Below are 130,053 nucleotides of genomic sequence, written 5' to 3'. Positions count from 1 at the left end.
TTAAAAAAAAATTTAAAAATAATATAAAAATGCTGTGTAGTACATAACAGCCTGCTATAGACACAGCCAGTTTTACTCACTGAAATATTTGTCATCAAAGTATTATTCTTACACACATGCTATACAGATAATAGAGTCGTGCATTATTTTGAGTGATGACTGCTATTATTCGAGTGGCTTGATGGAGCGCAGGAGATGCAGATAACATGATATTGACCCTTAAGAAACTTTCATTAATGCGGTCACGTAACAAATCTGTCCAAATATGAAATTAATAGTTAATTTCTACATTGAAATAAAAATGTAAAGACTAAACAACTATTTTAAATTGCGAATCTAAATAACTGGGAATCATGAAAAAAATTCTAATAAAATAAAAACATGTATCAATTATCTGTTTTATATATCTATTATAACATTTATGTAGCTTTGTTTGCTTGGCTGTTTCCTTATAAAAGTCCAGAAATTTGTCAAGTTTTTCGTCAGTTGTCGTTTTAAATTATATGACGTCATTACATTGCCGTCTTGCAATCGCTGCACTGCTGATCATGGTTTCGAGTATCGATACATATCCCCTTTTAAGACAACACATGAACGCGCAATTATCTCAGAAATCTCAATCCAGCGATACTAATCATACACAACAGGTGTGTTCGAAGAACCCAATTAGCCGGATCATGATTAGCACGATGATATCATCTTGGATGTGTCATTTGATCTCGGATGTAATAAGCGACGTATGAAGAACGGGCCCCTGGTAGCTCAGTGGTAGAGTGCATGCTTTGGGTGTACGACTTCCTGGGTTCAAATCCCAGCGGCTCCCCAGGTCGCCGTTGCAAAGGAGATATTGTTCTCAATCGGCCTACCTGGTTAAATAAAAGGTAAAAAAAAAAAAGGGTCTGTTTTTACAGGGAATAATCCCTGTCAAACCCTTAGATTACTGCAATCAGGCTGGGCACAGAAGCAAAAGTGCTTAAAGCACTGTGCTGAAGGACAAAATGGTTTATCAAATGTCTAAAAGCTGTTGAATTGTCAGTTCTAATATCCCTGTGTACTAGCAACCACCATTGTGCAGTGTGCTCTTGAGCAAGAGACTTGATCACTGAAGGCATTTCACTGATTCCAGCTAAATCATATTAAGGAGTTTAACATTTACCTTTAAAATTATTGATAAAACGCTGGAGACATGGTTTATCAATCCCCGCTTGGATATGGTACTCCGCATCCTGGATTGGTCCAAGTTCTTCTCTCCATGAGTGAAAACCTAAGTAGCAAGAGACATAAGTTTAAATGCAGTAAATAACCCATTGCCAATTGTATGACAAAGTAGTTAGTTCTTAGCCTGTCAGATATAACACATTAATAGTCTTTATATGGTATAATTGGGATTGTGTTGCCTACATTGTAGTCAAGCGTTTTCTTAAACTACCAGTGAAAATCAATGATTTCAAGCATTTAAAGATGTTTGAAGTTGTTCTACGACATAAAACACCTATACAGTAGGTCCATTATAATGTTTAAATAATTTAAATGAACATTCAGTTATTTAAAAATGGTCTAATTAGTTTTACTACGGATAATTAATGTAGTTACCCCTGATGGCAGCTTTTCTCCCGCCATACAACCTAACCACGCTGTAGTGAGGAAGTGCTATGACAAACTGAATCCCTATACTCTATTTAACTTGCTAATTGTCATAGTATTCCATTCCTAACGATACAAGCTAACTACTGTAGTGTGCATATCATAAAAAACATACATTTATCGATTATCAATCAAATGTGATTAAATTATACAACACATCGCAAAAAAAAAAAAAAAAAAAAAAAAAAAAAAAATGTATGGCATGCCATTAAGCTTCAATCGTGCCTAGCTAATAAGTCGGTTAGCTTGGTAGTGGTAGTTATGCTAAATGTTTCCATTTACATTGCACATGTATAGGCGCGTTTAGTAAACTAACGTTATCTAACATATACTGGACTAAACCCGACTCGACAGAAAACTGCAAAGTTAAAATTATCGCTAGCAAGGCCTGCTTTGTTATTAACATTCTCCATAATATATTGGTAGTGGCATTAGTTATGATGTTAACACCGAATTACATTTGAAATAAAAGTGTTTAGCTTACCTGGAGAACGAACACGCTGATTGCTGCTGCGTTTGCAGCTCCTGCTCCTTCCAGTGAGTGAGTCAAGAGAATGCAATCATTAGCTCCAGACGCGCGCGCGGGTATAGGTGTGGGGGAGGGGTTGACCATGTGGGGACCCGGATAGTCTTAACCAGGACATACACCGGTCTCGAGTGTGTGTGTGTGTGAAGATGGAAAAATCCACAACAATCCACCAACATACGCTTTTGATATTGGTTAATTTATGTACCCTCCTTTATCCAACCGAAATGTAGGTCTCTACAGTTAAGCTCTGTATTATAAATAAAAAGACAAAATTATTTTGTCATGTTGATTAAAGAAACAATCACGTTAGTAAAATAAACTCCTGCCTGGCAATTCAAGTGTGAGGCAAGGGGTTTTAAAGGAGGAACTGTAGGATGGAACACATTCGATTACAGATAATATGAAAGTTATTTTAAATTAATAACTGGAAAGAATATAGTTTTTGCTTTAGAGTGGGCACCAGATGAAGTATAATATGGGATTGTTTGCAGTCATTTGAACTCAGAGTTGCAACTCCAAAACAGTGTCAACATGGCACTTTTAAAATAAGTGTTCCCTCAGTTATCTACAGTGAGGAGGAAAAGCATTTGATACACTGGGGATTGTGCAGGTTCCCACTTACAAACCACGTAAGAGCCTGTCATTTTTATCTTAGGTATACTCTTCTACTCTAATGACAGAATCTTAAATAACAATATATATATTAAAAATATATTTTTGCAGTTTATTGTTTATGACAATAAGCATTTGATCACCTATCAACCAGTAAGAATTCCAGCTCTCACAGGAAGCCCTCCTTTTCTCCACTTTTTATTAACTGCACCGGTTTGAACTGTTACCTGTATAAAAGACACTTGTCCACATACTCATTCATGGGAGAAGGTCATGTGGTCTGATGAGATGAAAATAGAGCTTTTTGGTCTAAACTCTACTTGTTGTGTTTGGAGGAAGACTAAGGATGAGTGCAACCTCAAGAACACCATCCTAACTGTGAAGCATGGAGGTGGAAACATCATTCTTTATGGATGCTTTTCTGCAAAAGGGACAGGACGACTGCAGCGTATTGAGGGGAGGATGGATGGGCCTCACACACAAAAGTGTCACTGCAGGCAGAAACCCCAAATTACACAAACATATAATTATAAAACATAGTTATATACCAGGGGTCTCCATCCTCCAACCAACCTTTTTGTGTGCGAGGGCTACCTCAAGGGATAAAATAATAGAAGGGATTTGTGTTTGTCATACTCAAATTTTATTATACATATAACATGGTGGTGCTTTTTTACAAAATAATAAAATATCTTGATATTCTGGTTCAGACTTACAAGTGTTGAAAAAGAAATCAACAATTCCTGAAAAATTATGAAAATATTTATAGATTTTTTTTGTTGTTGTTGATTTTCTACAAACCTATTATGTATGCATTTATCAAAAACAGTAGCCCAAACATTTAGTATAAATATAAATGCAAAAATAAATAAATAAACTGTCATAACTTCTTAAAACATTAGCATACTGCATTACATTTAATACATAGCCTATATAGCCTTTTTTTTTTATTACTTTCTGGACTCGGACTCGGCCTTTGGGAGCTCGGACTTGAGTCCAGCTTGGCCCCTTTTGGACTCGGACTCGGACTTGGACTTGATGTTTGTGGACTTGGTCTTGACTCGTGCTTGACAATACCACTGCTGATGACACTCAGCTCTTCCTCTTATTCCATCCTGATGATCCGACGGTAGCTATTCACATCTCAGCTTGTCTAACAGACATTTCTTCCTGGATGATGGATCATCACCTTCAACTCAACCTTGCCAAGACAGAACTGCTTGTGATTCCAGCAAACCCATCCTTTCATCACAATTTCACCATTAAGTTAGGCACATCAACCATAACTCCTTCAAAAACAGCTAGAAGCCTTGGAGTTATGATTGATGATCAGCTGACTTTCTCAGACCACATTGCTAAAACTGTCCGATCCTGCAGATTTGCTTTATTCAACATCAAGAAGATCAAGCCCTTTCTTTGGGAACATGCTGCACAACTCCTTGTTCAAGCTCTTGTTCTGTCCAGACTGGACTATTGCAATGCTCTCTTGGCAGGTCTTCCAGCCAATTCTATCAAACCTTTACAATTCTTCCAGAACGTGGCAGCAAGATTAATTTTAATGAGCCAAAAAGAATACACGTCACACATCTGTTTATCAATTTGCACTGGCTTCCAATAGCTGCTCGCATAAAATTCAAGGCATTGATGTTTGCCTACAAAACTACCACTGGCTCTGCACCCATTTACCTAAATTCGTTACTTCAGACTTATGTTCCTCTAGAAGCTTGTGTTCTGCAAGTGAACGTCGCTTGATTGTTCATCCCAAAGAAGCACAAAGTCACTTTTACGGACTTTTAAGTTAAATGTTCCCTCCTGGTGGAATGAACTCCCCAACTCAATCCGAGCAGCTGAGTCCTTAGCCATCTTCAAGAATCGGCTTAAAACCCATCTCTTCCATCTTTATTTGACCCTCGAACTTTAACACTCATTATTCTAATTCTATTCTTTAAAAAATCTAACTACCTTTCTGATCTTTTTGTATTCTATTTTCTTTTCATTTATTATGCAATTGTATATGTATGTGTGTGTGTATGTGTAAAGACCTCTAACTAGCTTGCTCTATTCTTTCATTTTTTTTATTCTATCTGTTTTCTTTTTATTTATTATATTAGTTAAAAACCCATCCTACGTGTACTGTATTAACCTAACTGAGACTTGTTATAGCACTTATATATCATTGCTCTTTTTGTTGTTTTGATTGCTTCCACTGTCTTCATCTGTAAGTCACTTTGGATAAAAGCGTCTGCTAAATGAATAAATGTAATGTAAATGTAATATAGGCCTACATGACTATATAATATAACAGCATTTTCAATATGAACTTATACAGATACATTTCTGCCAAAAAATGTTTGTTTTACTACAGTTAATTCATAAGTTGTGGAGTGAAATGTCTTCTGACTGGTTTGTTCTTGGAACAATGTTTCGCCTGTTTTTTTACGTCAATATGTTGAGAATATCAAACTTGAATCACATAGTCATCTGTGGGTTTTTAAGAGAAATAGAGAATTCTGCGCTAAATTGAGCTGCTTCTCAGTGGATCCTCCAAGGGGGCCCCCAACAGAACAGGAAAATCCCATTCATTTTCTCCCTAGGATATTTATTTTCAGACATAATGTCTAAAGTGGTCTCCAACACGTTGCTCGTGGCCTGATTGGAGGTAGCTCGCCAAGGGCCATTCACATATGGCGTCTTTTGCGCTCAAGTTCAAAATATTTAAGCGACCCACTCATTTTTTCCAGGTGCAACGAGTCAATATGAAGGATGGGGGTGCACCCAAACCACAGGTGTTTTTTTCTTCTCCGTAAATAAATCTTCTAGCAGAGCTACAGCAAACGTTTATCGGTAGTGGAAATCCATTAGCTAGGCTATTAAAACTTCTAGCAACGTAGCAACATAGCAACGACAGACGCCACGGGAAAATCGGACCGAATTTTACAGTTTTTTTTTATTCACTTTGGTACTATTTTCACAAGCAAGGTGTACATTTTCACAACTCATATTACTAATATCACGACAGATCATCAAAAGTGCACTTTTTTCAAACATGTCAGCATATTTTCGATTGTTTTAGTACAATACACAAAACCACAAAGTATCCTTTTCACTACACAAAATAAGTGTTTCATCTTAATAAATGTTTCATTCACAGTAACCACCTTTCATAAATCTCTTACTGATCTTAATGGTTAATCACTGAACCGTTTGGTAAACCTATAGATTTTAAATTGGTTTGTCAGGAATATACAGTATATGGATTTTGAGAACTACAGAAATAAAAATGCGTGTTTGTATGAACATATAAATTATGTCCAAGTGCCTGGACAACCTGGAGGAAACATCTCCATGTGCGCAGCTATCTCTGAAGACGGTGTTGTAGGACGTAGGCCATTACTTGGCTCCTATAATGCTGCACATCTTATTGAGTTCCTCAATGAAATTGAACCAGCCTGTCAAGGTATAAAGGGGTCACCTATGTAACTGTGTTGGACAATGTCAGGTTCCACCACGCAGAGGTAGTTCAAGCATGGTTTCAGGCCCATCCCTGATTCATGACCCTCTACCTGCCTCCATATTCTCCCTTCCTCAACCCTATTGAGGAATGTTTTTCAGCATGGAGGTGGAAGGTCTATGATCACCAACCCCTTGAGCGTGCTAGCCTCATTCAGGCCATGGATGATGCATGTGATGACATCAGTGTAGACCAATGTCAAGCATGCACGCCAAAAGGCTTTTTCCAAGGTGCTTGAACAATGATAACATTCATTGTGATGTGGATGAGAATCTATGGCCAAATGCTCAAGACAGGCGTGATCCAAATTAATGTAATGTGTGCACTAAATGTTATGTTTTCTTCTCCTTTAGTTAAATTTCATTATAGAAAATATACCTATGTTACAATTATATCAGAAAAATAAAAACTAATTTGCCCAAATTATTGTAGAGGATGTCTTCATTGATCCTTCACTTGATTACACATTGGATGGATATTTTGGAAATTATAGATTATGTAAATGTTGGGTAATGTACTAAATATATTGGCATATAAAAGTGTATTGCCTAATGTGAAAACTGTGTAATCTGTCTTTTATAGTACTGTAGCATATTAATTTCAGCACTTCTAAGGCCGATTTGAAACCAGTATCTTGCATTGTTTGCTGTTGGATGAACTGAATGTTAAAAGTACTAAACTGAAAGAAGATCATACTGTTGTGTTTCAGTGATTAAACCAAATGTTCTCATTACATATTACAATAATCTTGTGTTTGAAACAATGATTATATGGAATGAAAACATGTGCAACTGAATGAAAGCATGAGATCCGGTTTTGAAAGAATGACTAGCTGTGTTACAAGTGTGATCAGTTTGGATTTTTGTACTAAGAGTTTTGAAAATGTACACCTTATTTGTGGAAATAGTACCAAAGCGAATGAAAAAAAAACTGTACTATTAATAATAAAAGATAAGCTATTGTGTATTGTAAATGTCAGTATTTTGTCTTTTTTGAATCATTCTTTTTATAAGAATGATTTAAAGACTGAAATATGCGAGGTTTATCTTTTTATAAAAACGTTTTTGTCAAAACTTTATTTGAACTTTTACATGTTAGTAGATAACATGTTGTAAGACACTTCATTCAAATTTGGCCATCATTTTAATGATACTATTTTAATGTTTATGCAAACAAAAAGTGCATATTGATGGTAAGTTTATTTGTTATTTGCTGGTTTTCGATATAAAACTTGGTGAATTGATTTTATTGTGTAGTATTAGTACTTTTTGAACAGGATTATGTGATAACAATGCTCATTTTGGTCACTATAATCATGAAAATACAGTTATGATGTACTATAAAATCAACAATAATTATGTGTTTTTACAGTATAATAATTTTTTTATATGTCAATTAAAGGTGACATATAGGCTTACAATAACTCGTTTAGGTCTAAAACAGTTGGCATAGTTGTTAATATGAGAGTTATGAGACATTATTTATGTTAGTTTTTTTTTTTTTATAGATTTAATTTTTGCATATAGCTCTCGGCCACTTTCATTTTTAAAAAGTAGCTAAAAAAGTTTGGAGACCCCTAAACCATCCAAGTTAGATTGACCATGAGCTACGAGGCTGAGAAACGAAAGTTTCTGCTCCCATAAAAGCCACAAAGTATAAACATCAACCTTGTTATTTGCGATCTTCTGGAGAAATACTACACTACCCATAATTCTAAGCAAAATAACTTGAGTCGCGCCGCGTTTACCATGGTGACGTATACCGGCCCCGCGAACGGTGATCTGAAGTAAATAAATACCGGTAGTTTATATGTTTATACTGTGCCTTTTTTCCGTAAGTTTAAACGGACGGCCGTTCTGGACTTTTCCAGAACGCACAGATTGTCAGTCCGTCCCTGTTGACATCAAACGATAGTTTGGACATTATCTTCACTGACAACATGTCTAAGGTAGGATAACAATAATTACATAATATACGTTGTTTCATAGCTTTATCATTACTTTGTATTGGGCGCTATACAAATGGGTGGGGTTACTGCGTTGCGTGGACAGGCTGTACCTACTGTAATCACGTGTGCTATCTTGTTAGCTAGCCTAAAGCTATCAGCAACGCGATCTACTAACATGATACTAACATAACATGAATTACAACATGGGTTTCTGATTTCATGACTAGTAATTGACTATGTTTAGCAGGTGTTTGTTTTTCAACGTTTTGGTAAAACAATTTGATATTTTATGGCTCCTTGTAGAACAAGATCTAAACATCCTACTAGGCTATAACATACAAAGTTTCTGAAAATTATATTAATTTTTATAGTCGAAGCGTACGATAGTCTATATTCATCATACTTTATTAATTTACTAGAATACATGGTTGATATCCATCAAAAGCTGAGCAGTTAACTTGAGATAACTTCCTTGTGTCCAGATATGTAGCATTTATTGATATGTAATATCTGGCAATTATTTATTATGCACAATGCTGTACCAGGACCGAGCCATAGGGGGAAACACGTCTTCTTAGTTTCCCGCCATACATGTAAATATGAGGCGGAGATTTATTAAATATGCACACTGCAGTACCAAGACCCGGCTCAGGGGGCAAATCCGAACACACACCCTCACACTCCAACACTGGTAAAACCACCTTCTGGGGTCACAAGTAAGGAGCTAAGAAATTTGCACAGGCTATATTAGCATGCTATTTCCTATCAGTTCCAATGGGCATCCTTATGGGGACACAGATTTTGTCCCCAGTTGGTCATCGTGTCCCCACATGGAAGGTAAAAAAACACATCCATGTCCCCAAGAGGTAGCAAAAACACACACACGCACACACACACACACACACACACACACACACACACACACACACATATATATATATATATATATATATATATATACACACATACATACATATATGAGTGTTCGTAAAAGCAACAATACAAAATCTTAAACTATATAAGTGCCACTTTGTCCCACTATTATGTGCAGGCCTGGCATTTTGCACTGAGCTATAGAACTACAAAATGAATTTTAAATTAGCAATATCATCATTGAATGACATTTTGAATTATGTAGTGATCTAATTCTATCCACCAAGCAATTGTATGTGAATGTGTGAGACTTATGGTCATGGTTATAGGGAAATAACAAGAAGAACAAAGTGCAGTAAACGGTAAAACTGTTTGCACTACAAACCAGTACGTTCATAATTAAGACAATACATAATAACATGGTAAGATACAGCAGTTTGCAACAGTAAACAGCAAAACAAGCTGTTTGTACAGCCAATATAGCTGGAATGACACCGAACGCCAGACACATTACATTTACAAATAGCCGCGCCCCCTCTTACAGAAAAAAATAAGGGTCATATGTTTATTCATATGTTTATTTATGTAACGTAAGCGTGTGACTTTTAATTCGTGACGTCCTTTCATGGGCGTGCGCGCGGACCAGATGGAGTTGCCATGGAAACGGAGTGCAACCCTGCAAATGTCACGAGGAAACACCCGGTTTCTCGCTGATTTCACTGTTTTCAGGTGAGTTAAGTCCATAAAATCACACAAATATTACTTATAACTGTTGTTGACACTTCTCTTATTTGTATTTGACTCGCTTCTGTTGTTTATTAACTTTATAGGAATGGTTTATTGTCTTCGAAAAAGTCCGTTAGCATTTCTACCGTTTTCAGACGACGTATCGTCAGGTATGATAACTCTATTGTTCTCTTATTTATGAAAGTTTAGGCTTTTAATCAAATCTTCATCTGTAGATGATAGCTTTTGACTGTTTTGTTGGTAATCTTTCAATGGATGATTGGAAATTGCTTAATTTATTTAATCTTAACATTTACACTTTACTGTTTATCGATGACGTCACGTTATCAAGGAGCGCGATAATTGGCAGAAAACTAAAGTTGTTTTGATCTTTTATGGTAAACATAAAACTGTTCTCCGATTTCAAGAGTGACAAAATAATAAACCTGGAACTGCAGACTAAATATTGTTGGCTCTGTGTCAAATTGCTTGTTTTGTTCCTAGATTCTTCAGTGCTGATGGCCTGCTGCATCCAGCAGAGTCGGAGTGAACCTACTGTAAGACAACATCTCCAAGATGCTATTGACCACAAGACTAGTACAGTAAGTCAAACCTCAAATATACAGTACACTAGTGTTCAAAAGCTTGAAGTTGATACAATTTGTAATAATTATCTTCTGCTCACCTCTGTAGTAATTATTTGATTGAAATATGTAAAAAGAGTAATATTGTGAAATATTATTACAATTTAAAATAGCTGTTTTCTATGTGAATACATTATAAACTAATTTATTCCTGTGATGTGCAGCTGTATTTTCAGCATCATTCCTCCAGTATTAAGTATTCAAACTTATTATCAGCGTTGAAACAGTTGTGCTGCTTCATTTTTTTTGTGGAAACCGTGATGCATTTTATTTTTCAGGATTCACAGATGAATACAAAGTTCAAAAGACCTGCATTTATTTATGCATTTAGCAGACGCTTTTATCCAAAGCGACTTACAGTGCATTCAGGCTATCAGTTTTTACATATCATGTGTTCCCAGGGAATCGAACCCCCAACCTTGCGCTTGCTTGCTAACACAGTGCTCTACCAGTTGAGCTACAGGAACACTATTTGAAACAGATGATTTTGAACAATTTGATGCATGTAACACTAACATTCAAATGTTTGGATTCTATGTAACAACGAATCCAACAAAAAAAATTCAGCACGTCTGTATTTTAACATTGATCATAATCAGAAATGTGCAGTAAATCATCATATTAGAATGATTTCTGAAGATGTGTCACTGAAGACTGGAGTAATGATGCTGAAAATTCAGCTTTGATCAAAGGAATAAATGACATTTTAACAATATTCACATAGAAAATAGTTGTTTTGAATTGTAATAGTCACAGTGTTACTATTTTACTGTAATTTGATTCAATAAATGGAGCCGTGGTGAGCCTAAGAGATTTTTTATAAAGGCATAAAATATCTTACAGACCCCAAGCTCTTAAATGGTTGTGTAAATTACAGTTATGATGTTCCTCCCAGTTAAATTTTATTAAAATGTATTAAATGTTACTCTGGCATATGTAGTCCATTCTATAGAGACTGTGTCTGTTCCCCAAAAACAGACAAAAAATTATATGTTTATTAAGGGATCTAGAAAAATTATTTCAGTTTAAAACTACTAGATTAAAACTAGTACTCAATGTACTCCATTGATGAAATAGTAAAAAGTGCACATTGCCTGAAATGATATGAACAGCAGCTATGCTAATCTTTCTCCCTTTGCCTTCCTGTTTCTGCAAATGTCCATCTCAGGGTTATTAGAAACTGCACAGCACAGGACTTGCAGGACTTGTGAGGACTTCAGATGATACCAGTACTCAAAAGACCTTAGATGATGGCAACTATAGATGGACATACAAACTACCGCCACTGCAAAAAAGGTAATGTCAATTTGAAAGAGCTGTGTCACAGTATCAAGGGCTCCCTTATCAGTTCTGCTTTCAGTACTGGAGAGTAAAAGATAAATTTTTTCTTATGTTTTTATTAGTACATATACGTTATCTTGCACATTTTATCTCCCCAACAGATTCTAATTTGAAAGAAGTTTATAATACATGTCGCTACTCCCAATTCAGAAGACTGAATCAGCCTGTGTATCTGAATGTTTCTCATACTCACTCCTCTCTGCTGCATCTGAATTTGGGATTTTCCTTAGCTGTCAGTTATAAACATCAAAATTAAAAGAAATAAACATTTGAAATGTATCAGTCTGTGTGTAATGAATAAATATTATACAAGTTTCACTTTTTGAATGGAATTAGTGAAATAAATCAACTTTTTGATGATATTCTAATTATATGACCAGCACCTGTATATCATTGCTCTTTTGTTGATTTTGATTGCCTCCATTGTCCTCATTTGTAAGTTGCTTTGGATAAAAGTGTCTGCTAAATGTAAATGTAATGTTAATGTGTATTTAACTATATTTATATTTATCTGTATTTTTTTATTTTGTAATAATGTAAATGAATTTGTTTTATATCTATACATGCAGTTGTATTCATGTATGTATATTTATTTGTCTAATTTTTATATTTTAATAAAGCAGTTTAGACTACATGAGTGTTTTCTTTATTCTGGATTAATTACATATTCTTTTGTGTCTAGAAAGGGTATCTAACCCAGAAGTCAGCCACAACTGGGACGGATCTGGGCCACATCTCAGAAATGGCGTGGTTAACATCTGGGCCAGGTGTCGCCCATGCCATTTGTGAGATGTGGCATGGATCTGGTACGGTTGTGGCTGACTTCTGTCAGACAAAACTGGGCCAGATCAGGCCCAGATGTCACCCACACCATTTCTGAGATGTGGCCCAGATCTGGTTCAGTTGTGGCTGACATATGTCAGCCAGACTCAGGTTGAGTCATCGCCGTCATTCCGCGCGGTATGTGGGCCAGAAGAATATGGGAGATGTGGGCCAGAACTGGGCCACATGTCATTTGCTATCTGGGACATATTGTGGGAGCGGGCGGGAGTGTAACATACATTGCGGGAGCGGGCGGTAATGGTCAGAAATTCGGCGGGAGCGGGATGAAGAAAACAGTCCCGCGCAGGGCTCTAATTTGGACTGCGAGTGTGTGCAGTTTACATTGTAGAACAAAACGTAACTGTATATTGTCAAGTTATGTTTACCATAGGCTTTATTCGTTCATAAATTGAAAAATTATAAAACCCCACCGGAAATTCTTGAAGGAACCCGTGGCAAATTACAATTCCTGGTTCTGACTTCATAGTTCCCGCACTCTATTGTGGTGGCGATGAATAGTGTATTACCTAATCAAATGCATATTTCCGTCTATGTGCCATAAACTGTTTGGATGAGGAACATGGTAGACTCTCCTGGCGATGGCACTACTCCATCTGCGTGCAGCTGCAGTTGGATCGATTTGGGTAAGAGCTTCTCAGACCCTACGTCGCTGGACAAACAGCCCTTCTGCAAGTAGCAGTCCTCTCATGATCTAAGAAATACACATTATTTTGACAGAATGGATGCAGAATAATGAATGAGACTTTCCTTTGCCTGACTCACCTCACTTCCTGTGTTGGGATAGAGACTGTGAAGTCTTCTCACATGCTGTGTAAGTTCTTCCTCGGTCATTTGTGTTTGCAGTTTTCGTATAGGAATTCCGAACAGTTTGGTTTTCCTATAAATAAATGAAGTCAAGCAACCAAGAATCTTGGCCATCTGCTTAACGGTGTGTCCTTGTTTCATTAGAAACTCTATTTGCTGCTTTGAAACATTAATGGAAGGTCTTCCACATATACCTAGAGCACATAAGGAAACAAAGAACAGTTGAACAACAATTAACAGACACTGCTGTCAATGAATGGATTAGCAATGAGTGAAACTGGAAATTTGTAAGTTAGCATGTAAGTGCACTTCATTGTAGTTGTAAAAAAGTTGTGTGAGTCCACACGCCCTGCACACACTGTGCATCCTCCATATCATTAAAGTAAAAAATGAAAGATTTTTTCCATGCATGTCAGCTTATAACCAAACAAAATGTTTTTATCTATGTTTATGTACGATACTATTTAAATAAATAATCCAATTAATTCATTTTAATTCCCATTTCGTTTCCAACTGGAGATATTTCCAAAAACTCCAATGGAAAGTTAATGGAACTTTTCCGCCCTTTTGCAACACTAGTTACCGGTATACACAAAAATGTAAAAGTGCTCAGAGATCAGCTTAATAAATAAATAAATACTGAAAACACCATAATGGATTTAAAAGCAATGGGCGATATATATATATATATATATATATATATATATATATATATATATATATATATATATATATATATATATATATATATATATTCGTCTTTATCGCCGTCTTGGTCCATTAATAAGGCATTTTCTTTCTCTGTGAATAAAACGCATAACGTGCGACTTAGCGGTTTAGGGTTAGTGCTCCATGTAAATGTTATCAATTAACAGAATGCACATTTTAATAACTAGAGAGAACAAAACTTTTACTCACCTGAGTATACACGCCCAGCAGAGTAGGCCTGGTCTTGATCTACAGTTTGCGCCAGCAAATTCCTCTTTAGGTCGATGAGCGAGTCTTTAAGTTCATTAGCTGTCTCTGTTCTTGACAGCCTGGCAACTCTTGAAAGATTTCTGAGACATGCCTTGTGGTGTATTTTGCCGGTTCTCCCAAGGATCAAACTCAGTCAGGGATTTTTCTCTCAGAAGAAAAGACTTTATTTTAAGCAAAACAAAGTCGAGAGCTTGTTGCAAGAAGTTCTCTCGAATGCTAGGTTGCATCTCATGATATACCCTATACAGGGCGGTTCCACATGGTAAAACTTTTCCTTTAGATTACACTTTACCTAAGTCCCTAAGGAGGGGAGCTCCTTAATGTATGTCTAACCATATGTTATTCATTAGCCCTGTACATTCCTGCACGTAACCATATTCCTTTCTCTCCATTACCTATAGGATTATAATGGAAAAACAACTAGCAACAAAAATGGCTAGATTCACATTGATTATTCTGGATTGATTAAAATCTTACTAATAAAAATCTTCTACATATTCTCCCCTTTGAGACTTAATAAGTCTCACATTTGATTATTTTTATCCAGAGTGCTACTCCATAATCCAGTCATATTAGTTACACTACCTAGTGACTAAATAAGTCACATTGTATTATCACCAGTGACTAGATTATGAAATTCCACTCTGAGGGACTACTGGACCAAACATCTCTCTCCTACTTTGACAAGGAGTGAGTAAAAGATCCAGTCTCCCTAACCCCTCTTTTAATAGTAAACATTGTTAAAAACATGAATGTGCAATTGGTTCAGCATATGCCTGGTTCTCACAGTTTTGTATAAAAGGCATAAAAATACATACACATACAAATACAAATCACATCACACATTGAATATCACAAGATTATAAGAGTTGATCTTCATCTTAGATACCTTATGTATAAATTTCCCATTATTTTGATATCTTTGAATTTAATTTGCTTAACTGTGGCTTTGACTAGTGACCTCAATATAGGAAGTATACAGTAAAATAGTAAATATCCTGTCATTAATGCCATTCCTAAAAACTTTCCCAATTTAGTTATAAACTATGCTCCACATGCTCCTAACTGTAAATTAAACCAGTCTTACATTTTATTATCTTTTCCAACATTTTCTTTATCTACCATTCTTAGCCTTTTCAATTTGATCAGTTCTTCATTAAATGCTCCCTTCTATAAATACAGCATTTTCCCCAAACATAACACATACTTTTCCTTCTTCAATTCACAAATCTTGAGCTTTTCTATTTTGCTCCTTTCATTCTATTTGTTGCATCCAATTGCTCTATTTTCCCTTCAAATCTTCCTACATCCATATTTCCCTTCTCATAACCTTCAAATTCTTCATCTACCATTACTTAAAATTCTCTTTCCACCTTTTCTTTTCTATTTGTTGGCTCATATCTGCTCCCAAGTATTTTGATCGCAGTAGCAGTCCCATCATTCTCTCATTCCATCTTCACCAGGGAGACTCTTTGCGAGTCGTTGCAATGGTCTTTCCCTCGTTGGCAAGGGTGGGTCGTTACTAGCACGCCCTTCATCCCTCACTTCATGCTGTGTGTAGTGGTTGAAGCTGGTTGGGGTATTTTAAGGTTAGAGATGTGAACTCAGGTGTTACTCTGTAACCATTTTGCTGATTAATGCAAGGCTCTCTTGAGATCATTTCTGCACCCTCACTGGTTCTCTTTGATGGGGCGAAGCATTCCTTGGCCTTACTAGAACTGCTGTCACCTGTAAATGGAAAACTTAAGAATTTTTTGTTAGTGTTATCAAGCATGCTAATTTGTTCATCTTGCCAGTCGTCCTTCTTGGTGTGACCTGTGGAAATGTAATGTGGGTTGAGGGCTGTCTTGGCCCCTTTTTGAGTTTTCACAATTTCAGTGCTGTCTTTACTATTTTTTAATTCCTTTTAATTTTATTCTCAACAATTTGCTTATTTAGTTATCTTTTTATTTTGTAAACTGAGTTCCACTATATCACTGGATAATTTATCTAGGCCTATGTTGCTCAGTAGCATAGGCCTTTTGCCCTGGAAAACACTCAATCCACTGCATTTATTTTAACAGTCAGAAAGATAATATTTCATCCTTTTGACACAATCAGCTCCATCATGATATGCTGAAAAGAAAGTTAGATGTGGGGTGGACAGAGCAAGCTTGCTTTGCTCTGCCTTCCCATGTTATACGCTGCGCATGTGTGGCACTGTTTTTCTTTCTGCCACAACAAGGACCTAGGTACTGACCAGGAAGCTTAACCAAATACATCCATGGTCATTATTTGTCTGGGCATAAATTTGCCCTGTGGGCCCACATTCAAATTTGTATACAGCTGTTTGGGCAAATTGATTGAATTGCCTCAGTGTCTCGTCAGACACTTCCTTTCATGCCATACAACACCATCATTCATACTTTTTCACACACTTTCACTCCCCCCCCCCCCCTTTTTTTTTTTTTTTTTTTTTTTTTTGTTTGTTTTTGTTTTTGTTTTTGTTTAGAATATTAGGCCTAGGCATTGGGCATTTGAGAGAGCCAATTATCATTTCTCAAATGTCATGTGTTTGTCTAATTTAAAGTTTAGTCAAATACTTTTTTGTTATTGCTCATGAGCGACTCTGAGAAGAGGATTGGAGATCTCTGTAAATCTTGGATCCATGACCATCTACATTTCCATTTTGTTATCCCCAGTGATGACAGTATATGTGATTTCATGATTTTGGATCTTTGGAATAATCTTTTATTCATTATTTTATTCAGTTTTACCTTAGAAAATTACCTTAAAACAAAATGGAGTGACCAATATTTCTATTTTCTCAACAATATATATTTTTCTATTGTTCATCAAGATACCCTTTTTCATTTTATTTATTTATTCTCTTCTTTCCCAAAGAGCTCATCATTGTTGTCAAGTATTTAGTTGTGCATTTTCCCCTAGTTGTTTAATGAAGCTGTCTTACTATGCCAAATCCAGCTCCATGTTTATCTGATTGGTGAGTCAAGTACTCACTTCTGTCTGTCACAATATTATTTTTTCTTTAAGACATGAGGCTGGACTGGTACCTATTGAAAAGCAGATTGAGAAAGTTAGTTAAAACACAGAATTTAAGGAAGTGCTGTGAGACCAGTGAATAATCAAGATTAAAACATAATAAATAAAATAATGAAATAAAATAATTAACATTTGAAGCAGTCTCTATAGTGTTCATTGAATATGCAGGACCTGTGCACTGAAGGGATGGAAGTCTTTCTGGTCAGATCATCAGCCTGGGCTGTTGTACTGGGTCATCAGTCTGTGATGGCACTCAAAGACCTGATGTTGTGGTGTACGGTCTCCGTTGTTTCTCTGCTTCTTCTCAGTCTGGCTTCTGGTTGCTTTCTGTCAGAGTTTTGCATTTCATAATGTTCTTTTCAACCTCAGGAAAAGTCTCAAGTGAAAGATTCACCTTTTCCTGCTTTAATTCAGTCTTCTCCTTGCTGAAGTGTGTTCTTCTCTTTCAAGAGGGGAGGGGAACATCCATCGGCCCCTCCCTCTTCTTCTCTCTGCAGCTGTGTTTGCTGCTTTGCCATTCCTCGACAGACTCCATTTCATTGCTTTCCTTTGTCAAGGCACTGTTCCAGAAGTCATCTGAAATTTGAACACTCAGAGACTGCATTAATCAAATGTACCTATGTAACTTCTGAACAAATTGTTTCTGAGCAATCAGCTCTTTTCTAATTTTCTCTTTTCAACCTCTTCTTTCAGTGGTCCCTTAATAAAAACTAAATCATCTGGTTGAAAACAGCAGTTCTCTTATTCTTTGTTAGTAAAGCAAGTTCTTCATTGCAGGAAAATGGCAAGCATTTTTTCTTCTTTGCAAAATGCAGAAATCAGCTACCTTTATTATCTAAGTATACTGCAATAAAATAAAATAAACCTTTTTTTTATATCAGCATGACATGCATATGGTAAAATAAAGACTTCAATCATATTTTTTCTTCGATATTTGCATACATGATTCAGAATAATCTGGTATTTGTGAATTAATGTTTCCTAACCAACATAAAATAATTCATATTGTTGTAAATAAAATAATTAAATTTAATTCTCTAAGCAACTAGTTCCCTTCCTATTGTAAAATGCCTATAGCTTTTGAATCAAAATGTCTATTAACTTGGTCACCCAATCTTGCTTTCATTCCACATTGCACAAGTTATTTCTTTTATTTTTACATTTACACAAGCCCAATCTCTGAAACTCTGTAATGGATTAACTTTCATACTGTCCCAGGGATAACAAGAAACAAATTCTAGATGTCTTCACGTATTAAAAAAAGTTTTAAGCACGTGCATCTTTTAAATTTATCTATTAATAAAAGTTGTTCAATAATAAATGCATATCTTATTTTAATTAATTTATTATTATTTCTATATTCCACCATATCTGCCATTTCTATATTAGTCCATTTCTTGGAACTTTTGTATTTATTTTTCTCTAAAACAACCTTCATACAGTTGACTTTATTGTTTTAGGGCTCCTGCATTCCTTTCTCAACACCAGTCTCTGTAACCTGATCACTCCCAAGTGATGGTCCAGGAGGGGAGAGCACCTCTTGCTCCCCCCATGTAATACAACTTTACTGTGGAAACGTCCTCCTTTGTTCTCACTCCCACTACACTGGGCTCAGAAAATTTTCTCCCCTTTCACACAGACATCCTAAATGCAAAAATCTATTATAGATCTTGGTTCAAACTTTATTGATGCTATTTTCCTAAACCCATTCACACTTTCTGCACTCTTTATTGAGCCAGAGTGCTTATTCTTGCATACTTTTTCCCTTTATCTAAGGGATAATCAGTCATTAATTGTCCTTTTATTATCAAGGCTCATCATACATTCATCCCTCTCAAGTGGATACTAGCTGCGTCCAACTCCACCCAGCCACCCTGAAGTGACGGTCCAAGAATGGTGCGCAACTTTTACCCACCCAACACGGAATTTCTTTGTTTACACATTCATTCAGTCCGGACACAGATACATTCACACAACAAAACACAGCTCTTCCTAGAGCTCGCTCTACCTAGAGCATCCTTAAGGGCCCATCTATTCAGTCCTTCGAGAATTTCACTTATACATTCTCAAAGCGGTATCCATGGGACTTTTCCTCGCGATTCCTTAACTAATCTGCTTATCCGTTTATCACTGTCCTACCTGGCACAGCTATCCAATAAACACAGACCACAGCATGCCATGTCTTTCTGCCTACACCATATTTGTCTTAAATCGAGGTTGCCTTTCAAGGCCTTCCCATTAATAACCCAAATATGTGCATGCAGTTATTTCTTCTGGAGTAAAACCCCTTTTTCAATTTAGATATCATATTATTTTTCTAAATTTGGAAGAGCAGATTTTAAGTGTCCTTACCACTCAGAGCTGACCAGTCAACAACACACACTAATTATATAAGCAAAAATGCTTACCTTATTCTATGGTGGCCACCACGGTGTGTGTGTTGCTCATCAGTCAGCTCAAGAGCAGTCGTCCACTCTGCTCCTTTCCAGTCCCATCTGGGGTGCCAAATCTGTGGTGTATTTTGCCGGTTCTCCCAAGGATCAAACTCAGTCAGGGATTTTTCTCTCAGAAGAAAAGACTTTATTTTAAGCAAAACAAAGTCGAGAGCTTGTTGCAAGAAGTTCTCTCGAATGCTAGGTTGCATCTCATGATATACCCTATACAGGGCGGTTCCACATGGTAAAACTTTTCCTTTAGATTACACTTTACCTAAGTCCCTAAGGAGGGGAGCTCCTTAATGTATGTCTAACCATATGTTATTCATTAGCCCTGTACATTCCTGCACGTAACCATATTCCTTTCTCTCCATTACCTATAGGATTATAATGGAAAAACAACTAGCAACAAAAATGGCTAGATTCACATTGATTATTCTGGATTGATTAAAATCTTACTAATAAAAATCTTCTACAGCCTCTATGGCATGTAGATGTTGTTGACCACAAAAGCCATTGTGGTACGCTCTTTCAATGGCATAACATTGCCTTTCAATTTGCCTCAAAACCTCCTCTGCCATTTTATTCACAGTTCATCCCAGTTCTGCAGCACGTAAAAACGTCACGCTCTTATTTGAATATTTATAAGCAGTCGTCATTAAATTATGCACATATCCAAAAAGGAATTCATGATATCTAAAATATCAATTTATACAAGTGATAATGCAATTTTAACATGTAACAATTAAGTTAAAGATATCAATAATTAAGTGTATTACTAGTTGTAATTTCATTTTTGATATGATAAACGCATTTCTGCATTTCTGATGACGTCATTTGTGATATCAAGAATACGTGTCGTTACTAGTGAAAATGTAATTGTTGATATCAAGAATTAAATTGTTGATATCAACAATTCAATTGTTGATATCATGAATCGACGTTGGTACTAGTAACCGTGTGATTACTGATATCAAAAATAAAGGTCTTTACTAGTAAGAATTGTATTTCTGATATGTGAAGTCGGAATTTCAACTAGTAAGAAAGCAATTCTTGATATCAACAATTACATTTGAATGGAAGCCTATGGTGACATTTAAATAGTGAAAATACAATTCCTGATATCAAGAATTAAAATTGTTACTAGTGGAAATTGAATTGTTGATATCAAAAATAGCAATTGTAACTAGTAGAAATATAACTCCTGATATGAAAAATGTACATTGTTACTAGTGAAAATTGAATTATTGATATCAAGAATTAACATTGTTACTAGTGGAAATTGAATTGTTGATATCAAAAATAGCAATTGTTACTAGTAGAAATCTAATTCCTGATATCAAGAATCAACATTTTAACTAGTGAAAATCGAAATGTTGATATCAAGAATTTACATTGTTACTAGTGACAATTAAATTGTTGATATCAAGAATTAAATTGTTGATATCAAGAATCGACGTCTGTACTAGTAACCACGTGATTACTGACATCAAAAATAAAGGAGATCATGAATATTAATGCGATTTTCCAACACCCCTCGTTCTAGCGTCAGCATTGGCCAAAGATGGCAGAAGAACTTCCACATGCAGAAACGGCTCCTCCTTTATTTATTTGTGTTGTTTTGAAACTTGAAAATTATATAACCGCTGGATTCATTTTTGTAAATTGATGCTGTTTCTTTTTTTTGGCCACCAAGTCCTTCGGATAATTAAAAGGAAAAATGAACAAGGCATTCATTTAGTTTTAAAAATAACTTCATGTCCTTTGTTCAGGGTTTTCTTTTTGGTTTTATTACACTTTCTTCTAATAGCCTACATCAAATAAAAAAAAAATACAACCAAAAGCAAAAATATAACAGGTAATAATGCATCATACAAACATTTTACTGGACTTTATTATTATTATTATTTGGAATATCGTTGGCTACATGAATGATAAATAAATTTACACTGTTATACAAGCTGTACACTCACTACTTTATATTGTAGCAAAGTGTCATTTCTTCAGTGTTGTCACATGAAAACGTACAATAAAATATTTACAAAAATGTGAGGGGTGTGTACTTCTGTGAGATACTGTATATTTAATCAAGATTGTTTTATTGGGGTAAATGATCTACAAGCATTAAACATATTTCTATGACACTAATAATGTTAAACTACTGTCGCTACACTACGGTTAACTTATACACATTTATTGCATTTATTTTCAATAAATAAATCCTAATTATCTGGCTCCCTCTCGTGGTAATCTATCTAAACGTAATATCATAGCCTTCATCTTCCACTTGAAATTGGCTGATAGTTTAGAATTTGATTTTGGCAGGGGCTATTTGAATACAGTGAATTATATTTACACTTAGTGAAAATAGCATATTTTATTAGCAATAGATTGTATTTACCCTATTTAATAATATGAGTATTTCTTACAGTAATAGTAGTTTGATGCTGTTTGTGCTACATAGTGCAAGTAGTGGCCAATATGTGCACCTCATTATTGTAGTAGGCTACATTATAAAACAGTATAGGCTACAATAATAACATATTGAGTGTAAATTACAATTTTTATTCACAAATGATTAAATCGACACCGCCCCTTCAACTAGCCCTAGCATTACACAATATCCACGTTATTTTCCAGTTTTCGATAATTTCGTTGAGTTTTATTGAAAATATATGCCTTTCGATGTGATGGGGACGTGAAAAGGGTGAAGAAACAGATCGGCAGAAGGCGGAATCAAACCGGGTCCGTCACGTCAAAAAATCAATTGCTTCATGCTTTACCATCTGCACCACAGAACACACAACAAACCTAGTGTCTCTGTATATTATTCTTTAACACTACCACACGTTGGTAGGCGGGGTTACATAACCTGTGCCAAAATAAAAACAAAATAATTATAAAAAATAGCCTACAGGAGCGTATTATTTTCATGAGAGGGCAATCGAATGTGCCCATTCTCTGTTGGACTCTTTACCTTGTCCTCTATCCGACATAAACATTCATAAAGGGTTGGACTCGGTTCATTGATATGCACATATCCAAAAAGGAATTAATGATATCTTAAATTACAATTTTTACTAGTGAAAAATGCAATTTTAACATGTAAGAATTAAGTTACTGATATCAAGAATTAAGTGTATTACTAGTTGTAATTTCATTGTTGATATGATAAACTTTTTTCTGCGAGTGATGATGTCATTGTTGATATCAAGAATACGTGTTGTTACTAGTGGAAATGTAATTGTTGATATCAAAAATTCAATTATTAATATCAACAATTAAATTGTTGTTATCAAGAATTAAATTGTTGATATCAACAATTCACATGTTTAAATGTTAAAACGGCGCCAAAACTATTACAGATATCAAAATGCATTTGTTACTAGTTACAATTCTAAATTCACATATCAGCTTTGTATTTCTTACTAGTAAAAATATAATTTTTGATATCAACAATGACATTTTTACTAGTAAAAATGTGAATTCTTGATATCAACAATTTAGTTGTTACTAGTTGAAATGTTAATTCTTGATATCAAAAATGTAATTGTTACTAGTGACACTGTTCATTTCTGATATCTGAAAATGTATTTCTGATATCAACAATTGGGAGGGTAATTTCTGATATCTAAAATGGCTTTCTTACTAGTAACAATTACATTCATGATATCAGAAATGAACATTGGCACTAGTGACTAGAGATGTTCCGATACCCTTTTTCTCTTCCCGATACCGATTCCGATACCTGGGCTCAGGGTATCGGCCGATACCGAGTACTGATCCGATACCTGGGTGTGTATCTGTATATACAGCTGTATATACTACTAGCCCTGTGTAAATTGCTAGAATTCTTTTTATGGTGTGCTTCAGACAGATCCCTCAATAAAACATGAACAAATACATGGTGAACTACTGTATTTATTACAGTATTTTTATTATCTAACATGAATTTGACAGTATTATTTATTTTCATATGCAAAAAAGAACTTCAAATGCAGCCAAAAATCTAACACCGCAAACTAAAAAAGGTATTTAAGTTTTACAATATAACTGTATAAAAAACTGCAACAAATAAGTCTAGGAATATAAAAAAAGATCTATTAATCAGATAATCTCTTTACAACAAAACAAGTAAAAAACAAGCAACCATCTAGGCATAATTATTATTATTATAGAGACGTATTATTATTACTGTAGGCTACAACAGTAGCTTTATATATTGTCAATTTACTCATGTAAACCAAACATTTATTTTAATGGGCTGCCATGAAGATCTTTGAGTGTCTGTGTTTATGATATGACAGTATTCTCAAATGAAACGGTAAATTCTCATGAAGTGACGGTTTATGCGTTCGTGTCCTCATGACACACAGCAGAGACTACAAAACAGCGAGCTCTCGCGCATCTGTGCCAGTCACCCACAGAGATGTAGATTTTGCGGGAGTAATATTTAAATAGTATTTTGCAGTTTAATATTCACAGACACTAGTATATATTCGGCTACTGTCTGGAGCCCTGCGCTTTGACTTACACGGAAGCGACTGAACGCAGCTGCCGGTACTGAATATACTTGAGAGTCTGTAACTACCGGTACTACAGAGACATACTGCTAACCACTGATCTATAATATAGAAGCGGCTTCACTGTCTTTTGGCAGTTTAGAATGTGATGAGTGATCCAGTCATATATAGATCAGGGCTGCTAACGCGTTTTCATTTCTTCTTCGCTACTCTAAACAGGGGTTGCTTGTGGCAACACAGCACAACTTCCTGTGTTTTCAATGCATTTTGAGCAGCGAAGAAGAACCGTGCAGCAGTTAGGCAAAGCTTGCGGTCATAACTAGGTATTTTTTAAGAAAATGGTATCGGATCGGTATATGGGTTCATGTACTCGCCGATGCCGATGCCAGAATTTGTTGTGGTATCGGAGATATTTCCGATACTAGTATCGGAATCGGAACAACTCTACTAGTGACAATTAAATTGTTGATATCAACAATTCAATTGTTGATATCAACAATTCAATTGTTGATATCAAGAATAGACGTCTTTACTAGTAACCATGTGATTACTGATATCAAAAATAAAGGTCTTTACTAGTAAGAATTGTATTTCTGATATGTGAGATCGGAATTTCAACTAGTAAGAAAGCAATTCTTGATATCAACAATTCAATTTGAATGGAAGCCTATGGTGACATTTAACTAGTGAAAATACAATTCCTGATATCAAGAATTAACATTGTTACTAGTGGAAATTGAATTGTTGATATCAAAAATAGGAATTGTTACTAGTTGAAATCTAATTCCTGATATCAAAAATTAACATTGTTACTAGTGGAAATTGAATTGTTGATATCAAAAATTCTAATTGTTACTAGTGGAAATGTAATTGTTGATATCAAGAATTAACATTATTACTAGTAAAAATTGAATTGTTGATATCAAGAATACATATCCTGCGAATGAATAAAAGTTAATTTGGCTTGCCATAAAGCAGTTTTAAAAAACTGTGGTCATACAACTAAATATTAGTTTAGTGATTCACAGGATTGCTAAATCCCAGAAAAAAAATAATGTTTGTACAAAATAGTTTTGAGTTTGTACAGTCAAAGGTAGACACTGCTATTTTTTTGAACACACCCCTTTCAACTAATTGCCCAATTGCACAGCCTTAAGAGCGTGCATATCATGAATGCTGGGTCTTGTTTGTTTTCTGACAATCTACTGAACCTACTGGTAACTTGTTTGCCACGTAGCAATAAAAAATATACTAAAAACCTTGATTATTCTGGTTAGTCACATTGTACTGCTATTATTTTGAACAATACTGTATATATATATATTTTAGTGGTGGGCATAGATAATTTTTTTTAATCTAGATTAATCTCACTGTGATCTTGAAATTAATCTAGATTAAAATGGCTTATTCGAATTCTCCCGAAGGCATTCAGAATATGTGTTACCCAAATAAAATTGACAAACAGTAAGTCTTTGAGAAGGGGTTTATCAAGCAAGATGGTGCATTAGAAAAGGGTCTCATCTACTGTTTCCAAAATGCATCACAAAGTGCTTGAAAAAGCTGTAAACTAATTCCACATTGCACAAGGTGCAAACAACATTACTCCTGTTTCACAAGTTTTTTTTTCAAGTTTGTAGGTGTCAAGGTACAGAAACCAAATAATTAAATGTAAAATAGCACTGCTTCACAGTATTCAATGTAAAAATGAAATATACAAGCAAACCTACATTTATTCAGACACCTTCAACATTTCTCACATTATTACAGTTTTGCTATATATATAAAAAATTATATCTGGTGTCTGTAGTTTTAACAGTCAAACCAAAAATTATTCAAAGTAATTCAGTCAAGAGCAGTGAGTGATTTTCATTTTCTTGGATTAACATTACAGCAGCCAGTAGCTAAATTAGGCGCGGTCACTTTAAGAGACGATGAACGCATCCAATATAATACACATCCCATTTTTTTCCTCACCTGTTTACTTACACTTAAGAAATAACTGAGTTTTTTCTAGCATAATTTCCAAGGTGGATATTTTGACATATTTTGTATGTATTTGTCGGCACAAGAGAAAAAAAAACTAATTCGATGTTCAAGTGTTTTGAGACGCCTTTCTCTGCGTGAGCCCTGAACACCGCGAGTACTGAATTGGGCTCTTGCATATCTTTTTGTTTGTTCAAACTGCAATTTGTATTTGTTCGTTCAGGTGCAGGAGGGATGTTACAATGTTATATTATAATGTTATTGTTGTTTCACTTGCAGTTAATGCCGCGGTCCTGTGGCAGTGGAATGCACGACGGTATTACCCATTTTGGTTGTCTACCTACTGTACATTACTTTTTTTCCCAATGAAATTGTTCTGTGAATGTTGATGCTGTAATAAAAACATTTATTAGGAGCGTGTATGCAGGGATTTCATCAGTTATTCTTAACTAAAGCAAGCGGCTGCTGTGTGCATAGTTTTTATGGTTTGGTGGAATGCCAGCAAAAAGCTCTGCATTCATAATCTCTAAAATACATCTCAGCTCAGACATCTCACAAATCTCTGTCATCATACAATAAAAATATGCATAATGAATCTACATTTTCCCCTTACTTCAAAAGAATGCTTAGTTTGTGGCTCATTATTAGCCTATTATTAATAACGAAACAGGCTAAAACAATGGGATGACAAATTCTTTCATTGTAAAACAAAACAAAAAGTAAAAGACTTTGGATTTTCCCTTTCTTTAAAACTATAGTAGTTTGTGGTTTATTATTAGACTAGTAATTAAAACACATAAGCAATAAAATAGTACCATGGTAAAATTTCCGATTCAGGCATTTAAAGAGCTTACTTTTATTAATAATAACGAATAAGATGGATATTCGAACCAAAGGAAATAAGGTATTTACCCCCTTTTAAAACAAATGCTTAATTTGTGGTTCAATGTTTTATTTATTTTAAATGAAAACAGCAACAATAATGACAAACTTTCTTTATTAAAGGAAGAAATTAAACTTTCAAAAGGTGTGCTTTTGGATCAGTATCTCACATCAGTCTCATCATGCAACAAACCAATCCCTGTTATAGCCTAAATAGAAGCTCTGCATAGCTTGCACCTGTTAATGGTTTATATTCATTTTGCTCTTGTGCAATAGATGAATAACAATTTACTTGTTTTAGATTTTTTGTTTCGATATTTCTACTTTGCGGAGTACCATGAATCATTTTATTTTCCACTATCTTGCGCACACACACAAGTCATGTCCCGTGCCGCTCTCTGCTGCGTTAGATCTCGCGGGAGCAGGTCTGTAATCCACTGGCACTTGACTTGACAGTGCGTGTGCTACATCCTCTTTACAATCTCTAGATTATAAACACTGCATTCTGTCAGCAATGTAACGCAGCAGTAACGTATTAGACTTAACTGTAACAGACAGTAACAGTTCGACTTACCTGAAGAATATAAAGCACTTTATTTCATTTGTATCATTTTTATATTATATTCATCTATGTTTGTAATTTGATTTATTCACCTACAAAATCACCCCAATCATTGATTTTTATTTTTTTAATCCAAATAGAGCTGTACAAGTCATCTGGTGAATTTTTTTTGTCCATATCGCGATATACCTCGCTGAGAAAAATGATCACGATGTGAGTTTTTTTTCCAATATCGTGCTGCTCCACTAGTAAGTTTAGTCAAGCTCACAGACTCAGTAGCTTCTGTAGCATGAGCACAAACATGTAGTCCTCCATTGTTGTTGGTGTTAAATGACGTAGCGGTGTCTGACTATGGTCGAGATGTGGGGTGATGACATCATTGTTTTACAAAACATATGAATTGGCAGTACAGAAAAACACAAAGGTGTCATTTTCAGATTTATCCACATATCCACATATACCATACAAAATATTTACACATACAACTAAATGCGTCTCTGTGTGTTCGGGGCCTTACTGTGGTTGGTTTTTGTGTAGAACAGATGACTCAATGAAACGATTCCCAGGTATGTTGCGGTGATGTGGTTTCTCTCCAGTGTGCATTTTCTCATGTGTTTTCAGATTTGCTAACTGACTGAATCGCTTGTCACAGTGTGAACACTTAAAAGGTTTCTCTCCAGTGTGGATCTTCTCGTGTTTTCAGACTTCATATATTAGTGAATCTCTTGTCACAGTGTGAACACTTGTAAGGTTTCTCTCCAGTGTGGATCTTCTCGTGTGTTTTCAGATTTGATATATTAGTGAATCTCTTGTCACAGTGTGAACACTTGTAAGGTTTCTCTCCAGTGTGGATCCTTTCATGTGTTTTCAGATCTCTTGTCTGAATGAATCTCTTGTCACAGTGTGAACACTTGTAAGGTTTCTTTCCAGTGTGGATCACCTCGTGTGTTTTACGACTTACTGAACGACTGAATCTCCTGTCACATTGTGAACACTTGTAAGGTTTCTCTCCAGTGTGAATCCTCTCATGTTTTTTCAGACTTTCTGAAAGACTGAATTTCCTGAAACAGTGTGAACACTTGTAAGGTTTCTCTCCGGTGTGAATCCTCTCATGTTTTATCAGACTTGATGACACACTGAATCTCTTGTCACAGTGTGAACACTTGTAAGGTTTCTCTCCAGTGTGAATCCTCTCATGTGTTTTCAGATATGATGATTGACTGAATCTCTTGTCACAGTGTGAACACTTATAAGGTTTCTCTCCAGTGTGAATCCTCTCATGTGTTTTCAGATTTGATGACACACTGAATCTCTTGTCACAGTGAGAACACTTGTAAGGTTTCTCTCCAGTGTGGATCACCTCATGTGTTTTCAGAATTGATGACACACTGAATCTCTTGTCACAGTGAGAACACTTGTAAGGTTTCTCTCCAGTGTGAATCCACTCATGTTTTTTCAGACTTGCTGAAAGACTGAATTTCTCGTCACAGTGTGAACACTTATAAGGTTTCTCTCCAGTGTGGATCCTCTCATGTTTTTTCAGACTCGATGACACACTGAATCTCTTGTCACAGTGTGAACACTTATAAGGTTTCTCTCCAGTGTGGATCCTCTCATGTCTTTTCAAATGTGTTGACCAACTGAATCTCTTGTCACAATGTGAACACTTAAAAGGTTTCTCTCCAGTGTGAATCCTCTTATGGTTTTTCAGATCTGTTGTCTGACTGAATCTCTTGTCACAGTGTGAACACTTATAAGGTTTCTCTCCAGTGTGGATGCTCTCATGATTTTTCAGATCTCTTGACTGACTGAATCTCTTGTCACAGTGTGAACACTTATAAGGTTTCTCTCCAGTGTGCATTTTCTCATGTGTTTTCAGATTTGCTAACTGACTGAATCGCTTGTCACAGTGTGAACACTTAAAAGGTTTCTCTCCAGTGTGAATCCTCTCATGTATTTTCATATCTCTTGACCGGCTGAATCTCTTGTCACAGTGTGAACACTTAAAAGGTTTCTCTCCAGTGTGAATCCTCTCATGTATTTTCATATCTCTTGACTGACTGAATCTCTTGTCACAGTGTGAACACATGTAAGGTTTCTCTCCAGTGTGAATCATCTCATGTGTTTTCAGACTTGAATAAACTCTGAATCTGTTGTCACAGTGTGAACACTTGTAAGGTTTCTCTCCAGTGTGAATCCTCTCATGCGTTTTCAGACTTGATGAAACATAGAATCCCTTGTCACAGTGTGAACACTTGTAAGGTTTCTCTCCAGTATGAAATCTCTCATGTGTTTTCAGATTTGATGACACACTGAATCCCTTGTCACAGTGTGAACACTTATAAGGTTTCTCTCCAGTGTGGATCCTCTCATGTATTTTCAAATGTGTTGACAAAGTGAATTTCTTGTCACAATGTGAACACTTAAAAGGTTTCTCTCCAGTGTGGATCCTCTCATGTATTTTCAAATGTGGTGACAAAGTGAATTTCTTGTCACAATGTGAACACTTAAAAGGTTTCTCTCCAGTGTGAATCCTCTCATGGTTTTTCAGACTTGATGAGACATTGAAACTCTTGTCACAGTGTGAACACTTGTAAGGTTTCTCTCCAGTGTGAATCCTCTCATGCCGTTTTAATCTGCTTGCTGAACTAAAAGTCTTTTCACACCCAAAGCACACGTACTCTCTCACAATAGTATGTATTTTCTGATGTTCTTTTAAACTTTGTAGATGCAAAAAACTCTTACCACACAAATGACATGAATGTGGCTTCTCCTTTGCATGAACTTTTAAGTGTTTTTTCAGAAGTGAAGCCCATAAAAACATTTTACCGCATTGATCACATACATGCTGCTTCTCTACAGTGTGGATGTTCATGTGATCCTTAAGGTTTGATGATTGTGTGAAACTGTTCCCACGTTGGTCACAGGTGAGTGGTTTCTCTCCAGTATGAACTCTCATGTGACGATTAAGATTTGATTCATATGTGAACCTCTTTCCACACTGATTGCAGGTTAAAGATTTCTTAAATCCTTTTTTCTTTAAATCTGTCTGTTTGGTTTGACAGCAACTCAAAGGTTTTCCACCAGTTTTGACATTATTTTTCTCCTCAACTTCACTTGATTCTTCATTTTCCTCTTTTTCTTCAATGAACTCTGAAATAAAAGTAAAAATTATTTATTTTTGGTATATTGTTAAAAGCTGAGAGAACATCTGCAAATACACAATTTACTTTTCTTGCATTAGATTTACAGTCTTGTCTACTGTAATGTTAATGTAATGTCTTTGACTCATTTAATAGGGAGACCCGGTAAACATTTTTAAGCATCATTGTTCTTTTCGGTCCATTTGACCCCAGGGTCTTTAAGCTGTATAAAAAAATAAATATATACATTTTACTAGGGCTGTGATGGTAGCAGATTTTTACCACTTTACCACCATCACAGCCCTAGTAAAATGTATACATTTATATATTTTATACACACACACTGTGATGATGGGCTAGGTCTCTTACATCATCACTAGAGTGCCAGTCTAATGCTATTTTTAAGCATTGATGATAGTGTAGACTGTATGAGGAAAAATGGCGGAGGAAGGCAGTCGCTCGACAGGTGCTGCTGCACCCTTCCCAAAACAAACTGGGAGACCGCGAGATCATTTTTTTGTTAAGGGAATTTATGCATCTTGGAACTCACGCATCAAATACAGTGGAACGGAAAACTCATTGAATCTCTGGGTAATTCTATGTGTGATGTTTCTCCTACTGACTCAGCTGTGGGGAACTTGTGAACTCGAACGCCATACTTTGTTGCAGGCCACGGCGTTCGCAGACTTGGCCGTGCCAATGCCACTTGCTTCATGGTGCCAATACACCATATACTCAAACGTTTTAAATGATAGAAGAGCGTGTGCTCGTAGCGCGCTGTGCGAGCGGCGCTGCTCCAGACCGACGGTACCAGCGAGTCGGACTCGAGGATATTCTGTCTTTCTCTGCATGGTTCTGCTTCTATGTGGGGATATTCATCTAAACCCCGGGCCTATGGATCATCAAGATCGTGTGAACATTCTAAAATCAGCTGTTTCCGCTCATGTGGTGCAATCGCCGGCGTCGCTGACCCATATCCAAGACTCTAGCGTGGGAAAGCGAGGTAACCCCCTGACAAACGCCTTACTTAAACAGCAGCAAATGAAACTGTTTCAGACTGTGAATCATGCGAGCGTACTTTGGAACCCGAAAACAAAGCCGAAGGGTATTTTCGGAGGACACTTAAACATCCGCAGCATCGTTTCGAAGACTGAGCAAATTCAACATTTGTTGACAGATTCAAATCTGGATTATCTGTGCTTAACGGAAACTTGGTTAACTCCTAATACTCCCTCTTCTATAGTGAAAGTGTCGGGATACACCTTGTATAGACGTATACACCTTCAAATGACACAACTATTAAGTAAACCAACTCTTATAACAAGATCCTCTCAAACTTTAATAGATTTAATATTGACAAATAAACCCGAGAGAATAATTAAAACTTATAATTTAATTACAGGCATGTCTGATCACAATTTAACTCTAGTAGCTAGAAAATTGATAAAAACAAGGTGCAAGAATGAAAATCAAACGAATAGTAAAATGTATATCACATTCATTCCAAAGAAAGATTTACAACTGGTGGAAAAAGATTTAATACAAACAAAGTGGGCAGACATCCTGGAGAAAAAATCTTGTGAACAGGGCTGTCATGATCTTATGTTGGCTGTAAATGACATTTTAATCAAATATACAAAAAAGAATAAAAGAAAGCGACGTGCAAAACGAAATTTGCCATGGTTTAACAAAATTATTGAGGATATGATGAAAAAGCGAGATATGGCGCTAAAAAAATTTCTCAAATCAGGACTAACAACAGATCGATTCGCCTTTACAAATCAAAGAAATAAAGTTACAGCTGAGCTTAGAAAGGCCAAAGCCAGTTTTTTTCTTGAAATCATTAGAAATGCACAAGGTAATAGTAGATTAATATGGAAAACTATTGATAAACTGATTGGAAAGGAAAAGTCAAAATGTGAGAATATTTGTCTAAATATAGAGGGAAAAATTATTGATGACTCTTTTGCAATAGCAACAAATTTTAATGATTATTTTTTAAACAATGTCCAAAAAATGGCTCAGAATTTTCACATTGCTCACCCCCTTCTCACAATCAGTGACAAATCTGGTTTTAATCTTAGCTCAATAACTAAAACTAAAGTTGAAAAAATTATTACTGTGCTAAACAACAGCAAAGCAAAAGATATTTATGGACTTGATACTTCATTTCTTAAACAATATAAGGACATCTTCTCTGATCTGTTAACAATAATGATCAATCAATCGATTAGTGAGGGTATTTTTCCAGCAGCCTTAAAACCTGCGATTGTCACTCCAATATTTAAGTCTGGGAACAAACAAGACATGAACAATTATCGTCCAATAAGTATCCTCCCAGCTGCGTCAAAAGTGCTCGAGAAGACAGTGGCAGAGCAACTTACTACCCACTTTGAATCACAAGCTCTTTTAAATCCAATGCAATTTGGTTTCAGACGGAAATACTCAACAGACTCTGCCTGTTGTTACTTCCTGGAAACTATCAGGGCATATGTGGATCGGGGAAGGGTGGTGGGAGCAGTCTTCCTTGATCTGCGTAAAGCTTTTGATACTGTCAATCACCAGATACTTTACAGTAAATTAAATCAATACAGTCTCTCTGAGCACACCCAAAATTGGATAAGATCTTATTTGAGCGACCGACATCAGTGTGTGCAAGTGAATAACATCCAATCTGTGTTCAGAGCCACTTCGATGGGAGTGCCGCAAGGGTCTATTTTGGGACCCTTGCTTTTTAGCATCTATATAAATGACCTCCCTACAGTGTGTTCGGACGTTGATATAATCATGTACGCTGATGATACGGTTATCTTCACTTCTGGGGAAAATGAGCTGGAGGTTGCTGACAAATTATCAAAAGAGATGCAAAAAGTTGCACAATGGTTACATACGTTTTGTCTGACCTTAAACGTTGATAAAACGGTCTCAATGTTTTTTTCAAATAAACGAAAATTACAAGTAACTCAAGAAATTCAAGTAAATGGACAAACAATTAAAAATGTAAATGAAACAAAATATTTAGGTCTAATACTCGATTCGAACCTTGGTTTTAAAAGTCACATAAAAAATCTTAGTAATAAATTGAAATTTAATTTGATGAACTATAAACATATTAGAAATTCATTAACTACGGAAGCCTCAAATATATACCTCAACACTATGATTGTCCCACATCTTCTGTATTGCATGTCTAGTTGGTCTCAGGCATGTAAAACATCGTTAAAATTACTTGAATCATTATATAAAAGGGCCATAAAAATCCATGATAAAAAGCCTCGCCAGTGCCATCACTGTAAAGTACAAAGTAAATATAACATTTTGAGTTTTGAAAACCTCATTAAATATAATCAAATTTCTGCTTTATTTAAAATTATCCACAACATTGCTGCTCCCCCCTTGAGAAATTTTGTCACATTAAATTCGGAGAGAATTTCTAGAGCCACACGGTCGACAGTCAGAGGAGAGTGCAGTGTTCCAAAACGTAGAAACACATATGGTCAACAATCATTCTTTTATAAAGCAGCGAACCTTTGGAATATTCTTCCAAATGAGATTATTTCATGCACAAACTATAGTACATTTACACGCCTGTCCAAACAGTGGTTATTATTAAAGCAAACCTGTATGCACTGAATTGACTGTGATATGGGCGATGTAAATTCTGAGTGAGTGAGTAAGTGAGTGAGTGAGTGAGTGATAGATTCCTGAAGTGGAGTGTGTTTTTATGATGTGAGTAAAGTAATGATTTTATGTATTGTTCTGTATATGTTTTATGAACTTTTGTACGTAGGGCCTATAACATCTACATGTCCAGGGACTGCGGGTGGAAATTAGCATTTTTTGCTATAACCTGGCACATGACATCTCTTCTTTTTTAGACTAATGTTTTTTCTGTGCATTGTCCCTGATCAAATAAAATAAATTCAAAAAATTCATTCTGAATTTACTTGGTGTGTTAATAATTTATTGTATATTGTGTGTTGGCAATGTATATGAGGAGGGACAGTACCAACATCAAAGGTGCAATGTGTTAGTGTTGAAAGATAATAGAGAGTCATTGTTTGCTTTAAATTATTTCTTTATTGTGTGAGTTTACACTTTATAGCACATGTTAGATCTTGCCTGTTTGATCTAATGTTTTGGTGGTGGGTTCGGGTAGTGCGCATATCCAGAATGTACAAACATTTGAACGTGTTTGAGGTGAGACATGCTGTCCAGTTTGATGGATGTACCACTAGGCATTGTTTAGTGCCAGTTTGGCTGCTCTCAGCATTATTGCTTTTGTTTGAAGCACCAGTGTATGTATGATTCCATAAGTGTTTCTTTTTTTTCGTGTGTGTGTTCTTTTTGCACTTTGAGGATTGCTCCTTGTACAATGCAGCTTCAGAAATAAATCACAACTGCCATTTGGAAAATCACTCCCTTGTACTGAGCCTTCCTAACTTCTCCCAGGCCTCTTGGCAATTCTCTACATGACACATTGTGGCAGCGGTACCTCCAGGCCAATAGGAGGCTAGTACATGGGGAGGCTGCATGTTTAGTTGTGCAACAAACCTTTTTTTTTTCAAGAGGAGTGGCAGGAACAAAAATGCCACCAAAGAAGCAAGATGCAGCAAAGGCAAGAGACAAGTCTAATGTTCCAGATGAGTCCGTGTTAACATGCACGGTTCCAGACCAACGTTAAGTTGTAGCTGGGAGTTCAGCTGACCAACTTACGGATATGATGCAAACATTTTTACAAAAGCAACATCAAAGAGAAGAGCGCTTGGAAAGAGAGGCGCAGCGCCAAGTGCATAAATGACAGGTGCTGCACCATCAGTTTTCACAGCTGCAGTCTGAAGTTCATCAAGACCAACAACGACAGTCACTGGCAGGGGTGTCAGGACCTGCAACTACGTCAGCAGATACGGGCGGTGCATCGGCCTTCAACCATTCATTCAAGGCGACTACCCTTACAAGACGATGACTTTGCTTCAGGAGGTGAGAATCTAACCGAGGCACAAGGACCGGCAATATCATGTTTACAGACTCAGAGAATGCTTCCTTGGACCCATGAGGAGGACATAGAACACTATTTAACAACTTTTGAACGTATTGCTCATGCATGCAGATGGCCAAGGCAAGACTGGGTGTTGCATTTGTTACCTCTCCTAACTGGTAAAGCGAGAGCAGCTTATGTGGCAATGGAGCCGGGTGATTCACTAAACTATGGCTTGGTCAAACAGGCTATTCTTGACAAGTTTGAAATAAATGTGGAAATGTATGGACAGCGTTTTAGAGCATACAATGCTCAGGAGCTGCAAGTAAGATTAAGAGACTTATATGAGAAATGGATGAATCCTAAGAGGCGGACAAAGGAGGAGATCGGTGACCAGATTGTGCTAGAATAGTTCCTCAAATTACTCAATCCAGAGACAAGAACATGGATGAGACAGAATAACCCTACCTCATCTAAACAAGCAGCAGAGATGGCTGAGGCCTTTATGGCTGCTAGACAATCTTTGTATCAACCATGACGATGGCGATCCTATAACAACAGCTCAACCCGTAAGTCTGGGGATGGTTGGGATGATGGTCTGAGTAATTTTGGTTTTAATACCGGGGTATCGTCACAGATCTGTTGTGGTACTAACAGTGGTAAGCAGCAGGGGGCAGTTAATCAGTATTAGGGTAAAGCGGTGATTATTTGTCATGGATGTGGCCAACCAGGGCATAAGAAAGCAGATTGCCCTTTATAGAAGGTTACGAATAGCCGCCTTTGTTATGTGCCGAGGTCCTCTCTAGGGTTAAAGGAGGTTGAGTCGAACACAGACACGGTAAATGATGTAAAGATCGGGGCTTATTATTTGTTAGTTGGTGTAATGGACCAGGCGCCCTATCCAATTATTTTAGGTAGAGATCTGCCTGTGCTTGTAGATCTTTTGCAGAATGACAGGGAGATAGTTGAAGTCAGGATGGTAACAAGAGCCCAGGCTAAGCGTGATAAGACCTGTGAACAGCTACTGCAAGAGTTACCTTTTGGTGGGGGTCCTAGAACTAGGAAATCTAGACGTGAGAGGCGTCAGAACAAAGTTGAGAGTACAGAAATGATCGAAAGATTGCCTGAACCTAATGCAGATTATGTTGAATGCATTCCTCATGATATAGTGGAACTTCAAAGGCAAGATAAAACCCTGAAACCCTTGTTTGAGAAGGTGACCGTATATGGACGTAATGGATTTTTGTAAGTCTTTTCCAGAGTGTCAGCTGGTGAGTCCAGCTAGAAAGGGCGAGAGCGCCTCTTGTGAGTCTCTCTATTATTGACATTCCATTTTCGCGCATTGCTATGGATATAGTAGGTCCTTTAGAAAAGAATAGAACAGGAAATCAGTATATTCTGGTTGTTGCAGATTATGCTACTATATATCCAGATGTTTTCCTCTTAAAAACAAAAAGACGAGACAAATTGTCAATGCCCTTGTTCAGCTCTTTTCACGGGTAGGCTTACCCAAAGAGATAATTACAGATCAGGGAACCAATTTTACATTCAGACGAATTAAGCAAGTGTATTCAATGTTGCGTACACATCCTATTAAGACCATTCCTTATCATCCTCAGACTGACAGTATGGTAGAAAGGTTCAATCAGACATTGAAATCAATGTTGCACAAGTTTGTGTCTGACACAGGGGCAGACTGGGACCAATGGTCGCCATACTTGATGTTTGCCTATCGAGAAGTTCCACAATCGTCTACAGGCTACTCACCCTTTGAGCTGCTCTATGGACGTCAGGTTTGTGGACCTTTGGATGTCTTAAAGGAAGCCTGGGAAGGAGACAATGCAAGTGAACAAACGAATATCTTATCGTATGTCATTAAGATGAGGAAGAAGATGGACTCGATGGCAGAGTTGGTAAGAGATAACATGACTAAAGCACAACAACATCAAAAACAATGGTACGATCAGTCAAGCAGGAAGAGAACATTAAGTCCAGGTCAAAAGGTGTTACTGCTCCTTCCCACATCTGACAGTTCATTACTGGCCAAGTGGCAGGGGCCGTATGAAGTCTTGCGGAAACTAAGTGCTACTAATTATGAGATCTCTCTACCAGATCGCAGGAAGAAGTCTCAAGTTTTTCATATTAACCTCTTAATACCGTGGCATGAGAGAAGAGGCTCATGGTCTGAGCAGTTGTGGGCAAGAAAGGTGGAGGAATAGGAGGAACTGGAGGAGCAATACTTCCCGGTTGATCAAAAGTCAAATAACTGTTCCATCAGTGAATCATCTTACACCTAAACAGCAGAAAGAGTTCCTGAAATCAGTACCAAAAAATCTTTTCAGTGATCAGCCTGGAAAAAAACGATCTTTTACAGCATGATATTCACCTTCTGCCAACAGATCCCATTAGGCAGGCCCATTGTAGAATGCCCGCCCGCCTGATTCCCGCTTTGAAAGAGGAATTGAAAGTGATGCTTGATTTAGACATCATAGAACCATCGAGGAGCGAATGCTGTAGTCCAGTGGTGCTAGTACCAAAAAAGGATGGTTTACTCAGGTTCTGTGTGGATTTCTCGAAGCTTAATGCAGTATCTGCTTTTGATCCATACCCAATGCCAAGAGTTGATGTGCAATTTGAACGACTGGGCAAAGCTAAGTATTAAGCAACTCTTGACTTATGCAAAGGATATTGGCAAGTGCCATTGGCTGACTCTGCTAAAGAACTGACTGCTTTCCATTTTCCCTTAAATTTATGCCTTTTGGCCTGCAGGGAGCGGCAGCAACTTTTCAGTGCTTGGTGGATCAGGTGCTGAGAGGAGTGGACAGTTTTGCAGCAGCTTATATCGATGACATAGTCATTTACAGTGATTCGTGGGAAGAACATCTGGAACATCTTGCTCAAGTGTTCGAAAAGATCCATCACACAGGTCTGGTTGTCAATGCCAAAAAGTGCCAGATTGCCAAGCAGGAGTTCTCTTATTTGGGCTACGTCGTGGGTGGAGGATCAATCAGGCCTCAAGCGGATAAAGTGCAATCTATCTTGTTGTGTGTACCCCCAACGACGAAGAAGAGCGTTCGATCATTTCTGGGCTTGGTGGGCTGGTATAGGAGATTTGTTCCAAATTTTGCCAGCAGAGCTGCAGTATTAACGAATCTCACAAGGACGAGTAGTCCCATAAAGGTCAAGTGGACCCCAGAGTGTGAGCAAGCTTTTCAAAATGGAGGGAAACATGAGTGCTATGAGGTGTTAATGTTTAATATTAGTTTTTGTGGTGTTATATTACGCATGTTTGTATCCTGGTTACTATATGTCAGAAGTGAGTTAATGAACTGCAGTTAAGTTATTTATGTATTAATGTTAGCTGTGGAAGTTTGTGATGAGTGTTACAGGTAAAGGGTTCTACCTTGTGATAATGGTTTGTCCCAATAGAGTTTGGGCGGGAAAACTGACTATTTAAACAATGGATCGAGCAGGCTGATGGTTGCATCCTTTAAAAGGATGCAAACGTTTGAACGTGTTTGAGGTGAGACATGCTTTCCAGTTTGGTGGATGTACCACTAGGCATTGTTTAGTGCCAGTTTGGCTGCTCTCAGCATTTTTGCTTTTGTTTGTAGCACCAGTGTATTTATGATTCCATAAGTGTTCTTTTTGCACTTTAAGAACTACTCCATGTACATTGCAGCTTCAGAAATAAATCACAACTGCCATTTTGAAAATCACTCCCTTGTACTGAGCCTTCCTAACTTCTCCCAGGCCTCTTGGCAATTCTCTACATGACACACACACACATACATACGTACATATATATATATATAAAGAGAAGTATAAAGAACTAGAGACCCATACTTGAGTAAAAGTACAAGTGCTCTATCAAAAAAGTGACTTGAGTAGAAGTTGAAGTGATCTTTAAGCACCACACTTAAGTAGAAGTACTAAAGTATTCAAAATTTTTTGTACTTAAGTATTGCAAGTAGTCTATTTTAAAATGTACTAAAGTACTGAAAGTAAAAAGTAGAAGCATTATGTTATGTAGCTATTAAAGAAAGTCGTCAAAAGTTTGAACATATTGTTTTTACTATTTCAAATGATTAACCTAAAGGACAATCACAATTCCTTTGACTGTAACTTCTTGTAAACAAAAAATGGTTACTAGGGTTAGTTAGCCCAATTTGCAAAATTATGTCATTAATAACTTACCCTCATGTTGTTTCAAACCCGTAAGACATCAGAGGGTCATTTAGAATTTTTTGAAGCATCGAAAATACATTTTGGTCCAAAAATAGCGAAAACTACGACTTTATTCAGCATTGTCTTCTCTTCCGTGTCTGTTGTAAGACAGTTAAAAACAAAGCAGTTTGTGATATCTGGTTCGCGAACGAATCATTCGATGTAACCGGATCTTTTTGAAACAGTCCACCAAATCGAATTGAATCGTTTTAAACAGTTCGCGTCTCCAATACGCATTAATCCACAGATGAATTAAGCTGTTAACTTGTTTAATGTGTCTGACACTCCCTCTGAGTTAAAACAAACCAATATCCCGGAGTAATTCATTGACTCAAACAGTACACTGACTGAACTGCTGTGAAGAGAGAACTGAAGATGAACACTGAGCCGAGCCAGATAATGACTCGTTCACGAGTCAAGAACCGTTTCTGTCAGACGCGTCCGATTCGTGAACCGAGGAGCTGATGATACTGCGCATGTGTGATTTAGCGTGAAGCAAACCGACACGCAGAGCGTCTGAACAGAACTGATTCTTTTGGTGATTGATTCTGAACTGATTCTAATGTTATGAGCCCATGTGCAGTCAACGCCAATGACGGCATTGCATCGAGCGCAAAAGAATCGGTGAACTGTTTTCTTCAACTGGTTTATTGAATCGAACTGTCAGAAAGAACTAACGTTACTGTTCATCCGAGAACCGATGCAACCGGTTCTTGATTCGTGAACAAGTCATTATCTGGCTCGGCTCTGTGTTCATTTCTCTCTTCACAGCAGTTCAGTCAGCATGTGCAGTCTTCTTAATCGCTTGTTTCGCTCAATGATGTGGCAGCTTCATCAAATCTGCCATCTACAGTTCTGGCAGTGGTTTGTAATGGAATGATTCGTAACATTATTATAATTGTAACGAGTAACGATGCAGCACATAAAAAAAATATCGGAGTAAAAGTATTAAACTCAGCGAAAATATGTACCAAAGTAAAAGTGGAAGTAGGAGGAAAAAATAATCTAGTAAAGTACAGATACCGCCTTTTAGTACTTAACTACAGTAGTGAAGTAGTTCTACTTCGTTACTATACATCTCTGTATATATATAAACAAAATTATAAAAGCAACACTTTAGGTTTTGCCCCCATTTTTCATGAGCTGAACTCAATGATCTAAGTCTTTTCCTGTGTACACAAAAGGCCTATTTCACTTAAACATTGTTCACAAATCTGTTTTAATTGGTGTTAGTGAGCACTTCACCTCTGCCGAGATAATCCATCCACCTCACAAGTGTGGCATAGCAAGATTCCGATTAGACAGCATGTTAATTGTGGCCTGTGTAATGTTGGTCCACTCCTCTTCAATGGCTGTGCGAAGTTACTGGATATTGTCAGGAACTTTAACAAGTTCCATTCAAAAGATCCATCCAATCCAGAGCATTCCAAACATGCTCAATAGGGGACATCTCCAGTCAGTATGCTGGCCAGTATGTTTTCAGCTTCCAGGAATTGAGTTCAGATCCTTGCAACATGGGGCCGTGCATTATCATGCTGCAACATGAGGTGATGGTTGTGGATGAATGGCACAACATTGGGCCTAAGTATCTCATCAAGGTATCTCTTTGCATTCAATATGCCATCAATAAAATTCTCCTGTGTTCGTTGACCATAACATAGGTTCTTTGGTTGTGCAACGCGACTGTTGCAGCAGCTGTCCGGGTGGCTGGTCTTGGATGATCTTGGAGGTGAAGATGCTGGATATGGTGGTCCTGGGCTGGTGTGGTTACACGTGGTCTGCGGTTGTGAGGCCGGTTGTATGTACTGCCCAATTCTCTGAAACTCCTTTTGGAGACGGCTCATAGTAGAGAAATTAACATTTAATTCATGGGCAACAGCTCTGGTGGACATTCCTGTAGTCAGCATGTCAATTGCATGCTCCCTTAAAACTTGCAACATCTGTGGCATTGTGCTGTGTGATAAAACTGCACATTTTAGAGTGGCCTTTTATTGTTGCCAGCCTAAGCTCTGTGCAATAATCATGCTGTCTAATCAGCATCTTGCTATGCCACACCTGTGAGGTGGATGGATTATGCTCACTAACACAGTTTTAGGCCTTTGTGTACATTGAAAAAGTATTATATCTTTGAGATCAGCTCAAGAAAAACGGGGGAAGTGTGTGTATATATATATATATATATTTATTTTTTTATTTTATTTTTTGAGATACTGAATTTGGGATTTTCCTTAGTTTTTTCAGTTATAATCATCAAAATTAAAAGAAATAAACATTTGAAATATAGGAGTCTGTGTAATGAATGATTATAATATACATGTTTCACTTTTTGAATGGAATGAGTGAATTAAATAAACTTTTTGATGATATTCTAATTATATGACCAGCACCTGTATGTATATGCACATACATACATATATATTTGGGATGTCAATTTTACATTTGTACAATAAAGGTAACTTACTGAAAAAGTGTAGGTGCTTAAAGTGCTTCACTGAGCATCATTCAACTAAAAACATCTCAAGATAAATTAAAAAGAAACCCTAAAATATAGCTGCAAGCAGCGATGTCAGGCCCGATCTGTCAGTGCAAACGCCACCCCGGTGGCATCAGGAAAACTGTGCGGACACATACACAGTAACCCTTTAGCACAGGGGTGTCCAACTCTGTTAATGGCAATCGACTTTCCAGCAAAGTTTAGCTCCTACCTTAAATCAAACACACCTGAAGCAACTAACTCTGGTCTTCCTGATCACTTAAAAATTAAAGGTAGGTGTGACTGATTAGAGTTGGAGCAGAACAATCGATCGCCAGGAACAGGATTGGGCAATTCTGTTCAGTTTGAATGTAAGGAATACAGCCAGAGCCGCTGCTGGCTAAATGGGTGCCCTAAGCATGATTGTATTGTTGTGCTCCCTTCCTCAAATATGAAGAAGAAAAAAAAAACACCTATGGGGTGAAAGGTTGTGGCGTAGTGGTTAAAGAGTTTGATTCCTAACCCTAGGGTTGTGGGTTCGAGTCTCGGTCCGGCAATACCGTGACTTAGGTGCCCTTGAGCAAGGCACTGAACCCCCAACTGCTGCCCAAGCACCACAGCATAAATGGCTTCCCAATGCTCCAGGTGTGTGTTCAAGGTTTGTGCATGTGTCTGTGTGTGTGTGTGTGTGGGTCTGTGTTTTTGATAGAACTTTAATAAAATAAAAAAGTAAAAAAAAAAAAAAAAATGAATAAATTGTATTATTTACAAATTACAATTCTATATATTTTTTAATTATATATATAACTTTATTATGACTCTAATTTATTTTATAGTCTCAAGCCTTCACAAATCATGCAAAAGAAAATTAAGTAATGAGTGATTCCACATTTTCTGTCCACAAGGGGTGTAATGAACAAAATAGATCGAATAATACCCAGTTTTTGTAATTTTTCCTTTTTTTTTCCACTATTTTGTTTAAGATAGATGTAAGAAATAATAAAGTTAATTTTATCACACTAAGCCTTGGCATTATCATGTAATGAGACTTTTTTTTATTTCCGTCGCCAGAAATTGCGGATGTCAGGGTGGGACATTCAGTCCATCTGGATTTTTCCTAAGTCATTTCTTTTATTTGTTCTAATAAAATCCTGAATTTTGGTGCATAACATTTATTTTGGTGTGTCTTCCACAAAATACTACTACTAACACTGCAAGTATAATTCCCTTAATCCACCACGATGCAATGGAAACATTTACTAACGTTCGTTACACCTTCTGTCCAAGCAATTACGAACGTTAAACTATGATTCTAAAGAAAACCGAGATATAATTTTCCCATGTAATTATATGAGTAGCAAAACGATAAAAACATCTTGTGATACTCAGCTATATATCTCAACGAGTCCAGATGAAACTTCTCAATTATCTAAGCTAACAGAGTGTGTTAAAAATGTAAAAGATTGGATGACAAATAATTTTCTCCAATTAAACTCTGATAAGACAGAGGTATTAGTTATTGGACCAAAAAACACTACACAGAATCTTGTAGATTACAATCTGCATCTAGACGGATGTACTGTTACTTCCTCTACAGTCAGAAATCTGGGTGTTATATTAGACAGCAATTTGTCTTTTGAAAATCATATTTCCCATGTTACAAAAACTGCATTCTTCCATCTTAGAAACATTGCCAAGCTACGAAACATGTTATCTGTTTCTGATGCAGAAAAGCTAGTTCATGCATTCATGACCTCTAGACTGGACTATTGTAATGCACTTCTAGGTGGTTGTCCTGCTTCGTCAATAAACAAGCTACAGGTAGTCCAAAATGCAGCAGCTAGAGTCCTTACGAGGTCAAGAAAATATGATCATATTACCCCAATTTTACAGTCTCTGCACTGGCTACCTATTAAGTTCCGTATCAGTTACAAATTATCATTACTTACCTATAAGTCCCTAAATGGTTTAGCTCCAGCGTACCTAACTAGCCTTCTACCACGCTACAACCCATCACGCTCCCTAAGGTCACAAAACGCAAAGTCCACTAAAGGAGGTAGAGCTTTCTCACATTTGGCTCCCAAACTCTGGAATAGCCTTCCTGATAATGTTCGGGGTTCAGACACACTCTCTCTGTTTAAATCTAGATTAAAACACATCTCTTTCGCCAAGCATACGAATAATGTATCTTTTAAATTGTGAGTGTAGTTGCATCTGATCAAATGTGCATTTTTACTCATTAGCTTGTGTTAAACTAGTTTTACTTTGTTGGATCAGCAGCTATGCTAAAGATGTCTCTATTTTGTTTCTATGTTTTGCCACGGGATGTAACTAGGATTTACACAAGCTCCAGTCTGGATCCAGAACACCTGAGAAGAGATGATGCTGACCCTCAGAGGACCCCAGATGATGCTAACCGTGAATCAACAAACAGAACTAACAAATATGGTTACAAGTGTGACTGCATCATATAATAATTATTAATTAGTAATAATATTAATAATGTTCATCGTCTGACTGACTACGTCTTGTATTAATTTTTCTAAAAATCCTGTCATACTTGCACAAATTGAGTCACCACTTACAAGCTACTACTAATTATTGTAGAAACATAATTTTCTGTAAAGTTGCTTTGTAACGATTTGCATTGTAAAAAGCGCTATACAAAGAAACTTGAATTGAATTTAATAGTTTTATTTTAAGATTAGATTATATACTGTGAAATAACATGAACATTAATATTTTTAATGATAGGATTAACTAACATAAAAAAAAGATTAATAAAATATCTGAATAATAGATTGTTCATTGTTACTTAATATTAGGTAACGCATTAATGTAAAACAAAGAGAGCTCATTATAAATTGTTGCCAACACTTTTGATGATTTAAATGCTCTATACACGTTTCTACAACCAATATTTAAAAGTAATCCTATAGCTCCATCTGGTGGTGGCCATGATTGGTATTACACACTGTATGTTTCGTGTCGCCATCTGAACCAGTTAGAATGAGGTGCACTTAAATGGAGTGCGAGAACAGGACAGATTAGGGATATGCCTATGCAAGGCCAGGTTTACAAGCTCTATCTGTTATGCAAGCCCATGTTAATGGATCAGAGCATTCACACTGCACACGGTAAAAGATGTGAAGCGAAAAGAATGAATATCTAGCGCATGAGCATAGAGAGTTGTGAGTACACAGGACACAGTTTGAGTGCGCACTCTCTTCAAGCGAGAGCAGCATGTATCGGAGCACGTGTGTCTGATGATTAATGATACTGCGATGATTAAAGTGACGTTAACTCGCTCTCTCTCTCTGTGTCTGTCAGGCAGACCCTCAACCACCCCAGACCTCCCCCTCCCTTCCCTCACACAGAGTGAGATCAGATGTGTGACACTTTTTTTTTATTTTGTGTTATCCATACAGTGTTGTAAAGTCGTGAAACTATGCATACTTCCTCAGAAGGACTTTTTCTCTATATGAAAAAATGCATTTTATGATGAACGCGGTTTGCAGTACACGGGACACGCCATTTCCGCATCTGCGCACTCACCCACTCTCACTCTCACCTCCAGTTTGCAGCTGAATACAAATTGTCAACATAATATACAACTAGGCTATATCTGGCCAAATACATCGGCGCAGTCCCGCGCAGAGAAAATAAAAATAAAAAAGCCCATGATGAAGCACGTGCACCACTTTCAGGTAGCTGTGTTCAAAATCCTGAGAAATTATTTTGACTATTGACGATATTAAATGTTTTTTAATGTTGGTAATAATTTCCCCACCAACAACAACACATTTGAATTAATATTCTAGTGTTTGTGTTAATAACTTTTGAACCGTAAGCCAGAAAATGGAAATTATTTTTTCCTCTGAATCCTTGGCCCATGCCAAGTAAAATAAAAAATGGCAAGGTTTAGTTTTTTTTTAAATATATTTTCAATTGTATGAAAAACATACTTTTTCAAACACGTCCTAGATGGTTAATTAGTCTGGTTAGTTTTCATGAAAATTGGCTGAGATCGTCTTCAGACCATTCTGGCAAAAAGTTATGGAATACAAGTTGATTCGTCCAACCGTTCTCGAATAAACACGTGAACAAATTTGACGAAAAGCATGCAAAAATGCATGTGAGGCTATATCTCGACAACAGTTTGGCCTATTGAAACCAAACTTGATGTGTGTTATGACAACCTGAGACTACCTGCAGTGCTTCGACGCGGCACCACCTAGTGGTCCGGAGATATTAAAAATGCATATTTTTCCATTTAACTTCTGAATGGTTTGGCCAATAATCACAAAACTCTCTTTAGATTCAGTGCGTCATGTCGAGTCGAACAATATCCAATTGTCCATGTCAGCCATTTGAGGCATAGACCATTTTGAATTGTTTTAAAATGCTGTATTTTTTAACGCATTATTGAATTGTTAGGGAAATAATTACAAAATGTTTGGCTCCATGCCCTTATTGTACTCAAAAAGTTTGATGGCAGCACCACTTTGTTGTCAAAAGTTATTATAAAATAAAATAAAAATGCTAATAACTTTTGGATAATTTAGAATATTGAAATGAAAGTAGTCTCCCTTTATTCTTTGGGTCATGTTGAGAGCATCGATACCAATAACGCCAAAAGAGAGAGAAAGAAAAAAAAACTACTTTTTCTAATTTCTCCTAGACCGTTAGTGACAGATTTTCACCAAATTTGACTCTGATCATCTTCAGACCGCACTGGCCAAAAGTTATGTGTCGATATATACGAAAGAGTTTTCATTTAGCGCAACAACAAATTTGATGGAAAGATGCCAAAATTCATCTGAGGCTTTATCTCTGCATCCATTTGACATATTTGCACCAAACTATGTATGTGCCATTATCACCTCACACTGACCATGCCACATTAATTTGGTAACAGCGCCACCTATTGTTGGATTAATAAACCATTCATTAACCATTAATAATTACATTTATAAAAATGCTAATAACTTTTTATTGCATTAGCCTATTGCAAAAACTCCTCATCAACCATTGGTCCGATTTTCACCAAATCTGAATCAGATGATCTTCAGACTGTGCTGACAAAATGTTATGGATATTGTGTCGATAGAAAAAACCTTTTTCGCATATCACAGCGAGGAATTTGAGGCATGATGCCAAAATGACACTTCAGGCTGTATCTCTGCAATGCTGTAGCATAGTGACACCAAACTTTGTGTTATTGTCATCTCACACAGAACACACCAAAATGATTTGATTACAGCGCCACCTGTTAGTCAAAAGTGATAAGCCAATTAATCATATTACTAGTGGTTGTATTTATGATTTTTCAGCCATTTACAATTGCAGTCATCACAGGCAGCAGGGTTTGTGGACAAAGGTTCATCCTCAGCAGCAGGATTTGGTGAGGATGATGCTACTACTGGAGAACATATGGCATAAGCTTACACATGTTATTCAGCATTTATAGTGGTGGGACATCACACATACCAATAATAATAATAATAATAAAATCATTATGTAAATTTAATAGTGGGTTTTCCTTTTGCAAAGTTTACAAAAACTCCTGATGGATCTTGATCGGTAGAAGTGGCCACTGGTGTCAAAAGTATTCACATTCATTACTCAGGTAGAAGTATGGGTTTAAAAAGACTTTTGTAGAAGTTGAAGTATGAACTCAAGCTTTTTACTCAAGTAAAAGTGCTGGTATCAAAACTACTTAAAGCATAAAAGTAAAAATAATGCAAGGAAGAAAAATGCCATTAAGAACAAAAGCTTAGGCCGTGCACTACCTCCTTCTATAATTCTATAAAATTTCTTTTGTAAATATAACAATTTTTTTTATTAGTAATATGGATTGCTATGAACTTAATTTGGACAACTTTAAGGACGATTTTATCAATATTTTCAAAGCGACCCCAATCCCAATGACTTAAAGTCAGTAGTTTGCTATTGTGACTCTCGCGAACAGAACTGAATGCATACAGAAAATGCACACTGGCATCGTGTTTAAATTTTTCAAAACAGGCCTATTAAACATGCGACAGATCCCCCGATTCTATTGGTCGCACTGGTAATCATCACAGAGCGCAGCGGCAAAAGTTTTAACTATTTTTAACTTTGACCGCGGTGTGATTGGGCATTAAAGGGAAATATCACCCCAAAATTTTATTTGTCATTATTTACTTACTGTCACGTTGTCCCAAACCTGTATTAATTTCTGTGTGCGATATAATGATTTTTGTTCAATGACGATAAAAATGTCTCCACGCTCTGCTTTTGAAAAAATATTGTAGTATGGTGCTACACCCCACATTCTATTAGCTGCAGTTCTGGTGCCTCCGTCATATCATATTATTGAACCAAGTTATCTTTTGCGCCAATACTGTCAAAACACACAAGGTTTACATGTAGACCCAGTTGGTCATGCCTAAAATGAAAATAAACAGTTGAGAGAAAAACGTATACGTGCCTGTATATTAGATGGTTGCAGGTCTTAAAGGGACAGTAGGCCTATTAAACATGCGACTGTCATTAAAGGGACAGATCACCCCAAAATTTCATTTGTCATTATTTACTCATTGTCACGTTGTCCCAAATCTGTATTAATTTATTTCTTGTGCTGAACACAAAATAAAATATTTTGAAGAATCCGGGTGACCAAACAGTTGCTGGTCGACACTGAATTTGATAGTAGCAAAAAAACTATGGAAATCGCTGTGAACCAGCAACTGTTTGGTTTTCTGCGTTCCTCAAAATAGCATTTATTTTCAGAAGAAGAAAGAACCCCATTCAGGTTTAAAACCACTTTTGCGTGAGTAAATGGTGGTATAAAAAACAAAACACTGTGACAGAACTGACAGACAGCAGACAGAAATGTATTGTTGGGTGAACTATTTAACGTTGATAAAACAATAAAACAAAGAAAAATAGTTCACTGCTCTTGACTGAAGAAATTTAATAAAGTTTTTAAAGGAATCAGTCCATATAGTGTTTTATTTTTATATTTGTTCATTCAATTTCTTGAATGCTCCTGCTAAATACACCTATTGTACCAGAAAATAAAGCACAGTTTGTTTTATTTGTATATTTAAAAAAGAAACTAACTACTCTTTGTATATCATGTGTAGTTGTAATGTGTATCTTTGTCATTCTTTTATCTTTGTTCTTAAAAAAATAAGAACAAAGATTTTTATCTTCACTCTATTTGGCCTAAATATTTGCTAAAAAAAAATGTTTACTTTTTTGATACCTTGAAAGGGTTTGTCTTTATAATAGGCAAATTAATTTGGCTGTAATGCTCAGACAACTTGCAAAATAGTAAAACCAACATGACAGAATTGTGATAAAAATCATGATATTTCTAAAAGAAACTGTGATATATTTTTTCCATATCGCCCACCCCTAATTGGCATAACAAAATAAAAATGAAAAATTATATAAATGTTTATATAATATTATATATATATATATACATATACATATACATACATATATATATATATATATATATATAAACCTATTATCTTTAGCTTATGTAGGCTCTTCAATAAATTAATCGCTGATCTCTGGTGATGTATTATTTTTTTGTAATGGATAATTTTAGGGCTGCAGCTATTGATTCTTTTTGTAATCAATTAATCTAGCACTTAATTGATCGATTAATCGGATAGATGTGTGTTTTTAAACAACCAAAACAAATATATAACGAAAATTATGTGGCTGTAAAATGATCAAGCATTTGGCTTTTATTTCTAAAAAACAAAACAAAAAATTTATTCCCATTTTTACCAATTTAGTGATTATAAGTGCCAGTCCCAACAATTATATGACAATACTGTACAGTTAAGTCAACTTACTGTAAAACATGTATAACTATGAATACAAACTTAAATAGTAAAGGCCATTTGGCCTTAGTTTTGTCCTCTTAATACAACATTACAAAAGAAGGATTGCAACTCCTGCAAATTACCCACCCGAGAACAAAAATAAATTAATATAAAATATCAAGCCAAACAGATATACAATGTTTTAGGGCTGGGCAATAAATCGATTTTATCGATTAACTCGAATTTGACGTTAAGGGCGATTTGTTTTTAATGAAAATCGTTTTTCTCTTTAACTCTTTGTGTGTGTCAGATTTTCCTGAGCTGTACGATACAAGTTTGAGGTCGTACCCACAGCCTCTTCTTCCTTGCAACGGGACAGATACATGTTTGCTGTTGACCGAAAGGAGGAACAACAGACTATGAAAGAGCTCCCGCTAAAAGTTTTTAACCCTCTCAAGGCAGGCGTTGCTGATTTGCAACAGTTAAAAACTAACTACCTTATTACTCCAGATACATGTTTTAATTATTATACTTGTTACTAAAACTTAATTTAAGCCGGAGAGGGTTAAAACTCTGCCTACGCCATAGCGCAGCGCAAATCGCCTTGTATCTGAAGGGCAACGCTGAACCCAGCGGCAAGTGTACATTTGTTTTGAGCAATTTCTTTGTCGGTTGTAGTTTGTTTTTAAATAGAAAAAAAAAATCAATTAAAATCGAAAATCGGTTTTGGTGTGAATAAAAATCGGAGATTTTTTTTTAAGCCATATCGCCCAGCCCTACAATGTTTACAATTTATATTTAAAAAAATTTAAACAAAATCATAAATAAGAACAGACTTTTTCAGATGTAATCTCAAAACAAACATCAAAATGTACCTAGCTGAGATAGAGAGTGTGAGTGAGTGAGTGTGAATCAGATCCCTGATCAGAGCCTAATCAGACTTTTTTTTTCTTGTCTCATTAAATATCTGCATCCATGCGAAAACCACAAAACAATGTAGTATACATGCCAGACCAGCATGTGGCACTGTAATTCTGCCACAGAAATACAATTAAAACGGAGAAGACTTTAACTAGGACTAGGCACATACACCTTGTGTGTGGTTTACAAACGAACGTGGAACAATACATTTATTAATCAGTGTTAATAAAAAGACAATCGTTCAGTGCTTGATCATGTTTTTTGTTGCCGTTACATGATGCAGTGACTGACTAGGGGCGAGACGTGGGTTGATGACGTTATCATTTCAGAAAATATACAGCTTCACTGTCCACACAAAAATGCAAAGGCTGCATTTTCTAATTTATGCACTTCGGGACCTGGGGCCCGTTCTTCGTACGTCGCTTATTACATCCGAGATCAAATGACACATCCAAGATGATATCACCGTGCTAATCATGATCCGGCTAATTGGGTTCCTCGAACACACCTGTTGTGTATGATTAGTATCGCTGGATTGAGTTATCTGAGGTAATTTGCGCGTTCATGCGTTGTCTTAAAAGGGGATATCGATACTCGAAACCATAATCAGCAGTGCAGCGATTGGCTGGTGGCAAGACGGCAATGTAATGACGTCATAGAATTTAAAAAGACACCCGACGAAAAACTTGACAAATTTCTGGACTTTTATAAGGAAACAGCCAAGCAAACAAAACTACATAAATCTTATAATAGATGAAACAGATAATAGATACATGTTTTTATTTTATTAGAATTTTTTTCATGATTCCCAATTATTTATATTTGCAATTTATAAAAGTTGTGCAGTCTTTACATTTTTATTTCAATGTAGAAATTATCTATTCATTTCATTGTATATTTGGACAGATTTGTTACGTGACAGCATTAATGAAAGTTTCTTAAGGGTCAATATCATGTTATCTGCATCTCCTGCGCTCCATCAAGCTCTTATAATAATAGTCATCACTCAAAATAATGCATGACTCTATTCTATACTAGGGCTAATTCGAATGGATATCGAATATCATGCAATGTATTCGAATATCTACATGCCTGCCCCCCCGCGCATATTAAAAAGAAAAAAACACTATTGTAGCTAAACGTTTACCGTCCCTGTCTTTCTTTAACTTTCTTTTTGCAAAACCCCTCAATTGACGTCTGTCCATTTTGATTCATTTTCTGTAACCGTTAAAAAATGACACATTTGCGCATACTTGTTGTGGACCAACTCAAATTTGACAGATTGGGGACGGAAGGGGGGGACTGATAGTGACGGAAGGGGGGGACTGATAGTGGTCAAGTAATCTTTATGTATTTATAATTTATTATTATTATTGTTGTTGAATTAGTGTTCATAAACAAGTTATGTATGGTCTTTCAAGAACTTCAAGTTAATAATAAAACAATTTACGAAAAATAATTTTAAAGCTTGTGTCATGTGGTGCCTCCCTAGTTGTTGTGAATGGTTGGTGCCCCTGGGCACTGGCCCAAGTGCCCTTATGGATAATCCGGCTCTGCATGTGAGGCATTTTATTACAGATGCGCATGCTTTTTTTTTTTTTTGACTACTTTTGGACTATTGGACAAAAACACCCTCCTACTCCAATTCTAACGCTTGGAAGAGCCAGGATAATTTGTATATAACTCTGATTGGATTAATCTGAAATAAATCAGTCATACCTTAAGGATTCTTGAGAGTGAGTAAAACATGGTCTAGTTTTCATTTTTGGGTGAACTAACCCTTTAATATCTTTCTTGCGGTGAACACAAAATAAAAAAAGATATTTTGAAGAATGTGGGTAACCAAACAGTACCTGGTGCACATTTGATAGTAGAAAAAATACTGTTCAACTGTCTGGTGATACACATAATTAAAAATAACATTTATCATGACATCAGAATATAATTATGTTTTGTGAACAAATGTTCTGTATGTGTATCATGGCCTTATTATCAGTGACATAATTTTTTTTTTTTTTTTCAGAAACCATAAATAAAAGTTTTTTCAAAAACACAAACATGTAAGGTACATCCATGCTGCACAGCATATTATTGTTAGACAGACTGTGCCGATTAAAGTGATTATTAACACACACACACACAAATGTCTACACAGAAATTCTCAAGGGCTCAAAAATAAAGCTTTGTAAACCTAATGTACCACAAACATTCATTAAAGATGAAAGAAGAATAAACACCAACCTCCTTGTTCCTCGTGTTTTATTTCTGGTTCCTCGTGTTTTATTCTCAAAGTTTCTGGTTCCTCGTGTTTTATTGTGGTGGTTTCTGGATCCTCGTGTTTTATTCTCAAAGTTTCTGGTTCCTCTTGTTTTATTCTCCAGGTTTCTGGTTCCTCTTGTTTTATTCTCCAGGTTTCTGGTTCCTCGTGTTTTATTTCTGTTTCCTCGTGTTTTATTGTGCTGGTTTCTGGTTCACTCGTGTTCTCTTCTCTCTCCTCTTTCACAAACTCCATCTTCACAGCAGCAGATCTAAGTTCAGAAACTCCTCCAGATATTCCTGCTTGCTTCAAAACTCAGTCACGAATGTGAAGACGAGAAATATTACAGGTATTTATGAACTGATTCAAAAACTATATGTATATATATATATATATATATATATATATATATATATATATATATATATATATATATTATTTTTTATTTTTTTCTTTAAAGAAATATGTCTAAACGTTTAGGTAGCATACTGACATAACAACAACAGAGAGCGCGGTGAAACACTTCTTCCTCTGAGGTTTAATGGTGTTTGTCAAATGTATGTGTTTAGCGCCTCCCGCTGGACTGGAGTGAAGCGACGAGAGGAAAACCAGTGAGGACGTCGTCGTCATTTGGAGCGAATACCAAATGGAAACTTTACGAAAATTAACCATGGTTTTAAATAAAACCAAAAAACCATGGTTACTATAGTTAAAACCATGGTTATACAAATGGTCGTCAACACGCAAAAAAACAATGGGTTACTACAGTTTTACTATAATAAAACAATGTTTTTTTCGTAAGTGAAGTGAGAATCCCTATACATGCCCTACTCCCTTCGAAGGGCCCTTTAACCCTCTGGCCCTCTTTGGTCATTTTTGACAGAAATTTTTTATATTTTGAAATTTAAAAAATCGTAGCTTGAACGGAATGAAATAACACTTGGTGGAAAAGGAAATGAATGGGAAATACGAAAAAAATTTGAAAACTCAGTGAATCTTTTGGTGGTACAAACTACAAATCAGCCACTGGTCAGGAAAAAAGTGTGCAGCAATCAAGGGGTGACTCTCCAGAATATCAGGAGTGTAAAATAGACACCAATCAATAAATGGAAAAAATACAAAAGGGGCTCTCTCTCTCTCACACACACGCACACGCGCACACACACACACACACACACACACACAAACACACACACATTGACTTTAATCATAATGTAAAACCTGATACTTATCTAACCAAAAATATCTAAACTTTGAAAAAAAGTAATCTTTTAGAGTATCTAGATATAGATCTAAATGTAAAAGCTAAAAAAAAAAAAAGAGGTTTAAAAAACTATGGGAATCCAAAGGCCTCTGTATATATCTATATAGGGTGCTAATACAAGAGGTTACGCAACATTACACAAGTTTTTACTTTTTTAATGCATCCAGAATACCCAATTCTCACATCAAAAAATTTATTTTAAATGCTTTCACTCTATTTTAATGTGAACTATTGCATTTATAAAAAAAATTGTTAATAAATAAAGAGATTAAAAAATATATTAATTCTAATGGAGAAAATAGCCCATTAAAATTGTATAAATATTTAAATTGTATAAATATTACATAGTATCATAAATAATTTCATATATAACTATCAAAAATTATTGAACAAACATATATGACATTGGTTTTCCTGAAGAAGAAAAAAGTAACATTTCAAGGCTTTAGTCACTTTTGACCGCAAAGAAGGTAAGTGTGACTCCCAAACGATGAGGGTCAGAGGGTTAAGTGAGTTATTTGAAGGGTCCAGCACTACATCCGTAGCTAAATGAATGGATAATTTTTTTGTCTAATTGTGTCTTATTTAAAATTACTTTCCTTCCGTCAGATTGGTGATTAATAAAAAAAAAAAAATTCACATATTTTACATTATAATTAAACCTCTCTCCCCAGTCTGGCATGAACATCTTGAATAGTTCCTGTATCAAATGAAGGCCCATCTTCTGAAATATGAAATGTGCTGTGATTGGTTAGGTGGGCCAGTGTGTGTTGTGATTGGTTTTCTCTGCTAGTGTGTGTTGTGATTGGTTAGCTGGGCAAGTGTGTTGTCATTAGTTAGCTGGGCCAGTATGTGTTGTTATTGGTACTCTCTGCTAATGTGTGTTTTGATGAGTAACCCCAGAGTGCAGTCTGGACGATGGGGCGGGGCGACACTTCGGGGTGGAGCGACACGTGTCGCCCCGCCCATATTTGTTTTCCCCGCCTCTGACATTTTGCTCTGAGCCAGCAGGGGACAGTTTGCGTTGAAACAAACAGAACGGTGGCAACTGCAGCAGCAGAGTAAAAACGCTATTCCACGTTAATTGCATGAGGTGAGTAAAAGTGGTTGTGTAAATATTAATATTAAATATTAAATGCGATGTTCGATCATTTATTTATCCATGGTACGTTTAATTTGAATAATTATTGTTAATAATTGTTATAAATTGCTCTTTTATTGTTCTTTGTGGATTGTAACAGTACACTATGTACATGGCTTTAGTTCTTAGGTTTGATTTTACAGAGGTAACGTTATTCCATTACATTTGTCAAGTTATTTGAACAGACATGCATGATTATTGTGTGTATATTATTATTATTATTATTCAGAATGACATGATCAGGAGGTGGTGGTGTTCTGTTCTCCTGGACAGCTTCACTCCGCAAATGTATGTAGCTGTTTAATGTTGCTACATGAAACATTACTCTGCACTATATCTAGCAATATACCTACCTCTTGACATTTGTTCTTTTAGAGCTCAACCACTGAGGGGAGGAACTTCACCATTCAAAAGACATTGTCTTCAGGCAGAGTCCAGCAAAGCAGGTTATTTGTGCACATACCAGAGTATGTGAGCGGAGTGGAGTGGCAACAATTTCCCCTCCGCGCTCAGAGCATTTAATAATCACTCCGCTCCAGCTCCGCTCCAGGTTCACAATTTCCTTCTCCCACTCCACTCCGCGCTCAGTGATACCAGAAACACCGCTCCGCCTTCGCTCCGTGGCTAAAGTATTTCAGTATGTTTGAAATGTTATGTTCATAACGTAGCCTATATAAATAAAAATATTAAAAAATAACAGGAGAGTTTCAAAGTGGCTTAGGCTATAGTGTGCAAACTTTTTTTTCCTACCACATGCCAAACTAATAACATGGATGTCAGCATTAATATAATTACTGTATTCTGCTGTGCAAATTTTGTTTGTGATGAAAATAACAGTAAATTTTTATTTTATCTACAGATCAATGCATTTCTTACAGATTTATGCTCATTCAAAATCAGATACAGATGAAGTAACACTGTAAGATTACATTTCTTTGAATGCATTTTCGCGAAAGCGATTGCGTGTTAATGTGCTGTAACTGTTTAAATCATGCTTCGACCCGAAAATATTCAGTAAAAGGAAAAGACAAACTCCTTGAGAACTAACCTATAACTTCCCGCTCGGCTATTGTCGTCATTGTAACCTTCTGATTTGAGAGATCCATCTGTATCAAGCTATAGTTAAATATGTTTAACATGAATACTTGCTAAATATGCAGTTATATTACGGGCCGTTGGCATGAATTGTACTCGTGATGTAGCGGTGGTGGAGCGCTCTTGGAGCAACTTTTATAAAACGACTTTTATAAAATCCGCTCCTCGCTCCTGTCAAAATCACACCCCTCCACTCCACGCTCCGCTATTGGTCAGCACCGTGGATTATTTCATATATAGCTATCAGTAAACATCAGCATCAAAGACATTTAAAAACATTTCAGCTTAATTCATTTTCAGACAGCAGCGAGTGTTTTAAATAACTTCTGTTTGCAATCTAATATGTATTTTGTTCACCATATAAGACAGAAATATTTATATTCAATGTAAAAGATTTTCATGTGGATCATGCATACAAATAAATACAAATATCTCTCTGGATTATTACAATTAATGGCAGAATGAATGTGTGGAAATGTAAACTAATATATCCTACTGACACACTACAGCAAAAGATATAAATAATTGGCTTAAAACTATTTTTTTTCAATGTGAAAATACTAACATGCCTAATACGTCTGCACAGTACTGTATATATTAACATTTTATTAGTGGTATTATAAAAGAATGAGTATGCAGTTGTGACAACAATCTATAGAGTTTGTTTAAAGCAAGGTTGTCTGTAGTCAGTGTTTATATAATGTTTAATAACTTTTATATACAAGTATAAATAAACCTATGTATGTTTTTGATTCAACAGCTTTCCCTGGAAATCCTCAGTGAAGTTATTTTGTCAGCGGGTGACTCTGCATATTTGACACTTTCTCTGGTTTGCAGATGGTTTAGGGATGTGCTCACTCAAGAAGTTTTTCGGAAAGCGGCACACTTTGCCTGGCTAGAGAGTAAGATTTCCCCCTCTTTAATGCTCATTCTCCAATTGAATTTTGTAGTACGAGGCTGTTAAACTTTTATTATTATTATTATTATTATCTTTCCTGTATTTTGTCTTTACACTATAAGTTGTGGCCAACTAGAAGAATTGTCCTCCTGTCTCCTGCCGGAATGAGTTCAGACGGATGTACAGCATCAGGGAATGCTTGCAGTGCAGAGCCCTTTTCAAGTCAAACCCTCCAGGGTACAGGGAAGAGGCCGGCGTGGTGATCTTCTGGGCTTTTGTTTACACAGGATTTTGTTCCAAGGACTGTTTTTGTTTTTTTTGTTTTGCGGCATTGAACACATTTGTGTGTAAAGTTCGTTGAAGGGAAATAGAGAATGAACTGAGATCAACTGGTTTTGATGTATTAATTGATGTCATTTAAAGTTAAACTTTGCAGTGTATAATGTTTTAATAAAAAAGCTATGGCAAACACGTGCATGACAACAGGTTTCAGTCATTTACATCAGTCTATCATTCTTTAAGGTTTCTCATATTTGATACTAACATCATTTGCTATGCATTGCTCATAATGAATTCTTAATTTAGTTGTGACAATTTGCTGTTATATTTCAATTACCAATGATTTTATAAAGTGTTTAAAGGGGTGATTAAATGTATTATGTTTTTATATAGAAGCGGGTTACTAAATAAATTCAGGATTAATAAGGTTTTCAGTAGTGCAGTTCAGAAAACAAATAACAGAAAGTGATGAGTGTTTTTGGGCAAGTTCTTTAGAACCTGTATAGTTCCTTCCTTGCAAAAAGTAACCATGGATTTATTGTAGTGAAAATATTTGTTGGCTGTAATTATAAAAACACCATAGTTTAACTATAGTTTTTGTAGCAGAACCATGGTAAATTTTCGTAGTGGCTAAGGGGATGTTCAGTATATTATTGGTGACATTCAGAGACTGGTGACAATTTGTTACACACACACACACACACACACACACACATATATATATAATTTAATTATATAAATATTATATAAATTATATTAATATATTATATTATATAAATATAAACCATACTTCGCATTATATTGGCGTGTCCTTTTCAAAATCCAGCGAGTAATGCGAAGTAGCATCTACAGCCATTGAGGGAGTAGACCATTAATTTCTATTCTGTTCGTCGTAATCCAAAAGTCTTTGTATTTATACGGGATGTTGTGGAAACGCAAAAATAAATGCAAAAACACAACTTTATTGGCTTTTTCATTTATATTAAAGGTGCTGTAGGGAACTTTTGTAAAAAAAAATTGTTTTACATATTTATTAAACCTGTCATTATGTCCTGACAGTAGAATATGAGACAGATGATGTGTGAAAAAATCAAGCTCCTCTGGCTCCTCCCAGTGGTCCTATTGCCATTTGCAGAAACTCCATCGCTCCCGGTAAAAAATAACCAATCAAAGCTGTGGTCCGTAACTTTGTTTGTGTTCAAAATGTATATAATAAGCGAGTACACCATGAATCCATTTTCCAAACCGTGTTTTTGGCTTGTCCTGAATCACTAGGGTGCACCTATAATAAGTGTTTATATTCTGACTATTTTAGATTGCTTCGGGGATACCGCGGCGGCGTAACCCAGTACCTTTGTGATTCTTCATAGACATAAACAGAGAGAAGTAGTTCCGGCTACGATGTTCTTCCGCAAGACGCAAGCAGTTCTGTTTATTAACCGCTAGAGCGTCAAAAGTTCCCTACCGCAGCTTTAAAAGTTTATTCATCTGAGTGTCTACTTCCGCATTCCAATCCTGCTCACAGCGTCATAATTCTCTATACCAATAAGCTGTAAAATCGTCCCTTATCTGTACACCAATAAGCTCATCTTAATCATAAACCAATAACCGCCGAGGTGGGCGGGGCGACACGTGTCGCTCCGCCCCAACGTGTCACCCCACCCCATCGTCCAGACTGCACTCTGGGATACTTGGTTGTGATTAGTTAGCTGGGCCAGTGTGTGTTGTGATTGGTTTTCTCTGCTAGTGTGTGTTGTGATTGGTTAGCTGACCAGTATGTCCTGTGATTGGTTAGCTGGGCCAGTGTGTTCTGTAATTGGTTAGCTGGGCCAGTGTGTTCTGTAATTGGTTAGCTGGGCCAGTGTGTTCTGTAATTGGTTAGCTGGGCCAGTGTGTGTTGTGATTGGTTATCTCTGCCAGTGACTGTTGTGATTGGTTAGCTGAGCCTGTGTGTTGTGATTGGTTATCTCAGCCAGTGTGTGTTGTGATTGGTTAGCTGGACAGTATATGCTGTGATTGGTTAGCTGGGACAGTGTGTGTTGTGATTAATTAGTTGGGGAAGTGTGTGTTGTGATTTGTTAGGTGGGCCTGTGTGTTGTGATTGGTTATCTCGGCCAATGTGTGCTGTGATTGGTTAGCTGGGCCAGTGTGTGCTGTGATTGGTTAGCTGGGCCAGTGTGTTCTGTAATTGGTAAGCTGGGCCAGTATATGCTGTTATTGGTTATCTCTGCTAATATGTGTTGTGATTAGTTATCTGGGCCAGTGTGTGTTGTGATTGGTTATCTCGGCCAGTGTGTGTTGTGATTGGTTAACTGGGCCAGTGTGTGTTGTGATTGGTTGGCTGGGCCAGTGTGTTGTGATTGGTTATCTCTGCTAATGTGTGTTGTGATTGGTTATCTCGGCCATTGTGTATTGTGATTGGTTAGCTGGCCAGTATATGCTGTGATTGGTTAGCTGGGCCAGTGGTGTTGTGATTAGATAGTTGGGTTAGTGTGTGTTGTGATTAGTTATCTGGGCCAGTGTGTGTTGTGACTGGTTATCTGGGCCAGTGTGTGTTGTGATTGGTTATCTCTGCTAGTGTGTGTTGTGATTGGTTAGTTGGGCCAGTATGTGCTGTGATTGGTTAGTTGGGCCAGTGTGTGTTGTGATTAGTTAGCTGGGCCAGTGTGTGCTGTGATTGGCTATCTCGGCCAGTGTGTGTTGTGATTGGTTAGCTCAGCCAATGTGTGTTGTGATTGGTTAGCTGGGCCAGTGTGTGTTATTATTGGTTAGCTGGGCCAGTGTGTGTTGTGACTGGTTAGCTGGGCTAGTGTGTGTTGTGATTGGTTAGCAGGGCAGTATGTGCTGTGATTGGTTATTTAGGCCAGTATGTGCTGTAATTGGTTAGCTGGGCCAGTGTGTGTTGTGATTAGTTAGCAAGCCAGTATGTGCTTTGATTGGTTAGCTCAGCCAGTGTGTGTTGTGATTGGTTAGCTGGGCCAGTGTGTGTTGTGATTGGTTAGCTGGCCAGTATATGTTGTGATTGGTTAGCTGGCCAGTATATGTTGTGATTGGTTAGCAGGCCAGTATGTGCTGTGATTGGTTAGTTAGGCCAGTGTGTGTTGTTTATAGTTAGGTGGGCCAGTGTGTGTTGTGAATGGTTAGCTGGGTCAGTGTGTGCTGCGATTGGTTAGTTGGGCCAGTCTGTGTTGTGATTAGTAAGCTGGGCCAGTGTGAGTTGTGAAAGGTTAGCTGGGCCAGTGTGTGCTGTGATTGGTTAGTTGGGCCAGTCTTTTTATAATTGATGATATGGGGATGTGGTACTTTTAAATATTGCTTAATTGTATCTTATATTCCTTGAAACATGTTTATCACAGTGTTATTTTTTGGACAAAATAGTTAAATAAAGTTGTTAAACAGGAAGCCATTGACTTGAGTGGTATACATTTTGGAATTGTATGTTGTAATGAGGCCACTGTCACCACCGTCAGATTAGTGTCACCACCGTCAGAGGTAGTTCTACTTGTTTTAAATGAATATGCTTACAATATTCTCAAGAATCAGTGACATATCAGTTATCACACAATAAAAATATCCATATTGAATCTACATTTTCCCCTTACTTCAAACAAATACTTAGTTTGTGGCTCATTATTAACCTATTATTATTATTAACAAAACAGGCTAAAACAGTGGGACAACAAGTTCTCTTATATTAAACTTTGAACTTTTATTAACAGTATGCATAAGGAAAATGTTTTGTCTGCATTGTAACACAAAAATTTAAAAGGCTTTGGATTTTCCCTTTCTTTAAAACTATAGTAATTTGTGATTCATTATTAGATTATTATTGGTTTAGCACCTCAGTATTTGAATGGGCTCCTTTTACATTATACTCCTCTACGTTCTCAAAACTCAGGCAATTTGATAATACCTAGAATATCAAAATCAACTACGGGCGGCAGATCCTTTTCCTATTTGGCGCCTAAACACTATCACTTCATAATCACTTCATCTACAGTAAAATCGTTGAATTGATTGCAAATAAATGCACAGACACTATTTAAACTGAACAGAGATGACATCACTGAATTCAATGATGAACTGCCTTGAACGGTCATTTTGCATTATTGACACACTGTTTTCCTAATGAATGTTGTTCTGTTGCGTTGAAGCAATGTATTTTGTTTAAAGCGCTATATAAATAAAGGTGACTTGACTTAAAAGCTGACATTAGCAATAAAATAGTACAATGATACAAATTCCCATAGGCATTTAAAGATCTTACTTTTATTAACAATAACGAATAAGATGGATATTGCAACCAAAATAAATAAAGTATTTTCCCCTTTTTAAAACAAATGCTTAATTCGTGGTTCAATGTTTTATTTATTTTAAATGAAAACAGCAACAATGACAAACTTAGCCTATATTAAAGGAAGAAATTAAACAAACAAGAAATAAACAAAAGGTATGCTTTTGGATCAGTATCTCCCATCAATCCTTGTTATACACAAATCCAGTGTGTGTTGTGATTAGTTAGCAAGCCAGTATGTGCTTTGATTGGTTAGCTCAGCCAGTGTGTGTTGTGATTGGTTAGCTGGGCCAGTGTGTGTTGTGATTGGTTAGCTGGCCAGTATATGTTGTGATTGGTTAGCTGGCCAGTATATGTTGTGATTGGTTAGCAGGCCAGTATGTGCTGTGATTGGTTAGTTAGGCCAGTGTGTGTTGTTTATAGTTAGGTGGGCCAGTGTGTGTTGTGAATGGTTAGCTGGGTCAGTGTGTGCTGCGATTGGTTAGTTGGGCCAGTCTGTGTTGTGATTAGTAAGCTGGGCCAGTGTGAGTTGTGAAAGGTTAGCTGGGCCAGTGTGTGCTGTGATTGGTTAGTTGGGCCAGTCTTTTTATAATTGATGATATGGGGATGTGGTACTTTTAAATATTGCTTAATTGTATCTTATATTCCTTGAAACATGTTTATCACAGTGTTATTTTTTGGACAAAATAGTTAAATAAAGTTGTTAAACAGGAAGCCATTGACTTGAGTGGTATACATTTTGGAATTGTATGTTGTAATGAGGCCACTGTCACCACCGTCAGATTAGTGTCACCACCGTCAGAGGTAGTTCTACTTGTTTTAAATGAATATGCTTACAATATTCTCAAGAATCAGTGACATATCAGTTATCACACAATAAAAATATCCATATTGAATCTACATTTTCCCCTTACTTCAAACAAATACTTAGTTTGTGGCTCATTATTAACCTATTATTATTATTAACAAAACAGGCTAAAACAGTGGGACAACAAGTTCTCTTATATTAAACTTTGAACTTTTATTAACAGTATGCATAAGGAAAATGTTTTGTCTGCATTGTAACACAAAAATTTAAAAGGCTTTGGATTTTCCCTTTCTTTAAAACTATAGTAATTTGTGATTCATTATTAGATTATTAATTAAAACAATTCGATCACAAGTGCAATATGGATTACCTTAAGCCTCAGTACCAGGGCCGCTACTCTTCATGCTTTATATGTTACCCTTGGGAGATATCATCAGGAAACATGGTGTTAGCTTTCACTGTTATGCTGATGATACTCAGCTCTATATTTCTTCGCGGCCTGGTGAAACAAACCAATTTGAAAAACTAATGCAAAGTCGATATAAAAAATTGGATGACGAGTAATTTCTTACTGCTAAATTCAGAAAAAACAGAGGTGTTAATTATAGGACCTAAAAACTCTGCTTGTAATAACCTAGAACACTGTCTAAGGCTTGATGGTTGCTCTGTCAATTCTTCGTCATCAGTTAGGAACCTAGGTGTGCTAATTGATCGCAATCTTTCCTTAGAAAGCCACGTTTCTAGCATTTGTAAAACTGCATTTTTACATCTCAAAAATATATCTAAATTACGGCCTATGCTCTCAATGTCAAATGCAGAAATGTTAATCCATGCATTTATGATCTCAAGGTTAGATTATTGTAATGCTTTATTGGGTGGTTGTTCTGCACGCTTAGTAAACAAACTACAGCTAGTCCAAAATGCAGCAGCAAGAGTTCTTACTAGAACCAGGAAGTATGACCATATTAGCCCGGTCCTGTCAACACTGCATTGGCTCCCTATCAAACATTGTATAGATTTTTTAATATTGCTTATTACTTACAAAGCCCTGAATGGTTTAGCACCTCAGTATTTGAATGGGCTCCTTTTACATTATACTCCTCTACGTTCTCAAAACTCAGGCAATTTGATAATACCTAGAATATCAAAATCAACTACGGGCGGCAGATCCTTTTCCTATTTGGCGCCTAAACACTATCACTTCATAATCACTTCATCTACAGTAAAATCGTTGAATTGATTGCAAATAAATGCACAGACACTATTTAAACTGAACAGAGATGACATCACTGAATTCAATGATGAACTGCCTTGAACGGTCATTTTGCATTATTGACACACTGTTTTCCTAATGAATGTTGTTCTGTTGCGTTGAAGCAATGTATTTTGTTTAAAGCGCTATATAAATAAAGGTGACTTGACTTAAAAGCTGACATTAGCAATAAAATAGTACAATGATACAAATTCCCATAGGCATTTAAAGATCTTACTTTTATTAACAATAACGAATAAGATGGATATTGCAACCAAAATAAATAAAGTATTTTCCCCTTTTTAAAACAAATGCTTAATTCGTGGTTCAATGTTTTATTTATTTTAAATGAAAACAGCAACAATGACAAACTTAGCCTATATTAAAGGAAGAAATTAAACAAACAAGAAATAAACAAAAGGTATGCTTTTGGATCAGTATCTCCCATCAATCCTTGTTATACACAAATCCGGCGGGAACTCTATGGGCGCCGCCATCTTGCCTGCAGTTATTACTGCGTGCCTGCAAAGTTTGACAGTGTGACACTTGCCTGTGCCCTCTAATAACATTTCAATGAAAGCGACTCCTGCTAATTAAAGAAAATGTCTGGTGAAAGGGAACATTGGGTAGATGATGAAAGGCAGTGGCCAAAACTTACTGATAAAGGTAACTTATTGACAACATAATGTAATTGTAGCAAGGTTCAACACAGTCTTAATAGGAAGGAAGAAGGCAGGGGTCGGCTTGTTGCTGGGACGCTCGTTTATTTAACAATAACAAACAAATCACGATGCCCTCTTGGCATAAACAGCAAACTATTGCTCAAACACAGTCAGTGACTTCAATAACGGGTTTTCAGCTTCCCAGTGCACGACGAGGTCCCAGCGTGTCTCTCTCTCTTTCTCTCTGTGGTGACTCGGCTTATATCCAGTCTCTCCATGCCAATTACTGCAATCAAACACACGTGTTCGTTATTTGCACTTGACCTACTTACGCCTCGCTCTGCTCCCCCCATCTCTCTCCCGTTGCAGATTTCGCTAAACCACGCCCCCCTCGCCACATACCCCCACCGCCCGACTCAGGCCGGGGAGCCGTCCGGCCTGCAGCCCCCCCCCCCCCCCCTCCTGGAGAGGAAGTCAGCCACAGCCATCTGTACACCCGGCCTGTGGATCACCTGAAATTTAAAAAGTTGTAAAGCGAGATACCACCGGGTGATCCGTGCGTTGGTATCTTTCATGCAGTGGAGCCACTGCAGGGGAGCATGGTCCGAACAGATTGTGAACTCCCGCCCCAGGAGGTAATATCGGAGGGTAAGAACAGCCCATCTGATCGCCAGACATTCTTTTTCTATGGTGCTGTACATCGTCTCTCTCTTAGAGAGCTTCCGACTGATGTACAGCACCGGCCGCTCTTCCCCCTCCACCTCCTGGGACAGGACTGCGCCCAACCCTCTGTTCGACGCGTCTGTCTGCAAGATAAAAGGGAGAGAAAAGTTAGGAGCATTCAGGAGCGGTCCGCCACACAGAGCAGTCTTTAACTGGGTGAAAGCCTGCTTGCACTGCTCCGTCCACTGAACTGTATCTGGTGCCTCCTTTTTAGTTAAATCAGTCAGCGGGCTAGCAGTATCCGAAAAATTAGGTACAAACCTTTTATAATACCCTGCCAGCCCCAGGAACTGTCTAACCTCCTTTTTGGTCTTAGGCCTTGGACACGTTGCAACTGCTGCAGTCTTATCAATTTGGGGACGCACCTGTCCATGACCCAAGTGGAAACCCAGATATCTTACTTCCACCCGCCCAATTGCACACTTCTTCGGATTAGCCGTGAGCCCAGCCCTCCTCAGCGTCTTTAGGACCGCTCGCAAATGCTGCATATGTCGCTGCCAATCCCCACTGTAGATGATGATGTCATACAGGTAGGCGGCGGCATATGCAGCATGCGGAAGGAGGATTTTGTCCATCTGACGCTGAAAAGTGGCTGGAGCCCGAATGGAAGAGTAACGAATTGGTGTAATCCGAACGGCGTTGTGAAAGCGTTTTTTTCTTTGGTCATGGGAGACAAGGGGATCTGCCAATAACCCTTAGTTAAGTCCAGCGTCGAGTAAAAGCGAGCAGTGCCAAGTCAATCAAGCAATTCGTCCACCCTGGGCATTGGATATGCGTCGAATTTCGACACAGCATTCACCTTCCTATAATCCACACAGAACCGCACGGAGCCGTCTGTTTTAGGTACCAAGACTATCGGGCTCGCCCAGTCACTGTTGGACTCTTCTATTACTCCCATTGTTAGCATGGCCTCTAACTCCCCTTGAACCACCTTTTTTTTACGTTCAGGTAATCTATACGGCCGGCTGCGAACTGCTGAATGAGATCCGTTCGACCAGGCAGGGGCGAGAACACATCAGCAAAGGCTGCTTGGAGGGACTTGATGTCAGTGAGTTGCAAGGGCGAGAGGTGGTCTCCTCCAGGGGCCAGAGCGAGAGATTGGGATTTTGAACTCACTTCTGGACCGAGATCCTCCTCCCCACTCACTACCGTTGCCAGCATCACTGATTCCGCCTCCAACCATTTTTTTAACAAGTTGAGGTGGTATATTTGATGTGCCCCGCCCCTATCCGTTCGAGCTACCTCATAGTTAAGATCCCCAACCCGCCGTGTGACCTCAAAGGGTCCTTGCAACTTCGCGAGTAACTTTGAACTAGATGTAGGGAGTAATACAAGCACTTTATCTCCCGGTGCAAATTGACGTAGTCTAGCCCCCCCCTGTTGTACAACCGACTCTGTTTGTCTTGAGCCTGCAACAAATTCTCCATGGATAGCCGCCCCAACGTGTGAAGTTTTGTTCTCAAGTCCATGACATATTGAATTTCGTTTATACTATTAGAAGGTCCGTCCTCCCAAGTTTCCTTAAGGACATCGAGGACCCCGCGGGGCTGGCGCCCATAAAGATGCTCGAAGGGGGAAAACCCCGTGGAGGCTTGAGGGACCTCCCGTACAGCGAACAAGAGGGGTTCTAGCCACCTATCCCAATTTTTGGCATCTTCCTGAACGAACTTACGAATCATGGATTTTAACATGCGATTAAATCGTTCGACCAGCCCGTCTGTTTGTGGGTGATAGACGCTTGTTCGAATAGATCTAATTCCCAATAATTCATAAAGCTCGCGAATAGCATTAATGGAAGGGGGCACAATGGTGCTTTTGGGGTGGCTGGTGGATTCACCAATTGACATTCACGACAAGCCGCGCACCACCTGCGCAGATTCTCTTGAATGCCCGGCTTGAAGAAGCGGGCCATGAGACGGTTTAGTGTAGCCGCTTGCCCTAAATGTCCGGCCATTGGATTACAATGAGCCGCCTGGAAAAGCATTTCCCGACGGCTTCTAGGTATCAATAACTGGGTTGTATCTTGCTTTATCTGGGCATCTTGGGTCACCCGATACAACCTTGCTTTATCTGGGCGTCTTGGGTCACCCGATACAACCTATCTTTTAAAATTGAAAAATAAGGATAAGAGAGCGGTTGGTCAGGGTGGAGAAGCTGCCCGTCGATCAAACGAACCTGGTCAAAGGCATTTTTCAGCGTTTCATCGCGGGACTGTTCCAGGGGAAAATCATCGCGCTCAGGGAGGATGTTCCGCTCGAGAGCACTCGGTTCCCCTGCAACAGGCCCCGGAGGTTCCGGTTCAGCCTCTCCCACCTGCGCAACCGCTACTCCAGCCCTCCCTTGTTTCCCCCAAGAGACATCCGAACACAAATACCCCAATAATTTATTAAACGCGGGCCAATTCGTACCCAAAATTATCGGATGCCTGAGGTGCGGATTAACGGCCACCTCTACTCTATGTTTTTCCCCCTGAAATTTAATATCCACAGGCAAAATAGGATAATTCACCACTTCCCCGTGTACACACCGAACCCTAACCATGCGGCTACTATCCAATGCCCTCGGATGAATCGGGCTTTGATGGATGGAGGATTGGTTACATCCTGAACCCACCAAAGCCTGATATGTACCCCCCCCCCTGATACTCACTGGTATTTGGTATAAGCCAGCCTGATCGAGGGCAGCCTTTGGCACGTCGGGGACAACGGCCAGATCAACGTCCCCACTTCCATCAACGGACACCTAACAATAAAATGCCCTGGGTCCCCGCAACGCCAACAGGCCGGCCCAGACTTTACCGCCACCCTGGCGGCAGGAAGTAGGTCAAGCGATTGGCGAGGAGAGAGCAGAGAGGCCGTGGCCTGGGGAACGGATCCCGTGGGCGAACTCCCACCCCTGGGAGGAGCCCTGGGCCCCGCTGCTGGCCGTAACTCGTTCTCCACCTCGGGGCTAGCTTTGGCGGAAGCCCTCCACGGGACCTGGGGAAAGGGACAGATTTAGGGAGAGAGGGGGGAGGGGAGGAGAGAGAAGGAGAGAGAGAAGCAGATGGTAAGGGGTCGCCGACCCCTGGACACGCCACCATTTGGTCTTCCGCCAGCTGGATGGCCTGGTTCAGCAACGTCGGGCGGTGGCACTGGACCCACTGCGCAGTCTTCCTTGGCAGCTTGGCCACGAACTGCTCCAGTACCACACGATCGATCACGTCCTCGACGTCGCTACTGTCGGCCATCAACTACTTGCGGCAGGAGTCCTGGAGCTGCTGTGCCATCACGAAGGGCCGGCCGGACTCTTCCAGGGTTAGAGTCCTGAACCTCTGGCGATGTTGCTCCGGGGTCCGACCGACCCACTGGAGGATGGCATGCTTGAGGTCCTGGTAGGCCAGGAGGTTTTGGACTGGCAATTGGTGAGCGGCTACCTGCGCCTCACCGGACAGCAGGGGAATGAGCCTCAGGGGCCAGTCCGCGGGGGGCCACCCTCGAGCCTCTGCCGACTTTTCGAACAGGTCCAGGAAGGCCTCCGGATCATCCTGAGGCCCCATCTTGTTGAGCGGCAGAGGAGATGTATTGTCCTTAAACGAAGGGGTGGCCCGGACCTCCCGGTCTACCCAGCTCCGGAACAGCCCGCGGTCTTCATGCTGGGCCTGGAGGAGCGCCTCAAAGCTTTTGTCCTGCTCCTCCTTGATCGCCAGCATGTGTTGATGTTGTTCCTGATGAAGACCGGCCAGCGACTGGATGATGTCCGCAAATGGTGTACCTGACGGAGATTGCATGGCGGCGATGCTCTTCTTCCTTCCCGGGTTTTCGGCACCACTGTAGCAAGGTTCAACACAGTCTTAATAGGAAGGAAGAAGGCAGGGGTCGGCTTGTTGCTGGGACGCTCGTTTATTTAACAATAACAAACAAATCACGATGCCCTCTGGGCATGAACAGCAAACTATTGCTCAAACACAGTCAATGACTTCAATAACGGGTTTTCAGCTTCCCAGTGCACGACGAGGTCCCAGCGTGTCTCTCTCTCTTTCTCTCTGCGGTGACTCGGCTTATATCCAGTCTCTCCACGCCAATTACTGCAATCAAACACACGTGTTAGTTATTTGCACTTGACCTACTTACGCCTCGCTCTGCTCCCCCCGTCTCTCTCCCGTTGCAGATTCCGCTAAACCACGCCCCCCTCGCCACAGTAATGATGTAAAAATATGTAATGTAATTAAGAAGTGTATTAATTGATGACGACAATAAAACCGAACGCTGTCATTACTAGCAGTGTTGCTAAAATGTTCACAAGCTTCAAAAACTATTAGGCCATCCTTAAAAATATTCTTGTTTGCCATAACCCGACCGACCCTGTCAATTTAGGACTGACCCAATTAATTATTTTTTTCCCCCTTTTAGTCCGACCGACTTGCTGATTGTATTTGCGTAAAGGCCCACAGAATTTTTTTTACTCTTCAAACAACTAATACAAATGCAATAAAATGTGAGACACGCAATTGTCTTTTCACACGCTCTCACGCCGCACATTTATTTTTTCATGCACAGAAAAACCGCGCAGCAAAGAGGACAGGGAGTCCGACAGACTAGACAGACTAGGTATCTTATGACAGAAAAAAAATCTCAGCTCTCAGATTCTGTCCATTTTATTATGAAATTCAAACAATAAATACTCCTCCACTCGACTAGGAACTCGGTTTAATCCGTATGGCCGTGAACATGTGCAGTCAATGTGCAACAAAGGTACATGAATTTTGTTCTGTTTTAAAACAGCCAACCACACAACCCGGCATCACTGGACCGCATACATGCTAAAAAAACCTAAATAACCTTTCGTAACGCTAACATCTGCTACAGCGCCTACAGGACACGCTACTTCTGCTACTTCCTTAGCAGCAAGGCATGCAGTAATAGCGACGCTGCTTTACTTCCGTGTTTCGGCGGATTTGTGTATAGCCTAAATTGAAGCTATGCATACACTTGCACCTGTAAATCGTTTATATTTTATATGAGTTAATTTTGCTTTGTGCAATAGATGTCCTGCACACACACACTTGTCCCACACCGCTCTCTGTTGCATCGGGTCTCGCGGGAGCAAGTCTGTAATCCACTGGCACTTGACTTGACAGTGCGTGTGCTACATCCTCTTTACAATCTCTAGATTATAAACACTGCATTCTGTCAGCAATGATTTGCAACAGTAACGCATTAGACTTAACTGTAACCGACAGTAACAGTTCAACTTACCTGAAGAAAATAAAGCACTTTTTAATTTCTGCTCTCCTACTAAGTTTAGTCAAGCTAATTGTCTGAGTAGTTTCTGCAGAATAAACACAAACATATAGTTGTCCATTGTTGTTGGTGTTAAATGTAAAATGTAGCGGTGTCTGACTATGGTCAAGACGTGGGGTGATGACTACCATATTTTTGGGACTATAAGTCGCACCTGAATATAAGTCGAATCAGTTCAAAAATATGTCATGATGAGGAAAAAAACATATGTAAGTCGCACTGGACTATAAGTCGTGTTCATTTAGAACCAAGAACCAAAAGAAAACATTACCGTCTACAGCCGCGAGCGCTCTATGTCTTCAGTGCCCTCTCGCGGCTGTAGACGGTAATGATTTCTCTTGGTTCATTTCTGTCAGTTCATGTCAAATTAATCTTGATAAATAAGTCGCACCTGACTATAAGTCGCAGGACCAGCCAGACTGAAAAAAAGTTTGACTTATAGTCCGGAAAATACGGTACACCGTTTCACAAAATATATGGATTGGCAGTACATAAAACCCAAAGGTGTCATTTTCAGATTTATCTACTCTGGGACCTGTTTTTTTTTTTTTTTTTAATTGCGTTTCCACTCCCCCGAATGCCGGATTCATCTGGACGAAACGCATAAATGCGTCTCCGTGTGTAGGGGGCCTTACTGTGATTGGTTTTTGTATGACTGTGTGTAACAGATGACTTAATGAAACGCTTCGCAGGTAAATTGCGGTGATGTGCTTTCTCTCCAGTGTGAATCCTCTCGTGTGTTTTCAGATTTATTGAACGACTAAATTTCCTGTCACAGTGTGAACACTTGTAAGGTTTCTCTCCAGTGTGGATCCTCTCATGTGTTTTCAAAGTTGATGAATCACTGAATCTCTTGTCACAGTGTGAACACTTGTAAGGTTTCTCTCCAGTGTGGATCCTCTCATGTGTTTTCAGATTTAATGGCTGACTGAATCTCTTGTCACAGTGTGAACACTTGTAAGGTTTCTCTCCAGTGTGAATCCTCTCATGTGTTTTCAGACTTGATAAATTATTGAATCTCTTGTCACAGTGTGAACACTTGTAAGGTTTCTCTCCAGTGTGGAACCTCTCATGTGTTTTCAAACTTGATAAATCACTGAATCTCTTGTCACAGTGTGAACACTTGTAAGGTTTCTCTCCAGTGTGGAACCGCTCATGTGTTTTCAGATTTGATGAACGACTGAATCTCTTGTCACAGTGTGAACACTTGTAAGGTTTCTCTCCAGTGTGGATCCTCTCATGTGTTTTCAAACTTGATGAATGACTGAATCTCTGGTCACAATGTGAACACTCATAAGGTTTCTCTCCAGTGTGAATCCACTCATGCAGTTTTAATCTGTTTGCTGAACTAAAAGTCTTTACACACCCAAAGCACACGTACTCTCTCACAACAGTATGTATTTTCTGATGTTCTTTTAAACTTTGTAGATGCAAAAAAACTCTTACTACACAAATTACATGGATGTGGTTTCTCCTTTGCATGAACTTTCAAGTGTCTCTTCAGAAGTGAAGCCCATAAAAAGATTTTACCGCATTGATCACATGCGTGCTGCTTCTCTCCAGTGTGGATGTTCATGTGATACTTAAGGCTTGATGATTGCGTGAAAGTCTTCCCGCACTGATCGCAAGTGAATGGTTTCTCTCCAGTATGAACTCTCATGTGACACTTGAGATTTTATTTACATGTGAAACTCTTTCCACACTGAGTGCAGGTGAAAGATTTCTTATTTTTTTGTTTGGTTTGAGAGCAAATCAAATGTTTTCCACCAGTTTTAACATGATTTTTCTCTTCAATTTCACTTGATTCTTCATTTTCCTCTTTTTCTTCAATGAGCTCTGAAATAAAAGTAAAAAATATTTATTTTTTGGTATATTGTTGAAAGCTGAGAGAACATCTGTAAATTACACAATTTACTTTTCTTGCTTTAGATTTACTGTCTTGTCTACTGGAATGTTACTGTAATGTGTTTTAAAAATTTAATATGGAGACCCGGTAAACATTTTTAAGCATTATTTTTCTTTTCGGTCAGTTTGACCCCAGGCTCTTTAAGCTATATACAACAAGAAATAAATAAATTTTACTAGGGCTGTGATGGTGGCAGATTTTTACCACTTTACCACCATCATAGACCTAGTAAAATGTATATATTTACCATATTTTTCAGACTATAAGTCGCACCGGACTATAAGTCGCATTTATGTAGAACCAAGAACCAAGATAAAACATTACCATCTACAGCCGCGAGAGGGAGCTCTATGCTTTCTTTGGTACGCTACAGGAGCACTGAGAAGCATAGAGCGCCCTCGGTAATATAAACTGTATTATATAATATTAATATTATAAATTATATAATAATATATTAATGTAAACGGTAATATTTATACATACATATATATATATATATATATATATATATATATATATAAACACAAAATTATTAACGCAACACTTTAGATTTTGCCCCCTTTTTCATGAGCTTAACTCAACGATTTAAGTCTTTTCCTGTGTACACAAAAGGCCTATTTCACTTAAAAATTGTCTTAATCTGCGTTAGTGAGCACTTCTCCTTTGCCGAGATAATCCATCTACCTCACAGGTGTGGCATATCAAGATACACAAAACTTGTTCAAAATGCACAGAATAAGCATGTCAAGAGTTTTAACAAGAATGCCAATGTCTAGTGTTTTAACAATTCTGCCAGAAAAGAAAATTAAGCATAACAATCATGTATTTATTTAAACTTTTTAATTAATCGTTTTGGGTGAAAGTATGGTGTATTGTTATAAAAACAAATGTTGAAAGTATTATACCCATTGTTTGAAATGGTTATATTTTCTGCCGAACATGCTTTGCAGCTGCTGCTGTACTTATACGCTTCCAGTGTGAATACTCGCGAGAGTCTGCTGCTGCAGTGACAGTGTAGTTGCACGGACGCGCTGCTCGCGCACCGCTCACGCTTGCGGTGTGAAACAGGGGTGAGGCTGCCCACAATAAAAGGCGAAAAAGAGCACTTTTAGATAAACAAGGAAAACAATATGTTTACTTTTATGGAAGCAGAAAAACAAAGTTCATTAAGACCCATAGGATTGCTTTTGATTAGAGTTGTTCTGATTCCGATACTAGTATCGGAAATAGGGGTGCTCCGATCATGATCGGCCTATCGTTATGCGCATCTCGTCAGTAAAGCCGGTTCTCTAATCAGCGGTTAATTCCATCAGGTGCCTGATTTCACATAGAGCAGCTGTTACTACACAGAGCCGTTGTTAACTGAGAAGATGCACCAAAAAACGCTGAAAATGAAGTGGATTTGCGCATCTTCTCTATTAACAACGGCTCTGTGTAGTAACAGCTGCTCTATGTGAAATCACGCACCTGATGGAATTAACCGCTGATTAGAGAACCGGCTTTACTGACGAGATGCGCATAACGATCGGCCGATCGTGATCGGAGCACCCTTAATCAGAAATATCCCCAATACCACAACAAATTCTGGCATCGGCGAGTATATGAACCCATATACCAATCCGATACCATTTTCTTACACAAAATCTAGTTATGACCGCTAGTGTTGCCTAACCGCTGCATGGTTCTTCTTCGCTGTTCAGAATGCATTGCAAACACAGGAAGTTGTGCTGTGTTGCCACAAGCAAACCCTGTTTTCGAACAGCGAAGAAGAAATGAAAACGCGTTAGCAGCACTGATCTATATATGACTGGATCGCTCATCTCGTTCTAAACTGCGAACAGACAGTGAAGCCGCTTTTATATTATAAATCAGTTGTTAGCAGTATGTCTCTGAAGTACCGGTAGTTACCGATTTCCGAGTATATTCGGTACCTGCAGCTGCGTTCAGTCACTTCCGTGTTAGTCAAAGCGCAGGGCTCCAGACAGTAGCCCAATGTATACTAGTGTCTGTGAATATTAAACTGCAAAATACTATTTAAATATTACTTCTGCAAATTCAACATCTCTGTAGGTGACAGGCGCAGATGCGCGGGAGCTCGCTGTTTTGTAGTCTCTGCCGTGTGTCACTATATGAGGACACGAACGCATAAACCGTAACTTCATGAGAATTTACCGTTTCATTTGAGAAAACTGTCATATCATAAACACAGACACAAGATTTTTTTGTTAGATTTTTGGCTGCATTTGAAGTAATTTTTCACTTAAGAAAATAAATAATACTGTCAAATTCATGTCAGATAATAAAAATACTGTATTGAATACAGTAGTTCACCATGTATTTGTTCATGTTTTATTAAAGGGGGGGGGGGGTGAAATGCTCGTTTTCACTCAATATCCTGTTAATCTTGAGTACCTATAGAGTAGTACTGCATCCTTCATAACTACAAAAAGTCTTTAGTTTTATTATATTTATAAGAGAAAGATAGTCTGTACCGATTTTTCCCGGAAAAACATGAGCCGCTGGAGGCGTGACGTGTGGGCGGAGCTAAAGAATCACGAGCGCGAGTAGGCTTTTGCGTTGAGAGCGTTTGGAAGCTGTGACATTACCATGAGGAAAAAACCATCATCCAAAACAAACCATGGTTAACAAACAAAATATGTTTGCTTCGTGGATCAGGCGGACTTAATGAATATGCAAATTCATTATTTGCCAGCAGGAGATGTTTTAAAGCATAGACATAAAGCACGAGAAAAAAAGGTTTCCCCAGTAACCGCTGTAAACAAAGCAGAGCTACGCTCACACGCTGCTTTACGAGGCATATAACATGCAAGTCTTCCTTCAGAAATACAGCGATATAAAAACACCTGTGCCTTGCTTTGATATTTAAACACATAAATGTAAGGAATTGTTATTAAGAAAAGTGCAGTACGTAACGTTACTCATGTTTATTCAACGAAGCCTTTTTGAAAATCGATCAGTCTAAAAGTGTGGCGAGTCTTCAAAAATAAAATAAATGTATGGGAAACACACCCCGCAGCACAACCACCTGAGCCCAACTTCAGTCTACTCATCACCTTAACTTTAACTGCGTTTGTAGAAGGCAAGGCACTGCAGCCAACAGACCGGAAGTTAACTTAGGTCCAGGCGCATGCGCCCGATGAAACAGTCTATATTTATGATCCAGAATCAGATCCAGAGGCTGAAATTTAACAAGAGCAGCATTAGCAACGACGTCTCTATGTGGTATGTATTGAAACTGTATATATTTGCTCAGCGGTTTTGGAAAATGACTAAGTTCCACTTTATGCCGTCTTTTTTTTTTTTTTTTTAAGCTGTACATGCCCAGCCGGCATTTCAACGTTGATTCAACGTTGAAACAACGTCAGGTACCATGGTTGAATCAACGTCGAAAAACCTTTCGATTTTGCAAATTGGATCAACGTTGAAATCACGACGTTGATTCACCGTTGAAATCGTGACGTTGATGTACGGTTGAAATCACGACGCTGATTCACCGTTGAAATCGTGACGTTGATGTACGGTTGAAATCACGACGCTGATTCACCGTTGAAATCCCGACGTTGAATCAACGTTGAATAACCTTTCGATTTTGCAAATTGGATCAACGTTGAAATCACGACGTGGATTCAACGTTGAAATCGCGACGCTGTTTCACCGTCTTACCTGCATTACGGGTGAATTAGGGTCGTGCTGCACACCTGGGATGAAAGCTGAATGAGGTGTTGATTTTGAAAAGTTAATCCGCGTTGATAACACGACGTTGTTTCCCCGTCGTACCTTGCACCGTGTATAAATACACCTAGATCCTAGTTGGCATTTAGATCAACACGGTACATGCAAGGCTAAAAATCTAATGACTGGCAGCAATGGCTTTACAAACAACTTCAATAAACTACCACATGCTCAAAATTGTCAAACAGCAGTTTAATTTTGGAAACATACTGTATAAAACAGATGAAAATAATCCCACACTTTATTATGCAGAGTATGCATGGAGGTAATGCTAAAAACAGGTAGAAGAACAATCCAAATACAATAATATTTAAAGGTTTTTGTAAAATAATTTGGCACATAAATGCATATTTTTTTGCAGCACTTACAAGACAAACCCTTGTACCTTTATGACTGAAACCAGTGGATCTTTTATTTTGGTGGAAAACTACAGTTTCTGTCAAAAACATGTTTGAGTAATGTGTTTCATTACAAGAGTTGTGTACATTTGTGCAGTGAAAATGTGTTGAACAGTTCGAGAAGGGAACCTTCCACCAGTTGATTTCTAATGGGAACCCCCCCGGACTGTGTTTTCTTTACTGTGGGGAATGCAGAATGAGATTTCTACCGCAGGGCACTCTAAAATGTTAGAACCAGCAGCCTTAGTGTATACAGTGTGGTTGTGCTTCGGGTGATCCTTGAAAGTGTACCAGCGCTAGGTCCTTTCTGATGCCATCCCCTCCACTCTCTCCCACTTGTGCACTTTCTGTACCGTCCTGTATAAACATTTACATTTCATCATTTAACAGACGATTTTATCCAAAGCGACTTACAAATGAGAACAACAGAAGCAGTCAGGTGTACAAGCGAACAACAACAGGATACAAGTGCTATAACAAGTCTCAGTTAGTCTAGTACAGAACACATAGCCAGGTTTTTTTTTTTTTTATATATATATATATGAAAGACAAGAAAAGAAGGAAAAGTGCTAGCATTAGTTGGTTAAGTTCTGGTGAAAAAGATGAGTCTTAAGATGTTTCTTGAAAATGAGTAAAGACTTAGCAGTTCGGATTGAGATTGGGAGGTGATTCCACCAGCTGGGTACAGTCCAGGAAAAGGACCGTGAGAGTGATTGTGAACTTCTTTGGGATGGCACCACAAGGCGTCGTTCACTTGCAGAGGGCAAACTTCTGGAGGGAACATAAGATTTAACCAGTTTGTTTAGGTATGTCCACAATGTTTGACAATAACTTTGATATTGTGAAATATATTTAACTGAAAACTGAATGCAAAATAAATCACACAATATTTTCACTTTACAGTTCAGTAACAGTGATGTTGGAAACAAAGTGGACAACACTATTCATTAAACACTTATTTAATGTATTCAGATGAAAATGTACAATATTAACAAATTATTCACAAGCAGTGTTTTCAGAGCACTAACATTACAGTGTAGTAAAATAAGTCAAATCAAATTCAGTACGTTTTTATTAAACGAAGCACAATCAAAACCTATCACAAAAGGTCAAAGCATCTCTAGCAGAAGTGACAGTGCAATGTAGCAGAAGAACAATTTCTTACCAATGTTTCAAGAACAAGCTGGATCCTTGATGACTCTACAAGGGGAAAGAAGAAATGGTTTACTGAAAAGTTCTTAAAAAGCAGGATTTCATTTTATACCATTTCTTTAACCCAATGGTTCTCAAACTTTTATATCAAGTACCACTTCAGAAAATATTTGTTATTAAATATTATGTTGCACCATAATGACCAACATTACATTTCAGCAGCGTAGTTGGCCAAACTATTCAGCTACAGGTCTACAGTTAAAAAATGAGGCAGTTTAATTCTAATAAGAATATTAATTGTTGTCAGACATTTTACCATGGTAAATACAGTTTGAACATTAACACTACAACTGTGCTTACATACACAGGTAAATGAAAAAAAAAAGTTTAAATTAAAATGTAATTTTAAATGTAATTATGTAACAAAAGTTACAAAACTGTACTGTACTTTCACTCTAACATACTTAAATGTGCAAAAAAAAAAAAACTTACTCAAAGATTAAGTTAAAATATATTAACATTAATTAGTTTAATTTAGTGATTCACCTGCATAACAACTAGAGGGGGCCTGACACTTTGAGAATGGCTTTAAACAATCCTTTCTTTTTTTTTCATTTTCATTAATTCATTAAAATTATATTATTTAAATACCGACATTTGCACTTATATGTTGCAGAAAACACTTTGAAACTATTATAAGAATACAAACATATATAACACACCTAATGCATGGGATTCATATCAGGAAAATATGGGAAAATCTCTAAAAGACAGACATTAACACATAACCTACCAGCAACACATTGGGTGAGCATCTAACTTGATCATCTGTGATAAAGCAATGCAAAAAAAGACACACGGGTATTTATTTATCTGCAGGTTACATGTCCTTTAAACTACCCATTTGTAAACTCTGGTAATACTTTACTATTTTCAAAAGATAATAAAGATAAAGTTAGCGATTTTCTTACCTCATTTTGCCAGGATGTTTTCAGGACCTCGCAGAACACCTGACCCTTCTTGTGTTCACAGTTTTTGTTCTCCATTGACATGTCACGACTCAAATTCGCTCAAAATAAATAAAAAATGTACAGGCAAATATCAAATAATTCGGGACCGACCGAGCAGTAAATTATAACGAGCAGCAGCTCACAGTTAGCCGCCTCACTCACAGAAAGACGACAATAACGGTCATATTTTTAAATGTAGAAAAGCGCGAACCGATTCATTGTCCAGTTTCCTGAATGACAGCCAGATTAACCAATCATGATAGAAGTAATAAAATAAAACTACCAATGGGAGTTGTTTCAGTGTGATAAAGCAGCGAAATGTATAGTTTTATTGTTGTTAATGATGATAATATTTAACATATACCTTTAGATTTTAGAATAGGTATCATGACTAAAATATTTTTAAATGCTATTAAAATAATAATTAATTTAAATAATTTAATATAAATAATTTAAAAGCTTGTTAACCTTTTTCTACCATTTAGCATTAAACATTTTTAACGTTGTTTCATTAAAACAACTGACCTTATTTCAACCATATTTCAATGTTGAAAGTTGGTCATGTGCTGGAAGTTTTTCAACAGTTCATCTTTAAACGTTGAATCAACGTTGTTTCAACGTTTAAACCACAACTGACCTTATTTCAACCATATTTCAACTTTGAAAGTTGGTCATGTGCTGGATGTTTTTCAACTATTCAGCTTTAAACGTTGAATCAACGTTGTTTCAACGTTGAAACCACAACTGACCTAATTTCAACCATATTTCAACGTTGAAGGTCGGTCATGTGCCGGCTGGGTGTGGAAAGTGCAGTTTGATGACAACATCGCATGTTGTTTACTTGATGTACTTACGCGCCGATAGCTAAGTTAACAACACAGAGATATTTGAAGCAGTTTTAGGCCGGGTTCACACCGCAAGCTGCAGCAGAGCAGAAGCAGCGCGTTAGCAGCAGGTAGGCAGAGCAGAAGCAGCGCGCGCCTATTTTACTTTCACACTGGCAGTGGAGGCAGCGCGCAACTGAACAGCTGATTTTGGTCAGAGTGTTCTATAATGGTTACGTTCGCATTGCTTTATTTCCCATTTAAAATACATTGAAATAAAAAGAATTGGCAAGCTTTTTTAATTAATAATTTCATTGTTACTTTTGTTGCATCTTTGTTTTCCTGTCTTTAGCACTATTCGGACAGGACTAGTTTTCTAAACTACGTTTGAGTTTCGATTCTTACCACCTGACGTCTGTGATTTTCATGTACCAATTCGGACGGGACTAACATCTCCGTGTTTTTTACAGAGGTGGGAGGGTCTGTTTTGTGCATCTGGGCATCACAGAGATCATGCGCTCTGTATGCGTGCATTTAATTCATTCAGAATGATTGCCTTAGTATTATTACACAATAAATACTAAATGGCTAGTATAGCAAAACGATGTTACCGTGTGGTTCCTTTAGTTTACATTATGTAACTGGGTACATAAATGAACGTGAGTAATCTTACCTGATGCTGATATTACAATAGCCGGTATTAACAGTTTACGCGATCTTGCTCTTGATTTTATTATTTGTATTTTTTTTTTTTTTTTATTTGCCGCTAAGCAATATCAAACATCCGCGCGGTAAGAGCATCTACAGTAATTCACGTTGGCCAAAACACACAAGGAAACGCGTTGTGAAATAAAATATCGCCGGCAATCACAGACATTCGCATTCGGACAGGATTAGTTTTCTCAGAGGATCACTGAGTTTGCCGAAAAACGGTAGGTAATTTGCTCTGGAATTTGCTCTGGCAGATTCGGACGGGATTAAAATCACCAAGTACGTCTGTGAAATGCAGATTTCTCTAACGACCCCCTGTAAAACTAGTCCCGTCCGAATAGGGCTTTTGTTTTCCGTGCAGTACGTGTTGTTGATAGAAGAAAGGCCATCGCGCTATATTTGTTATTAAGGAGACTAAAAAAGACGCAGACTTTGGCTTCATCCCATTAACCGACATAGGAGAGAACATGGTGCATATTACCATCTTGTCACTGGGTTTGTTTGCAATCAAATTTACCAAAGGACACCCTGAAAACCAATTTAATAAACGGTTTTAAATTATGTGTATTGTAAATGGTTCACAGCCTTGACTTGCTGCTCATCTTGAAATCAGCACTTGTTTATTATATATGCATGTATCACCTGCTTTTGTTATTTGTGTGCTTATGTTTAATTTAGAAATTGTAAATAAATGGTTCCAATTGAATCAATTTTGAATCAAATATTGAGTTGTTTGCTCGTGAGCCAGCGAAAGCGTCAAAAACACTAGGTATAAAATTAATTACCATCTGCAATAAGAGCCGATGCAACTTCATCCCATGCTTTTTCCTTCTCCTGCAAGTCTTTGTAAAGTACATTGTGTGGATCATAAAGAACTTGATATTTCTCAACTTCCACGATGAGACGAGAGTCGTCCATTAATGTCTTTCCAGGTGCACTCTGAAGACCACTGCCTGTGACACCACATGCTGTTGTTTATGATTGTCAGCACGACATCCGTTCTTCTGCCAATATATAGGCCTAGTTAAAACTCTGCAGACCCGGTACCTGGTCCGAAAATAGCATGCCAGATGTTTGTGTCTCATTTGCATATCCTTCCTTATATGGTATATGCCCAAAAATGGGTTCATTTGAAAGGTTAGAGTGTTTTCTTTACAAAGAATACCATTAATTGGGGTTTTATGATACATAAAGTAGTCAAATTAAGCTAAGAAATATATTTCCCCCCCCCATAAATTTCCATCTAACGATTGCGAATACGTTTTCGTAAGAATGTGTATTTAAAATATTTTTCACAAAACAGTCAAGTCATATATCACAAGAAAGCTCTCATTCTCAGGAATCTGATGATGTAGATCATTTTATTGTGTGACAATCACAGATCGAATGATCTTCAGAACAGAATCGCGATGTAAAATTTCTCACCTTATTATTTATACATTTTGCACCGCTTCAGTCAGCCGCAAACAGCCACGCATACCTATATACTCGATATAATCTTTTAGATTAGAATCTCTTCTTTCAAACAAGACCATTTTTACATTTCTGCGTGCTTCCATTGCTGAGATATAAAGCGTTTTGAACAAGTGCACAAAAGAGCTCCAAAGGCTGTATGATTGACAAGATCTCTAACTCATATAGATGGGTCTAAAAGCCTTTCTTCTGCTATAGACGTCTGATCTCTTTTGTGAAGCGCTATTTGTCCTGATAGCTGCCATTCACAAGTCGTTCCCTCCAATCGAAGGTGTGAATTCAGCACCAGCGGGGGTGACAGGAACTGGACAGCGACTGCCCACTCCTTTCCGCCGGAATGACGCAAACGAAGCGATGGGCTCTGGGAAACCGAGTTTTTGGCTGCTTCTAAACAAAGGCCACGCGAGGCGAAACTACAAGCGGCCGAATCTCTGGATTTATAATGCATAATATTCATAAAACAAGTTATGGGTGGCCACCTTCGCCGTAGAGAGGTCAGGACTCGCATCTGGTAAGCGTATACGCGTGCTACTCGCTTTCATACATTTGATTCTTTATTCTGAGGCTTGGAAGCTCCGCTAGCAATAAGCTAATATGTTTATTTTCATAACTGTGCAGTGTTCGACCGCATCTCAGTGAATGTACAGTAATCAGTACAGTACTGGGGGAATAAACATAAATTAGTTTGTTGACGCTCCGAAGTTCGCGTAGAAGCTTCGGGGAGCATGTTTACGCTGAATCAGAACCGAAACAAACAGACACGCTGATAAAAAAATCAAAATATTATATATGAATGAGACAGGCGAGGTCTCCCAATCTTTACACGATGCAGAAAAGACATAAATGAAACGATATGAAGCTGGAGATTGTGGATTCTATTTTAGATTTTGATAGACCAGATATTTTTTATAATTTTATGCATGTTGCTATTGTGTAATTTGACTTATTCTCTTTCAAAGACTGTTCAGAAAACCCACACACAAAAAAAGCACATTGTATTGAGATGGTTCATCATATGTGAAACAACATAAATAATACTATTTGTCACAAACAGCAGCTTTTTATGTAACTTCTGAGTGTTTTCTGTAAAATAATATACAGAGATCACATTATTCCATACTGCAAGTGTGCAAAAGATGACTTCATACTTATTTAGACAAAAATTTTATACAAAAACGGTATTATTCCTTCCTTCAGTTGGAATAGAATAACTTTTGCATAGATTAGGATAGAAAGAAATTTCTGTTTTCCTCTAATAGCTGACAAGTGGAACAAGCACAAGACATTGGTCTGAAGTTGCCAGCCCCTTCAATGCCTGAGTTATACCATTTCAAACTTCAGTTTACACAAATAAAATAAAAAAGCGCCTTGTTTTTTTCCCTATTTATTATAACACAGACAGCATATATTGTCATTTTTATCAATTTCAACAGTGTTTTATGTAATTTCAAAGGGTTTCCTTTGAAATTATACCAAACTTTCTGAGATTACACTGTAGCATTAGTATAGGCAGGCATTCAAAATTAGGTAGGAAAATGAAAAACGGAAATCCCCAAAATAGCATTTGTGCTTAAGAGGTTAAAACCATGGTTAATTTTCGTAAAGTTTCCATTTGGTATTCGCTCCAAATGACGACGACGTCCTCACTGCTTTTCCTCTCGTCGCTTCACTCCAGTCCAGCGGGAGGCGCTAAACACATACATTTGACAAACACCATTAAACCTCAGAGGAAGAAGTGTTTCACCGCGCTCTCTGTTGTTGTTATGTCAGTATGCTACCTAAACGTTTAGACATATTTCTTTAAAGAAAAAAAATATATATATTTATAGTTTTTGAATCAGTTCATAAATACCTGTAATATTTCTCGTCTTCACATTCGTGACTGAGTTTTGAAGCAAGCAGGAATATCTGGAGGAGTTTCTGAACTTAGATCTGCTGCTGTGAAGATGGAGTTTGTGAAAGAGGAGAGAGAAGAGAACACGAGTGAACCAGAAACCAGCACAATAAAACACGAGGAACTAGAAACCTGCACAATAAAACACGAGGAACCAGAAACCTGGAGAATAAAACACGAGGATCCAGAAACCAGCACAACAAAACACGAGGAACAAGAAACTTTGAGAATAAAACACGAGGATCCAGAAACCACCACAATAAAACACGAGGATCCAGAAACCAGCACAACAAAACACGAGGAACAAGTAACTTTGAGAATAAAACACGAGGATCCAGAAACCACCACAATAAAACACGAGGATCCAGAAACCAGCACAACAAAACACGAGGAACAAGAAACTTTGAGAATAAAACACGAGGATCCAGAAACCACCACAATAAAACACGAGGAACCAGAAACTTTGAGAATAAAACACGAGGAACCAGAAATAAAACACGAGGAACAAGGAGGTTGGTGTTTATTCTTCTTTCATCTTTAATGAATGTTTGTGGTACATTAGGTTTACAAAGCTTTTTTTTTCGGGGTATTTTTGAGCCCTTGAAAATTTCTGTGTAGACATTTGTGTGTGTGTGTGTGTGTGTGTGTATATATATATATATATATATATATATATGTGTGTACTCACACACATATTAATATCACTGTAATCGGCACAATCTGTGTAACAATAATATGCTGTGCAGCATGGATGTACCTTACATGTTTGTGTTTTTGAAAAAAAAAAAACGTTTATTTATGGTTTCTGAAAAAAAATATTTTTTTATGTCACTCATAATAAGGCCATGATACACATATAGAACATTTGTTCACAAAACATAATAATATTATGATCTCATGATAAATGTTATTTTGAATAATGTGTATTACCAGACAGTTGAACAGTATTTTTTCTACTATCAAATGTGCAGCAGCTACTGTTTGGTTACCCACATTCTTCAAAATATCTTTTTTCTTTTGTGTTCACCGCAAGAAAGATATTAAAGGGTTAGTTCACCCAAAAATGAAAATTAGACCATGTTTTACTCACTCTCAAGAATCCTTAAGGTGTATATCAGTGGTTCCCAACGGCGCAGGGGTCGCGAGATGATTTCGATATAGGCTTTATATATTTTTGTTTCAAGTAATTTAACTCTTTCGCATCGCACGTACGATCACACCGGTGTGATCAGTCTAGGCTAGTCCCTGGAGTGTAACTGTTACGACCACACCGGTCAGTGCATGACGTGAAATTCAAATGTGCTCTCGCGAGTTGGCTGGCGCTGAGCCAGAGACAAGTGCGCTCAGAGCTGTCATCACAACTTTTCAGTGTTTTCAACCACATAATGTTTATTTTAGGTTTCAGACATATAAGTACTAGAAAAAACAATACATTTAGAGTTTGTAAAATACACACTGATGTCAAAGGAAGAGGCAATAATAATCTTTTTCATTATAATTAGACACATTTTATTCATATCAGATACACATTGTGTAAGTAACTTTAAAGTTTACTCCATTATTCTCCCAGTTCACCAGCCACTTACTTTTATGTATTTCGGGAGAAGTGGATGAATTCACGTGTTGTAAATCCAACAGATCTGATTCTCTGAACTGCGTCTGCGGCACAAACTAAGATGGCGGCGCCCATCGCGCATACAGCTCAACTAACGCGATCGTTATAAAGGTGTTTAAACAACAAAACACTTCCACATATTTGACAATCGGAATATCAGCTATTTCATGCCATATCTAACAAATTTGTTAATATTTTGAATAAAAAAGGAAAAATGACAAAAGCAGATCATTCATTCAGCTCTGTTGTTGCTGCGGTATGTCACGTGACAAGCAATGACGCGTCACCATGGAAAGCATAAAGTGACACATCTAACGGATTAGCATGAGTGTGTGTGTGTGTGTGTGTGTGTGTGTGTGTGTGTGTGTGCGCATGTGCGTGCGTGCGTGCGTGTGTGTGCGCGCGCACGCGTGTGAGCAGCTCAGACTTACACGACTGGTTCCTGATGGCAGAATAATGAACGAGTTCCTGGCTCTTCCAAGCGTTAGAATTGGAGTAGGAGGGTGTTTTTGTCCAATAGTCAAAAAAAAAAAAGCATGCGCATCTGTAATAAAATGCCTCACATGCAAAGCCGGATTATCCATAAGGGCACTTGGGCCAGTGCCCAGGGGCACCAACCATTCACAACAACTAGGGAGGCACCACATGACACAAGCTTTAAAATTATTTTTCGTAAATTGTTGTTTTATTAACTTGAAATTCTTGAAAGACCATACATAACTTGTTTATGAACACTAACTCAACAACAATAATAATAATAAATTATAAATACATAAAGATTACTTGACCACTATCAGTCCCCCCCTTCCGTCCCCAATCTGTCAAATTTGAGTTGGTCCACAACAAGTATGCGCAAATGTGTCATTTTTTAACGGTTACAGAAAATGAATCAAAATGGACAGACGTCAATTGAGGGGTTTTGCAAAAAGAAAGTTAAAGAAAGACAAGGACGCTAAACGTTTAGCTACAATAGTGTTTTTTTCTTTTTAATATGCGCGGAGGGGCAGGCATGTTGATATTCGAATACATTGCATGATATTCGATATCCATTCGAATTAGCCCTAGTATACTTATACATTTTGTATTTTAATAGCGTTTCGGCCACATGGATCCCGCATTTTGGGAAAATTGAAACCGATATTTTTTGAAACCAGGGACCTGTTCTTCGTACGTTGCTAACTCAGTTAGCTGGATTTGAATGTTGACGATTTGGCGTGATCTTGGATCATTTGTTTCTTCGAAGCTCATCCCGGAGCTGCTGTCATAGCAACAGGTCCGTAAGCTTAAACCTGCTCGGGAGCAGCTTATTTCATGTAAACAGGATTAGATCGCTTCTTTTCAACCAGAACTGATACTCAAAATATGTCTGCTACCACTGCTACTTTATTACAAGAGTATGGTACTGATCCAGGGACAATAATTTAAAATAATAATCATAAAAAAAATATTTAAAAATAATATAAAAATGCTGTGTAGTCGATAACAGCCTACTATAGACACAGCTAGTTTTACTCACTGAAATATTTATTTGTCACAAAGTTATTACTTCATAATTGTATTAGAGTTTTACACACATGCTATACAGATAATAGAGTCATGCATTATTTTGAGTGATGACTATTATTATAAGAGCTTGATGGAGTGCAGGAGATGCAGATAACATGATATTGACCCTTAAGAAACTTTCATTAATGCTGTCACGTAACAAATCTGTCCAAATATACAATGAAATGAATAGACAATTTCTACACTGAAATAAAAATGTAAAGACTGCACAACTTTTATAAATTGCGAATCTAAATAATTGGGAATCATGAAAAAAATTCTAATAAAACAAAAACATGTATCTATTATCTGTTTCATCTATTATAAGATTTATGTAGTTTTGTTTGCTTGGCTGTTTCCTTATAAAAGTCCAGAAATTTGTCAAGTTTTTCGTCGGGTGTCATTTTAAATTCTATGACGTCATTACATTGCCGTCTTGCCACCAGCCAATCGCTGCACTGCTGATCATGGTTTCGAGTATCGATACATATCCCCTTTTAAGACAACGCATGAACGCGCAATTACCTCAGATAACTCAATCCAGCGATACTAATCATACACAACAGGTGTGTTCGAAGAACCCAATTAGCCGGATCATGATTAGCACGGTGATATCATCTTGGATGTGTCATTTGATCTCGGATGTAATAAGCGACGTACGAAGAACGGGCCCCAGGTCCCGAAGTGCATAAATTAGAAAATGCAGCCTTTGCATTTATGTGTGGACAGTGAAGCTGTATATTTTCTGAAATGATAACGTCATCAACCCACGTCTCGCCCCTAGTCAGTCACTGCATCATGTAACGGCAACAAAAAACATGATCAAGCACTGAACGATTGTCTTTTTATTAACACTGATTAATAAATGTATTGTTCCACACAAGGTTTATGTGCCTAGTCCTAGTTAAATTCTTCTCCGTTTTAATTGTATTTCTGTGGCAGAATTACAGTGCCACATGCTGGTCTGGCATGTATACTACATTGTTTTGTGGTTTCGCATGGATGCAGATATTTCTTGAGACAAGAAAAAAAAAGTCTGATTAGGCTCTGATCAGGGATCTGATTCACACGCACTCACTCACACTCACTCTCTATCTCAGCTAGGTACATTTTGATGTTTGTTTTGAGATCACAGCTGAAAAAGTCTGTTCTTATTTATGATTTTGTTTACATTTTTTAAAATATAAATTGTAAACATTGTAGGGCTGGGCGATATGGCTTAAAAAAAATCTCAGATTTTTTTCACACCAAACCGATTTTCGATTTTAATCGATTTTTTTTCTATTTAAAAACAAACTACAACCGACAAAGAAATTGCTCAAAACAAATGTACACTTGCCGCTGGGTTCAGCGTTGCCCTTCAGATACAAGGCGATTTGCGCTGCGCTATGGCGTAGGCAGTTTTAACCCTCTCCGGCTTAAATTAAGTTTTAGTAACAAGTATAATAATTAAAACATGTATCTGGAGTAATAAGGTAGTTAGTTTTTTAACTGTTGCAAATAGGGATGTCAAATTTCGATTATTTCCATGATCGATCGTCGTTTAAATTAACGATCAATTAATCGATTAATCGTTAACCATAATACTGCAAAATGCGTCTATTGCAGGCACGCAGTCAGCGGTATGACAGGATGTGCAAAAGCCACACACAAAACGCTTTCTCACTTGAATTAAAGAGGTTTTAGTCTGAATAAAATGCTAGTAACAGGATTATAAAATGAATAGATGCGATTATGATCATTTGATAAAATGAAGAGAGCTCGCCATACTTTTGAGGTCATTTTGCTTTGTTGACCGTTTCCAATCCCGCACAGAGAACGCTGAACGCGCCTCTTGAAATGGTTTTGTGGTGCTCGTTGTTGTATTTTAAAGCACAATTGCAATGTTTTCAACTGACATTATTGTATTTAAAATAAAATTATCCGAAATGTGGATCGCGTGTGACTGCGCTGCACATTAAGTGAACTACATCGGCGCTGCTGCACTATACTACGGTCTATTTAAACTGACCAGTGTAACCTTTTAAATGTTTAGTTGACTATTTTATTTTGATAATGAACAGGCTGCGATGTAAGTTTGAATCGCTAGAATATACGTGTGCAGCAGGCTCCGGCGCGATCGAAACAGCTGAGGCAGAAGAAAAATATATATATTTTCCGCAAAAGTGTTTACTTTCATTTGTGCACACTCACAATAAAAACAGAAGATTTGTGCTCTTGTAAAATAAAGCAAACAAACAGAATGCGTTGTCATCCTTTTTTTTTATTTTTTTTGGTGAACTTATGGAGCGCCCACACTTCTGTTTTAAATCCGTTAATCTTAATTATTTAAGTCGGATCTATTTCGCATAGCCTATTTAAAAAAAAAAAAAAAAAAACATGAAAACAAATTGTTATTTTTATGTTGGGCCTATTACTTAGTAGGCTATAAATTTTCCTTAAAGCATCCCATTTTGTCCCAGGGCTTAGAACCTGTGCCCTAGTCAGGTCCATGCAGAAACTTGTGAACGATGCTCGGCGTCACCGTTTAGTGACAGCAGTGAATGCTCCAGGAATGTGTCGGTCACAGCACCTATTAATCGCTGTTTTGAATCCAGCAATTATTTATTTAGAAATTGTAAGATCTGATTATGACAAGTGTGGTATAAAAGCTTTGTTTATTAGAGGAATAATAGGTTAACTGGAAAATGTTAGATCGCGACCATGCTTTTGGACCCCATAGTCTTCATTTACGCGGCTTTGTTCTGGTTTGCCGGTTGGTCACGAATTTCCACAAATTCAGTATATTTAGGCATTGTTTCTTTTCCTAAATCTTCATAGTCTAACCCTCTAATTTCCCAGGTTTATTTTATTATCTTTCGCTTTTAATAACTGTTTTCGCATCTCTTACTGTGGTAAACATGGGAAGGGAAATTAAAGATTTCATGAATTAAGAATTCGTTCGATTTATTAATTTGTTCCCTTATTTCACTTAAATCATGGGTTATTTAGGGAACAAAATTAATGAAACATGGACAATTGCCACATTTATAATTCGTAGGAATGAATTAACAAGTTGTAGGAATGAATAGACTACCTGTCCTGTCACTGTGTCCCGCAGCCCTGCAAAGCGCACGATATAAAACAGTTATCTGATGAAATGATTAGTAACTACATTTCTATTGCTTTTAATGTTGAAGAACTTTTTATGTTGTTTCTATTTTAATGTACTTTAAAGTTTAAATCACATTAAAAGCTTAATTTGTACATTGTGAATGAATGATGATGCTTTTATATATCGTCACCGTCACTCACAGCCGCTCGCACGTGTTGAGTGCGCATGAGCCGCACGCAGCCCAACATTGAATCGGTTAACCGACCACCGACAGCCTTAATCGATTGCATCTCTTATCGACAATTAATCGATCATCGATTAATCGTTGACATCCCTAGTTGCAAATCAACAACGCCTACCTTGAGAGGGTTAAAAACTTTTAGCGGGAGCTCTTTCATGGTCTGTTGTTCCTCCTTTCGGTCAACAGCAAACATGTATCTGTCCCGTTGTAAGAAGCAAGCGATAGCGCTAGTCCTGCTGATGAGAATTAAGAGAGAAGCAAGGAAGAATAGGCTGTGGGTACGACCTCAAACTTGTATCATACAGCTCAGGAAAATCTGACACACGCAGTACTAGCCGTTCATCCATTTTGATTTCCGTGCTTGTTTGATCCCCCGATTCTATTGGTCGCACTGGTAATCGTCACAGAGCGCAGCAGCAAAAGTTGAACTATTTTGAACTTTGACCGCTGCGCTTGCTCTTTGGTCGACGCAGCAACAAAACGTCCTTGCGCGGCGCAAGCCATTGAGATGAATGAGTTTTATAGTGCAGCAGCGCGCATACCACATCCTGTGTGTAACGCCCATAAGGGGAGAGCCGGTGGTGGAAGTTAAAGAGAAAAACTATTTTCATTAAAAACAAATCGCCCTTAACGTCAAATTCGAGTTAATCGATAAAATCGATTTATTGCCCAGCCCTAAAACATTGTATATCTGTTTGGCTTGATATTTTATATTAATTTATTTTTGTTCTCGGGTGGGTAATTTGCAGGAGTTGCAATCCTTCTTTTGTAATGTTGTATTAAGAGGACAAAACTAAGGCCAAATGGCCTTTACTATTTAAGTTTGTATTCATAGTTATACATGTTTTACAGTAAGTTGACTTAACTGTACAGTATTGTCATATAATTGTTGGGACTGGCACTTATAATCACTAAATTGGTAAAAATGGGAATAAAAAAATTATTTTTGTTTTTTAGAAATAAAAGCCAAATGCTTGATCATTTTACAGCCACATAATTTTCGTTATATTTGTTTAGGTTGTTTAAAAACACACATCTATCCGATTAATCGATCAATTAAGTGCTAGATTAATTGATTACAAAAAGAATAAATAGCTGCAGCCCTAAAATTATCCATTACAAAAAAATAATACATCACCAGAGATCAGCGATTAATTTATTGAAGAGCCTACATAAGCTAAAGATAATAGGTTTATATATATATGTATGTATGTATATATATATATATATATATATATATATATATATATATATATATATATATATATATATATATATATATATATATATAATATTATATAAACATTTATATAATTTTTCATTTTTATTTTGTTATGCCAATTAGGGGTGGGCAATATGGAAAAAATATATCACAGTTTCTTTTAGAAATATCATGATTTTTATCACAATTCTGTCATGTTGGTTTTACTATTTTGCAAGTTGTCTGAGCATTACAGCCAAACTAATTTCCCTATTATAAAGACAAACCCTTTCAAGGTATCAAAAAAGTAAACATTTTTTTTTAGCAAATATTTAGGCCAAATAGAGTGAAGATAAAAATCTTTGTTCTTATTTTTTTAAGAACAAAGATAAAAGAATGACAAAGATACACATTACAACTACACATGATATACAAAGAGTAGTTAGTTTCTTTTTTAAATATACAAATAAAACAAACTGTGCTTTATTTTCTGGTACAATAGGTGTATTTAGCAGGAGCATTCAAGAAATTGAATGAACAAATATAAAAATAAAACACTATATGGACTGATTCCTTTAAAAACTTTATTAAATTTCTACAGTCAAGAGCAGTGAAATATTTTTCTTTGTTTTATTGTTTTATCAACGTTAAATACTTCACCCAACAATACATTTCTGTCTGCTGTCTGTCAGTTCTGTCACAGTGTTTTGTTTTTTATACCACCATTTACTCACGCAAAAGTGGTTTTAAACCTGAATGGGGTTCTTTCTTCTTCTGAAAATAAATGCTATTTTGAGGAACGCAGAAAACCAAACAGTTGCTGGTCCACAGCGACTTCCATAGTTTTTTTGCTACTATCAAATTCAGTGTCGACCAGCAACTGTTTGGTCACCCGGATTCTTCAAAATATTTTATTTTGTGTTCAGCACAAGAAATAAATTAATACAGATTTGGGACAACGTGACAATGAGTAAATAATGACAAATGAAATTTTGGGGTGATCTGTCCCTTTAATGACAGTCGCATGTTTAATAGGCCTACTGTCCCTTTAAGACCTGCAACCATCTAATATACAGGCACGTATACGTTTTTCTGTTTATTTTATTTTCATTTTAGGCATGACCAACTGGGTCTACATGTAAACCTTGTGTGTTTTGACAGTATTAGCGCAAAAGATAACTTGGTTCAATAATATGATATGATAGTTAAAAATAGTTAAACTTTTGCCGCTGCGCTCTGTGATGATTACCAGTGCGACCAATAGAATCGGGGGATCTGTCGCATGTTTAATAGGCCTGTTTTGAAAAATGTAAACACGATGCCAGTGTGCATTTTCAGTACGCATTCAGTTCTGTTCGCGAGAGTCACAATAGCAAACTACTGACTTTAAGTCATTGGGATTGGGGTCGCTTTGAAAATATTGATAAAATCGTCCTTAAAGTTGTCCAAATGAAGTTCATAGCAATCCATATTACTAATAAAAAAATTGTTATATTTACAGAAGAAATTTTATAGAATTATAGAAGGAGGTAGTGCACGGCCTAAGCTTTTGTTCTTAATGGCATTTTTCTTCCTTGCATTATTTTTACTTTTATGCTTTAAGTAGTTTTGATACCAGTACTTTTACTTGAGTAAAAAGCTTGAGTTCATACTTCAACTTCTACAAAAGTCTTTTTAAACCCATACTTCTACCTGAGTAATGAATGTGAATACTTTTGACACCAGTGGCCACTTCTACCCATCAAGATCCATCAGGAGTTTTTGTAAACTTTGCAAAATGAAAACCCACTATTAAATTTACGTAATGATTTTATTATTATTATTATTGGTATGTGTGATGTCCCACCACTATAAATGCTGAATAACATGTGTAAGCTTATGCCATATGTTCTCCAGTAGTAGCATCATCTTCACCAAATCCTGCTGCTGAGGATGAACCTTTGTCCACAAACCCTGCTGCCTGTGATGACTGCAATTGTAAATGGCTGAAAAATCATAAATACAACCACTAGTAATATGATTAATTGGCTTATCACTTTTGACTAACAGGTGGCGCTGTAATCAAATCATTTTGGTGTGTTCTGTGTGAGATGACAATAACACAAAGTTTGGTGTCAATATGCTACAGCATTGCAGAGATACAGCCTGAAGTGTCATTTTGGCATCATGCCTCAAATTCCTCGCTGTGATATGCGAAAAAGGTTTTTTCTATCGACACAATATCCATAACATTTTGTCAGCACAGTCTGAAGATCATCTGATTCAGATTTGGTGAAAATCGGACCAATGGTTGATGAGGAGTTTTTGCAATAGGCTAATGCAATAAAAAGTTATTAGCATTTTTATAAATGTAATTATTAATGGTTAATGAATGGTTTATTAATCCAACAATAGGTGGCGCTGTTACCAAATTAATGTGGCATGGTCAGTGTGAGGTGATAATGGCACATACATAGTTTGGTGCAAATATGTCAAATGGATGCAGAGATAAAGCCTCAGATGAATTTTGGCATCTTTCCATCAAATTTGTTGTTGCGCTAAATGAAAACTCTTTCTTATATATCGACACATAACTTTTGGCCAGTGCGGTCTGAAGATGATCAGAGTCAAAATCTGTCACTAACGGTCTAGGAGAAATTTGAAAAAGTAGTTATTTTTTTCTTTCTCTCTCTTTTGGCATTATTGGTATCGATGCTCTCAACATGACCCAAAGAATAAAGGGAGACTACTTTCATTTCAATATTCTAAATTATCCAAAAGTTATTAGCATTTTTTTTATATTTTATAATAACTTTTGACAACAAAGTGGCGCTGCCATCAAACTTTTTGAGTACAATAAGGGCATGGAGCCAAACATTTTGTAATTATTTCCCTAACAATTCAATAATGCGTTAAAAAATACAGCATTTTAAAACAATTCAAAATGGTCTATGCCTCAAATGGCTGACATGGGAAAATTGGATATTGTTCGACTCGACATGATGCACTGAATCTAAAGAGACCAGTTTTGTGATTATTGGCCAAACCATTCAGAAGTTAAATGGAAAAATATGCATTTTTAATATCTCCGGACCACTAGGTGGTGCCGCGTTGAAGCACTGCAGGTAGTCTCAGGTTGTCATAACACACATCAAGTTTGGTTTCAATACGCCAAACTGTTGTCGAGATATAGCCTCACATGCATTTTTGCGTGCTTTTCGTCAAATTTGTTCACGTGTTTATTCGAGAACGGTTGGACGAATCAACTTGTATTCCATAACTTTTTGCCAGAATGGTCTGAAGACGATCTCAGCCAATTTTCATGAAAACTAACCAGACTAATTAACCATCTAGGACGTGTTTGAAAAAGTATGTTTTTCATACAATTGAAAATATATATAAAAAAAACTAAACCTTGCCATTTTTTTATTTTACTTGGCATGGGCCAAGGATTCAGAGGTAAAAATAATTTCCATTTTCTGGCTTACGGTTCAAAAGTTATTAACAAAAACACTAGAATATTAATTCAAATGTGTTGTTGTTGGTGGGGAAATTATTACCAACATTAAAAAACATTTAATATCGTCAATAGTCAAAATAATTTCTCAGGATTTTGAACACAGCTACCTGAAAGTGGTGCACGTGCTTCATCATGGGCTTTTTTATTTTTATTTTCTCTGCGCGGGACTGCGCCGATGTATTTGGCCAGATATAGCCTAGTTGTATATTATGTTGACAATTTGTATTCAGCTGCAAACAGGAGGTGAGAGTGGGTGAGTGCGCAGATGCGGAAATGGCGTGTCCCGTTTACTGCAAACGGCGTTCATCATAAAATGCATTTTTTCATATAGAGAAAAAGTCCTTCTGAGGAATTATGCATAGTTTCACGACTTTACAACACTGTATGGATAACACAAAATAAAAAAAAAAGTGTCACACATCTGATCTCACTCTGTGTGAGGGAAGGGAGGGGGAGGTCTGGGGTGGTTGAGGGTCTGCCTGACAGACACAGAGAGAGAGAGCGAGTTAACGTCACTTTAATCATCGCAGTATCATTAATCATCAGACACACGTGCTCCGATACATGCTGCTCTCGCTTGAAGAGAGTGCGCACTCAAACTGTGTCCTGTGTACTCACAACTCTCTATGCTCATGCGCTAGATATTCATTCTTTTCGCTTCACATCTTTTACCGTGTGCAGTGTGAATGCTCTGATCCATTAACATGGGCTTGCATAACAGATAGAGCTTGTAAACCTGGCCTTGCATAGGCATATCCCTAATCTGTCCTGTTCTCGCACTCCATTTAAGTGCACCTCATTCTAACTGGTTCAGATGGCGACACGAAACGTACAGTGTGTAATACCAATCATGGCCACCACCAGATGGAGCTATAGGATTACTTTTAAATATTTGTTGTAGAAACGTGTATAGAGCATTTAAATCATCAAAAGTGTTGGCAACAATTTATAATGAGCTCTCTTTGGTTTACATTAATGCGTTACCTAATATTAAGTAACAATGAACAATCTATTATTCATCGGGGCTGGATGATTAATCGAAAAGTACTCGAAACCGAAATTCAGAACCTCTTACCGACTTAATTTGACCATGTCGGTTATTTAGTTTTTTTAATCCTGTTAATACTTCCCTCTAAAAAAAACATACTAGCGTGTGTCTAGCCACATGACTCTGCCCCGTCCAGTCAGTGGCATAAAAGCAAAACACGGAGGTGAACGCCGGTTCAACACAGTGATGGCACGCAAGCGGTTGAGCCTTGTGTCTTCACTAAACTTTGTCAGTTGTATTTGTTTTATGGTTTGGACATTCAAGCGATTAGACAGTCGGATGCGTATTATCATTTCAAGCTCCCATGTTCGCGCAGCTGCATTGTGGCATGAACACTCATATAAACAGCTGTGAAGATCGTGCGCACAGAGGAACACAGAAACTAGTTGTCAGCGATGTTCTGTTATTTATTACTAAAGTAGCTTAGAATCTCAAAACGTATTATAGCATATTTTTCTACTTTTGGAAGCTATTTACAACCCACAGCTTCACAAAAACATAGAGCCAGTATGACTAATTCACACACGCAATCACTCGTACTGGTACTTGAGCCAATTTATCTTTATTTGATCTTTATTTATCTTTATTTATCAAACACCATTTATTCGGATCATTTTCAAATATTACTGTTATTGTGTCATGAAATGTAATTTTAAAAGTTTTTCAGGCGAGGATGTAGTTGTTTAAAACTCAAATCTGTTGTTTTCTTTATAAAGACAGCTATTTCGTTTTATTGTAAATATACAATAAGGAAAATTGCAGTAGCCAAGACGAGCTGACTGAAGTTATCAAGTACGCTGCTGTTTATAGATTTACCGGACTTGCGTCGTCGCGGACATCACACTCCCGAGACGAATGCACAGAGTCTGAACTAACTACCGATGATGCACGTCCAAAATCAGCGTACTTTTTTTTTTAATCAGCGGTACTTTTGTATTGAGAAACGCGCGCGGACCTACATCACCAGTCATTTGCCTAATCTTCCCGGTACTTTACACCACGGTGGAAACGCAGAAAGCAACAGGTCTGGGGGGAAGAAAGTTCCTGGGAAAAAAAAAGTTCCTGGGAAAAATGTTCCGGGTAATTTCGGTGGAAACGCGGCAATTGAGAATACCACTATATATTGTTGCAACACCTCCGCCACGACCAGTCTGACGGGGCTCATGCTTATAACAGTAGTTTGGTGGACTCATTTAGACCAAAATAATCATTTGGTTTTTGCCAGGTTTCAGTCAAGCAGAGTACATCAAAACTATTATCTGTGGTCATTTCATTTACATTAACTGCTTTGGGTGTGAGTGATCTAATATTTATGAGCCCAAGCTTTAAAAATAGTTTTTGTTCATTTACTTTACATGTTTCTGGTTTAATCACGATAAGATTTTTCCTAGATCCTACATTATATTTATATTTTGACCTCACTATACTGGGAACAGACACAGTCTTAATAGTTTTTACAGCGCAAGTACTTTTATTATTTAAGAGGGTGGAAAAAAAGTCATCATAATAGTTATCTGAGAATTGTCTTACTAGTCACATGGAGCGAAGTGTCCTGGAGATGTTGTCAGAGAGAAGCTCCGCTCCGCCTCTGCTGGGGTGCAGACCATCAGGGCGAAACAGCCTAGGACGCTCCCAGAAAAGATTCCAGTTATTAACAAATAGCAGTTTCTGTTCTTTACACCATGACCACAACCATTCATTTAAAGCAAAAAGTCTACTGAACCTTTCGTGTCCTCGTCGATACGTGGGCAGTTGTCCTGACACGATGATCGTCGCCGCGGGCGTCATGATGCGAACAGTCTCGATCAGGCTCCTGAAGTCCCTATTCAGCGTCTCCGTCTGCCGCAGTGTGGTGTCGATAACCCCGGCGTGAAGCATGACCGCTCTGGGGCTCTCGTCGGCCTTCAGGATCGCGGGTATCTGTGCAGAAACATCAAGAACACGACCACCAGGCAAACAATGAGTGTGCACTTTACCTTCGGCTAACGTATTCTATTGGCTGTGGACATCTGTTTGCAAGTTTGCTTCGCATATCCCAAAACAGAATCCACATCCTTGTCCTTACCGCCAAGCATCATGTCATGGAGAGCAGTTTTTTTTTCGCGCTTAGAGGCAACTAAGCCAGCTACTATTGTGCCATACTTCTGTGGACTTTTTGGCATAAGCCTTTTTATCCTCCAGGTTGCCTTCCTTTTATCCTCCAGGTTGCCTTCCTTCTAGAAAAATCAGTTTTGTACCCAGAACTGGTAGACAAAACAGGTGTTGCATTTAGCTGACACTGTATTTTAACCGGATTAGATTCCTGATTAGCAGGTGTTGCAGCCCCTGTGTGATTAGGTGGATTGTTATTGATGCTTGAGGCTTTCTTCACTTCTGCTAACACCATTTTCCTGTTGCGATCCTTTTCTCTCTCTCGTCTTTTCTTTTGTGCAGACATCCTAGCTCTCTGTTCACGCTTCTTGTTCTTAAAGTATTCCCTTCTTGCAGCTATTTTTTCCAGTTTACTCCTAGTTTGAGGCTTTCTTGACATGACACCTTGTGTTTCCTCACCCCTTTGAAGATTCTCTTTCTGGCGTTCTCTATACCTTCTCATCCTTTCACAGGCTTGTGCTTTCTGGATTTCCTTCTTGTCATCTGATAGATTCTTCCTGTACTCCCTCAATCTTTGTTGCTCTGCCAATCTTATGTAGTGCATACAATTCAGGATTCTGTTTTAACTTATCCCGGTACCTCCGCATTCCAGCAGCAGCTTTACTTGTTCTTGAAACCACATCTGGACCATTCTCATTTCTTGGTAGGTTTCTCTCTCTTCCAGGACGCTCCATAGAGGGAAGCCTCAACTTGAGGAGACCTGCCATAATTTCTGAAAAAAATAAAGAAAAGCCATTTATATACAGTACAGACCAAAAGTTTGGAAACATTACTATTTTTAATGTTTTTGAAAGAAGTTTCTTCTGCTCATCAAGCCTGCATTTATTTGATAAAAAATACAGAAAAAAATTTAATATTGTGATATATTATTACAATTTAAAATATTTGTTTTTAAATTTATTATACTTTAAATCATCATTTATTTCTGTGATGCAAAGCTGAATTTTTAGGATCATTATCACATGAGCCTTTAGAAATTATTATAATATGATGATTCATTATCAAAGTTGGAAACAGTTCTGAACATGTGATACTTTTTTTAGGATACCTTGATGAATAAAAAGTAAAAAAAAAAAAAAATTACACTACTGGTCAGTAATTTGTGGTCAGTAATTTTTTTTCTTTATTGTTTAAAAATAAAAAAAATCAATACTTTTATTCAGCAAGGATGAGTTAAATTGCTAAAAAGTGATAGTAATGTATTGTTAGAATATATATTATTAGAAATTTTATTTTTATTTTGAATAAATGCAGTTCTTTTTAACCTTTTATTGATCAAATATATTAGACAGCAGAACTGTTTCCAACACTCATAATAAATCAGAATATTAGAATGATTTCTAAATTATCATGTGATAGACTGGATGTTACATGTGACACTGAAGGCTGGAGTAATGATGCTGAAAATTCAGCTTTGCATCACAGGAATATTTTTTTTTAAAGTATATTCAAATAGAAAACTATTATTTTAAGTTGTAATAATATTTCACAATATTTCTGTTTTTTTCTGTGTTTTTGATCAAATAAATGCAGGCTTTATGAACAGAAAAAGCTTGTTTCAAAAACATTAAAAATAGTAATGTCTCCATACCTTTTGTCTGTACTGTATATATATATATATATATGTATATGTATGTATGTGTATATATATATATATAGTTATGACTAATTATTTTTAGACACTTTACATTTATGATTGTTTAATTATATGATCTGAACACCACAGCAAACTTAATTTACAGAATAGCTGTTTCATTTATTGAATATACTTCTTAAAATTAAGAAACTGAAATATGAATGATGACTGTTGGTCTCCACGTTCATGTCAATTACAAGATAAGGATATCATCTTCTCTATGATAGGCTGCAATTTACATTTAAAGAATATGATACTGCATGAATGGTGGCCTACATAGTATTTGGAAACGTTTTTTGATTTCATATTAGGCCTGCCTTTTAAAATAATGAATAGGCTACTTAAAACATTTATTAGGCATGATGTGCTACACTGTCGGCTACACTTGAATCGCATGACTAATCGACCAATACAGGCAAGGAAATGAGCACAAATTCACGGTACACTCTAGCTGCCATCAAACGGAGCTCCGGTGGAACTGAAAGTAACCTCGCGCATCGCCTGTGGACTACATAATTTGGACATGATGAAGGTACACTTGACAAGCTGTGGAGCTTCATTTTACCACAAAGCTAATGTTTAAACTAGCTTTACTGTGTGCCGTCAGTTTTTTTTTACGGAAAATCTGCGCGTTTCTTAACATTATAGCCCAGTTGTTTAAAAACCTATGCGATTAGTCCTCAAAGTGATAGTTTATTCGAATGGCATAAGTGAGATTGTGTTAACGTACTATTAACATGTTAACTTGGGCAGCCTAAGCTATATTCTTACGAACATAAAAATTTTTTTTTTTTTTTAAACGGGAAAAGGTGAGCAAATTCATTGACGCTGTTCACTTTCATGAACAGCTTATTGAGTCAAAAATACTCTGAAAACAACGTTCGAAGTTGGACAGACTAAAAATTTCCGTCTAATTTACGAACAAGATGTGCAGAATCTGTCAAAATGTATACAAAAACCATGCATGCATGCTCTTTCACGATGAACACGACGCCCCTTTCGGTCCGAAACCACTAGCAATCATCCGACAAGCACACTCTTTTATCCTTTCTCACCACAATGATCCTATTTAATGTTTACTTAACCAAAGTTCACCACGTTCGTAACATTTTAATGTTCGTAAACTTTTGGACAGAAGCCACAAACATACCCACATTTGTTGAAATCCTGTTGTTCTTTCTCCCGTGCAGAACAAGCGTGACCTAGACAATCTTATATCTCACATGAGAACCGTTGAGACATTAGAAGATGGAAATTCAGCATCAGAATAAAATGTACGAGCGTTATGATTTTTGGACAGAAAATCTCTGCCCCTGTTTTATCCCAATTTATTAATTATTATAATTTAAACCACACAAGATGTTTTTATCGTTTTGCTACTCTTATAATTACATGGGAAAATTATATCTCTGTTTTCTTTAGAATCATAGTTTAACGTTCGTAACTGCTTGGACAGAAGGTGTAACGAACGTTAGTAAATGTTTCCATTGCATCGTGGTGGATTAAGGGAATTATACTTGCAGTGTTAGTAGTAGTATTTTGTGGAAGACACACCAAAATAAATGTTATGCACCAAAATTCAGGATTTTATTAGAACAAATAAAAGAAATGACTTCGGAAAAATCCAGATGGACTGAATGTCCCACCCTGACATCCGCAATTTCTGGCAACGTAAATAAAAAAAGTCTCATTACATGATAATGCCAAAGCTTAGTGTGATAAAATTAACTTTATTATTTCTTACATCTATCTTAAACAAAATAGTGGAAAAAAAAGGAAAAATGACAAAAACTGGGTATTATTCGATCTATTTTGTTCATTACACCCCTTGTGGACAGAAAATGTGGAATCACTCATTACTTAATTTTCTTTTGCATGATTTGTGAAGGCTTGAGACTATAAAATAAATTAGAGTCATAATAAAGTTATATATAATTAAAAAATATATAGAATTGTAATTTGTAAATAATACAATCTATTCATTTTTTTTTTTTTACTTTTTTTTTTTTATTAAAGTTCTATCAAAAACACAGACCCACACACACACACACACACACACACACACACAGACACATGCACAAACCTTGAACACACACCTGGAGCATTGGGAAGCCATTTATGCTGTGGTGCTTGGGCAGCAGTTGGGGGTTCAGTGCCTTGCTCAAGGGCACCTAAGTCACGGTATTGCCGGACCGAGACTCGAACCCACAACCCTAGGGTTAGGAATCAAACTCTCTAACCACTACGCCACAACCTTTCACCCCATAGGTGTTTTTTTTTTCTTCTTCATATTTGAGGAAGGGAGCAAAACAATACAATCATGCTTAGGGCACCCATTTAGCCAGCAGCGGCTCTGGCTGTATTCCTTACATTCAAACTGAACAGAATTGCCCAATCCTGTTCCTGGCGATCGATTGTTCTGCTCCAACTCTAATCAGTCACACCTACCTTTAATTTTTAAGTGATCAGGAAGACCAGAGTTAGTTGCTTCAGGTGTGTTTGATTTAAGGTAGGAGCTAAACTTTGCTGGAAAGTCGATTGCCATTAACAGAGTTGGACACCCCTGTGCTAAAGGGTTACTGTGTATGTGTCCGCACAGTTTTCCTGATGCCACCGGGGTGGCAGATCGGGCCTGACATTGCTGCTTGCAGCTATATTTTAGGGTTTCTTTTTAATTTATCTTGAGATGTTTTTAGTTGAATGATGCTCAGTGAAGCACTTTAAGCACCTACACTTTTTCAGTAAGTTACCTTTATTGTACAAATGTAAAATTGACATCCCAAATATATATGTATGTATGTGCATATACATACAGGTGCTGGTCATATAATTAGAATATCATCAAAAAGTTTATTTAATTCACTCATTCCATTCAAAAAGTGAAACATGTATATTATAATCATTCATTACACAGACTCCTATATTTCAAATGTTTATTTCTTTTAATTTTGATGATTATAACTGAAAAAACTAAGGAAAATCCCAAATTCAGTATCTCAAAAAAAAAAAAAAGAAAATAAATATATATATATATATATATATATATATATATATATATATATATATATATATATATATATATATATATATATATATATGTGTATATATGTATATATATATATATATATATATATATATATATATATATATATATATACACACACTTCCCCCGTTTTTCTTGAGCTGATCTCAAAGATATAATACTTTTTCAATGTACACAAAGGCCTAAAACTGTGTTAGTGAGCCCATCTCCTCTGCCGAGATAATCCATCCACCTCACAGGTGTGGCATAGCAAGATGCTGATTAGACAGCATGATTATTGCACAGAGCTTAGGCTGGCCACAATAAAAGGCCACTCTAAAATGTGCAGTTTTATCACACAGCACAATGCCACAGATGTTGCAAGTTTTAAGGGAGCATGCAATTGACATGCTGACTACAGGAATGTCCACCAGAGCTGTTGCCCATGAATTAAATGTTAATTTCTCTACTATAAGCCGTCTCCAAAAGTAGTTTCAGAGAATTTGGCAGTACATCCAGCCAGCCTCACAACCGCAGACCACGTGTAACCACACCAGCCCAGGACCACCATATCCAGCATCTTCACCTCCAAGATCATCCAAGACCAGCCACCCGGACAGCTGCTGCAACAGTCGCGTTGCACAACCAAAGAATCTATGTTATGGTCAACGAACACAGGAGAATTTTATTGATGGCATATTGAATGCAAAGAGATACCTTGATGAGATCCTTAGGCCCAATGTTGTGCCATTCATCCACGACCATCACCTCATGTTGCAGCATGATAATGCACGGCCCCATGTTGCAAGGATCTGAACTCAATTCCTGCAAGCTGAAAACACACTGGCCAGCATACTGACTAAATATGTCCCCTATTGAGCATGTTTGGAATGCTCTGGATTGGATGGATCTTTTGAATGGGACTTGTTAAAGTTCCTGACAATATCCAGTAACTTCGCACAGCCATTGAAGAGGAGTGGACCAACATTACACAGGCCACAGTTAACATGCTGTCTAATCGGAATCTTGCTATGCCACACTTGTGAGGTGGATGGATTATCTCGGCAGAGGTGAAGTGCTCACTAACACCAATTAAAACAGATTTGTGAACAATGTTTAAGTGAAATAGGCCTTTTGTGTACACAGGAAAAGACTTAGATCATTGAGTTCGGCTCATGAAAAATGGGGGCAAAACCTAAAGTGTTGCTTTTATAATTTTGTTTATATATATACAGAGATGTATAGTAACGAAGTAGAACTACTTCACTACTGTACTTAAGTACTAAAAGGCGGTATCTGTACTTTACTAGATTATTTTTTCCTCCTACTTCCACTTTTACTTTGGTACATATTTTTGCTGAGTTTAATACTTTTACTCCGATATTTTTTTTATGTGCTGCATCGTTACTCGTTACAATTATAAAAATGTTACGAATCATTCCATTACAAACCACTGCCAGAACTGTAGATGGCAGATTTGATGAAGCTGCCACATCATTGAGCGAAACAAGCGATTAAGAAGACTGCGCGTGCTGACTGAACTGCTGTGAACAGAGAAATGAACACCGAGCCGAGCCAGATAATGACTTGTTCACGAGACAAGAACCGGTTGCATCGGTTCTCGGATGAACAGTAACGTTAGTACTTTCTGACAGTTCGATTCAATAAACCAGTTGAAGAAAACAGTTCACCGATTCTTTTGCGCTCGATGCAATGGCGTCATTGGCGTTGACTGCAAGCCTTCGGTTTACCTGGGCTCATAACATTAACACAGAATCAGTTCAGAATCAATCACCAAAAGAATCAGTTCTGTTCAGACGCTCTGCGTGTCGGTTTGCTTCACGCTAAATCACACATGCGCAGTATCATCAGCTCCTCGGTTCACGAATCGGACGCGTCTGACAGAAACGGTTCTTGACTCGTGAATGAGTCATTATCTGGCTCGGCTCAGTGTTCATCTTCAGTTCTCTCTTCACAGCAGTTCAGTCAGTGTACTGTTTGAGTCAATGAATTACTCCGGGATATTGGTTTGTTTTAACTCAGAGGGAGTGTCAGACACATTAAACAAGTTAACAGCTTAATTCATCTGTGGATTAATGCGTATTGGAGACGCGAACTGTTTAAAACGATTCAATTCGATTTGGTGGACTGTTTCAAAAAGATCCGGTTACATCGAATGATTCGTTCGCGAACCAGATATCACAAACTGCTTTGTTTTTAACTGTCTTACAACAGACACGGAAGAGAAGGCAATGCTGAATAAAGTCGTAGTTTTCGCTATTTTTGGACCAAAATGTATTTTCGATGCTTCAAAAAATTCTAAATGACCCTCTGATGTCTTACGGGTTTGAAACAACATGAGGGTAAGTTATTAATGACATAATTTTGCAAATTGGGCTAACTAACCCTAGTAACCATTTTTTGTTTACAAGAAGTTACAGTCAAAGGAATTGTGATTGTCCTTTAGGTTAATCATTTGAAATAGTAAAAACAATATGTTCAAACTTTTGACGACTTTCTTTAATAGCTACATAACATAATACTTCTACTTTTACTTTCAGTACTTTAGTACATTTTAAAATAGACTACTTGCAATACTTAAGTACAAAACATTTTGAATACTTTAGTACTTCTACTTAAGTGTGGTGCTTAAAGATCACTTCAACTTCTACTCAAGTCACTTTTTTGATAGAGCACTTGTACTTTTACTCAAGTATGGGTCTCTAGTACTTTATACATCTCTTTATTTATATATATATATATATATATATATACGTATGTATGTGTGTGTGTGTCATGTAGAGAATTGCCAAGAGGCCTGGGAGAAGTTAGGAAGGCTCAGTACAAGGGAGTGATTTTCAAAATGGCAGTTGTGATTTATTTCTGAAGCTGCAATGTACAAGGAGTAGTCCTCAAAGTGCAAAAAGAACACTTATGGAATCATAAATACACTGGTGCTACAAACAAAAGCAAAAATGCTGAGAGCAGCCAAACTGGCACTAAACAATGCCTAGTGGTACATCCACCAAACTGGAAAGCATGTCTCACCTCAAACACGTTCAAACGTTTGCATCCTTTCACAGGATGCAACCATCAGCCTGCTCGATCCATTGTTTAAATAGTCAGTTTTCCCGCCCAAACTCTATTGGGACAAACCATTATCACAAGTTAGAACCCTTTACCTGTAACACTCATCACAAACTTCCACAGCTAACATTAATACATAAATAACTTAACTACAGTTCATGAACTCACTTCTGACATATAGTAACCAGGATACAAACATGCGTAATATAACGCCACAAAAACTAATATTAAACATTAACACCTCATAGCACTCATGTTTCCCTCCATTTTGAAAAGCTTGCTCACACTCTGGGGTCCACTTGACCTTTATGGGACTACTCGTCCTTGTGAGATTCGTTAATACTGCAGCTCTGCTGGCAAAATTTGGAACAAATCTCCTATACCAGCCCACCAAGCCCAGAAATGATCGAACGCTCTTCTTTGTCATTGGGGGTACACACAACAAGATAGATTGCACTTTATCCGCTTGAGGCCTGATCGATCCTCCACCCACGACGTAGCCCAAATAAGAGAACTCCTGCTTGGCAATCTGGCACTTTTTGGCATTGACAACCAGACCTGTGTGATGGATCTTTTCGAACACTTGAGCAAGATGTTCCAGATGTTCTTCCCACGAATCACTGTAAATGACTATGTCATCGATATAAGCTGCTGCAAAACTGTCCACTCCTCTCAGCACCTGATCCACCAAGCACTGAAAAGTTGCTGCCGCTCCCTGCAGGCCAAAAGGCATAAATTTAAAGGAAAATGGAAAGCAGTCAGTTCTTTAGCAGAGTCAGCCAATGGCACTTGCCAATATCCTTTGCATAAGTCAAGAGTTGCTTAATACTTAGCTTTGCCCAGTCGTTCAAATTGCACATCAACTCTTGGCATTGGGTATGGATCAAAAGCAGATACTGCATTAAGCTTCGAGAAATCCACACAGAACCTGAGTAAACCATCCTTTTTTGGTACTAGCACCACTGGACTACAGCATTCGCTCCTCGATGGTTCTATGATGTCTAAATCAAGCATCACTTTCACTTCCTCTTTCAAAGCGGGAATCAGGCGGGCGGGCACTCTACAATGGGCCTGCCTAATGGGATCTGTTGGTAGAAGGTGAATATCATGCTGTAAAAGATCGTTTTTTTCCAGGCTGATCACTGAAAAGATTTTTTGGTACTGATTTCAGGAACTCTTTCTGCTGTTTAGGTGTAAGATGATTCACTGATGGAACAGTTATTGACTTTTGATCAACCGGGAAGTATTGCTCCTCCAGTTCCTCATCTTCCTCCACCTTTCTTGCCCACAACTGCTCAGACCATGAGCCTCTTCTCTCATGCCACGGTATTAAGAGGTTAATATGAAAAACTTGAGACTTCTTCCTGCGATCTGGTAGATAGATCTCATAATTAGTAGCACTTAGTTTCCGCAAGACTTCATACGGCCCCTGCCATTTGTCCAGTAATGAACTGTCAGATGTGGGAAGGAGCAGTAACACCTTTTGACCTGGACTTAATGTTCTCTTCCTGCTTGACTGATCGTACCATTGTTTTTGATGTTGTTGTGCTTTAGTCATGTTATCTCTTACCAACTCTGCCATCGAGTCCATCTTCTTCCTCATCTTAATGACATACGAGAAGATATTCGTTTGTTCACTTGCATTGTCTCCTTACATTTACATTTATTCATTTAGCTGACGCTTTTATCCAAAGCGACTTACAATTGCTATATATATCAGAGGTCGCACGCCTCTGGAGCAACTAGGGGTTAAGTGTCTTGCTCAGGGACACATTGGTGCCTCACAGTGGATTCGAACCCGGGTCTCTCACACCAAAGGCATGCGTCTTATCCACTGCGCCAACACCACTCCTTCCCAGGCCTCCTTTAAGACATCCAAAGGTCCACAAACCTGACGTCCATAGAGCAGCTCAAAGGGTGAGTAGCCTGTAGACGATTGTGGAACTTCTCGATAGGCAAACATCAAGTATGGCGACCATTGGTCCCAGTCTGCCCCTGTGTCAGACACAAACTTGTGCAACATTGATTTCAATGTCTGATTGAACCTTTCTACCATACTGTCAGTCTGAGGATGATAAGGAATGGTCTTAATAGGATGTGTACGCAACATTGAATACACTTGCTTAATTTGTCTGAATGTAAAATTGGTTCCCTGATCTGTAGTTATCTCTTTTGGGTAAGCCTACCCGTGAAAAGAGCTGAACAAGGGCATTGACAATTTGTCTCGTCTTTTTGTTTTTAAGAGGAAAACATTGGATATATAGTAGCATAATCTGCAACAACCAGAATATACTGATTTCCTGTTCTATTCTTTTCTAAAGGACCTACTATATCCATAGCAATGCGCGCAAATGGAATGTCAATAATAGGGAGACTCACAAGAGGCGCTCTCGCCCTTTCTAGCTGGACTCACCAGCTGACACTCTGGAAAAGACTTACAAAAATCCATTACGTCCATATACAGTTTGGGCCAATAAAATCCTCTAGCAATTCTGGCTAGCGTTTTCTGCTGGATTAAATGCCCCACCATGGTACAGAATCACCTAACTGCAATATCCTCAGTCTCATGGATTCAGGGACCACTAACCTCCCTCCCTCAGCACTTAACAGGTACAGGCTATCCTCTTTAATCACAAAACGATCTTTCTGCAATATGGCCAACTCAGTGTTTCCCTTGCCCACCTTCTCAAACAAGGGTTTCAGGGTTTTATCTTGCCTTTGAAGTTCCACTATATCATGAGGAATGCATTCAACATCATCTGCATTAGGTTCAGGCAATCTTTCGATCATTTCTGTACTCTCAACTTTGTTCTGACGCCTCTCACGTGTAGATTTCCTAGTTCTAGGACCCCCACCAAAAGGTAACTCTTGCAGTAGCTGTTCACAGGTCTTATCACGCTTAGCCTGGGCTCTTGTTACCATCCTGACTTCAACTATCTCCCTGTCATTCTGCAAAAGATCTACAAGCACAGGCACATCTCTACCTAAAATAATTGGATAGGGCGCCTGGTCCATTACACCTACTAACAAATAATAAGCCCCGATCTTTACATCATTTACCGTGTCTGTGTTCGACTCAACCTCCTTTAACCCTAGAGAGGACCTTGACACATAACAAAGGCGGCTATTCGTAACCTTCTATAAAGGGCAATCTGCTTTCTTATGACCTGGTTGGCCACATCCATGTCAAATAATCACCGCTTTACCCTAATACTGATTAACTGCCCCCTGCTGCTTACCACTGTTAGTACCACAACAGATCTGTGACGATACCCCGGTATTAAAACCAAAATTACTCAGACCATCATCCCAACCATCCCCAGACTTACGGGTTGAGCTGTTGTTATAGGATCGCCATCGTCATGGTTGATACAAAGATTGTCTAGCAGCCATAAAGGCCTCAGCCATCTCTGCTGCTTGTTTAGATGAGGTAGGGTTATTCTGTCTCATCCATGTTCTTGTCTCTGGATTGAGTAATTTGAGGAACTATTCTAGCACAATCTGGTCACCGATCTCCTCCTTTGTCCGCCTCTTAGGATTCATCCATTTCTCATATAAGTCTCTTAGTCTTACTTGCAGCTCCTGAGCATTGTATGCTCTAAAACGCTGTCCATACATTTCCACATTTATTTCAAACTTGTCAAGAATAGCCTGTTTGACCAAGCCATAGTTTAGTGAATCACCCGGCTCCATTGCCACATAAGCTGCTCTCGCTTTACCAGTTAGGAGAGGTAACAAATGCAACACCCAGTCTTGCCTTGGCCATCTGCATGCATGAGCAATACGTTCAAAAGTTGTTAAATAGTGTTCTATGTCCTCCTCATGGGTCCAAGGAAGCATTCTCGGAGTCTGTAAACATGATATTGCCGGTCCTTGTGCCTCGGTTAGATTCTCACTTCCTGAAGCAAAGTCATCGTCTTGTAAGGGTAGTCGCCTTGAATGAATGGTTGAAGGCCGATGCACCGCCCGTATCTGCTGACGTAGTTGCAGGTCCTGACACCCCTGCCAGTGACTGTCGTTGTTGGTCTTGATGAACTTCAGACTGCAGCTGTGAAAACTGATGGTGCAGCACCTGCCATTTATGCACTTGGCGCTGCGCCTCTCTTTCCAAGCGCTCTTCTCTTTGATGTTGCTTACATAAAAATGTTTGCATCATATCCGTAAGTTGGTCAGCTGAACTCCCAGCTACAACTTAACGTTGGTCTGGAACCGTGCATGTTAACACGGACTCATCTGGAACATTAGACTCGTCTCTTGCCTTTGCTGCATCTTGCTTCTTTGGTGGCATTTTCGTTCCTGCCACTCCTCTTGAAAAAAAAAAGGTTTGTTGCACAACTAAACATGCAGCCTCCCCATGTACTAGCCTCCTATTGGCCTGGAGGTACCGCTGCCACAGTGTGTCATGTAGAGAATTGCCAAGAGGCCTGGGAGAAGTTAGGAAGGCCCAGTACAAGGGAGTGATTTTCCAAATGGCAGTTGTGATTTATTTCTGAAGCTGCATTGTACAAGGAGCAATCCTCAAAGTGCAAAAAGAACACACACACGAAAAAAAAAAAACACTTATGGAATCATACATACACTGGTGCTTCAAACAAAAGCAGTAATGCTGAGAGCAGCCAAACTGGCACTAAACAATGCCTAGTGGTACATACATCAAACTGGACAGCATGTCTCACCTCAAACACATTCAAATTTTTGTACATTCTGGATATGCGCACTACCCGAACCCACCACCAAAACATTAGATCAAACAGGCAAGAATCTAACATGTGCTATAAAATGTAAACTCACACAATAAAGAAATAATTTAAAGCAAACAATGACTCTCTATTATCTTTCAACACTAACACATTGCACCTTTGATGTTGGTACTGTCCCTCCTCATATACATTGCCAACACACAATATACAATAAATTATTAACACACCAAGTAAATTCAGAATAGCATTAGACTGGCACTCTAGTGATGATGTAAGAGACCTAGCCCATCATCACAGTGTGTGTTGTTTAAAATATATAAATGTATACATTTTACTAGGGCTGTGATTTGGTAAAGTGGTAAAAATCTGCTACCATCACAGCCCTATTAAAATGTATATATTTCTTTTTTTATACAGCTTAAAGACCCTGGGGTCAAATGGACCGAAAAGAGCAATGATGCTTAAAAATGTTTACCGGGTCTCCCTATTAAATGAGTCAAAGACATTACATTAACATTACAGTAGACAAGACTGTAAATCTAATGCAAGAAAAGTAAATTGTGTATTTGCAGATGTTCTCTCAGCATTTAACAATATACCAAAAATAAATAATTTTTACTTTTATTTCAGAGTTCATTGAAGAAAAAGAGGAAAATGAAGAATCAAGTGAAGTTGAGGAGAAAAATAATGTCAAAACTGGTGGAAAACCTTTGAGTTGCTGTCAAACCAAACAGACAGATTTAAAGAAAAAAGGATTTAAGAAATCTTTAACCTGCAATCAGTGTGGAAAGAGTTTCACATGTAAATCAAATCTTAATCGTCACATGAGAGTTCATACTGGAGAGAAACCACTCACCTGTGACCAACGTGGGAACAGTTTCACACAATCATCAAACCTTAAGGATCACATGAACATCCACACTGTAGAGAAGCAGCATGCATGTGATCAATGCGGTAAAATGTTTTTATGGGCTTCACTTCTGAAGAAACACTTTAAAGTTCATGCAAAGGAGAAGCCACATTCATGTCATTTGTGTGGTAAGAGTTTTTTGCATCTACAAAGTTTGAAAGAACATCAGAAAATACATACTGGTGTGAGTGAGTACATGTGCTTTGGGTGTGAAAAGACTTTTAGTTCAGCAAGCAGATTAAAACGGCATGAGAGGATTCACACTGGAGAGAAACCTTACAAGTGTTCACACTGTGACAAGAGTTTCAATGTCTCATCAAGTCTGAAAAACCATGAGAGGATTCACACTGGAGAGAAACCTTTTAAGTGTTCACATTGTGACAAGAAATTCACTTTGTCACCACATTTGAAAATACATGAGAGGATCCACACTGGAGAGAAACCTTATAAGTGTTCACACTGTGACAAGGGATTCAGTGTGTCATCAAATCTGAAAATACATGAGAGGATTCACACTGGAGAGAAACCTTACAAGTGTTCACACTGTGACAACAGATTCAGAGATTCATCAAGTCTGAAAACACATGAGATGATTCACACTGGAGAGAAACCTTACATGTGTTCACACTGTGACAAGAGATTCTATGTTTCATCAAGTCTGAAAACACATGAGATGATTCACACTGGAGAGAAACCTTACAAGTGTTCACACTGTGACAAGAAATTCAGAGATTCATCAAGTCTGAAAACACATGAGATGATTCACACTGGAGAGAAACCTTACATGTGTTCACACTGTGACAAGAGATACAGTCAGTCAAGAGATATGAAAATACATGAGAGGATTCACACTGGAGAGAAACCTTTTAAGTGTTCACACTGTGACAAGAGATTCAGTCAGTCAACAGATCTGAAAAACCATAAGAGGATTCACAATGGAGAGAAACCTTTTAAGTGTTCACATTGTGACAAGAGATTCAGTTGGTCAACACATTTGAAAAGACATGAGAGGATCCACACTGGAGAGAAACCTTATAAGTGTTCACACTGTGACAAGAGATTCAGTGTGTCATCGAGTCTGAAAAGACATAAGAGGATCCACACTGGAGAGAAACCTTACAAGTGTTCACACTGTGACGAGAAATTCAGTCTTTCAGCAAGTCTGAAAAAACATGAGTGGATTCACACTGGAGAGAAACCTTACAAGTGTTCACACTGTGACAAGAGATTCAGTGTGTCATCAAGTCTGATAAAACATGAGAGGATTCACACTGGAGAGAAACCTTACAAGTGTTCACACTGTGACAAGAGATTCAGTGTGTCATCAAGTCTGATAAAACATGAGAGGATTCACACCGGAGAGAAACCTTACAAGTGTTCACACTGTTTCAGGAAATTCAGTCTTTCAGAAAGTCTGAAAAAACATGAGAGGATTCACACTGGAGAGAAACCTTATAAGTGTTCACACTGTGACGAGAAATTCAGTCTTTCAGCAAGTCTGAAAAAACATGAGTGGATTCACACTGGAGAGAAACCTTACAAGTGTTCACACTGTGACAAGAGATTCAGTGTGTCATCAAGTCTGAAAACACATGAGGTGATCCACACTGGAGAGAAACCTTACAAGTGTTCACACTGTGACAAGAGATTCAGTGTGTCATCAAGTCTGATAAAACATGAGAGGATTCACACCGGAGAGAAACCTTACAAGTGTTCACACTGTTTCAGGAAATTCAGTCTTTCAGAAAGTCTGAAAAAACATGAGAGGATTCACACTGGAGAGAAACCTTACAAGTGTTCACAATGTGACAGGAGATTCAGTCGTTCAGTAAGTCGTAAAACACACGAGGTGATCCACACTGGAAAGAAACCTTACAAGTGTTCACACTGTGACAAGAGATTCATTCAGACAAGAGATCTGAAAACACATGAAAGGATCCACACTGGAGAGAAACCTTACAAGTGTTCACACTGTGACAAGAGATTCACTAATATATCAAATCTGAAAACACATGAGAGGATCCACACTGGAGAGAAACCTTTTAAGTGTTCACACTGTGACAAGCGATTCAGTCAGTTAGCAAATCTGAAAACACATGAGAAAATGCACACTGGAGAGAAAGCACATCACCGCAATGTACCTGGGAAGTGTTCCATTGAGTCATCTGTTCTACACAAAAACCAACCACAGTAAGGCCCCGAACACACAGAGACGCATTTAGTTGTATGTGTAAATATTTTGTATGGTATATGTGTTTCGTCCAGATGGATCCGGCATTAGGGGGAGTGAAAACCCTTTTTTTTTTGTTTTTTTTTGTTTTTTGTAAACCAGGTCCCAGAGTGGATAAATCTGAAAATGACACCTTTGTGTTTTTCTGTACTGCCAATCCATATGTTTTGTAAAACAATGATGTCATCACCCCACATCTCGACCATAGTCAGACACCGCTACGTCATGTAACACCAACAACAATGGAGGACTACATGTTTGTGTCCATGCTACAGAAGATACTGAGTCTGTGAGCTTGACTAAACTTACTAGTGGAGCAGCACGATATTGGAAAAAAAAAACTCACATCGTGATCATTTTTCTCAGCGAGGTATATCGCGATATGGACAAAAAAAATTCACCAGATGACTTGTACAGCTCTATTTGGATTAAAAAAATAATTGATTTTGTAGGTGAATAAATCAAATTACAAACATAGATGAATATAATAGAAAATTTATACAAAGGAAGTAAAGTGCTTTATATTCTTTAGGTAAGTCGAACTGTTACTGTCTGTTACAGTTAAGTCTAATACGTTACTGCTGCGTTACATTGCTGACAGAATGCAGTGTTTATAATCTAGAGATTGTAAAGAGGATGTAGCACACGCACTGTCAAGTCAAGTGCCAGTGGATTACAGACCTGCTCCCGCGAGATCTAACGCAACAGAGAGCGGCACGGGACAAGACTTGTGTGTGTGCAAGATAGTGGAAAATAAAATGATTCATGGTACTCCGCAAAGTAGAAATATCGAAACAAAAAATCTAAAACAAGTAAATTGTTATTCATCTATTGCACAAGAGCAAAATGAATTTAAACCATTAACAGGTGCAAGCTATGCAGAGCTTCTATTTAGGCTATAACAGGGATTGGTTTGTTGCATGATGAGACTGATGTGAGATACTGATCCAAAAGCACACCTTTTGAAAGTTTAATTTCTTCCTTTAATAAAGCAAGTTTGTCATTATTGTTGCTGTTTTCATTTAAAATAAATAAAACATTGAACCACAAATTAAGCATTTGTTTTAAAAGGGGGTAAATACCTTATTTCCTTTGGTTCGAATATCCATCTTATTCGTTATTATTAATAAAAGTAAGCTCTTTAAATGCCTGAATCGGAAGTTGTACCATTGTACTATTTTATTGCTTATGTGTTTAATTACTAGTCTAATAATAAACCACAAACTACTATAGTTTTAAAGAAAGGGGAAATCCAAAGTCTTTTACTTTTTTTTTTTTTTTTTACAATGCGGATAAAACATTTTCCTTAAAGTGTAATATAAGAGAATTTGTCATCCCATTGTTTTAGCCTGTTTCGTTATTAATAATAGGCTAATAATGAGCCACAAACTAAGCATTCTTTTGAAGTAAGGGGAAAATGTAGATTCATTATGCATATTTTTATTGTATGATGACAGAGATTTGTGAGATGTCTGAGCTGAGATGTATTTTAGAGATTATGAATGCAGAGCTTTTTTCTGACATTCCACCAAACCATAAAAACTATGCACACAGCAGCCGCTTGCTTTAGTTAAGAATAACTGTTCTGTGAATGTTGATGCTGTAATAAAAACATTTATTAGGAGCGTGTATGCAGGGATTTCATCAATTTCATGGGGAAAAAAAGTAATGTACAGTAGGTAGACAACCAAAATGGGTAATACCGTTGTGCATTCCACTGCCACAGGACCGCGGCATTAACTGCAAGTGAAACAACAATAACATTATAATATAACATTGTAACATCCCTCCTGCACCTGAACGAACAAATACAAATTGCAGTTTGAACAAACAAAAAGATATGCAAGAGCCCAATTCAGTACTCGCGGTGTTCTGGTGTTCAGGGCTCACACAGAGAAAGGCGTCTCAAAACACTTGAACATCGAATTAGTTTTTTTTTCTCTTGTGCCGACAAATACATACAAAATATGTCAAAATATCCACCTTGGAAATTATGCTAGAAAAAACTCAGTTATTTCTTAAGTGTAAGTAAACAGTTGAGGAAAAAAATGGGATGTGTATTATATTGGATGCGTTCATCGTCTCTTAAAGTGACCGCGCCTAATTTAGCTACTGGCTGCTGTAATGTTAATCCAAGAAAATGAAAATCACTCACTGCTCTTGACTGAATTACTTTGTAGTTTTAACAGTCAAACCAAAAATTATTCAGACACCAGATATAATTTTTGATATATATAGCAAAACTGTAATAATGTGAGAAATGTTGAAGGTGTCTGAATAAATGTAGGTTTGCTTGTATATTTCATTTTTACATTGAATACTATGAAGCAGTGCTATTTTACATTTAATTATTTGGTTTCTGTACCTTGACACCTACAAACTTGAAAAAAAACTGTGAAACAGGAGTAATGTTGTTTGCACCTTGTGCAATGTGGAATTAGTTTACAGCTTTTTCAAGCACTTTGTGATGCATTTTGGAAACAGGAGATGAGACCCTTTTCTAATGCACCATCTAGCTTGATAAACCCCTTCTCAAAGACTTACTGTTTGTCAATTTTATTTGGGTAACACATATTCTGAATGCCTTCGGGAGAATTCGAATGAGCCAGTTTAATCTAGATTAATTTCAAGATCACAGTGAGATTAATCTAGATTAAAAAAAATGTATCTATGCCCACCACTAAAAAATATATATATATATATATATTCACACACACTCAAGAATTAAAAGCTAAATGTTTTCATTTTGGTTTAAAAAAAAAAAAATCTTCAGGTTCCATATGCAGAGCGAAATGAGAACGGTCCAGCATTTAGAAGTAATTCTTATTAACTCGTAATTTTTCAAACTGCTAACACTGCATTTTTTAATTATGCCTTATGTGTGACCAAAAATATAGTATTTTCTGTTTCAGCTGTTTAATCATGCTGGTGCCTTGTGCACATATTCATCGGAAACATCAGCCATTCACCGAGCCATCTGGCACAAGTAGCGGTCTACTTTGGTATATTTTTGTGCATTATGATTTTTTTTCCGTCAATACTGAAACACGTGTGAACTACAAAGCCTGTTTTACCTACTGAATAATAGTTAAGATTGAAATGGGCAACATCACGAATATGGAAACATTTGGATTTCTCCAGAATTTCTCCAACCTTTCCTTATGTTTCCTTTAAATAATCATTATTATTATTATTATTATTATTATTTATATATAACTAAGCATCATATAATGCACTTATATTTATCCATTAGAATTATACATTTTTAATTAATTAATTATTTTATTATTTTTCTGTTCTGGTAAATTTATTAAATGTAAAGGATTTGTTATAAAGTGAGGGGAACTAAAAATATCCTGTTGGTACATTATAACATTATTAGGCCTGCCGATTTTTTTCTGAATGTAATAAAGTGCAACTTTTTTTTTTTCCTCTCACCAAAAACAAACAAAAAAAACCTTGCAGCAAAAGAAAAAAGGCGATTAATCAGTTAAAATTTGCTACTCTGGGTAAAAAAAAAATTATATACCAGGGTTCCTGCGGGTCCTTAAAAAGTCTTAAAATGACTGCATTTAGGAAGTGGTTGGCGCCGGCTGAAAATAACAATGAGGAAATGTGTAAATTCAGCAAAAAGATCTTTTCGTTAGGGACCATGGGGCTCAAAGCTGTCGGGTCGTATATAGAGTCCAAGTTAATCACTGCATTGTTTGCAGCTCGACCTAATCGACCTAAAAGGTATAGGTACTGTGGGTTCTCCATACTGTGAAGAGGCACAATTCATTTAAATCTAACGAGGACATACGTAACATCTTTGCTGCCATGTTCCCCTATTCGCAGCTTGCAAAGTCATTCACCTGTGGTGAAAATAAAACCATATGTCGCCAAATATGGCATCGCTTCGTTCATCAAGAAGGATCGTGTAGCATTAGTGAGAAGCCATGTCATCATGTTTGACGAAAGTTTGAATAAATCGACAAAGAACAAACAAATGGACCTTCATTTGCGATTCTGGACTACTGATGAAGAGACTGGCACACACTACATCATCTCCCGCTACTATGGGTCGGTGTTCATGAGTCACTCCAGAGCCGAGGACATGTTGGGTGAGTTCAATGTAAGTAACGTTACGATTGTGTTTGAAATCGCATACTATTATTCATACTAAGTTTGGTGTAAAATTGAGTAATGTTAGTGCGGTTTAAAGCTCATATGCTAGCGGTGTAAACACCAACACTCCCCCGGTGCTAAGTGTTCCCACTCCGGGCAGAGGACTGGTTATGTGCTCCGGTCAGGTCATGGGTCTATGGTCACTTTGAAAATCTAACAGGTAACAACACATAGCTCAGAGTTTAAGGGGTACAACTGTTAATATATGTGGTTTATAGTTTAAATATGCCGAATTGTGATTTTATGGGCTGTTGGGCAAATGTAGCTGCTGATGTAGGCTGTCACTTACTGCCATAGCAACAGTAAACATTCACTTAAGAGTTAATGAGCTGTAAATAGAGATGCAGAAACAAGCTATATTTGTTAAATACACATTAGATATGTTGTATTTTACCACACAATACATGATTTTAGCAGTTAGTAAACCTATAGAAAGTAATTTAATTAGCAAAATTTACCATTACATTTATTGGCCACGCACATAGAATGACCACTGTGACCATATACCGACTTGAAAAGAGCACATATTAACCAGTACTATTACAATCTGTATAAAGTATTTTAATGTCAAAGCTCACATTTTTAATGTACGAATCCTGTATCATAACTAATGTCTGTCATTTGTAATAAAACAGATCTGAATTGAACACACTGAACATATTCGCTTAAGTCTGACGTCACATAGCAGCGCTTCCGTGTCCAAACGCTCTTATCAGTTACAACGAGAAAACAACAAACGGTGCTAATATAAACTCACAATGTGATATAATACTAGCGAAAAAGTTATAATCTTAACCTTTAACTCCATACCGAAGTCCCATATAGGCAGACAATGAAAATATAAATATAAAAAAAATATATAAAAATTATTTGTGTTTGGGACGCTGTGAGCACGGAGACTGTAGTGTATACTGTACGTTTGAAAGCATTTAGCTTAAATGATTAATATGAATAAACAGTGCTCATAAACGGCTGCTGAGGGCGTATTCTCAAGTGAAGCGATTTGAGGTTTGGACCCGGAAACAGCGCTTCTTACGTCATCACTTAACAACCGAATACCCATATAACGTAATGATTAATGTTAATTATGTTTATAATTACGTTTGTGTATGTTTGCATTTTATTGTTCTGGTTTACTTGGCACACTGAATTGATCCCTTTTTATTTATTTTTATTTATTTTTTTTACAAATGTGCAGGAAGGTACATAGGAGCTTAATAAACAACATTCTCTCACTATCAATGGATGGGCCCGCTGTAAACTGGAAGTTTGTTGAACTCTTACAAGAGGGACACAGAGAGCAATGTGGTGGAGCCCAACTACAAATAATTGGGAGTTGTGGCCTTCACACGATGCACAACTCTTTAAAGAACGGCTTCGCAGTGTGGCAAGTTGAGAGAGTCCTGAAAGCCCTGCACTACCTGTTTCATTGTGCACCTGCAAGGAGAGAGGACTTTGCGTTAGTGACAAAGTGTGATACATTTCCTCTGCCATTTTGCGGACATCGATGGCTGGAAAACCTTCCAGCAGTGGAGCGAGCAATTGAAATTTGGTCATATATCCTCACTTATGAGGACCAAAGCCAAGAAGCTCCCCAATACAAGGTCATCGTCATTTGACACCATCGCAGAAGCCCGGATGGATCACTTCATCTTGGCAAAGTTACACTTCTCGAGAAGTTTTCAGCCATTTCTCACCAAATGACTACTAAAAGTATATTAATGGTTTAATCATTCAAGCACCATCATTTACAGAGGATATGAACATTAAAACAAAGTACTGAGTTTTCAGCATGATGATGTTTGTAGAAAGTATTGTAAATACTGTAATACTTTTTCCAATTTTGATTATAATTATTATGCTTGTGCTATTCTATTTTCAGAGCCTTCTCAGATGCTTCATAAAGCGAGACGTCCAGGTTGATGTTTCCCCAGTAAAACTGGTCAAGCTTGATGTGATAGACCAAAAGCTTTGGGTCAGTCCAAAGCAAGTGGACATTGGCATGGGAGCCACAGCTGACCTCAAGGTAATATTTATCTTAGATTACTTTATCATTGTGCTATATGCGCTGCAAAGTCACTTGAATAATGAAGTATTTATGTTGAGAAATTCAGAGATCAGATTAATTGTTTTGACATCAAGCAGTTGACCTATTAACTGGATCTGTCAAATGTTGTGTAGTGTAAGTTACACATAGGGAGAGTTTATTTGATGTTTCAGGTGATGTGACTTTTGTCCTTTTGTCAGGGAATGTCAGGCAGTCAGAGTGGTGGAAGTGAGCGTAAGGTGTTACTGTGCATGCGAGACAGCTAGAGTGCCTTGTCAAAAATTTGTCAAAACCTTCTATTGAAGTGCCCCTTGAAGTACCACTCTGTCCGATATATGATGTGCCTGGACCCCCAAAATATGCACAAAGAACCAGACATTTGCCTGCAAAAAATTAAGGCCCTCATCATGAAATTTGTGCAGGATAAGAAGCTGTCATGAGGAGTTACAGCGGGTAACATCTGTAGAGAAATGTGAACAGTTAGCCTAGTGTTTATCTTTCAATCTTTAGTGTTTTTAATTTTATTGGAAATACAGCCTAGTATGCGTTATAATAAATGTATGTAGGCCTAATTTATGTTCTTAGACATAATAATTGAAATATAATTGAAAATATGAGATGCATTTTCCAGAGTATAGTGAAAATAAATCTCTTGTGACAACAAAGAATAATTTTAACTAGAAAATATTACAGATGTGCTTGTCTTTATCTAAATGCAGGTGATAAGATTGCCCAACAATTTCAGAAGTTCCTCTTCAGTGAGGCCAGAGGAGAGGAATTCATGGCCTTCAGTGCATTGGAAAACAGTGCAAAACTATCATTTTGCATTATTGAGACACTGTTTTCCAAATGAATGTTGTTCAGTGCTTTGGCGCAATGTATTTTGTTTAAAGCACTATATAAATAAAGGTGATTGATTGATTGATTGATTGATGGAAAATCGCGAGTTGACAGCTTCCTGCATAAGGGCATGAATGGACATACAGAACTGTGGAGCTTTGTGGAAAAGCTGCTGCTTCTGTCCCATGGACAAGCTACTTTGGAGCGTGGGTTCTCCATAAACAAGGAGGTGGAGATGTGCAATTTGAACGACGACGTTATAGTCTCATAGAGACTAATCTGCGACTATGTGAGGATGTGTGGTGGAGTGGTCAAAGTGCCTCTAACTAAAGAGCTGCTAAATGTGAGTGCATCTGCACGCAACCAGTACAGGATATTCTTGGAAGATGAGAGGAAGCAAAAGGAAAAGACAAAACAGATGAAAAAGAGAAAAAAGGTTGAAGATGATATTGAAGAGTTACGCAAGAAAAGAAGAACAATCTCACCTGTGTGTGAAACTCTAGAAAAAAATGCAGATGGCCTTGCAGAAAAGGCTGAGAATACAGCAGGGACCAAGATGGCAGTACTTATCACTAAATCTAATTCATAAATCATTGTGTTGTTTAGTGTAATCCAATTTATCTATGTTACATTGTCTCTGTTCTACATCACAAAGGAACAAAAAAAGAAAATAAAAATGTCTCAAAAGTATTTTTACTTTTTTTTTTTTACTTACCGAGTTTACACATTGCAATGTATTGATACCAAATGGAAAACTTTAAGTTTTGATTTCCATTGTAGGAGGCAATAAATTGAGTAGCCAGTTCCAAAGAAAGTATTAAATTTTGGGGTCTTAAATTATATTTATTGAGTTTTTAAAAAGGTCTTAAAAAGCATTACATTTTACTTTTAAAATGGTGCAAGAACCCTGTATACTTAGGAACAGAGTATGGGCCTAATCTAGACCATGTTTTAACTAAAAAGTTTTGTGTAGGTTCTTTTTTTTTTTTCATTGCATCTGAAAATGACTTTGTGCATCACATTCAGAACCTGCCTCCCCTGATGCTCAGCTGTGGACGATTACAAAATGGTTGATATAAATATTGCTGTCCCATTTTATATATGAATTGTTCATTTAAAAAAAATCTAAATATGTTAGTTTTATGCTAACGTAATCAAGGTCATCTGAAAATATATAAGTTCATTTAGGCTATTTAACATGCGCTGTGACATTTTTCCATTTCAACTCATAAACTCTTTAAGATTTTAAAGTCAGTTTAATAGTATTGGAATTCAATTTGAATCTAGTATTAAAAAGGTTTTAATTGGTTAAATATTTTTCATGAATTAATGTTAACATTACTTTTTTGTCATACCATTTTTTATGAGCTACATTCATTTATCGAAACCAAGCAGCCACTTTTTTCTTTTTTTAAATCTATTAATCGCTTGCATATCTCCTTCAACGAGGAAATTATTCTTAATATATATATATATAGATATTTTTTTTTTTTAGTAAGGTGCCACTGTCAGGGAGTCAAAAGATAATAACATCATTAGATCATTAAAGTTGCCAATTAACTTCAGAAATGGAAAATAATGGTTAATTGAGATTCTTTATTTTAATTTTTATTTATAATGTTTATTCTTTTTAAAAATAAGTGTTTATTCTTTGAGAAGGTACAGAATAAGGAAAAATCTAAATATTTGTAATGATAATATATTTTGAATAATATAGGCCTATGTCTGCCTGCCAACTCTCTAACAGCATTAACTTGAAATACTCCTTCTTCCGGCAGACTGAATGTTTTCCTGCCTTGCTAAATGTTGGGTCAGTTAGCACCAGTCGCTGTAAAGCGGGAGCAGCTGACGGAGGAATTCCGCTTGGTCTTAAAGCCTTCCACAAGCGCCTATGTTCACAAATTACAATGATCTTCATAAAAATAAAGATTAATTATCAATTGATAATTTACTAATATTTTGGTCTAGTGATAATAATTGTATGTGCTGTGAGAAAATAACGAATACAAAGAGTAGGGCTGCTGTGAGTGCAGGCATGTTTCAGCAACAGAATCAGAATGAGCTTTATTGGCAGGTATGTTCACACATACAAGGAATTTGTTTTCGTGACAGAAGCTCCGCAGTGCAACATAATGATAGTGACAGAACAAAAAACACAATAAAAGAATAAAAAATCCGAAAAAGTAGGTAAGGAATGACAATGTATGGCAGGTATATTACAATGAGCAGTTATATGGAATAAAATCACTTTCAAAAATAATTGTATGTAATTCAAAACATTTGTGTGTAATTTTAATATACTCATGCGTAATTTAAAACTATTGTACGTAATTCTGTTTTTTTGTCAGAGTTGGATTCCAAAATCTACGGCCACGACAGTTTACAGATCCGCGATTATGTGTGTTTTTTAGAGTACAACTCTAAAATGTACGACTGTGACAGTTTACAGACAGTTTACAGACAGTTTCACAATAGCTCTGTTACACACACGACATGCGAATTACGACCACGAAGTGCGGTGTGCGAAACGACTGTCAAAAATACATCAAGGTCACAGGCATTACTATCCGAGGGAAGATGAATCGATTCAACGAAGTGCGCATGCACCCCATCAAAGTTTTAAACCACTGGCGCCGAAATGGCGGATCAGCAGCCAAGCGCTCACTCCTCGTCTCAGGTAAGTTAATTATTATTTATTTTTTTATCTGACATGTTTAAACAGGGGTCATCAAACCTGTTCCTGGCGGTCATGAGGTCGGAGCTAAACTCTGAAGGACACGTGCCCTCCAGGACCGAACTTGACGACCCCTGTGTTTAAGGGTTAACATTAGTTATAACTAATAACAGAGAATAGCAGTATTACAGAGATAGTGTAGTAGGTAAGATAAGCTCTCAGAGTACATGTAACATTAGGTGCTTAAAGAAGACAGTTGTTTAGAACATGAGACAATAGTAAGGAGAATGCAGAAGACAAAAGGTAGGCAAAATAAAAAGTAAATCCCCAGTAACAGTCCCACGGACCCAACCCCAAACCCCATCTCTGGATTAGTAATTAATAAAGGCTAGTTTCTAAAGTACTTATTCCTGCCTCTCTGTATTAATGCTCATGGGTAGCCTATAGCCCCTTTCACACTGCACGTTGGACCCAGCATATTGCCGCAATATTGCCGGGTCGCCTTCTGTGTGAAAGCAACCAAGTCCCGGGAATGATTCCTGCATTGAACCTGGGTCGGGGACCTAGTAATATTGCCGGGTTCGACCCGAGACGAGCGCTGTGTGAACAAAAGCCAGATCTAATGCCATGTTGAAGTGATGACGCGACTCTTTTACTGGCTGTTTTGAAGGAAGATCAACGTTCACGACAAAAAAATATGTGCAAACTGTAATGAAGCAGAGATCAGTTAGTCCCTCACTTTCCGTGCTGAAGCTGTGATCGTTCACTTGCTTCGTGAAAGTATAACGTGCCTAGCGTTTTCGACTCGTACATTATACGTCACGCACTGATGTCACGTGTAGTTACGGGATCTTTACTGGTTGTGTGTGAAAGCACTCACATATCCCGGGTAATCACTGGAAGTGTGAACGTATAAAATCTAGTGTCCCGGGAACAATTGCCGGAACACTTTACCCGTGTATTTGCCGGAATGGCAGTGTGAAAGGGGCTTAAATGGGTTCCATTCAGACCTTAATATTAAGTATTTTACTGTTATCAACCAGATTGAACAAGACATTTTCACCTGGCTATACCCAATGTGTAGATCTGTTGTGGTATTTATGCAAATAAGCACATACGTAATTAGATTATACACCGTTTTTCCATGTTAACAAAGAATTAAAAAAAGTTTAATACATTTTTTGTTTGTTTTGATGTAAGTAATCAACTCATTTTCATGGTGATATCTAAAGGTTAAAATGTTACCCTATTCACGTGAGAAAAAGAATGAATAGGCTATATTTGGGTCTTTTTCGAAACTTTCCCCTAATGGGATTTTTCTAGGCTTTTTTTTTTTCCTTACTCAGGAAATATTGATACAAAATCAGTTTGCTTCTGTTGCAATTTGTTCAAGGTTGACCCCCATTTTGGCTTAAAATGACTGGACTATAATAAAAGATAGAATTTTGTCTTAAGTAATATTAATGTCAGAGTAATTTGACTTACAGGGACCGCTGCTGACGCACCTACTAGAACGCCTCAGGTCACGAATAAGTGCATTTTTAGACGGACATCAGCTGGACTTGGACTATTTTCAGTATGTTATCAATCAAGAAGTGTTTATTTTGTCATCAGCCTCCACTATCTTTGATGTGCCAAATTATATTTTGGAGACCCTCATGGATTTACAACAAAAAATTAATGTAGCTCTTTCCCAAGAGGTGGCCCCAGTTCTTACGAGGGAATGTGGTGGTGGACGAGGTCGACCTAAGTTTATTGTTTCCGAGGAAATGCTGTCCCATCTCATAGAGATGTCTTTACCAGTTTCTTGTATTCCAAACATTTTAGGAGTAAGCCAGTCAACTGTCTTTCGCCAAATGCGTGACTTGGGTTTGTCTGTAAAAACTACGTATAGCACCATATCTGACAATGAATTGGATAATGACATTTTGGCCATCAAAAGAAGACTCCCAAATGCTGGATATAGGATGATAAAAGGCTGCCTGCAAGCAGACGGACAAAGAGTGCAATGGAACCACATAAAAGAATCCATGCACAGAGTGGATGCCCCCGGAATATTGGAAAGGATAACACAGCTGGGGTGTATTGTCAGGAGGTCATATTTTGTTCAAAGTCCACTGTCCTTAGTCCATATTGACATGAATCACAAGCTCATAAGGCATGTTCTTATATTTTACCTATGGAAGTGTAATGTTATGCAATATTACGTTTAACATGGTTTTACTTTGAAGGTTCAACAACATCATATTTGGTGGGATAGACGGCTTCTCACGAAAGGTAAACACATTTATTTCCAAGCCAGTGGAATCTATCTATCAATCAATACTATTACTTATCTATCTATAATCTGACTATCTTTCTGTGTTTGAATGTATTGAATGCTTTAATGTATTACATTCTCTCTTTTTTGGTATAGATCATGTACCTGGAACCAGCAACAAACAACTGTTCAAGCACTGCCTTATCATTCTTTCTCCAGTCTGTGCAAAAACATGGCTGGCCTTCGGGGTAGGAAAAAATAGTTTTTCTGCTCACTTGCTTGCATTTAGTTAAACCCTCATCCGTCCCTCAGGTCATTTTGACCCAAATCTGATTTTCCCCAAAATTATAAAAATCATGTGTTGATCCAAGATTTATTTACTTTTGTCATACTTGCACCAGGAATACACACACAGACAAAAACTAAGTGGATTTGAGTAGTTTAAATGAGTGCAATAAAAAAAGTAACAAAAGTGTCCGTATGGGTCATTTTGACTCACAAAGGAATGAATGGAATTTACGAGAAAACAGCATTTTTTTTATTACCTTTATTTATATATATATATATATGGATAGATAGATAGATTTATACCCAAATGAAGGGCTGAGACTACAGAATATCCCTAATGCAGAAAATGCACACACGATACACACTCTCCAATAGAACATGTTATAATGTTTCTGTTGGGGTATGACTGCCATTTTTCCTTATTTATTTTTTGGACTTAACAGTTACATTTGAGAGTTTATATCATAGCTAATTTTTATTATAGATTTTATTTTATTTTTTTATTTTTTACAAAATACAGATTTTTTAATGTAAACATTTTTCTTAAAAAAATATCCAGAATAAAAGGTAAATGTAATTAAAAAAAATCACCCACAAATAATAGAAAAACAATTATTTAGAAATAAATTATAAAAATGGAATCTAAGATTTCTGGCCCTCGGGTCCTTTTGACCCAGGAAGGACACTTCTGTTATAGGTTCAGGAGGGACTGATGAGTAAACATGTTTATTTGTATTTTCTTAACATTATGGCATTCAAGCAGATTTAACCTCTCCTTTCACCCCTCCATTTCAGGGTCCGGGGTGATGAAGGTGTGGAAAATGTGGCAGTTGCAGACACCATGTTTCGTGTGAAAGGGACTGGAAGAAGAAGCTTCATTACTGGGAAAAGCGTACATAATCAGAGGTAATAAACAAGTAAGGATGTCACACTATCGTGTAATTTATAATTTTTAATTGATACATTTTGTATTCTCTAGAATTGAACGCCTGTGGCGAGACGTCTGGGTCAGCGTAACACAGCTGTATTACGACATACTTCGCAGCCCTGAGGAAGATGGCTTGTTGGACTTGTCAGATTCCCTTTATGTGTTTTGTGCACATTATGTCTTCCTCCCACGTCTGAAGCGTGACCTCCACAGTTTTTCCGAAGGCTGGGACAATCATCCATTACGGTCTGAAAATGGGCTTACCCCTAACCAGATGTGGATAATGGGACACATGCACACCTCATCTGGAGACAATGAAGAGAGTTTTCAGGTTTGTTTTTTTAAATTGATTTTATATGCCTTCAAGTTATACAGGGCGTGCAGAATTATTAGGCACGTTGATTTTCTGATCATATTTTATTCCCAGGCACATTTTGTCAATTCCAAACCATATTAATCTTAACTACTATTAATTTTGTATTTAATCATTTATAACTGATATATAATTGCTCATGAAGGCTGGAAATGAAAAATGCCTTTAAAGGGGGGGGGGGGGGAATGCTATTTCATGCATACTGAGTTTTTTTACACTGTTAAAGAGTTGGATTCCCATGCTAAACATGGACAAAGTTTCAAAAATTAAGTTTTACATTTGAAGGAGTATTTCTGTTCCAAAAATACTCCTTCCGGTTTGTCACAAGTTTCGGAAAGTTTTTTTTAGAGTATGGCTCTGTGTGACGTTAGATGGAGCGGAATTTCCTTATAAGGGTCCTAAGGGCACGTCTGCCGGAAGAGCGCACGCTCCCGTATTGCAGAGCACTGACTGAGAGCACAACAGACATTCACTGATCAGAGCAAGAGCGTCGCGAAATGTCACAAAAGGAGTGTGTTTTTGGTTGCCAGGGCAAGACAACCCTGCACAGATTACCAAAAGAGAAACAGCATTAAGGGACCAGTGGATGGAGTTTATTTTTACAGAGCATCAACGGAGTTGTGCAAGTGTTTGTTCCCTGCATTTCGAAGATGCTTGTTTTACAAACAAGGCCCAGTTTGACGCCAGATTTGCACATCGTCTATTTCTTAGGGATAATGCAGTCCCAACGAAAAAGGGTCACGATCGTGTGTTGGAACCGCATGCGGCGAGTAAAACTGCTTAAAATATCTCTGCCTCCCCTGCCGGAGACCCGGGTTCAAGCCCCGCTCGGAGCGAGTCGTTGCTGTTGCTGCTCTCATTCAGTTTCAGCCTCGGGATCTGATTCTGGATAATAAATAAACGGCTGAATCTGACTGTTAGCCATGGTTTGTTTTGGATGATGTTTTTTTTTCCCTCACAGTAATGTCACAGCTTCCAAACGCTCTCAACGCAAAAGCTTACTCGGGCTCGTGATTCTTTAGCTCCGCCCACACGTCACTCCTCCAGCCGGTCGTGTTTTTCCGGAAAAAAATCAGTACAGACTATCTTTCTCTTATGAATATAATAAAACTAAAGACTTTTTGGAGTTATGAAGGATGCAGTACTACTCTATAGGTACTCAAGATTAACAGGATATTGAGTGAAAACGAGCATTTCACCCCCCCCCCCTTTAATTCAGGTGTGCAGAATTATTAGGCACATTTTATTTTAGATAAAACAAGCCAAAAAAGTGATTTAACTCAGACTGAAAAGTCAAAAATTATTAAATCCCCATGAGAATGCAATAATAATGCATTTTTCATTTCCAGCCTTCATGAACAATTATATATCAGTTATAAATTATTAAATACAAAATTAATAGTAGTTAAGATTAATATGGTTTGGAATTGGCAAAATGTGCCTGGGAGTAAAATATGATCAGAAAATCATGCCCTGTACTGTCAAATAGTGCTTTTGCATGATGCGTGAAATACATTTTTTATTTTATTTCATTTAAGAATTAAACAAAGGAACAGTTTTACTCAGTGATTCAAAGAGAAGCTGAAAGTTGCTGTTTCAACATGCTTTCACCACCAAATACATTTAAACATTGTCAAATGACTGCATGCATGCAGATGAGTACATGCGCTTACAGCTGGAAAACACACAGTGTGTTTTGTGTCACAGTCGTGATTGAACTTCACAGTGATGTTGAAATCCTTCTGGTCACTGGGGAGAATAGGCTTATGTCTCTGGCCTGTCATCCACTGCATAACTTTACCTGCAGTCATTGGTTCAAGTGGTTTGTGTGATAAAACGAACAGTATTTATATCGTTTACATCTTGTACACAACCACATCCAAGTGATCTGAGGGCGCGCGCGCATCCTGGTGTGTGACATGTGCACGCGTTCTGGCTTAGTCTGCGCAAGTGCTGGTTGTGTATAAGAG

At 37.5% G+C, this 130,053-nt stretch overlaps 2 protein-coding genes and 1 long non-coding RNA gene across 5 annotated transcripts; 2 read left to right on the top strand and 1 right to left on the bottom strand.

Annotated features, from left to right (window-relative positions):
* Positions 1 to 27,416: 27,416 nt before the first annotated feature.
* LOC113047424 (zinc finger protein 208-like) lies at positions 27,417 to 73,075 on the bottom strand. Its single transcript, XM_026208770.1, has 4 exons — positions 72,828 to 73,075; positions 72,118 to 72,742; positions 63,754 to 63,761; positions 27,417 to 30,891 (listed from the first exon to the last, which is right to left on the bottom strand). Exons 1-4 carry the CDS (start codon positions 73,064 to 73,066, stop codon positions 28,587 to 28,589), a joined length of 3,177 nt encoding a protein of 1,058 aa, XP_026064555.1. The 5' UTR covers positions 73,067 to 73,075; the 3' UTR covers positions 27,417 to 28,586.
* An 11,267-nt stretch (positions 73,076 to 84,342) lies between these two features.
* On the top strand, positions 84,343 to 115,557 carry LOC113047427 (zinc finger protein 271-like). Its single transcript, XM_026208776.1, has 3 exons — positions 84,343 to 85,039; positions 111,997 to 114,466; positions 114,609 to 115,557. Exons 1-3 carry the CDS (start codon positions 84,580 to 84,582, stop codon positions 114,622 to 114,624), a joined length of 2,946 nt encoding a protein of 981 aa, XP_026064561.1. The 5' UTR covers positions 84,343 to 84,579; the 3' UTR covers positions 114,625 to 115,557.
* A 2,393-nt stretch (positions 115,558 to 117,950) lies between these two features.
* On the top strand, positions 117,951 to 122,241 carry LOC113047527 (uncharacterized). Of its 3 annotated transcripts, none has more exons than XR_003276284.1 (3): positions 117,951 to 118,609; positions 119,872 to 120,699; positions 121,440 to 122,241. It is a non-coding gene; the product is annotated as an uncharacterized LOC113047527 (long non-coding RNA). The 3 variants fall into 3 exon arrangements; XR_003276285.1 differs by lacking the exon at positions 117,951 to 118,609 and having other exon boundaries at positions 119,660 to 120,386; positions 120,556 to 120,699; XR_003276286.1 differs by lacking the exon at positions 117,951 to 118,609 and having other exon boundaries at positions 119,660 to 120,449; positions 120,556 to 120,699.
* Positions 122,242 to 130,053: the final 7,812 nt, after the last annotated feature.

Source organism: Carassius auratus, chromosome 28 (genome assembly GCF_003368295.1).
Source record: "Carassius auratus strain Wakin chromosome 28, ASM336829v1, whole genome shotgun sequence".
Lineage (NCBI taxonomy): Eukaryota > Metazoa > Chordata > Actinopteri > Cypriniformes > Cyprinidae > Carassius > Carassius auratus.
This window is presented reverse-complemented; position numbering and strand designations above follow the sequence as displayed.

Coding starts and splice junctions, on each gene's coding strand:
- LOC113047427 (XM_026208776.1), top strand. CDS start 84,580: ATGGAGTTTGTGAAAGAGGAGAGAGAAGAGAACACGAGTGAACCAGAA. Junction 85,040..111,996: donor AAAACACGAGGAACAAGGAG/GTTGGTGTTTAT, acceptor CTTTTATTTCAG/AGTTCATTGAAGAAAAAGAG.
- LOC113047424 (XM_026208770.1), bottom strand. CDS start 73,066: ATGAGAGTTCATACTGGAGAGAAACCATTCACTTGCGATCAGTGCGGG. Junction 72,743..72,827: donor AGTTTTTTTGCATCTACAAA/GTTTAAAAGAAC, acceptor TTCAGCAAACAG/ATTAAAACTGCATGAGTGGA.